General features: G+C 41.4%; 1 protein-coding gene across 9 annotated transcripts; it reads left to right on the top strand.

Moving 5' to 3' along the window:
* The first annotated feature begins 39,095 nt into the window (after window positions 1-39,095).
* On the top strand, window positions 39,096-130,712 carry LOC131458965 (adhesion G protein-coupled receptor L2-like). 9 transcript variants are annotated; one of them, XM_058628778.1, is made up of 23 exons: window positions 39,096-39,802; window positions 61,799-62,012; window positions 79,636-79,849; window positions 83,834-83,943; window positions 87,877-88,677; window positions 100,193-100,492; window positions 102,403-102,503; window positions 104,168-104,353; window positions 106,714-106,752; window positions 109,749-109,932; window positions 111,442-111,564; window positions 113,014-113,219; window positions 113,698-113,871; window positions 116,294-116,503; window positions 117,358-117,578; window positions 118,374-118,440; window positions 120,755-120,846; window positions 122,078-122,246; window positions 123,160-123,288; window positions 124,641-124,737; window positions 125,821-125,946; window positions 128,845-128,898; window positions 129,511-129,600. In XM_058628778.1, exons 2-22 carry the CDS (start codon window positions 61,937-61,939, stop codon window positions 128,880-128,882), a joined length of 3,663 nt encoding a protein of 1,220 aa, XP_058484761.1. In that variant the 5' UTR covers window positions 39,096-39,802; window positions 61,799-61,936; the 3' UTR covers window positions 128,883-128,898; window positions 129,511-129,600. The 9 variants fall into 9 exon arrangements, with proteins under 9 accessions (XP_058484761.1, XP_058484844.1, XP_058484378.1 ...); XM_058628861.1 differs by having other exon boundaries at window positions 128,845-128,883; window positions 129,511-129,550; XM_058628395.1 differs by lacking the exon at window positions 128,845-128,898 and having other exon boundaries at window positions 129,511-130,712.
* Window positions 130,713-141,511: the final 10,799 nt, after the last annotated feature.

Genomic DNA, 141,511 nt, shown 5'->3' with positions numbered 1-141,511 from the left:
GGTAATAAAAGGTGGGATTGATGAAGATGTTGGCAGAGAAGTGGATATTTGCTCTCTCTGCCATATTTACATTTGGTAAATCCCAGCCTGCAGGGTGAGTGATTTGGCATTTTGTGCTATGCGCAAACATCGATAAGACATAAATAAATACAATGAGGGAAAGGTGATTATGAATGTCTGTTTGGATTTTGTAGCTGGACAACTCTGACAATAGGGTTTTAACATCTTGAGCAAGCTTCCTCTTGCCAAGTGTCTATCAGCTTCCTAAGTCGTCTCAGATGTTTGGGTTTTATTGGGACTTAAAACAGTTATTAGTCTGAGCACAAACCCTGCTGGATTTATCTTTTGCTTAATACGGAGCCACACAACAATGATCTCTGCTGAGAGTAATATCTGCTTTTTCCATTTACTACTTTGAATCAAAAACTATTCCTTTTAGATTTATGACAAGCAGATGAAGTGGTAGTCAATATAAGACATGAGCTATCTCTTAAAAAAGATGAGCATCCTTGGAATTTAGTTATGATGAAATAAAAAGTTTACAGAGCCAGACATATTCAAAGTGAGCAGCTAAAATGTTCTTCACAGTGGATTAATGGAAAACCTCCATTAGTCAATGGACAATGAATGAAAATCATCGTCAGTGTGCACAAAAGGGAGAAAGTTTTTTTTGTCAGACCATACTGAAAGGGTTGGAGGAAAGGTGAGGCATTCATATCATCCACTGCATGTTTCCTAACTTACAGCATGTGGGTCATTTCTACACCAGTAGCATCACAACTGCTGCCTTTGTTTGAAATCCTTTCCCCCCCGCTATTTCAAAAAACTGCAAATCCTCTGCTAATATCCCAGCAGGTCATGTACTGGAGAGGCTGATGGATATCCAATACATGTTCATTCACAGTTACTAAATAATTTCATTTAAAGCTGCTACGATGAGTTGATCAAGAGGAACTAAATTGGCAGGACTAATCGTCACGGATCGTTTTTTCGAGTCTGGTCTGTCTTTTCTGGTTCCAGCTTCTCTCATATTACAGCTTTGCTCAGATTTACATCAAATAGAAAGTGAATATTATTACGCTTTGGACTCAAACGAAAAAATAAAAAAACATTTGAAAACGAAAACTTAGAATTATATACAGTCTATGCCTTAGATGCGGGGAAAAAAGATTAATAGTAGACATGATCATTCGATGACTCACGGAGATAATTAAAGAAATTAGTCATGGAAATCATTGTTAGTTCCAAATTAGTTGATAATTTATGTAGGGAATGTAAATTGAGAGCGCATTGATTTTATTTCTGTGGTACCTCTATGATTGACAGTAAATAAGACGTTTGAATGTAGTTTTCTAAAGTGGATTTTGTCTTTTACGCTTTTAAACTGCAGGTGAAAATACAGAAACAGTGGAATAATGAAATAGCATTGAGTACTATTCATGTTTGTAATTTTTCTACATGTTCTAAATGAAAAGGACGAATTAATAAAACTGAAAAACGAATGTCATGATTATTATTTATTTTTTTTAAATGATGGTTTAGATTCTATACATACAGTTATGTAATATGCGTATTCTATTCAAGGACCAGCTCTGATTGATAATGTAGATCACTTTATATAAATGGCAATTTTGTTTTTATATCTTTCTCTCCTGCTGCAGTATATACGTCTGATTACATGATTGTGTGGAAACACCTTGCTTTTTTGTTCTGTGAAGGCTGCTACACACACAAGTATACACGTGTGTGTGTTTGTGTGTGTGTGTGTGTGTGTGTACATTTCTATTCCTGCAATGGAAATACATACACACATGTCTGCCAGAACCAAACACAAGAAACCTTGGAAATCCATTTCATTCAATAAAAGGGAAAATCGTAGTTTATGGGAAGACAGTGCTTTTAGAGGAATAGAAAAAAAAAATCAATTTGTCCAGAAATGAATATGCAGAATCTATTTAAAACAGCAATGGACGTGTTTGCGTAACATGAGCAGGGGTGCGTCTGATGTTATCAGTGTTATCTTAAAGGTTGTGATGTGGGTGAACAGTGACAGGAAAAAAAAAAAAAAGTTGGCAAATCAAGCCAAATCCTTTTCTTAGCCCGTCTCAAATTGCACTTAAGTCAAACTCTGGCAAGAAAACGTTCACCATTCAGGTGCTGGTCAGAGGGTTGATTGTGCTTGACTATTTCTAATTGATTTCAGGGTGAAGGGTGGCCGCGAGACCTAAATTTAGGGAAGCTTTCACAAGTCAGATCTGAGATTTTATCCTTTTTTTTTTAAACATGGGCTTCAGAGAGACTGCTCCCTGTCACTCAGGACTGCTTGTGTTCAAAGTTAGATGACGAGCACAGATCACAGCAAATTCAAATAGACACGGAAGCAAAAATAATGACAGACTCCCCCCCCTTTAACACTGAGTTGTTCTTTTTAATTTTGAAATTCCAGAGCTATCTCATTAATCAGTGATGTTGCATACTTTTGTCATAACCTCCTTTCAGCCACAGAAGAAGTTTGACCTTTGCCTGATGAAAAAGACAAAAAAAAACAACAGAAGACAGTTAATTTTCTTTTCCCTTCTGTCTGTTTCCTTTGTGTCCTAGTTAACATTTATATTATTAATATAACCTTCTAAAAATAACCTTTGTTCCCTCACAGGTAAAACAGTCAAACATTTCAATCCCTCTCTGACAGACTCAGTTCACACTGTTTAATTAGTCGTGGAGTTAACGGCAGAAGTTTAAAGTGAAAACACTTTAGGAAATAAATAGTAGAATTCCTGTTTGAAAAGGAAAAACGTATTCATTTATAAATGTAGCTTGTAAGAAGACTGCCAAACTTTGTCACAGGGAATTTCATGTATACACTCAGTTTATTAATCGTATGCAATGCACTACCACTGACTTACATGCATGCTATGATATTAACTCTGAAAGAATAAATGGAATACTTGAGCGTTGTTGTTGTATGACAGTACAATATTTATTTCTCAATCACTTTATTGCAACACATGTAGAAAATATGGGAAACATGTACACAGTTTGAAACTAACAATTTCTCTCGGAAAAACCCAGCTTCTACAGGCTAAAGTGTCACGTAATCAGTGTGACCCACGACCCCGGCTCTCTTAGGAACCCTAATTAATGTTACTGTTTGTCCTGCTATTTCCTGTGGACGAATATCTGCTGGGGAAAAAAGTCTTTATTCAAGACGTGATTGAGCGTTACGTACACGTTGCGGGGAAATGTTAAACAGTGTTAAACTCATTGACAGCTTGCGAACCAACTTTGAGTCAAATCATTCCAATCCAAATGCCAATTAATTTGACTGACATAAAAACAACAAAGCTGGTTAGGCCCTGAGACTTTAGCACAGAACTGTATATATAAAGATCTACTTTCAAACGTTATATTAGTTAAAAATTAAATAAATGGGCATGCAAAGAAATATGTCATATTAATCATGTCAAGTAAAACGTTTTTTTTTTTTAAAAAGGCAGCGTTATTATGTACAAAGCCTTGACATGCCAACATCAGCACACAGCTCCTTATCTCCAAGAATATGCAGGAATCTTTGTTTTTCTCCCCTAAAAGTGAAAGGATGCGTCAATCATCGCTCCTTCATTAACATAATCACAAGTCAGAGAGTTAATAACAAGTTGGGGTTTGTAACACTGCTAACAAAAACCCAATAACTATGACTGAAATCCCTTTTGACACTCGTATGCGAGCACCCTGCAGGACTCTTCTCCATAATTCCTGCCCTGCTTATCTCCCTAAATGTCTTGCTGCCGTATAATTCAAGCCGTGTCACCGCTGCGTCGCATGTCACGCTGGTGATGACACAACACGTTTGTCAGTTTAAACCCATCATCCTGTGTTTGGACTAACATTCAGGCCCCCTTTTTTTTTTTTTTTTTTAGAAGGGGGTGCAAACACTGTTAGGATGCTCAGATGCAGTGTGCACTTAACATTGCTGAGTAAGTCAACACGATCAGTACAACACAACATCGCTGTCCAATTGACTGATATGAGTGTCAGGTATCTTGTTAAGGGGGTGGTCTGTTAACTGCTGTGAGAGCAGACCCCAATGTAAAAATCCATATCGCTGCATGTCACCACCTGTCCTATTCACACTAACATGATTTCTATAATAGGTGTCTTGTACCTCTTGGTGTTTACTGTATAAACAGTGCCAAAAACAGCCCCAGGTGCTCAGTTTATTTTATGCATTTATATTGATGGGTCAATCTCAAAGAGTAGCTTTTATGTAAAAAAAAAAAAAAAAAATAAACGTATATAGAGCTATGCAGCAGCTGCGTCTTCCTGCGGATCGCTCACTGTGAATGTTCGAGTGAATTGTGTTACACTGTGCAGTGTTAAAAGAATAAATGAGGAAAACTTGACCTGCCCGTCTGAGGAGATAAGGTGCAGAGGAGCCTCCTGCCTCTGTTAATTCCCAGTTCAGGAAAAATCCATACGAGTGGAAAATATCAGCAGGAAAATCGGAGCCAGTGAGAGAAAATAATACATATTGGTAAGTCGAATTCTGTAGCCAACTCAACAGAGCCAGAAAAGAAATCACAATGCCCAATCAGATAATTAAGTCCAGAAATTGACGAAACAAATTACCCGTCTGTCTGTGTCACAGCCGGTGATAACCTTGCAATTTGGAATTTGAAAACCCAATAATTTTTTAATATGGGTCTGCAAAACACTGTCAGATGGGGGCAGACTCACCATCACCTTCGTCAAAATATTAGACAATGACTTTATACTCCGTAGTGGCTGCTCTCTGTTAACACAGATTTGTGATCTGGGGAGACCCAAGACATCCTACGCACCCAAATCTGACTAAATGTAGTAAAGAGTTTTCTACATTTTTGGATAATGTGAAAAAGAAAGAAAGAAAAAAAGCTTTACTAGCTCACTGAACTTTTGGAAGACATTAGATCATTTTTCCATACAGTGTTTTCCAGCTTGTTCACCACATTCCTAATCCTGCCAAAGAACATACAGTACACATGCCATATACTTTAATGATATTGGGATGAGCCAGAGCAGTGTGTGTGTGTGTGTGTATGCACAAATGTAGATTATATGTTTAGTATTGTATTTGTGAATAACTATAAAACACATGTGGTCAGGCTGGTGTATATACAGATAATGAATGGACATTTAGAAGAAAATGACAGCAATGGAATCACATAATTGGTAAACTTATGAACTCGTAAGTGCAATATGTCATCATGTTGATAGCTGAATAATTACAATATTAATAGTTTTGTTGTATTATATTGAATCACTAACTGTCGCTTTTATTTATATATTTATTGTCATGTATAGAGTACCGCTGAGCACGAAAACCAATTGTTTGAATAATACTGTATTCATTGAAATTGATATAGAAAATGTCCTAATTTCAAGTGTGACTCAATCATAACTGTTACAGGAAACAAAACACGATCCTATGTTTTTCTCACTACACCTAATGCACATTCTATTGTAGCATGTAGCCTCCCTGTGTAATCTCAGAGCAACATAGTCACAGGCGTCATGAAAAATAAACATTAAATGACCCAAAACAACAACGTCGATAAGGAAACATCACTTCACTTGTTTCTAACCCTGGTCCTTGACAAGAAACAAGAGACACACGTTTGAAGATAATGGCAAAAAGACAGACGCATGGTGTCTCTGTATTCTAAACTAATGGGATCAAAGAGTAATTTTGACTTGTCTGATAAGCCTTTACTGCATTTTGCTCAAATCCTTTCCCTCCCACCTCCTTTAAAAAAAGAAAAGAAATCAAGCTTTGTATTTGTCCAATTTACCTTGTGTGGTTCTCACACCTCTTTTATCCTGGTGTGAAACCATATTTAAACGTAATTGAACAAGCCGCTCACATCATTTTTTTTTTTTCTTTTAAAACCTCGATTATTTAATTATTTTCAAACACAGGAAAATACAACCAAAGTGGAACGCTTGATGCTGCTTGGTTAGCAATGCCTGCAGCTGCTGACAACACTAGTGCTCTAAATGCTGTATAAAAATCTCATCTTGGAATGAAGCTCTTCAGTGACTTCACTCCGATGCAGATTAATACAATTATTTTCCATGCCGTTTCATTTATTCATTATTTCTTTTCCCTCAGCATTGAGTAACGGAGATGTTGTGTGCATCTCTGCACAAACCTCTGGGTATTTCCACGGGGAGAGATTAACCCTGTCCTCCTCTGTTTGATGTGGCCGGCTGATGTGAAGCGGCACAGCCGACTGTGTAAAGACACACAAGCTACTCTCCATGCTAATGCTCAGAGATGTGTGTGTGTGTGAGGCATATAAAGATGGTATATGAAGCATGCACTCTGCTAGTTCTCTGGAAGCCCTGCTCTTAACAGCTTCCAGCCAGGGATGATGTCACTTCATGCCCTGCAGAGGAGCAATCAGTCTCCTGCATGCCTGAAGGGGCCCTTAGGAGTCATCAGTCTTTGATAGTTGTCTGTATTGCAGCTGATTCAATCTGTAACACCACTTCGGGCCCTGTGTGAGCATATAACAAACATACTTAATCATTTCTGTCGTTAGAAGTGGAGAAATTCCTCCATGAGCCTCCCTAGTTATCTTCTAGTTGCAGAGTATTAATATCAGAGCAGACAAAGTGCTACACCCTGCAAGAGGTATCATTACATACATACACATGACAGAGGGAGACGGAGAGCGACAGGGCGCTCACACGGATTCACACGCACACACCCGCAGGCTAGTACAAGCGCATAGAGACTCTCTCTCTTTCACACACACACACACACACCCATGCTCAGTGTGCCACTTCCTCATCTCCTGCTGCTCTGTCCTTAAACCTCTTCACCCTCCATGCAGGGAGTAGACACTGGGCTCTTTTCTCTTTGTCATGGTAATAACACTAAGCCTAACTGTCCCCCACTTTGCCTGTCAACTTACATTTATTTTGTTTTCCTTTTTTCCTTTCTTTCCCCTGCGTGTACCGTCAGGTTTCTCAGAGTGCGTTTTTTGGTCCCTCCCCGCATCATTCACCACTCCTGGAACCAATTATATTATCCGGCCAGCCCTTCCAATTCCTACACAGGGAATGACAGAAGGGGAATCTACATCTATTCTCTCCGCCCGCAGCATCACACCTTTACTAACCTATTCTTAAGATCCCACTCAAGAGATTTCCATTCCTCACTCCCTCTGAATCTCTCCTCTCTGTCATTTCTTATTCTTTCCATGAAGCCTCCCCTGACAGCGTGAATAAGGGTCTTGTTGTTTTGCGACACCAACATGCTGCTGTGTGACACATTATCTGGTGTAGTCTGCCAGTGCGGAAGGCTTCTTGCCTCGGAGCCTAACCGCCGCATTGTCTGCATTTTCACCTCACCCCTGGCTATCTGCTGTGCACTGGCTTAAGGCTTATCCTTAGGTCTCTGCTGAGCTGCCGGGCCAATGAACACTAACAACTTTCCCTTTGTTTGCTGTGAGAGCGTCTCCTCACCAGCACTAGCACATTTACTACTCTTATCTCCCACTACTGAGATTATCCTATCTGTCTATTAGTGGCGGATCGATAAGAGGCATTCTACCAGATTGTTTGGAACAAGCCTCTCAGTTCAATACTCGTGGTGTTTCGAAACGACTCGCTGTGCATTTCTCTTGCAACAGTCTTTTGAACACTTGTTTCTGACACAGCACCTGCTGTTTTTGTGAAACTTTGATGCTCTTCTTTTCTTAAATACGCTGCTGAGAAACAATTTGAAAAGAATCAAATGTTTTGATTCAGTATGAGCAGTTGAAGTACCCAAAGGTATACATGGCACTTTTTTGAAACGAAACTCGCCTCAACAAACTCCAACACAAGTCTGTCAGTCTATCCCTTCGTCCTTGTATTCGAGACTGGCTGCAGGGATTTACTCCCATTTATCCTCAGGAGAATGAATGAGAGTGGTTAGACAATATGGTCTGGCTTGCAGTCAGTGTTTCAGTTGATCCCAATGGTGCTGTATGGGCTGGAGGTCAGGGCTCTGTGCTGTCTAATTCTTGCACAGCAAACTCACATTTATTATGAGCTCGGGGGCACTGGCATGTTAAAACAGGAGCATGTCATCCCCAGACTGTTGCCACAGAGATCAAACCACTGCCAAAAAAAATTCTCAGTTAGGCTAAAAACAAAAACAGACCAGACCAGATCTAAGTGATTCTAACCTGATGAAAACGTTCATGGAAAACTTCCATAGATGATCCGCCACCATCAGATCCAGTGTAATGTCCCGCCGATGGCAGATGGCTCAGGGCCGGTCATACATCCCGCATTCAATGTCCGTGAAGAGCCACTTCGCACATGCCCACAGTTCCGCTCAATCAAAATCGATCAGTCCATGCGAGCCCGACGCGCCGCGCATGCGCGCTTCATCTGTCATTCCACTCCAGTAGTAGCGATTTCTCAGGAAATCACCCTCTTTTGTACATCCTTGTGTTTTTTTTTAATTGCTGAGTTGAACATGTGTGGGTACAAGCAAACCTCCTCTCATCTCAAGCAAGTTTCCATGGTTACCGTCTTATTCATTGTCTCTTTTGACCAATAAACGGGCTCACGCCAACTGGACTGGAAAGTGTTATGCTAGAGAGAGCATGCACAGTTGGTGCGCTAACTCCGACTCGAGGTGGGATCGTGTCTGCGTGGACCACAGCTCTAGCTGACTTCTGTGAACAGGCAGGCATGGAATGTGTGACCCAGCCCTTACAACTGGCTACAGAGAGAAACCGTGAATATAAATGAAATGGTGAGAAATCTTTGTTGCTACTTGTATTAAACGATTTTGGGCTGTCCCAGATGAAAAATCCTAGTGATTTCTTTGGTTGTGGCTCCTATAATGGTCCTCCGACATTGCACCGTAAGAGAGATTCAAAGACGACTGTTTTGACGTCATAGTTTTGCGACCAAAGACGGCCTACAACACTTTTATGACAGTGTCAGAAATTGTGCAGTCGCTACTTCCTGCTGCTACGTTTCATCTATACTAATTTGTGCCATGGCTCACATTTCAGTCATTGTGCAATCTACATACGTCACACTTGACGTTGTGCCGAAGTTCTTTTTGATTCATGTGTGACTTCAAATGTCATATCCATCGGTCGGTGAGACGGCATGAAAGGATTCCATAGTGTCGTCGACTGCTGCGTCTTTGACGTGGACCCTCTCTCATTAGCACATTCACTGTCAGACCACAGACTCAACTATCACGTGACTACGAGATGAACGCAAACATGAGATGAACCGTACATCATGGGGCAACAACATAACCTGAGCACTGTAAGTTACACTGAATGAATAATCAATGTAAGTGCACTCCGGATGGTTAAGTTCAATTTAAAGATGTAAACAACAGCGGTTGAAAAAGTCGGACACAAAAAAACGCATATGAGGAAAAAAGGATGTTAAAAGACTAATAGAATACAAACTGATAATCACAGCATAAATGCACTCGAGGAGCTCGTTGATCAAATCCTCTAGGATGTAAAGCTGCTATACAGACCATTTGTTAAAAATTGACAATGAAACATTGTCTACCTCCACGTGAGGGTTGTAGGGAGCTGGAGCCAATCCCAGCTGACATAGAGCGAAACGCAGGGGTACACCCTCGACGTTTGACAAAGGTTTGAATTTCAATAGCCACACAGAATGTAATCGGTTTGGAAAGATTGTTCTTGAAAACCCATGTCACTAGAAAATTTTGTAACATTTAAAAACTCCCTTGAGTACCTAACTGCAATAAATTATAGCTTATGAAAATCAAACCTCGCAAAGCATGTGGACTTGACATCATCAGGAACGAGATGGTGAAACACAGCAGCCCCAAGCTCAGTTGTTCCATGTTGTTCTCCAGTAAGGTTGATTTCCTTTGATCTGCTGCCCGGGAGCTTATATCTCCAATAATGCATAAGAGGAGATTAATTAAGCCTTAATAATTACCAAGGCATTTGCGTGAGGAGGAATGCAGTGATGGGTTTTTTGCAGAATTATCAATGCACGACTGCTGGCCCTCCTTATGGAACACAAGTAAAAGGCAATTTTGCATTTCATGTTTTATCGATTTTAGAAAGGCTTTTGGTTCCATCTGGCAAGGGGGATTATATTTTAAATTCTGTGTAGAAGGTAAACTTCAAATCAATGCGTGTCAGTTTTAAATTTGAAGGAAAGAAATTGGCAACATCTCCCTTCAGCTGTTCACTCAACTCCTTTTAAAGGTCCTGCATTTTACACTCTTCCCGTGTGTTATTAGGAGTTTTGATAGCAATACGATCTATTTGTTTTGTTTTGTTTCGTTTAAGCACCATCAATTCAGTTTCACACGTCACCTCTCTCTCTCGCACACACTTCTTTTTTGCAGCTCCAGCAAGATCGGGTCGGTCAGCCAATCATCTGCTTATTTTCGGACTGATGCACAGCCAAGCCGGGCATAGGTAACAGATTGTAACCTACTATTATGAATGCAAATGGCAATAGTCAAGTTACTGCTTAAATGAGCCAAACAGATGGTCAAATTCAAACTAAAAAGCTCCCACTGGAGTGCTGGGCCTGGTTCCAGTACAAGCCCCGCTGATCATTGGGTGATGTCAGGGTGACTGTCCGCGGTGATGCAGGGTCCAGGTCCAATGCAAGAGTGTCAGAGCTCACTGCCTCTGTCTCCAGCTCATGCTCATCAACATTAATGTAGCTACAGCAGCACCTGCACCTCCTGGACTGGTACTGTCAGAATTGGAGCTTGACTGAATCATGAGCTACCTTATTTTTTGTCTTATTTGATTGCTTCTAATTCTAATCCCTTTTGCATTTGTCACTCTTCCACTTCCGTTTTGTTGGAACAAGTGAACTTCCCCGGTGTGGGATCAAATAAATTCTAATCTAATCTATTCTGACACCTACGTCCGAGAAACCCCCGTCCCATATTATATCTGTATCTGAGAATACGTGTCCCAGGTAACTTTGGTAACATTGAATGCAGTAAAACACAAAAGTACATTTTAGAGAACAGACATACCAATTGAGTCTTGGATTAAAATATTGATATTCCATCCAATTAGCCCTTTTTAGAACCACACAAGGCAAGGGAGGCATCCTTTAGAAGCCCTGCAGGATTCTGTAGCTTAGTATTACAAGTCCAAAGAAAAACACCAAGCAATGCATGCAGGGTAGAATTAGTGATTAAAAAAGATGTAGTGTGTAACTTTTCAATATATATATATATATATATATATATATATATATATATATATATATATATATATATATATATATATATATATGAACGAATGAGTTCACTCAGTACACACTCTTGATCTGTTTCTCAGAGTAGCTGGGCTTTGTTTTCATGCCTTTGGTGACGTGGAACTGACGGTGGAAAGGCAGAAGCACAACAACTACGCTACAAAAGTGAACGGTGAACTTTAATGAATTGTCCCCTGAAACATGAGTCAGTCAAATACTTAAAGAATTATCCCTGGTTATGTGAGATACTGAAATGTATGTTGAAAGAGAGCAGTAGGGATATGAACCTAAGTCTTCCTTTAATGATGCTTTTCGTCTTTTCTTCCTAGTACCTCCTCAACGTGGGCAGGGTCGTCACAGCACTGCTGCACGAAACTGCCATGACGTCGTTTTATACTAGTGACTAGAGAGCAAAGCAGTTCTTTCTTTTGGGTGTATTGAATCAGTAGAATCAGTTAATTAAAAATATTAATTCAGTACTTCCTGCATGACCGGAGCGCAGACTCCATCTGACACAGACACTGAACGGTTAAATACGGGTTGTGATTCAGCACACGATCGCCGGCTTTCGGCAGTGCTGTCGCCAAATACACCAGACGCCTGTGTTAAATATTGAGGTTTCAGAAATGTCCTTGCTAAATGTTGGAGATTAACACACGTTTTCAGGATTTTTTAGTCCTTTGAGACACATTTTAGTATCGGTTTAGCTTGCTTGGAACCTCGCCAGAGCAAGCACTAAAAAAGCACCAGGTAACAGTTGGAAAAGCAAAAACTGAGTAGAATCAAATCGAGCGGAGTTGTGTTACAAGTGTATAGTGGAAACCTCTGAAGGCATTAAATTAACATTAAAACTACACACCGAAAGAATCTAGGAGAGAGCAGTAATGCAATAAAATGAATGTGAACTGCCCTGAACGACCAGTACCAACCTACCAACGCTCACATCACCACCACTGTTGTCTTAACCAGAGAAAATCAGAGAAAAACAAACGATTGCATGACTAAAAGATACCTGTTTAGAACATGGGTTGAATCACACAAAAAAAAATGAACTGGCAGAGTATTTCTTTACTGTCAGAGATATAAATCAGCTTCAGATGCTGACCCATTGCAGAGTGAGTCACTGACCACAGTCAGTGGACGACAGAGTTACCAACAGAGGGACAGGTCTGTGGTCACTGCATGACAGGTGATATGGAAAAAGAGATGCACCTCCTCTAGAAATGTGACAAATGTAATATCTTCAAAGTGGAAAAGGCAATGGAATGAGAAAGTACATATATATATATATATATATATATATATATATAAAAAAAATTGATTTGCAAATCCCAAACTTCACAGCGCTGGAAGGCAGCAACATCCAACTCAACCTACAAAGTCACAAGCACGACTCCGGCTATCGCTGAGCTCCTCCAGCTAATTCTTGATTTCAGAAATCACAATCGGACACGCTCAGCTCATGGTGTCAAAATGCCAAAGATTTAATCTGCTCACAATCAATGTAATCCTGACTAATTCACTCACTCTCCTCGTTCCCCGACCGAAATCCTCCTGATCGGAGAGGACACTTTCCCATTTTTAACACCACTTTAAAAGCCATCTACTTCATACTGCACATGCAATACCTGTTCAAAGACGTGGAGGTAGACAGCACATGGTAAACTATTCTTTCATCTCCTCTCTGGCTGCTGTTGCAATCAGACAGGGCTTTGCCCACATAATCATTGGCTTTGATATGGATGCAATTCCACTGAGATTTGTGTATCATCAATTCTTTTTATGTTGTATTTCTCAGTGGCCTGACATTGGTTTATTTTGACTGCAATGTGATGTTCAACTTCAGACAAACTTCATATGAAAGTGATTCTTTTTTTTTTTTTCTCTCTCTCTCTCTCCTTTTTTCTTTTTTTTTTTGCTTCAAAGTTTCTGACTCGTACACAGGTAGGCAAGAGCCTGAGCACGAGTTTGAAATTCCAGTGTTGTTCCATATTCAGTGTTCATCAGTTTCAGCTGAAATGTGGTTCTATGTAATTACCCTAATTGCAGTTTTAAAAGCAGTGGAGCTGTCAACGGCTTCCATGCAGGTTAAGACACATATTGGCTATAAAGGAGCCCTGTATTGTTCTGTGACACCTTGCTATTATGAGTAACTCAAAAAATGACATAAATGGGAAGTAATAATGCTGACACATCTTCTTCGGTGTTTTAGATTTATGTTTCCTCGTCTCCCGTCAATTATTATCGCTGTGTTGGTGCTATTTGCTCTATACGGCCGCCGCGCCGTAATGGATAAATAAATATATGGTTATGTAAATATGCAGTGCCCTTCTTTCCATAGCTTTGCACAGACATTAACACCCAGTCTGCGGCACTTGTTTGTTCAGGCGATTTAAATCAGATGAAAAACTCTGCGAGTGTTTAACTTTTTGTATAGATATATTAGAATCCAGTACAACTGCTGTAGTTTTCAGAGATTTGATGATGCCGCTGTAGATCTATTTACCAAATGATATGATAAAGCACTGCAGGATTTCCATCACATCACGATAAATAGAGTTTTGCTCTTGAGTGGAACTTGAAGAAATCAGTTAATTGTTGTTTTAAACTCGTTCATGGGACACAAACGGAGAAACCTTAATGCTTAACAGTATATTGATTTTGATTTGTTATATTGCTTTTATAAACTGCGTAGAAAAATGGCCTTAGTCTTCTAGAAGCCAACCAGGAAATGAGAATATATCTAATAACCACTAGGGGGTGATGCCACTGGTTGCAAACTCCTTTTGAATGGAAATAATGAGCCTATACTTCCAACTTCTTTCTAAAGGTGTTAATGGTCTCAACTGGGTCTTCAACAGTATGTGATGTTCATTTAGTAAATTACAAGGAAAAAAGACAAAGTACAATACATGTATGAGTGGACACAAGTGTGATTGTGATAATTAATGCATTGATATTGTGATAAACTTACCGTATACTGTGATACCTAATTCGTTTATAATTAAGTTGAATTATTATCATTTTTATTTGCACACATACCAATGAGTGGTCGTGAATTTTAACTCTGCATTTTAGTGAACACACACACAAACCGGGCAGAGAAGCAGTGAGCAGCATTTATCTGTGCTCGGGGAACAACGGTGGTTGGACAACTTGTTCAAGGTCACCCCTGTCCTGGGATTTGAACTGGCGATCCTCCGGTTACAAGCTGAATTCCCTTCCACTCAGTCATGGGCTGCCATTTTCCACATTTGGGGAATTTGCAGGGGTCAACATGACCGCAGTGCAGCGGCTGACCTTATAACTATAACTGAATGTAATGCACATCAATCAAGAATATCATCAACATAAATTAACCAACATTTTCTTTTAGAAATCAGGACTTTCTAGTGAAGCTTTTAAGCTGAATTGTAGCCAGTAAAGTGACCACAGAGCTCTGGGTAGAGCTCTTGCTGTAATGACTATTTTATGAACCGCAAGTGATTGAGATGTCTAATTTTAGATAAAAAAAAAAATGATATGGAGAGGTGCAGTGGGCTGGTGGTTGTGTTGTAAAGCGATGACTCGTTCATGCAGCACGAGTGTGATGCTCTTTTTTTTTTTTTTTTGCACAGCAGCCGTTAGCGTATCGATCAGCAAGAGAAGAGGTTTGGTGATGCTACGTGTTGTCATGACAAGTGCAGAACCAGCTGTCCTAGCAGCAGGGGTCAAAACAGGATCACACACACACACACACACTGAGCGGATTCAGCAGGAGCTGCTCGCCACTCAGGTCACTGACAGTTCAGACTCCCACATTTCTGTTCCTACAGCGTCAAGAGTCTGCTGCCACTGAGAGAGGAGGTGCGGATAGACACTTCAGAGCTCCACAAGCACAATCTTATTTATATTCAGTTATAGATTTACCCTGACTCATCATGCAGCAGTAAAAAAGTATTAAAGAGCAATGCTGCATATTATACAGTATTACGGGAGGGGAAAAAAGGGACACATTTTTCATACATTTTGTTCACAAAAAGCAAATCTATCATTTACATTTAGTTGGCTGTGCAACAGAGAACCCAACCTTTTTCTATGGACTCGGCACACCGTTTACATTTTTATTAATATTTCAATTAGTCGAAACCTAAGAGAAATGAATTAGGTTTCGGGGAATTGTAGACGGTGAACACAAGATACCAGTTGCAGTGTGTGTGGAAATGTCACCGTTGCTTTACAAAATGAATTTTGCCACACATTAGCATAAATTGAAAAAAGTTCATTTGCTTGATTATAAATCAAGCAAATTGACAATTTAAATGTTCCTGTGGAGTTAATGGTCTCTGGTAGTTGCAGGTCTTCTTCGACAGAAGCGTGATATAGATTCTGTAAATTCTGTAGAGGGGAAAAAACAAACTGTAACTGGGTTACAGGTGATGTCAGTGAATTTCTGTGATTCTGGAGGTTTCTGAACGGGTGACGTTGTGACGTTGGTTGCCACTTCATAAATGCATAATGCGATATTGTTATTTATTGCCTAGCCCTATAACTAAGTGTAATGTACATATTATGCTGCACATTATACACTATTACAGGGGGGGAGAGATCAATCCTCATACATTCTGTCAGCAAAAAGCAAATCAATCATTTACATGTGGCAGTTGGTTGTGCAACAGAAACGCGTTTTATATGGACTTGGCCCGTTGCTTACATTTTTATTAATCCAATTTTTCTCAAAAAGGATCCACAAAATGGCAATCAGATGTCAGTGTTGTGTGTGTGTTGTGTGCAATATATTGCTTTAATAAGAAATGTGAGGTCACCAGCTTTCATCAAATCCACCTCAGAACAATCTGATTATTCGATTGAGTTTGCATACAACGCTTTGTCTGCTGCCTTGTGCTCAATGAGACGAAACAATGCAGCCACACACCAACAACAGTGGAGGGGGATTTCATCACGTAAGGATAACAGCTACTCCCGGTGCCTCAGTAGAAAAGAAGAAACTTCACAGCTGTGTGTGTTTAAAGGTCTATTAATTCCAGCCACGACTACTGCGAAGAGATGAAACAGCTGTCCATAAACTCATAATCTTGACACACGTATGCACTGTGAGAAACAAAGAAAGGACCGCCATGCTAAGACGGTCTGTGTCAGCGACTTCCACTTCCTCTGTCATCGCCTGTGCTACATTTCCTCATTTCTGACAGAAAGATCACATCTTTAGAGGAAAGGGCAGAGAACATATTTCACTTCCTCACGCTTCACTTAGGACTGTTTTCTTGGATTCCTCAAGGACTTTACAGGTAGCTTTTTTTTTTTTTTTTTCCATTGCTCAGTGTGTACTTCAACTGACATGAAAAATTAAAGGAATATTTCCCTGCATGAAAAACATGGATCTGGCAGTATATGTTGAACCTCTTATGTGGATCCTTTGTTTGTCCAAGAGCCGTAAATCGTAATGATAAACCACCGAGGTCAGGGTTTACCCAACTCATCGGTCAAGGTGGACTCAGCTTGTAACCTACAAGCTGTTTGTGATGAATTTCAAGATTAGCCTTGAAGATGCTTCTTCTTCCTGCCTATGGAGCCAGCACCTCTGGGGGGCAGTAGAGGCATCAACACGTCCTTTCATCTCGTCCTGCAGCAGGAAAAGGCAAGGTCAGAGGGGATTTGAGCTTGGCTCACCAACACATGTTTCTTTGCTTGCCCAGTCTCGCTTTAGGCACAGATTATCACCATATACCGGCTACTGTTACAGTTTATAGCCGGTGTGCCATGCCAGATCTTGATTGGCAAGTCAAGAGACTCCTTTTCTACCTTTACTTCCTTCTTTTTTTTTTTAAGCAACCAAAGCCCTATAGTCTCTACTTCAACATCAAGACATAGTTCTTAAAGGATTTATGATCAAAATACACATCAACAAAGCAGAGCTGGATGACATTTAAAAAGAGCTTTAGCTTGAAATACTTGGACGGTGTAAAAAAAAAAAACAACCTTCTGATTTTTGTACATCATAATTTTGTGTTTTTGGAGCCATTTTCTGTTTGTGATATGATGATTTCCAACTTGGCATTCAGCCGGACACTCCTTTAAGGACACTGTGTGTGATAAAAGATTCATAAAGTCTTTGGGTGTGCTCGCGCTTTCCTTTGACGGCACATCTTCTGCATGGCCAACATTTGTTTCAAATGAATAGTTGCATCGTAAACACAATGAGGGCTCTCTGGAAACTGGTGGCGTGTGGTTTGGTTGTGCTGATGATTCGGGAGAGAGACGAAGTGTCAGGCAGAGCGTGACTGAGAGAGAAATATTTCAATGAGTGGAAAACAAAGAGAAATGAATTATGTTTCTGGGAACAGTAGACAGTGAATAGAAGATGTGCGGTGTGGAAATGTCACCACTGCTTTACAAAATGTGTTTTGTCACACATTAACATAATTGTAACAAAGTACATTTACTCAAGCGTTGTAATTCAGTAAGATTATTAGGTATATGTGCTTTTTTGGGCCTCTTCATTTCAAGTTTAAACTTGTTGCTGAACATTTATTTAAACTCAAATACATTTTATTTTTATAGTCTCAAATCCCATAGCATACTTTATCTAGAAACTTTACATCGCTATAGTTACTAGTTACACTTTTTTATGGAGATTTTAAAAGCTCATAATGAGCCTATAAAACACCATGTTAAGATACCGTAATTAGTTTTATAACTTACACAGTAATTCATGAATAATAATAATAATAATAATAATCCCGTAGTACTGCAAGCTGTTGGCACAAATACACCTGAACTCTGTTGATACAGACAGTCAATGTCACTCACACATTTCCACCCTTGTAGGTACAAAACAAAACACAAAACATTTATTGCTTTATGCATTTCTCTGACTCTCCAGAGGCCTCAGGAGGTCTTTGCTCCGAGTCCCAGCATGGTGAGGTAGAAGTCATACTGCAGTGGCCTCCGTCTGGCATTTTACCCAGAGCACATCCTGTGGGAGCAGGAGCTTTGGAGCCGGCTGTGCGACCACATCAAACAATGGCTTTTTGTTGTAAACAAAGCCAGGGCAGCTTGCCGGGGGCCCCCTCGCTCTCCCTCTCTCCCCTCCTGCTCACGGCCCGGATCCAGTCTGTCTAATATAATTCTGGACAGTCAGACAAATGTGCGCCAATGCACCGCAAGACTCTCTTTTCTATTTGAATTTGCACACAAAGACGACAACCCTGGCAGAGCGACGCACACATTCAAATTACTCAAAAGGGAAAATGAAAAACAAAACTAAAGGATAGTTAAGAATAAATCACCTGAGCAGTCTGTAACTGCATGGCATAAAACATAATGTTTCAATGTGTATTTATCTGCGAGTGTGTGTGTGTGTGTGTGTGTGTGTGTGTATTCACAGCAAATATTACAGGTGCATCTCCCCAACTCAAACATATCATTTACATATGTGAAACCTGATATGATCTAAATCAAACAGAATGAACCCAAGAAATGTGCCCATTAATTCCATTTTAAATGTTGTAAAATACATGTTTTAAGAAAGAAAGAAAGAAAGAAAAAACAGATTCAGGTTTCTCAGTTTTCACCACTAACTTGGTACCAGGATTTTCCTTCAGGGCAGAATACATTTTAAGCATGGCTGTGTTTGGCACATCGGCCAGTATAACTAACAAGCTGCACTCACCATGAAATGACACTTTGCAGGTACCCAAACGCGCTGCACCACAATGTCACATTACATCGAAAACCTATTTCTGCATCAGGAATGTCTCCAAACCGCTACCGAGTGCTGCAACCTGCTGCAACCCCTGCTGTTTCATGTTAGTGCCATTTCCGCTCGTGTATCTGCCTGCATTCGATCAAAGGTGACAGTGCAGAATGTTTGCAGAACGGGTGTGGGGGGGGGCTTTTTGCCGGTGATGAGCGCCACATTATCGTCACAAGTGTCGACTGGTGTGTGATCACACTTGAGCCATGATAATGAAAGATTTAAAAACACCCAGCTAATTGAAATTCTGGTGCAAGGCAGCAGCTGGGATGCATGCTTAGCAATTATCACTACTAATAGTTTCGATCAGAAAGGGAAACAAGAAAAGGAAAGGGAGGCCCACGTGTGTCCCTGGAGTCAATGAGATCCTCTGAGGCTATTTGAGCTCTATTGTTCTATTAGGGCACTGATGTATATGTTACCCAAACTGATATTCTTTCAGGAACTCATGCAGAGTGGAATTTTGAGAGCTGGTTAATTGCAAGGTTTGCTGATAATTGTTTCATTAACTCTAGCTGGTTCTCATTGTTTCTGGCCGGGCGCGCGGGTCCAAGCCGACACAGAGCTTGGCAGTAGTTTTTAAATGAAGGGGAAATGGAACAACCTGCTTCACTGCTCCCGCTGATCCCTCGGGTTTCAGCTATTTTTTTTCCCCCTTTTTTTCCCCTCTCATATCGAGTGAGTCAAGGGCATTCCTTATTTTCAGGCTACTGAAAACCTGCAGAGGTCAATCACTGTTAAGTTTGGTGAGAGCACGCAGAAGGGGACCAGATTTATGCACTTTCGCCATATGATCTTTGACAAGAGTTTTAATTCTTAAATGTCACAGTCATGACAGTACAGTAGGAAAATTCAGTTAATTTTGTAATAAATAGGTAATATTATGGTAACGCCATCTCATAAGCGTTCCAGCTTGGTCATAACAAAAGTAATAGTATGGTAATAAGGAGACACTAGTACAGTAATTCCATGTTATTTCCATATTAATATCCAGGAAGGTTAAAATGTCACATGCACATTGTTATTACCAAGCGATTACTTTGTGATTGTGAACAAAACTATTAAAACACTGTTACCCTATCCTCACCCTGTGCCATAATGTAAAGGGTTAACCAGTACTGTAAAATAAATCATAGAAATGGCACAATCTAAGGTCGAGGAAACAAAAAAACCAAAGGAGGATTAGCATTCTGTTAACATTTATATCCTGAATCTGTTTTGTATGAAGCGGAAATTACAATGGACTGAATTCTAACCAAGGATGTGCATGCTAATCACACTGCTTTTGCGATTTGAAATCCACATGCAGACCGCTGAAGGGGAAAGAGGCTCCTATTGACTCAATTTGAATCCATTGGTGAGCACATGTTTCAATCTCAACACTGAGAGCTGGGGTTATAAAGTGTGGCAATGGGAAGTACACCAGAGGGCAGAGGCCAGTGGCTTTATTGCTATTTGGGGCACTGCTGTGTGTCTCTGAGGTTTGAAAAGTTTGAATTAGATTTGCTTCAGCACTTCTCCAGCTGGGAACCGTGTAAATTGACAGTCAGAAACCTTATCTGTGCAAGAAAAAGAAAAGTTAAAGCCACTACCATCAGCTCCACAGTCACAGGTATTTTAAATCCTCTATGCTGGATGACTAGTTCATAAATTGTCATGTACCAGTGACTGAATAGGCTCCGCTTCTTATCTAGTGCCCATCAACAGCAAGAATGTAACCATATGAGCGTATCCTGCTGATAAAATCTATTTCCAGTCCTGTTCTTTGGGACAGAACTTTTTTTCATTTGAGGGAATTAACCCAGCATGAAAATACTTTCCATTATCTTTTTTGTTCTCAAAGAAAAACAGGATGTCCACGCTTTTCAATTCATGTGAAGTTTCAAAAAAAAATAAAATAAAAGAAGAATCCGTCGCTTTCACTGTGCGCTTTTGAAGGATACAGTTCTGCTTTGAACCACAGTGCAACTCTGAGTTGTGTTGCTGCTGAATTCGTGGAAGTCTGCGGGCTGCTTGTGGCCTGCAGACCAAGGGCAGGGCTGTACAGTGTGAGACAACAATCCCTCATCGTGGCTGGTGGCCATTTTTTTTCCCTCCTTGAAGTGCAAAAACATGTGAGGGGCTGAAACGCCTCTCTCTGTAGCAGAGGAGAGGGGGGGGGGGGGGGGGGGGGAAAGTCTATCATTTATTATTCAAATGAAATGAGGTCCGGCAGATGGTGGAAGAGGGGCTGTGGGCTTGCGGCAGAGAACCTCCTGCTCTCTACCTCTGATTTGAGTCAGCCCGTGACGAAATAAAAAGTTCAAAGGGAATCAGCAATCATGACAGATCTCATTAGCATATTTCCAATGAGCAACATTAGAAGCAGAAATGGTTCTCATGCACATGCAAGGAACTAATCAATGGCTTCCAACGTGTGCATGATACGACTGTCCTCCCTTACTAAATAATGAGTACACAAGAGGACTTCTATATATATATATATACTGTACATATATGTATATATATGAAAATGATTAAGAATCTTATGATCCACAATTTTAATCGGAGTCAACTAAGACAGTTTTAAAATCTTTCCCCTCCTCCTTTTATTCACATTTAGTGAACAAAGAGTTCAGTTTTGAATAGTTCATGTTGTTGGCAGAGTGAATAGTGCCTTTGTCAGTTTTTCTGTAAATGCATAACCCTTTTTTGCTTTGCAACATCACTTGTATATGCCACCGTTGTTTTAGAGTGTCAGAGTAATCCAAGTTCTGATTATGTTCTGAATAGACCCTTGGGGGGGGGGGGAGAAACAACAGAGAGTTAAAAAAAATGTACCCACCACTTTACCACATTATATCTTAGTTTGTTTAATCTACACAGAAAAAGGTGTAAACTTCCCAGAGTCTTTTGCTTCACTGAAGTTTATTTTACCATTTTATTTTTGTACAGACAAAAGCAGAAAAGCTGTAAGCACAGGTGAGACCACCTGCAGGGAATTCCTGCATGACGCACTTGTCCCATTGGTCCGGCTGCAGCCGGAGCCACCGGGTAGTGTCAGTGAGCTTTTAGCCTTTTGGTTTAATCCTATCCTCATGATGTTAAAACTGATTGCATAGTGCAATAGCGCTAGAAATGGACACTATCCCCATTTGTACTGATCCTGTCTGAGAGCTGCTTTTTTTATGATCTTCTCTTGGCCACTAGGACAAGGTTTTCTCAGAAACTGATGACTTTATGTACAGCCCATGACCTGTATTGTTCCATTCCCAGAAACAATAAAGAGAATAGCGTTCACTCCCTATACCTATTATGTTTATCATGTCAAGGATGCTCGTGACGCAACAGCAGTAGGGACAAAAGTACCTGTGTCCTTGCCAGTATTAGCCACAATGACCAAACAGCAACCGCCGGGGACAGGAAAGTTGCCTCATGCCTTATTAAATGTTTCTCAACATTCCCTTCCTTTATGTTACGTTAAAGGCTGCATTACAGCTGTACGTTTGCTGTACAGACATGAGGGGATTATTGATCTTCTCATCTAGCTCTTGGCAAGAAAGTACACAAGCGTATGTTTACTATTCCTTTAATAGTGTCCTTAAGGCTTTATTAGGGTTTTTTGCCAAGTACACAGGCGCTGGCTAAACATGAAACTTCAAGGGCTTCAAAAGATCTTTCATACAACATGTACTAAACGTACTGAAACCCAAAGTGGCTCCTTTCACTCTGTTGATGTTGTAGCATTTTGGACTGCAGTCGTGACTCTGCATTTGCCTAAGCAGCGTAAAACACTGCCATGTGTGGGGTGAACAAACCATGGAAGGGCTTGTAAAAAAAAAAAAAAAAAACTCTTAGCTGCCCTTCAGGGGATAAGACTTTAGCACCTGTCAAGGGGTTAGTGGAGTGTCAGCCGGCAACCATGTGCACCCAACAACACGCAGCCAGCCTATCGTACACAGGACCTAGTGTTATTTACTATTTTATTCCAGAGGAAGCCATTACCCCTTCTTTCCATAGCAGTGTACCACTCTATCTCCGATTTGAAATATCGAGCTGGGAGATGCTGTCACCCCACAGGCATGAGTGTATTTTAAAAAACTGGAATCCGAGTGAGTTTTTCTGAATTTTCCTGTGGTGCTGTTCTTTTGGACCACAACAGGCCACAAATCTGGCAACAGCAGTTTTCTCTCAGTGAAAATACACAGGGACATCTACCCATTAAAGCACAAAAGGAATGTGGTTACAGCAGGAATGCAATAAAACTGAGGCCCTATAAAACAAAAGCCAAATTTGACTTTACACAAAGGATCTAAGAATTTCGCAGAACCAAACGAGGGATAAAAAGGAACAAATAGATCAGAATCTTTTTATTTATTGGATATAAAGAAAGGAGTGGTCACATCCTGTAATAGGGCTTTGGTTATCACATAACATAGGAATGTCCCAACTAGAGAGTAGAAGGGAAACCGTACAAGTTGTTAATCCCCCATTTGGAACAGATTGTGGAAACCGTAATATGTTGGCAGTTTTATTACTTGTTATTTGCATAGTAATTAATTGGGTACATTTATAACATAATGTCCTCTGATATAGTGTTGCATTTAAAACTGAGAGAATGACAATAAAAGTATTTAAACCGAAGCATTTGGACATTTGGTTTGGCATCACTTTGCTCCTTTGTTAAGCAGAGAAGAAAAGTGGCTCAAATATAGAGTGGATTAATAAAACAAAACTCCCATTGCTGGGAAAACACCCAAATCTGACTTCACTGGCTAGAATCAGTCATCAATGTGTGATTTACAGATTAATGACTGAGGTCTTTTCAAACAAAGATAAAAAAAACAATTTATGGTGATTTTAGGAGGGAGATCACTGTTTTGGAGCAACGATAAGTTCAAGCTTACGCAACACTTGTGCAAAATCCCTTTGTGAATCCCACTCCTCAAACGGAAGCACTTTGCAGCGCCACCTTGTAAATTCCTCATGCATTTTAGTGCTCTGAAAATTAACAGACCACCATGTGCCTGGCAGGAACATACATTCACTCACAACAGGTTCTTCTTTTTTTTTTTTTTTTTTACCCTCTCCCACCCAAACACTCGCCCACTTACTCCTCTCCACTCTGTGGACCAGAATAGAAGCAGCAAAGCGACATTGACGAGCACGCTGGGCCTGCAGGATGACGTGAGCCCACCCTGGGACGGGGTTGGTGGAGGACCACCCCAGCAGGCTGCTCAGGCCAGTTTCCTCAGCCAATTTATGACACCTACAAGGCAGATTGCACTGTAAACACTTCAGAGAGCAACTGAGGCATGGACCTCTTCCTGCTCTCATTTATGGCTTAGTTTTAGACTGTTTATTAAATCAAGTGTTCTTTATTGTCATCTTTACTGAGACAGAGTGCCGCTTCAGCGAGCATGCACGTCTTTTTTAGCATCATTATTCTGGCCTGTGCACTCACACAGTGGCGCGAGGACCTATTATAAGTCCCGGAAGTCTTCCGAAAGGATCGCATTTTTGAGGCACTAAACGTTGGCAAATCAGAACTAGTGGAAACATTTATAAAATAAGGGTAATAAGTGGTGCAAAATGGCTCCATAGCGCCCCCTGAAGTGAAACCATTTGCCATGAAACAGGAAGCTTATAACCTCACATGTGAGACATTATTAGGGCCTGAGCATGAAAGTGTTTTTCTTCAGATTATTATTATTAATTATTCCGTGTCTTTGCGGTCATTTTTGAGGGGGTTAACATGTATTAAAACTCTGGAAAGTTGGCATAGTTCTCGGACCCGTGCATTGCACCAGGACTCTATAGCGCCCCCCTAAATTGAAACATGGATGGAGGAAGCCAAATCTAAGTTGCTCCAAATTTCATGAAACTTGGTAGGAACGTGTTATAGTGCAAGATGAACAAAAAAAAAAAGGACCATGGCCTCAAATCAACAATTTGTACTAGTTATTATTATTGTTGTTACTAAAACATGGTAATAGTATGGTAATAAGGTAATATTATGATACATTGAGGTAATAGCTTGGTCTATTACACAGAATTCCTACACATTATTACAGAATAATTCTTTCACATGAAAATGATTTAGAATCAAAATAGATACCACATTTTTGAAATTTTGAAATGAATCTCCCTATACTTCCCATTTAATTATTAGTTTTAATTGGTGATTCTTAACCATACAATCAAGGCCCATTCTCTCCATCCATCCATTAATTTTCTACTGCTTTATCCTCCACATGAGGGTCGCGGGGGGCGCTGTGCCAATCTGAACTGACATAGGGCGATAGGCATAACCATTCACTCTTACTCTCACACCTAGAGTCAATTGTCCAATTTACCTAATTCCCATATTGCATGTTTTTGGACTGTGGGAAGGAGCCGGAGAACCTGGAGAAAACCCATGCACCCCACTCTCTCCATTCCTGTATTTGTAACAGAGCAGTACACAGTGAGAACTCTATAAAAAAATGCTTAGTATCAGATCAGTTCAGTGCAGGTCACTGGCTATATAATGCATTATTGTACACAGTTAACAGTGTTGTTGTAATTAGTGCGAATAACTCGACAATGCTCAGTATAGCATACAGTTACCATGTATTTACAAGCTCATTATGGTGACAGGTGCAGTTAATGAGTTAATTATGACTTATTATCATTATTACATAAAAGTCTACGGAGGCCCATTCAGTCCCATTTTATATATAATTCAACACCTGTACAGACTGAAAGTACCACTGAAATCTCCCAGTGTTAAGTGCCGCACAGAGATTACCTCATTACAAACTCATTAGATTATGATAGCCAGTTTATATATCATGATGCACACTGAGAGTTCATACAATTATAAAGCCATGAAAACCCATTATTGTTGTTGATGCTGTTGTTGACTCCTGAAATGAATAAAAATGAAATGAGCCTTCAAAGGTATGACGGTAATCAGAAGCACACCATCTCGTCTGACTGCACAAAAGGGGGTGGAATTAAGACCAGACCAGAATGTGGTCAAAAGCTTAATCCACAGCAGACTCTGCCCTCAGCTTGAATAAAGATTGCAGCATAGTTCTCCTGCATGTCTGCTTTCTCTGGTAACACGCCTCCTTCTGTGACCAAGGAAGAGAAAATTCATAAGCAAATGTACGGATGCCCCCTCTCCCTCTGTCTCTCTTTGCCATCAAATAAAAGAATGCCGAGCTCCCCCAGAGAGAATGGCACTAGGAGGCCACTAGGGAGCATTCAGTCCCCTCTCCCACTTACTCCTCGTTTTTTAACCAGTGGCGTCCATGACCCATGCAGTGTGCACGCAAGGCAAGCCGAAATAGATAATAAGGAAATGTCAGCCTGGAAACAGAAAATCACCTCTACCAAGACCGAGCTGTTCCACAGGACTGGCTTGCATTCCTCGGCAGCTCTGAGTGATTTATTACTACCCCCCAAAAAAAGTCTCCCAAAAAGACATTCAGCTCCACAGCTGGTTAATGCCAACTGGTTGTGACTTGTGATGAGTAATGACAACCCCTTTGAGTCAGTAGCTTTGTTCTGCCGTGTCTGGATGATGGATCATTCATTCAAATCTGTTTTCAAGATGTGCAGATTATCTGTTTCATAATTATTATTTTTTTAACAGACCAATATATTATATATATACATATATAAGAAGTCATTTACCTCTTGGCCATGTCAGTGTGTTATCGCATTTCTGTGGAGCACGGGTTGAAGCAGGAGATGTCCACTTTTCACTGTGCTCATCAACAGTAGATTCAAAGTCCATACAAATCTAATTAAGAATCAATTTGAGCCAGTGTCAGACAGTCTGGCGCCTGGAGAGGGGTAAATGCTTTTAATATGAACATTTTATCGTTGTCTCACAGTCCTGTATCGTCTAACAGTCTGGCATGTGAAAGGTATCTGTCATGAAGCCTTGTTCCTGTCTACTACCACAGTAGTGCGTCCACAGGGCTGCACACATGGCACGCATATAAGAAAGGTCAAAACAATCCCACTTGAAAGGACTATTGTACATCACAACATACTTGACACTGACATTTTCGACAGCCGCAATTATTGGCATATTGTATATTTGTAGCGTAGCGAAAGTCAGCGGCCACTTTATTAGGTACACCTGTTCAAGTAGAACAATCCAGTCAGCTAGGTACGTAGACATGATCGCGATAACCTGCTGAACTGAAGGGTGATTTAAGTGACTTTGAATGGGAAATAATTGTTGGTGAAAGACGGACTGATGTGAGAATTCAAGAAACTGCTGATCACCTGGAACTTTCGTGCATATTCATCTCTAGCGTTTACATAGAACGATACAACAAAATGAGAAAATATCCAGTGAGCAGCAGTTCGCTGGGCAAAAAAATCCCAACCCTGTTGATTCCCCGAGGTCAGAGGAGAATGACCAGACTGGCTTGAAATGATAGAAAGGAACTCACTCGCTGTATAACCAGGGTATGCAGAAGGTCAGCTCTGAACGCACAACATGTCAAGCAGATGGGTTCCAGGAGAGAACACCACACTGATGCCTCTTCTGGCACTTAATACGGTGTGCTGTGTAAAACCCCTTTTCCACTAGCTCGGCACACCTCGCCTCGCCCTGGCACGATAACGATAGTACCCGGTACCTGGTACTTTTTTTTAGTACCTGCTCTGGCGAGGTTCCAAGAGAGCTCTGCATGACGTCCGATACAAGAATCAAAGCGAACAATGCCAGACTGTAGACCAGTTATCCTAAAAATGTGGGTTAATCTACATCAATTACCAACGAAAATGTCTAAAATCTCATCATTTAACCATTTACCTAACCAAAGCATGTGTTTGGTGTGGGGTAAAGCTAAATTACCAGAAGAAAACCCATTGGGGAATTATTTGGAGGGCATGCAAACTGGATACAGCAGCGTTTAAAACCTGGAACCTTCTTGCTACGAGGCGACAGCGCAAACCACCGTATACCCCCACCAGACACAACATGTTTACATACATTTAAACAAAACCACAATCCTTCCTCGACCAGTGGGATTTTCTTACCTAAACCTAACCACACACACACGACTCCGGATGCCAGCCCCTCTCCCTCTCGTAGCATCGCATCTCACCACATCCAGCACCCGGGCGCTTCCAAGAAATGCACCGTGTCATTCAGCAACTAATTTTACCTCTCACAATAATCTCACAAAATGAACATTTTTCCCCCACAAAACACATTTGTTGTTGCTGTGTAGGTTTGAGATGTAATGTCGAGAAGATGTGGCAGACCAAACATCCATGTTCCCTGTGTTTCTTTTCAACAGTACACACATGCCATTAATAATGGAGCTATCAAATCAATATCATGCTATTACTTCTGCCTCTGCTCCCCACCAGGTAGCACACCGTACCTGCATTTTCCATCAATTTGCTGCATTTCATATATCAAGAACCGGCACTTAGAGCACACACTGTCTGAAAACGGTGCCACAACAGCCTCTTTTTGGGTGCTCTTTCCACGCTGTCATACCTGTGGTTGTGAAACGCTATGATTATCGTGTGAGGCAGCGCCGCGCAGAGAGCAGCGGTGCTGAGCTGATGGCTTCTAATGACTGAGTAGAAATGAGTCACGTCTTCTCAGTGCATTCACTTGAGCATGAAGGTAGTTTTTTTTTGTCTGCACAAAGGTTTTCAAAGTCACGAGTGACAGTGATGTTTCACGCTGCTCTTGATTAAACAATTCGCGTATTGATTGGCTGCAGTTTGGAGCCGCCGCGGTGGAAAATGTTTTCTGACAGTTGTGACTGTGTGCTAAAAACATTTTATTTCTCACTGTTGCTATCACTGCTGTGGTGTTTATGATTTTATGGGGCTTGACATTAAGGCTTGCCTGCTTGTCTTATGCACTTGGATTCTTTATAGGGCAAGTGGAAAAGAGAATGGAACACATGTTAAAAATCATAAACAATGTGTCACTCATCACCACTGAGGTATATATATATATATGTATATGTGTGTGTATATATATGTATGTGTGTGTACCGTATATATATCACATAATCCATAATCCTTATACTCATTTATTGAAACCTTTTACAAAAGTAGATCTATATGGCTACACATTTTTACATTGTTATTGATTGAGAACATCACTCACATACTCCCACATCACACGCCTCCACGCACGCTTAAGTCGGGCCATGGTTGCTATACATCACAAGCGGGGAAACTGATATGTGAAATATGAAAGTGTGGTGATAAGCAGCTTGTTGGTTAGGCATTTTCAGGTTGACCTACTATGCCACAGAACAAAACACGGTTAGCTGGAGGCCACTTGGTACCATGTTGAGCACCATTCTGTGTCTTCCTGCCGACAGTGTCCTCGTCCTTCCAAAAATACACCAAAACCAAACCAAAAGAAGTAGCCTTGTTTGTCCTCACCGTTGTCTTCCGCTTCTGTGCACCAGCTTATTCTATCATTTCTGGGTCAGCGTCCGCGGTTTTGGGAACTGTGGAGCGCGCGGGCAGAGCCTTGTCCGGTTTACACGCAACTCCCGACTGCATTGTCTGGGTGTGTTAGTCTGACTTTGGGAAATTTGATTTAGTCAAACTAAAATTTACATGTATTTCAGCAATCTCATGTTAACACACGGACTCCCACTGCTGGCCTCCTTCCTATTGTGTATCCTGTTGTCATCTCTGTCAAAAGGGGGTCAGCATGGAGACGCTGACCGACTTGTTCCGAAGTTCTTTACACAACAAGCTGTGCACAGTGTGTCTCTGAAAACTTTCCATCATAGTCAGCAAGGTTTTCAGTAATTTGCACTGCAGATGTTATGTGGAATTGGACCAGGCTGCACACATCATTGAGCCTTGGACACACTGGGTCATGGGACTACTTTTGGAGGGTAATTGCCACTACATATTGGGAGCAACATGCAAAACCTGCTGCTTTGGAGCTGCTCTGACCAAATCATTTAGATATTATACTTTGTCCCCTGTCAATGTCAATTAGATCCTTACACTACATATTTTTTGTGTGCAAATATTGACAACCTAGTCATCCTACCCACTATTCAGATGTGAGAAAACCTTTATGTTGACAATATATACCTATATTAATTCCTCTGAGTTAAAATGCTGTTTAAACCTGTCAAAGTTTCTCCATAATAATAACACGTTGTCAACATGTTTTTTTTTTTTAAAGGTGGCAAGTAAATACAGTCATTTACACACGACATAAAAGTGGTGTGATATATAAAGAGATCTGTTTAGAATCACGGCGCACTCACACAAGCATTTTCACTTATGCCGTTTGACTTGGTTTCTGTTCGTGTCAACGCTGCATGAAGTTATGCAGGGAATAAGCCTTCTGGCACGTACACGCACAGAAACAGCACAGGTGTTACCATTATTGCGTCTGTACATATCGACTGTGATTTAGTGCCCTGTAGTTACTGACATTTTCCAGACAGTGTCCTAATTCTGAGAAAGAAAGGGAATAAACTAAAGCTGTAATAGTATGAAAACTTGCTTTTAATCCTAGTCATATTTCTCTGTTTTAAATATGTTATTTGTTCTTCGCACTTATTTTGCTTTGTCCAGCCCGTTGCTTTTGTAAAGCACTTTGGCTCAACCCCCCGTTGTTTTAGTAAATATCACTTGAGTGTCAGTTGAATCTGTAAATTCAAGCCAATTTTGGGTGCAATATGTGAAAATACTTGTTGCTGTGTGAAGGTGTACACTCTTTAATCCTAATACATTGTCATTTTACATCGGAAAAAATTAATTTCCAATGCTTCATGTGTTTGCTTGAAAATTGCTTAATGGGAAACGTTTACTGTGTGGGTGAACACAACAGCGGCTCACTTGAAAACAGGGCAGACATCACACCTCAGTTCACTTCCTCTCACTTGTATTCCACCATGGATATTTTTGCTTAAATGGTTTAATTCACACAATTTTCCTTGTGAGCTGCTTCGTAAAATTAATTACTTCCAACACCTCTCAAGAGTATAATATCGTCATGTTTGGTAGATTTATTATTTATTGCGTTTGTGTTTGTGTCAGAGTTAAACTGCGCGGTATATGCTCCGGAGCTGGAGCTATACTAAAAATAGAGGCAGTCCCACAACTCCTGCTTGACTGACAGAATTCCTTTAGCTGGCACACAAACACGACCTATTTCTTTTTTTTTTTCCTAAGCCAAGTTCACAACCTTTTTATGTTGTTATTTGAAAGAAGAAAAAAAGCCTCTTTCATTCAGCAGTAGTATTTTCTGCCATGGCAGTTAATTAAAAATTGTTTTAGCAGTATGTAGGTTTATTCTACTGGGTGTTTTTTTAGGGGGAGTGGTGGGAAGTGGGCAACACAACAGTGTGGAAAAAAAAAAGTTATCAGCTACCATTGAGTGGAATCATTACATGCTGTAAATCTTTTTTTTTTCTTCTTTTTTTTTCATTGCCTTTTCACGCTGAAACAATGAGCATCTGTTTCCATTTTTCAGTGTTTAAGTCTCTATGTGGAGGAGGGTAGACTCGCTGCACAACAACAGTGCAACAACTCTTAAAACTACACTCTAAGATAAACATTCACCATTGGAAACCGAGCTAAAACAAATGTTCCGAGTACTTTAAAATGCTTAAGTATAAAGCGAGATGCCTTTCTCAGATAAGCTTGTTTTTCGGGCCGAGGCACACTGGTATTTTTGGAGCAAATCACACAGTTGGAAAGCAGTGACTTTGGTACATTACGTTTATTTGTTCGACGCTTTTACCCATATAAGAGCATTCTCTCAGACGTCCCAAGGACAGAGGAAAGGCAAGGCGTTGTGAGCCAAAAAAGATCCAGAGAAGAGACAAGTCTGGATCCATGTTGCTTGTCGGATTTTATGCTTGATGTAACTTCTGTCAGCAATGTCTGCACTCAACACAAATCTCATGGGGGGGAAAATGGAGGGCTACATTATTTCCCGAAGGGAGAATAATATTGTATGGTCCTTAAACTCAAAGCATCCTCTAAAGCAACTTTAAAGGCCTAAATTAATAAGTAAGCACTCTATTTATATTATGACTGACAGAATGTTCTGCAGTCACCAATGTAGCTTTTATCCGCTTGTAGGAATAAAAAAATCTTATTGTATTATAGGCCCCTTTACACCTGGCATTAGAATGCATTTTCTGTGATCGGATTGTGATCTGATAACGCTTCACCACATGCGTTTTACTCTCTGGTAAAGATCCTATTACTATCCCATCATTACGTCACTTCCCACAGCAGCAGACCACAGCGTCACGTCCTGTGTGTCGCCATATCAACAACAACGCTATAGTATGGACTCTGCCACCCCCCCCCCCAAAGTGGTTTGGCAGATCGGGTAACAATCTGTCCTCGAGTGTATTTACACCTGTACTTACAATAGGTCAGGCGCTATCTGATTGCGATCTGATCACAGAAAAAACGATTTTAATGCCAGATGTAAAGTGGACCCTAATTAATAGATGTACACACTGGTTGCACCAGATCTTGCTTGAGTTGTTAACCATGTTTTTAAAAAATGGACTCACCAAACTCATTTATTACTGTTAACATAGAGATTATATTACATTTAGACTGAGTAACTCACACAGCCCTCGCAATGCTGTCATAAGCATGGCTTTCACGTTATCGGTTGCATTTTTTTGCCCCAAACGCACATTATTGTTAACCTTTTCCACACTTACCAACCCTGCCTTTAAGTTAACACTATTACTTGTTCCTCTCAAACATTTTATGTTTGATAATTACATGTTTACTTGCACGAAACCTCCACGTCAGGTGAAGTTATGTAATTCTTAGACAGTTTACCAGGAGTTTACCAGGAGGAGATGACTGACCACAGCAGAAGATTGTCTGGATCAGATGCATCTGTAAAGGGTGGGCACGTGTGAGGCCGTCTGACTCGCTGTCAGTTATCCAGAACTTTTCCTGCTTTGTTCTCACATAGGCTCACTTACTGGAAAAATGTCCAAGGGCGTCTTTCCTTTGAAGGGTTTTAGTTTTACCGGTACAGGCTGATTTGGAACTATATGTTGTTAGTATGTAAACGGGACTGTAAAAAAAAACAAGTAATGTACTTATGAATAGCTGGCGTAAACCATCCTCCTGGTCCTCATTGAATTAAGCCATCATCTTATCATGACTGTGGTAGAGTGCACTTGTGGTTGAGCCCTATAATCGAGCCTGCTCCATCATGGGAACCAGCATTACATGACTATCAAGATCATCATACTCCCCACCCTTTTTCATGCTTCCCCCTGATTGCTAAAGTACAGAAAACTGCTCCAACCAATAAGCCGGGAAATGGCCGCAGCCAACAATTGTCTTCTTCCCGATGCCGAGAGAACAGAGACTGTGTCTGTCTGCATACAAGCGTTTTGATTAAATCCCATAGAAAGTCCTCAAGATTCTTTGATTTTCTCCTCTTTCAGTAAACAGTTTCTCCCTTTTAAGGTTTGCGATCGCCTTTGAATTAGCGGCTTTTGATCTTAATGAGTAAAACCACTTAATAATGACTCGAGACTTGCAGTATTTACCACAGCATTCCCCCATCTACCCTCATATGCACCGCATGAATGTTTGTCGAAACACCACACGTTATTACAAGAGGTCTTTGCCCATAATCTGAAAGGCACATTTGGTGGGGGGAACACACACTAAGCATGGGAGGACAAAAAAAATCAAAGACAACATGCAGAGGTGAAGGAACTTGAATTCTGAGCCTGAGACTTCCTCTGTGGGGTCGCGGTGGCTACGAAACCCACTAGAATTCTGCCATCAAAAAATGTAATTATCACCCCTTTAACCCAATGTGACATCTGAAATTTGGATTCACAAGAGTGTGGAGTGTGGACTTGTTTTATTTTAATGCTGTTGCTTGAATCTCTGCAGCTATAATGTTCAAGTAAAACAACCAACGGCATGAACACTATTTCAAAGCCAAAGGTGTATAATTGCAATGTTTTGGACTGTAATAAATCTAACACAAATCTGCATTCACACCACAATACAGGTTTTGTATGAGGAAGCCAGAATCATGATTAATTATGTCATATTACATATTGCAGAGAAAAGCGGTAACTAGCAATCACTGCAAGTGTAGGTGATGTAATGTGTATGTATGAATGGTGTTTATTCTCCGCAGTGCTAATTAAAACAAATTGAGGAGGCAAAAACCAAGATGGTTCAAATGTGGACTTTAAGCTCAGGCATAATAATGAGGCAAATGTAACAAAACAGGGAAACATGTTGTTTCATTAAGAATATAAATTCAATGTGACTAAAAACATTTTTTTTTTTTTAAAGACGTATAATTTACATGGTGATGTCTCTCCCCACAATAGAGACTGAACTTTCACAGTAAAAATATATTTTTCTGTGTGAGTCAGCAGCAAATCTGCATATCACTTTTAGCCCTTTCACGCTATTACCTGGGGTTTTGATTGCACACTGAAAACAGGCACAAAAGACGGGCTGCAAAAAAGCAGAGCCCAGCGTTTTCTGACAATGTCATCAGTCCTCTGAAAAAAAAAAAGAAAAAAAAAGAAAGACAAAAAGAAGGAAAAACAGAGACAGGGGCTGGCTGTGTGTATTTACATATATACTGCTTTGACCACAATGAATAAAACACCAGCGAGCCGGGCTCTCCTGGGTCAGTTCAGATGAAACAGAGAGTTTACACTTCTAGTTGTAGGCCATACATAAACATTGTTTTTCTAAATAAGAATATGTGCCAGTGGATCAGCATCATTACATCTGCTTTTCTTTCACTTTGATATTCTTTATAATGTAAAACTACACCTCAGAAAACATGCGAGCTCTGCACTAATCCTCTCACTTTCCACCTGGTGAATTTGACCCAAATTCACATTTCCCCCGTGCGGCCAGGGGACTGTTTTTTATTGAAGCCACGTAACAGAGACCACTGACCTGGCTATGTACTTTGGCTCATGAGGGGAAGAATGAGAAGTGATATTTAAGAGAGTAATATTTCCAAAGTTGGCAATCAAGTGTTTGTTCTTAGATCGACTTTTCTCAGGCAAATATGTCCTTTGCCTGAATTTGCACGACTGAAGTTCGGCTCTTTTATTGCAGTGCTGAAAAGTAAGGATCTAAAAATAGGGCTAGTGTTGGGGAAGAATGAAAGCCCCGACTCACAGCAAAATATCATGTTCAAAAGAAAGCTGCATGGGGCTGAACTTAAAAACCTGAGCAAAGTGTTACCATAAACCTGCTTCCAGCTGGGCAGATCATTCCCCTTCCCGTACATTGATTGTCGAGATATGACAACAGAAACCTCACATGATATTCAGAGGCTAAACGGCAGAGCTCAGACAGCATATGAGGAATCGCATGTTACTAGGGCTGTAACAATATGCAATACGAAACCGAAATCGCGACACTCGGATCCACGATCCTGTGTCGCGGTGTGATAAGGCAGAATCGCGACACACCCCTTCCAACTCCCAGAGTTATCTCTCCCGTTCAGATCCACTGAATCATTTGACGCTTGCCTGCAAAAGTTCAATTCCCTTAAATCAACTCCACAACAAGTTTGGTTTTCTTAAGAGAAAGAAGTTGTTTATTTGTTTAATGTTGACTTACTTGGTTTGTGGTTTGCAGCACAGGCAGTAAGCCTCAGTTACCTTAGTGTGAAACAGTAGCCATTTATTTTACTTTGTAAATGTAAGAGAACTTGAACTTTTCAACATGCTCGAATCATCTCCACAGTGGAGTTTAGTTCTGTTTGTTTTTCAACAGTATTTTGTTACAAAGAAAACAGAAGTGTTATAGCTTTGGCTATTTATATTGTTAATCATTTGCATAGTTAATCTTGTTCTTCGGTGTTCAGTTTATAAAGGTTTTTCAAACGTTATTTAATTAAAAAATAACGCCCCCCCCCCCAAAAAAAAATAAAAAAAATCGTGATACGAATCGAATCGTGGGTTTGGTGTATCGTTACAGCCCTACATGTTACCAGAGGAGCAGGGTACCTGTGTAGCGACACCTCTGCTCACAATGAGGACACAGCTGGTCGTAAAGCACAGGTAGACATTATACATCTCGCCATTACTGTGCTGTCTGGCATATCACGGGTCTAACGGCTTCTAATGATAGCCTTAGTGTGGCAACAAATAAATCTGAACATTATGAAAAACATTATTCTCTTCTTCGTTTCCTGTTTTTCCCCAGACAGAAACATGTAGCCTGCAGCTGCTGAGTCTGCAGCACTCAACAAATCACGACTTAAAAATCTGCCCTGCACAAACATGTTGTTATCCGGGTTGTCATTAACGTTATATCATATTTGCTTCAAATGACAATTTAATGCTAATGCCTTTTCACTTACAGTGAAATCCTGGGGGGCGTTCAGCTTGAAAGTGTAATTTTATGGACAAACAAAAATCTCCATTGAGCTCAGTAAAAGTTTGAAGTAATTTACAACTCTGGTCTTCATTTGTGACCATACATTCACTTTGCCCCCCCCCCTTTTTTCCCCCCAGTCACTGTGTTTACATAATATTATAAAAATACAAATAATTGTGTTAGTGCCACTAAAAGTGGACTTTTAAAATACATGTAAACATGCTAGTCTGACTGAAATTGTACTAAATTGAATTTGTCAAAGTTGGACCAGCACACCCAGACACACTGCATGTCCTTCAGTTGGACCAGAGCGAGACTCGAGCTGGCCTGGCTCCTGTGTCCACAGATAATAGCAAAGAAATAATAGAAGAAGCCGATACACAGAGGAATAAGACAACCATGACAAAAACATGGCGAAATTCTGCCCGGAACATTGTTTGGACTGAGGAGGAGCCAGATTTTTTTTATTTTTTTTTATTTTTGGTTCCATCGATTTAAAGAATATTGGATATTTTATGACGGTAGTAAGACTCTAAATGGCGCTTGACATGCTAATAACTAGCTGCATGCTAAACTGGAAACACGCCTTATACTGAGAACCTGAAAAGGGGGCTTTTCACCCTCTAGTGGAGCAGAGGCGGACACACTTCATTCGATTAATTGATTTCCCACTTGTGCTTGAATACTGGGACAAGGGCAGTAGTCTGTGCATGGAAATGTACTATTTTGTGACAAAGAAAGGAGGTGTCATGTGCCTTTTTTTAAAAAAAGAACAGAAGGCAGAAGGCAGGTCAGTGCAACAAAAAAGAGAAATTTATCGCATGGTGGATATTTTTTCTCACTTATAGCCGAGTGTCTGTGGGAACTGAGGTTATACATGACGCAGGTATTTGCATAACATAACATAACAGTCTTGTTTTGCTCCGTAAACACACATTGACCTAAGATATAGACCTGTGGTCTGAAAAATCTATATGATATGTTTATATTCCCGTGAGGACGTATAGTACATATTTACCTTCGCGCACACACTGTGCAGTTTATGTGCTGTTTGGTTCCTGATAACAAGTTTTTCCAAAGCAAACAGTATACCAATGTATATTGGTATATAGATGACAAGTCAGCATGAATACAGATGTCAACATATACAATTACTGTCACGTGTTCTGTGAATTTTAAAGCAAGGATTATCCCAGTATTTTTGACCCATTTGCTTAAAAGCCTATTAAAAGGGTTTAGAGTTGTCTAATCCATCACAAGCAGAATCGAGTCTCAGCTCTTTTATTTACTACTTTAGCTCAAATACGTTTAACGTGTTAACAATTTCCAATTGCAACAAATGGCAGATGAAGAAAAACACTTCATTATCAAACATGAAGTAAGAAGTCATGTTTGCACATACACAAATCTTGTGCTTTTGATTCACACAAGGGATTTAACACCGTAAATGAAATTAAACAATTCATACATCGGCCTACATGCGGTATATGTATGTATATACATATATATGTATATATGTATATATATATATATATATATACATATGTATGTTTGCATGATGGTGTTATTAGCAGGATAATCCTGGGGTTTCAGTGAAGTTTCACTGTTACGTTCCATGGTTTCATTTCAGCTTTTCCCCCGCCAACAAGATTAAGATTCAAAGGGAAGTGTTGAGTACTAGCAATATCTCGCCATGAACATATGGAGGGATAGTGAATGTTTACAAGCAACGTATCCGTGTCTGCTTCGAGGACGAGAATATAATATAGCCTAAGTGCATGTGTGTGATCATAGGACTAGTGGATTTATTTTTGTGGGAGGTTAAGGTTGAGGGTTAAGCCCTGCCATTTTTTCCCCCCTTTCTCTCAAGGAAATTATATTACACTGAATCTACATACTTTTACTCACTGAGTACATTATGTAGCTGCTCATACATGGCACATACGACTGTTTATCTCTTTATGCTCATTTACATTTTTGTTGCCTCCAGTTGCATTAGGTTGCTATATTGACACCTAATTAACTACTTTTTTTGACTAATTCCCTGATTAATTGATCTATAAATGATCAGAGAGTGTGTGCTTTAGGTCCAAACATGTACCAAATTTCAGTTATATATATATATATACATTTTGCATAAGATCAAAAGGATATTCTTGCAACTGATGAACTGGAATGAGAAAATAGTTTTTGTTCATTATATAAAACAAAATCTGTATTAAATTTATTAGATATCCAAGGTTTATTAAATTGATTAGATATCCAAGGTTTTTGCTTTTGAATAGCAGCGTTCCCCTCTATTGACCTTGTTACATACTGTTGTGTACTTGTTACTTAAGAAAAAGTTGAATTCCTTAAACAAAATATGATTTATTCACATAATGCATTTTGCATTTATTCATCTATCTATCTATCTATCTATCTATCTATCTATCTATCTATCTATCTATCTATCTATCTATCTATCTATCTATCTATCTATCTATCTATCTATCTATCTAGTTCCGCTTCAAACACTGGCACATATTTAAAGTTCAATATTTCACATCATGTTTGACGTCAGTGTCTAAGCTGTCATAATTAGCACTGGGATCCAGTCCATGTCCTGCTGGTGATCCGCCCCAGGTTTTGCGCACGGCTCCTCACAGCCAGCTGCTGCAGAGCGGAGCACCGCTGCTCCGCTTCTCCTCGCCTTGTTCGCCTCCAGTCCCGGCTGTAGCTGCGACTGTGTGCGTGTGTTTGTGTGTGTGTGTACTGTATGTATGTGTGTGCACGCCACGGCGTGTGGATGAGGAGCAGAGGGAACAAACAGGAGCGACTAAAAACACTCACACTACACCTTCTTCTGCCTGTGGCTGCATGTGTGTGAACCAGGCCGCTGCAGACTTTTTACACGGACTTGACAGAGCGCGGAGTTCCATTCTTCAGCGGCACCGGGGCGCATCACGTCTCCTTGAAGTGATCCCGATTTTATGCAGTCTGTCCGCGTCGCTCCCGTCGGAAGGAGCCCGAGTGCACGCACGAGAGGGGAAGAGGAGGAGGAGTGGGGCAGGTAACGATCAGTACTTTTGAACATGGAGCTATTGGTCCGGTCTCGGACGCTCTATAGGCTTGAAGAAGAACAGAGACCCGCCACAGGAAAGCTCTCCGTCTGTGCGCTTTGAGGAAAGTGGAACATGCAGCCGAGCCCCAGCCTTCTTTGTGCGACCCGCTGCTTAGTTTCTGGGGGCCTCTTCTGAAAAAAAGGAGAGGAGAGCAGAGCAAAGGAGAGAGGAGAGGAGAGGAGAGGAGAGGACAGGACAAGAGAGGACAGGAGAGGAGCGGGGGCTCCCGGTGTTGATCTAAAATTCACACTCTCAAGCCGGCATCCATATTCTGGCACGGCGCACCACTGTAAGTAGCCCTTAAAAGCTGATGCTTTGAGACTTTCAACAGAGAGATGCTGGGTTATGCCTCGCTGAATCAATACCATTTATTTACACTCCCAAGGCAGGCTAAGGCAATATATATATATATATATATATATATATATATATATATGTGTATATATATATGTAACTGGCCCATTGACTCACCCCAGCAATGAGCTCAGTAGTACAAAAGTGTTATTTTCAAATGAAGTTGCACACTTCTAGGCGTCATTCTAATGCATATTTGATTCAATGTATTTTTAATCTCTATTTAATTGAATTTAAAAAAAAAAAAGCCCACTCAGTGATGCGTAATCAACTGCGTGACCAAATTTGGTGCAGATTCCTTCATTTAACATGATGCAAAATTGGAGTATTTGTTATGGAAAGGGTAACATAACATGTGTCTTGTGGTGCACAGTGATTAGGCAGGTCCCGGGGCGTGAATCAAAACCTTGCAAAGAGCAAATGGGAGTTGATTTATAAGCTATTCAGCCATGATATTCAGCATGATCAGGTGGTGAAAAATTGGAGCTCACACAAAACATCTCCACCCTGTGCAGGACAACAGGAGATAAGTAGCTGGATGTCAGTTACTGTCTCCATTTACTTCTCCATTTTGCAGCTATAAAATAAGATCATTTCACAGGGCATGTATAATTCACAGACCTGAGCCGGCCATGTGTAATGATGGGACACACACACACACACACACACACACTGAGGTTTTTACAGGCTGAGGAACCATATCTCATTCTCACGTGAAGCCTCTCGAAATAAGGCCATATTAGACTTCAGCAAAAAGAAAAATACCCAGAGGAGCACAGATGTGGTTGACTACACTTTTATCTTAAATAATACTTCCACATAATCTACACCAGTAAAGCCAAATTAGGATAGTGGTGCAACATTATGTAAGACACAGTTGACAAGTTTGGAAAACTGAGGGCGTCCTTGACGTACAGTATACTTATATATATATATATATATATATAACAGCTGTCAGTCAGCGAAGTACAGAGGACAAATGCTAAATAATTTTTTTGCCGAATCGTTAGAGAATCGCCACTATTTTAACGACAGAAAACTGCAGCATTATATAAGGCATAATGCGGGTTTTTGGAAAATTGGTCTCGCTGCCACATTTTGACCAAGTGTTTGTTTCACTTCAGTCACTCACTAGACAAACTGAACTGTGGTTGCAGAATATTGACTTAGCAATCAGTGATTGCTGAGGAGAAAAAGGTCACTTCCTCCCCTGCCAACAAATGTATGATGGGATGTTTTAGTGTTGAAGAGGGATGCCGCTCTTGAAATTCCTGTGTTTCATCTCAGGCAGTTTTTCCCAATCTAAAAAATGTTGGGACAGAAGGAAAAGAAAAGAAAAGAAAAGAAAAGAAAAGACAAGAGGGGAAGGGGCAAATGCTGTGCTGCCTCCACCCTCTCCATCTCTCACCCACCCCAGACGTGCTGCTGGTTTGGTCCATTTGTCTGTGTAGTCTTGGGAGGAAGTGCCATCACATCTCACATTGCGCAAATGGTTTCAATGCATGCTAGTGTGAATTCTAGCGGGTTTTTGTAACTGCCAATTTCCATATCAAAGTGTCTGCATTTCAATAGGGAGAACTTGAGCTACCAGCCCCCTTCCTCTAAGCAGTTTTGTTGAGAGAGAGAGAGAGAGAGAGTGCTGCTGCTCGTGGTGGAGGCTAGTCACAGGATTGCTGGACATTGCAATTGAGTGTGTATGTGTGTGTGTGTGTGAGAGAGAGGGAGAAGTGTTTGTATTGGAAGCAGATTTAGTGTGGATTGGGAGAATTTGTTGGCCATAATCTAACACCAGAAGCCATGTATTTAGTGGAAAATTTGGACTCCTTTCAGACTTGGTCATGTCAAAAAAGAAAAAAGCAAGTCAGTTTAAACAGTTTCTCTCGGCGCGAGGCATAAAACAAACTGGAGTCTGTGTTTTATATTTAAGGAGAAGGGGAACTCGCTTGAGATTCCGTGCGAGGAAGAAGAAGAAAAGGCATGAATAAGTTGCCGAAAATCTGTTTCCGCAATTTGGCCGCAGTGGTCTGCATCTAAAATGCATTATTTTCAACTGCTTCCTTTCAAATTAAAATGGTTTAATTTCCCATTCAGCGAGTGTAGATGTGAGGACGCGGAGCATTCGGAGTGCTGTGGGAGACGTTGACTACCTAGTGGTGCCTTGATTGTTTGTCTGTCACAGAGATAATATTTATTCCCCATTTTGTGCAGCTGTTGTTTGTGGGAGAGATAATGCGACAGTACACTTTTTATTTTGATGGATTTCTCTCCGTACCCTCTTTGTCTTGTGATGTATGCCGTAATGGTCTCATGCAATCCTTAGATTAATTGATAGAAATAAAGACACATTTGCTACACATGCAAAGATAAACAAAAAAAAAGAGGGGGGGTGGGCTCCCTTGCTTTTGTGCATGCCCTTACTTTGGAAATAGGATCAGCATAGGTTAATAGCAAAAGAGAGTGCAGCGTGTGAGATGATGATTACACAGAGACAGTGAACATAAATGCTATTGGGAGCGCAGAAGGGGTCAGTGGCCCCTTCACGGACATCCTACTTCAGGGTAACACCGTGAGACAACTGCTCCCCCCCCCAACATGCGAGAGAAGAGAGCTTGCTCCTTCCTCTTCTTCCTTTTGTTTGGACAACACCACGTCACTAAACCGGGGGCAGGTTGTGGGAGGGCAGGTTTCAGTTGCGGAACCTAGAGAGCAGGCGAGGGGAGGGGAAAAAAAACAGGACTTCACCTGCCATCTTCACTCACCGCAGACGGGTTTGACAGCTGTCTTCTTCAATTCCTCTGACATGCTCGCTGTGAAAAGTTGGACAAACAAATGGACAGGGAGAAAGGGGAAGAGGGAAGGATGAATAATGGCACACGGGACAGTTCTGATTAGATTTGAGATCAGAAATACTCTGTACATCTGGCCGATGCATTGGGAAGTTTAGTGCATTTCTAGATGAATGATGTAATTCTTTTCCCCTCGTTGTACTGACCTAACATCATTCTGTGATTTTCCTGGTTCTTACATTCTGACGAAAGCCTAGATAGCCGGGCTGTCTGCATTGTGTGTGTGTGTGTGTGTGTGTGGAAGAGGCACAGGGCAGAAGAGACTAGGCAAGTGCAGTTAAAGTTTGTTGAGTTAGGAAAAAAGTGAGAGAGGAGTTGAAGCCATGCTGTGGTGTGCTGAACCGAGCTGGGTTGTTCAGATTATTAAAAACCTGCCGAAGAGGAGAGGTTCATGCATTTCGGCTCTGTCGGGACTGCTATCGGTGGAGAAATTGGCACCAGTGCTCTTTCTGGGAGGAATTCATCCTGGGTGTTGCTACCAAATGGTCTGGAGTCTGAAAAGTAGTATCTGATTCTCAGCAGCTGACATTTACTGATGATGCTGAGAAGACTCCTCAACCCTCCCCTCCTAAAAAAAAAAGAGCTGAATCGAAGCTGCACTCTTGTTGCTGTTATTTGGCCTGTTAACCAGAGGATGAAGATGTAGTAGGAAAAAATACACACCAGAGGAGAAGGATGAAAAAAAAAAAAAAAGGAAACAGGATTTTGTTTATTTAACAAAGTGCTTTGGGGTAAGTTTCTCATTTAACTGCGAAAGCCCGTCATAGCTATTCTGTGGCTTGCCTCAAAAATAAAGAGACAGATGACTGAAATGAATGATTATGCGTTTGGGTTGTTAACCCGATGGATGGATATATGGTCTCGCTCCTTTTCACTGAGTAAATACATCTGAGGAGGAGAAAAAAAAAAGGATCCCTCCCGTACTACCACCTTCTGTGTTTAAAATGACAGTTAACTTTCCCCCACTGGTTTAAAATGGATGTTTAATGATCAACAGAGGCTTGGAGCTTCGGTCTAGCAGTCACGCTGGCTCTATACGCTCTCGCTGCCGAGACTCTATGTGGAAAACCTTCCCCTGGTGTTGTTAAAGGACGCTTCGCTCCAAAAAGAAAGGGGGCTGTTTTCTTGAGTGATTGATCATTTGAGGTCTCTTTGGAGTTTGTGTTAACCCTTTGGTGCGTGCAGATCTCTCCCAGTCAGGGAGCCGTCGACGGCCTGTGATGGATGTGTCCAGGGTCTTTAGGCTCCATATATCAGAAGATTAGTACTGACCTGTGAGTTGTCTGGGCCGCCCTCGTTGCCTTTTCTCCAACACTGGCTGACATTAGCATATGAGGACAGTGCTCTGTCTCGGGGGGATACGGAGATAGGGTGCTTTATTTGGTTCTGCCATACTACAGGTCACAGGAAGTGTGCAGATTAAAGGCTGAGGGCCTTGTGTTGGTATTAGGTGTATCTGACAGGTCATCCGTCTTCAGCAAGGGAATGCCTCTCTTTTCCAATTGTGTCATATCATTATCCTGGAAATTGAGGATCAGGTCATGCTGCGCCACAGACAAAATCCTCCTTCATGGCATTCACGAATCATATAAAAATGTAAATCACTTTGCTGATGTGGTTTAATGTTGTTATTTTTCATTTTGCGCTGTAAAAAAGAAATTGGAACAGTTGTACAGTCCCAAATACATAATCAAGGGATCTCGCCACAGTTTGAATTATTCTATTAGTAGCTTTTGCATAAACAGCACAAGGGCAGTTATTTGTCCATTATTTTCTTGATCAACCGATTAGTTGTTCGGTCTATAACGTGTCAGAAAATGTTGATGGGTGTTTCCATGAGGATGTTCTCAAATGTCTTTTTGTCCACAAACCAACAAAAAAAACAAAACAATAATTTCACAGAAATATTCAAATTTAACTGATAACTTATAGTTAGTTAAAAAAAAAAAAACATGATCATAATCAATTATCTAAGTATTTGACAATTCATTTAGAAATTGAGAACCCAGCCACCGGTTTTCAAGTTCATTCACTTACTAAAATGAATTATAACTGCGCTCCACATTTACAGCTCTTCCCTTGCAGCGATATTTCTCGCCCACATTTAAATGTCACCTCCCACGGTATTGCTGGCGTTTGTTGTTGTTTTTGTAGTGTCTTTATATACAGGAAGAATACTTTTAAAGCCGATCTTCAGGGAGCTGTGCATCTGCAGTCTGTCAGTTCTTTGCCTCGTCTAATGGCTTTTTGATGCCTACTTGGAGTTACTTGGTGTCTTGTGATGAGGCCAATGTGTTTTCAAGGTGAGGAGGTATTGTCAAAGCCCTTGAACGCTCCCTGGGCTTTGATTGGCAGGCGTTGTCGCAGAAGATGAGAAGCAATGGGAGTCACACGGCAAAGAGAATCTATTACCTAGGATGGCAAGGCATGCTTTCACAATGTGTCAGTGCAGTCAGCCATCTTGCTCTCTCGCTGCGTCTGTGGAATTGTCCCTCCCCGATGCAAAGAGGGAACAGCTTTCAGCTCTAATTTTTGTGGCTGCCACAAGTAATGCTGCTGATGTCTTGTACTTGGGTTTCATGCTATGATAAATGATCGCGTTTGAAAGCCAAAAACATTCAAACGTTCATCAGTGGTGGTGTGTAATCCCGGTTATGATTGCTGGCAAAAATTAATAAAAGGCATCCAGGCAAAAAAGAAAGAGAAAGAAGCTTGAATTAGTCAAAACTATACATAAAATGTTGCTCCTTCTTGTGGCATTGTGCTGATTCCCCCCCCCCCCCCCCCCATTTCAAAAGCCTTATTCACACACACACACACACACACCACGAGCTTCACGAGAAGGAGGGAATCTTGTTGTTGATCAGCCAAGCAAATCAGATCTTGATATTTGAAGAGTGCAGTTGTGATTGCTAATCACTTCACAGCCGAGTTTTAATTAGGAGACCCATAAGCATTCTGTCATATCTCAGCAGAGCATAATCAAGCATCACATGTACTTAAGAGAACAAATGACTAGTTTTCTTTGTGGGGGCTACACAAACAAGCACACAGACAGGAAGACCATGGTTGTTGTTGTTGTTGATGAAAATATATACGTTTACCTGCATTCCACGTGATCTTTATCCTAAAATGATATCTTGACATTATCAAAGGATTACAGATTAAATACGTATTTGGAGCACGGCAGCAATGCACGGACACTATTGTGCTTATCGCTGCAGAAAGTCCGGGATCTATAATCTTAATTTCGGGGAGACAGCTCTATAGATTGGGGCCGAGCTTCTTTTCAATGGGTAGGTCTGTGTCCTGTGCTCCTAAGACCTTTGTTAGGACATTTTAATTACAGCAGAGCCTGGTGTAATTGATCTAGGCTTAGAGGGATTTCACTGTCAATGAGAATGAGCCTGGGCGTTAATACAGCCAAGCTAAGGCTTCCACCTCTGTGCTGCAGTCTGCAGTCTCTCTCTCTTTCTCCCACACACACACACACACACACACGCACACACACACACACACACACACACATACACGTACACGTACGAGTGAAGCTGTGTCTCCTCATTGACTATCACTTATTTCAGTGAAGAGCATGTCTTTTATGTGTAATCAGCCTTCCGTGGCGCTGCAGACGCGTTCTCCTCTGTCTTTAACATTCCTCTTGTCAGCGCTGTTACCACCTGGAGAGAAGCCGTTTCTTCATGGTTTCTGTATTGTCACCCACAATCTTGAAATTTTTATAAGGCTGTTAGATAATGCTTCCCGATGAGGGTGAATTATTGATGGTCTTGTTTGTATGAGCGGGACAGGGGCAGGCTTTTAACTCTCTGAGCTGGTGGGTCTCTTATCCGGTAACTAAGGGACACTGCACAAACACCCAAAAGAATGATGTACTGGAGGTGAAAAAAAAAGGAGAAAAAAAAGGCAGGGGGCTGAAAATAAAATAAAAGAAGCACGCATCCCTTACACTGCTGTTAGGCTAAGCCACAGCACAAGAGGGAACTTGGCAGAAGTGAAAAGCACGGCATCTACCAAAGCCCTTTCTCTGTTTTGAAGCACTGAGAAGTTTTAAGATGGCTGTGTGTGTTGTTTGTGTTTGTTGTTTTGTATGGGAGTACACACAGCAACCCCGGCCTGGCTTTTTTTGTTTTAATATTTTGTACAAACAAATGTTTCAAAAAGGTCGGGCACTTCTATAAAACGGGAGGTGAAGATGTGGAAGAAATAATCAATTTTTTTGGGAGTTTAAGTGAACATTTAAAATGCTGGAGCTGGAACGAAGAAGTTAATAATTAATTTGTCGATTGAATCAAAAGCTTGAATCAAAGCTTTTTTGATATTCATTTAATCCTGTAGGTCATTTTTCAGCTTCATCTTCTTTCTGGCTTCTGGATGGATATTCTGCTCGTCTCTGTTTAATGTTCTAAACTGAGTTGGACTGTTGGACGGACACATACAACAATTCTATTTCCTAAAGTTACATAGACTAAATGAGTAAACAGATTTAAGAAATTAAATAGATATTATCTGGCTGTTAAACCAGTTTTCACGGATACACAACACATGTGTTTTATGATAGTCTCGGCCCAAGTCAGCATAAACATTTTTTATGTACATTTCTCGTCAGGATTTTGGCGTTTTCGGCTCCTGAAATGTGATCTGCACCAGGTGGAGCCACCTTTCGACCGTCTGGACTCATAGAACCAGATTTTCATTTGTACACATGATGTCTTTGTTCATTGTGTGCTCAGAATCACAGGAGGAGTCGCCTGTAACCAGGCAGCTATTGGACGATACAGCTGTCAATCACACTGGTGTCCACTCATTATGTGCAGTTTATTTGCCATAATTCACAGCATTGACATCATGTGCTCTTGAAGAAGAGCTGAAACTATTGATTGAGACCATTAACTTCTCAGGAAAATGTTTACTGATGCCATAAATCAAGGGAGAAGTTTTCCCCATAGACTTCCATTCAATCCTATTTTATTTTATTTTCACTTCCTATCTGGCTTCAGGATGAACCAGGAATAGTATGATTATTTTTTTTTACGGAAAGCTTCTGAATCCATACGTTTTGGTGATAAAAACACGGCAGACGAGCGCTGCATCACTTGCACACCTTATAATGCATATGAAGTGACTATGTTGAGTATATTGGCTATGCACGTGCTTGTCTTTGACAACATTGATGGATTAATTGATTGGTTTATGGCGGGGCATGCACACACAATAGTGCCCAGACCATACAGGCTTTTAATGCACAAAGAAGGACAGAAAGTCATTCTCTCTCCTCTGCAGCTTCATTTCACACAGTATGTGAAAAGTAAGAACAGTCATTTCCAGTGAAAGTGTGTGTTCACAGCTGATAGTCAAGTCATAGTTGATAGAGGATAGAGATGCATAAAAGTACCGGCACCGTATTGGTATCAGTGTAACGCGACTTTTTACTTTCACACTAGGCTGAATAGGCTGCTCTCTCCTTGACTTCTATGCTTGCGCCTTTACTAACTATTACTTCTTTGTGTTTATTTATTTTTCCGCAATGAAGAGAATTTGACATGAATGTGCATGAATGGATTCCCCTCTAGTACTTGTATACAGGGACAAGGGCAGTACAGCCGTAGCGTGATTGTTTGAGTGTTTGAGTGCAGGCGTATCCAGAGCAGAATGTATGCGTTTTTAAACGAAAACAGAGTAGCGTGAATGTAGTTTCAATGGTCCTGTCCTTCGAAAAGGCCCCCCCTCCCTGTTACACCCACCGAAAAGGAATCCCATTATCGCCCCTGTTCTTCTTGCGGGAAGAAACCAGACAGTCAGCCACGAGCCAAAAATGTGTTTCTGAAATGGCGAAATGTTGGTTTGAGAAGCGTCTTTGACTCCGACTGACAAACCGTACAACATGCCGCAAAACAGAACGGACGTCTGTGTCTCTGTCTGTCGCACACATAGCCGCATTTCATTAAAATCTCCCCTTAACTGCTCAATGTACACCCTGACAGCTGTCCCGGTTCTTACAGCATGCACTTTCATCATTGTTCCAGTTCATTGTCTATGCACTTGAATGGCCCTCCAGTTTGCATGACAATGGGACGAGCACAACAAGCGCACGGAAATAGGGATGAGGCGTATAATTTGGAGCTCTGAACTGTCCTTTCTGCCACATTTTAGGTTCTATCTTTAACATTTATTTAGAGAGAAAAAAAAAAAGGACTATATTTTTGATGTCGAAAAACCCACTTTGTTTCATTGAAGGCTCAACATCTGGCCAGTGTTGCCATCCAAGATTTGAATTTCTTTGTAACTAATGTGGTGATTTAGAGACCAAGTTGTGGAATCGCGTTCTTTTTCCACCTTTATTGTAGCAGCACAACAAGGGTGAGTCAGTCTACTGTGAAGGATGAGCCATTTATAACCCATGGATAAACCGGCTATGGTGCATCTACGGATGGAAATGAAGTAGTTTACAGCTGAATCAGGTGTAATATCTCCAAAATAACAGCCCTGAGACTGTCAGTGACGTCAGTAACAACAGGAAGAGAGCCGGGAAGTAATTATGTACAAAGAAACCAGAAAAACAAGTCCAGCCAGCTCCTATTTCTCAGTGGAAATGCTACAGATTGAAGCCCATGTTTTAGTTCCTAAAGAAACAGACAGAGTGGGTGGGAGGACAAATTAATAGAAACCAATACTGAGGGAAGAAAAAAAACCCCACTTTGAATTGAAAACAAGCATGAAACTCATCCAAGCCTACAGCATGTGTGTGTGTGTGCATATTAAGTCCATGGCTCATTTTCAACTCAATACAGCCAAATTGTGGAGCATGGGCAATATGGTAAAAAGATATGAGCTTGATATTTTAAGCTGTGAAGAAATAACTGTATCTCCACAGAAGGAAGGACTGCTTCTAATCAAAGCAACAATTCAGAATAATCAGTCTCTAATTAATGTTGTTAGATTTCAGACCATGTACAGCATCAACACCATTTAGCATTTTAATGATGTCGGCAATAAATTGAATTACAATACGTTTTTTTTTTTGTCATAATAATCAGACACATTTTTGCCTTTAGGGTGCACACACACACACACACACACACACAGCTGATACTTCTTGATATCTGGGTAAATTACCAATTTTAATATCAGCTAATCCCTCTCGTTTTACCCTTAAACCATGAATAGTCACTACTTGAATCATTGCGTATTTAGCCAGATCATTTAAAATAAAGGGATTCAATTCAGCGTACCTTAAAATCCTGACAACATTGTTACATTTTCACAGTACTGTCAACACAATAAGTCATTCATTTTCAGCCCTATCAAACATTTTAGCATCTTTCTGCACATAGTTTTGGTTTATGGCTCCTCACGTGTATTGTTTTAGTTCATTTTATTCAGATTTTAGCATCATTTTTTAGTACTTTCGATGAAAAACCCTTAAAAAAGACTTAATTTGCAAATAACCGGTCAACACTGAGGAGCATTTAGACCCAAAGGAAGATAAAAGAAGAGTTAAATACATAACAACTGCCGAGAATACTGTTTTAAGACTGTTTTTTATTTCCAAACCCATTAACTCAAGATGGATATGAATCATTCGGTAATTGACAGCTGTAACTCGATAGAGACGCTTAGATTTTTTGAAAAAGAGTCAGATTTCCAAAAATAACAGTGGATAAGGAGTCAAGTGTGTACTGGTGCAGATTCATCACAGACACCTATGAGGAAAGCTGATCATATTTGAACTAATACTGAAAAAAAACTGCTCCTCGGCTAAATATATTCTTTTCCAAAGGAGGCACTGACAATGCAGATGCCCTTTGGAACACAAGGCTGAGTCACAGGCGCACAGCAGGTGACCTGATCTGAGGAGCAAAAAGTCTGTGAAAGTGAGAGAGAGAGAAAAAAAGTCTGACGTGAATCATTTCTCACACTTTCAAGTGTCCTGATGGTTTTACCTGCCGAGAACAGCAGAGGATGTCTGCTGTCGACTGTTAAACATCCTGGTGGGTCCATAATAGTATTGGCAGTCATCTCGTGGGACTCATTAGGTCTGATGATTACTCCACGCGTTTGTGTAATGGCTGAGGCTGTACGAGGCAGTTTTTTTTTATTTTTATTTTTTTACAGGAATACTCTGGTTGCACGGCGCGTTCCGGTGGTTTCGTGAATTAAATCAAATTCATAGCCAGGCATCCCCCTTGTCACCGTGATGTAAACATGATGCTACATCCTAGGAAATCCTGCGGGGCGGGAGCGCAAGAGTCGGCTTCCACCTCCTGAACTTACTCATACAACAAGACACTTGCAGGAAAATGATTGACCTCTTTAGATACTGCAATCTTTCATAATGTTGTCCACGACAACGACGCTGTAGATCAGTCGGTTCAAGGCTCGTCTTTGCTCGTCAAAATTAAATTTAGTGTGACATGTCTTCAAGGACATATGTTCAAAGCAGAAAAATAATAATTCAAAATGAAGTTTGCCCGATTTAATACATAACACCAGAACAGAATTAATGGATTTCATTTTAGGGCAAGTAATAATTACTGTCATGAGTAATGTGTTTACTCCTAATATTTCAATGAAACTGTTTAACAATTCCGTCCAATTAATGTTACAAAATAGTGGACATTTTTTTTACCAGCAGTTTTACCACATGTTGTTTTTAAATAGATTTCTTTTTGTCCACTTGAAGCTGCAAATGCCAATATATTTCATTTAGAACTTCCACAGATTCTTACATCAGAGGAAATGTATGTATTTCCCCCAAAAAAAGAATCAAAAAGTGGACTAACATTATAAAATATTTAAAAGCTCATAGTCAGTTCATAACCAAAAATAAATGCGGTTTAATACTCTGGCTATAATTCCTATTTTAATTACGGTTATATTGCTTGTTCATTTAGTTGCTTACTAATGTCAGAGGACAACGTCTTACACATTTTTTAATAATGATCTCAGGTGTAAATGGTTCTGTAACTTTGTGCAAAACCTACATTAACTCGTGATGATTTTGTGAACAAGCGCAAGCTCGAGCAGAAATTTGAGAGAACCTCTGAGAGAACACTGTAGCCCTGAATGAAGGCAAATGAATGCGCGTCATTTACCTCAGAAGCTGAATGAATAGAGACCACACAAACCGCCTACAGAGTGACAGGCTTCATATAGAAATGAAGCCCGTTTGCTGATCGCACATTGGGAACGTGTAGCACACTCATTTTCGAACAGGAAAAAAAACACGCTCACCCTATCTAGTGAGGTGAGAGCTGGAGGATGAACGTATGAGTCTTCATGATGAAGGGAGCAATTAAGTCGTCTCGGTGCAAAACAGCGGCTGCATTCATTCGCTTCCTGTCCAAATAAGACATACTACTTTGACCAGCCCCGTAAAAATCAATAGAAGAATACAGTGAGCGTGAGTCGCTCGGCGGGACGTCAGGAGACACACTGTATGATGTAAAATGTCTGTTTAACACACTTCATGTTCTTCCAATAAAAATAATGTCTCACTCCGTGACACGAGACACTTTGACTGGTGACATAGCAGCTGTTATTGCTGAAACACAAGGAGGTAATGGAGATGCTTTTATTACTGGCAGATGTGAATTCATTGCAGTTGATGTTTCACGGGTTTCATCCAAAGCAGGTTCGAGTGAACTTTATAGCTTGGTCTAATTTATGTTCATGATTAAATCATGGCCTGTAAAAATATCAGAAAAATGATGATAGACAAAAAAAAAACAAAAAAAACCCATCAAATTTCCTTGACATTTTGCAAAAGGCTTTGGACCACAACCCAGAACTATTAAGTACAGAAAAAAATGACTTCCTTAATTAAGCACGCGCTCATTAATTTCTGTTAATTGACTCACTGAATATGTGTGAAAATATTTTAAGATTTTAAGTGGTGTCAGTGTATTAATGGAAATGACTTGGCATTTTGGGTGTTATTATACTAAACTACTGTGAACTGTAAAAGCATGATAATATGGCCATTTCAAAACAAGTTTTATTACAGGTTGTTATGTTCTACACACATATGAACATAAAAAGTTACGAATCTAACTCCTGACACCAAATCTACACCCGTATAATTCACTTTTATTTATATATTTATAAAATGTGTCACTTTTTTTTTTTACCGCTTATGTCATAAGCCCCACTTGGATGGGATTACTTTCTACAGTGTGTGTGTTACTTTCAAAAAGTAATTGAAAAAATGGGGCCATGTCTGTAAATTTTAGCCCCAATCTAAATCTTGCCATGTCAGTAACTTGTGTGGATTTTAGTGTCAGCCAAATCTGGGACCTCCTGGGCCTTTGATAAACCCGTGGCTTGCCCTATATCTGAAATGACAACCCTGAGATAGTTTACAAATAATGTGTCATTTCCCTCGGGGAAAGATAAAAAAGAAAAAAAAGAAAAGAAAAAGGAAAGGACTCTCCGCCTCTCCCACGTCCCAGACTGAAATCACTGTGGTGCACATGCAACATCTTCTCCCCTTTTGTGTAAACAAGTTTGCCGTCAGTTTGCGGAAATTATGCTTGATTATGACAATACATTTCCGCTGCGATGGCAGCACATGAATGGATTTCTGTAACGCCGGAGACTGATTGCACAGATTTTCATCCCGGCCTGCGTGTTGTTCATTAACATCACAGATGTTGTTGCACATAAGCAGTTTCTTCCACGCACGCGTCGTGGTAGAGCAGCGCTCGCGAAAGAGCGAGGTTACGCATGTGTAAGGATGAAACACGGTGGTGATACAGTTTTTCCTCTAAAGGTGCAAACATCCACACATCGCCTGCAGGGACTCAAAGCGTTGTGAGTGTGTGTGTGTTCATGTGTGCATGCATGCATGTGTGTGTGCGTGTGTACAGTCCTGGCGCTAACCAATTCGGCGCCCTAGGCAAGATTTTAGGTGGTGCCCCCCCCCCCTCGCATCGCAGTAAATTCCACTGCCAATTTGCATACCCTCACACAAGAAACTGAATAGTTTTGTCTTTGAAATTGTATTTTATTTTAAGAAAAACAAGTTGCCCGATCAAAACAGTCCCCTATTAATTCTGTGCCACTGCACCTGCTCTGCTTTTATGCCACCTCTGCTAGCTACAATTATAAATATGTGAGCTTTTGAATATTTTTAACACTTTAATAGTGTTAAACTGACACAGTTTAACACTATACACACACTTGAGAAGTGTAACACAACCAACAACTTGGTCTACAACCATGATATGTACATAAATGGGTGGAACAAAAACAAATTGCATTTTAATTGACTGTTATAAACAGGGCAAACGATCGCTTACCAGATGTCAATACAAATGTAGACAAATGCGTAACACCTGCTCAATACGTCTAATCTCTGCACATTCCCCCAGAGGGATGCAGGGAGGCGGGAGTATGGCGAGTTAAGTTAACGCCACACTCTGCTACGTAACTAATGCAATGCAACAGACAAATCATGTCATCACATTATCTTTACGTCAGAAAACTCCGCCCCACAGAGCAGGTGCTCAATACGTCTAATCTCTGCACATTCCCCCAGAGGGATGCAGGGAGGCGGGAGTATGGCGAGTTAAGTTAACGCCACACTCTGCTACGTAACTAATGCAATGCAACAGACAAATCATGTCATCACATTATCTTTACGTCAGAAAACTCCGCCCCACAGAGCAGGTACAGTCTAATCAGCCGGAGGGGGAGGAAGGAGGAGGTGGCGGCGGGTGGAGACTTATTAAATTATTATTTAATAGGTTTTCAGTTAAATGGATGTTTTTTTTTCACATTAGGAAATAGTACTGAATAGTTTTAGTGTAACAGTTACACTTTTTTTTTCCTTCCATCATTTGTGGGCGCCCCCTGGATGGAACATATGCCTATACTGCTTATGCCACAGGTTGTTCTGTGTGTGTCTGTATGTGTGTGTGTTGTGCAGGTGTATCGTTACCAAACCAATTGTGATTTTCCCTTGCAAAGAATAGTGAATTAACATTAGAGAGAGCTGGAGGTGAACTGTGTGTGTGTGTGTGTGTTAACAGCATGCAGGGGAGTGCTAGAATTAAGCATGGCAGAGGCGAGAAGTGAGGCTTTCAGTAAATTTATGAAGAGACTTATTGAAAAGAGCTTCTCTCTCTGCTCCTCTCCGCTGACCTCCCTGCTTAACCAAGTGCTCTGGGGTCAGTGTATTCATTTCAATGCCAAGCAGAAAGTGTTAATCAGCTCAGGAGTGGCTGAATAATAGTCACTGCAACTGAAATTGTAGTCACTCGTAAGTGAATGTTTTTGCTGTTGTTTTTTTGCTCAAACATATGACATTATCTATTGTACAGTACAAACGTTTAATCATAATAAAGTCACCTGTAATGATTAATAAAAAAAAATGACATCTGTGAATTGTGATTGGCAGTAATGTAATCATCAAGAGAAGTGTGTTTGGTTTGACTATTTCAGGACATTTATCGCAATATCCAGATATTTCAGAGACATAATCAACTCAATTGTGAAAAAATACTGTAATCTGTCATTTTTGCTTCTGACAGACGGACTCGATTGAGATAATAACTGTGAAGTGTTTTTAGTTAGATCTTTTGTTGACACACGATTTCATCAGAAACATGATTTTTGTTCTAATCACTTTTCCGAGTGTGTGCTTCCCCGCGCACATCCTTTAAAGATTACATGCCTGTGTCGCGTCATTTTGCTTGACACTAACCTGCTTGTTCAGCAGGGGTCTTCTCTGTTCTTTGTTCTCCTCACTTAACCGAGCTTCTCCGCTTGGCCCGTCTCTGTTTCACTGTGTCCATCTGCCCGCTGGCACTCTCTTATCTCCTGCCTCTATCATTTGGCCAAGAGCCGCCGAACACACCAACTGTTGTGTGTTCTCAACAAAATAGCTTTGCACCTTTCAGAGTTTTTAGTTTTTTTTCTTCCCCTCTGGTCCTTTTGAGCCGCACTGAAGAGCATTTCAACTTAAAAGCATTTTTTTCTAAAGCCATTTTAGCGACACATAAAAGCGGTGACTGAAGTGGCTTGAATTAGATTTGTGCATGTTTAACAGAAGACAAATACCGAAACCTTCATGGACGCCCATGACCCACAGTGCTTTCACTACACATTACACGGAGGAGGAGCTGTATGTTTTAACTAGCGCTGTCAATAGATAAAAAAAATAAATTAATTAATCGCGATTGCTTTTCTTCTAATGACTGAATTAATCAGTAATAATCAGACTCCATTTGTTTTAATTGTATATTTCTTTTTAAACCACACATAGAACTCTGTGATTTCAAAGAGACTATCAAGTGCCAACCAGGTCGTCTTAAAATACAAGAACATGTGTTGACATCGCAGCTCAGCTCACAGCTCAGCTTCTTAAAATGAAACCTTCCGCCCCACAATCCCTCACCTCTCTCCTCCATCTTTCGGCTACCATCTCTAGTCTCTCCATATCTGACTGACCGCAGGCGAGTGACTGTTTGGCGCGGATAATTCCCGGCTTTCATGTCAGAGGTCAGCGCACACCAGAGGCAAACAAACTTGAATGATTTCATCGTGTTGATCTCGGCTGTATTAATCGCAGCGATTGACGCAAATGTTCAAATCAATTCAGAAACGTCAAGTTATTGACGTCTCCAATGCCGTTAATGTCCAGTGCAACCGAAGTGCAGTGTCGTATCCGATATCCGAGGTATGAATGAAGTTGTTTCCCAAAAAAAAAAATGACAGAGATACAGTGGGTGTGCTAATGATGAGTCTCCGCCTCTCTACCCCTCGCTGAAACCACATTAAGTATTTAAGGATTTTTTTTTCTTTCTGCACAAATTTGTAAAACCATCGATGCGATCGATATGCCCTGATGCACTGTTGCATGGCCGCTGCTCGTTTCCCCGTAAACGACCATCAATACATATAGATAAGACATAGAAGTCCCAGCCAATGTAACAGAACTCTACCAAAACTGACTTCTACTGCTTCTACTGGACAGATAAGATAAGGTACACCCCGGACAGGTCGCCAGAAAGGCCCTTGTTTGAATTTGGGATCCAAACTGTTGACCCTCCTGCTGTGACGCAACAATGCAATCCACTGCAACCCCATGTGGCCCCAAACATGATTGTAATTGAAAAAGAAGCTATATGGTCTGGTTGAGCACCACAGGCAGCACAGAGAGGGGGAAAAAAAAGAAGTAATACACCGCATCATGGTCTCTCTGAGAAAACATGCATAAATAGATGAAGATGTGTGTAGTGTGTGTGTGTGTGTGAAAGTACACTTCAGGAAAATAGCTATATAAATTATTTGTTGGTATTGAGTTAGGCAGTAATGCAAAGATGTATTTTTCTATAAAACCCCAGTACTACAGCAGAAAATCCTCAAAACATTACGGCAAACCGCCGCCGAAGTGATCGGCACGTAAAGTGATTTAGTCACGCAAAAGGAAATCAGTCAGCAGCTATTTCTCCGATAATCAACGGCTCGAGTCTTGCTGAAAGTACAAAAAATGCTTTATGACATTTCTAAGATATAACCTTTAGTTTAGAACATATCACTCGGATAGAATGATCATTAATTGTAGCCCTTTCGCAAACAACGCATTCTTCCTATGCAAATAGGAACAGCGCGGGTTTCGCTCGCAGATATTGTGTTGCTCCGTCCCAAATTTGTAAATTCGGCTGACCTGTGTGTTTAAGAAACAGCCCAAATCTCCAAAATATTTATTTTATTATCATACAACAAATCTATTTAGGAGCTTTAAACTGTGTACCCTCAGAAAATAAACTAATCACTTAATGGACAAACAGTTTTATTTAATGACTCGATAGATCTGTCAGTGTATATATACAGTTGTGAACCACAGTTTACACTGTCTTTATCCTAATAGTAGCACACCACATATCAGCTCTGGGTCGATGAAACGCTCTCTGCAGACTCTGCTTGTTGTCGTCCCATCTCTGTTTCTGGCAGTTGATCTCAACGTCTCTACATCACTGGTGGAGCCAAGGAAATGACATCATGTCCCTGAAGGGCGTGAAAGCGCAGCCCTGACAGGACTGTCATGACAAAAGAGTTCCTCGGGAACACCAGATCACACCGAGGACAGAAAGTGTCTGGAGGCCGTGTTCTCTTAGTTCCTGTAGTTCCTGTCTCCCGCTACTTACCCAGCAATCATTTTCTGATGTTTGAAATTCTCCTCCCTCACATGTGGGCCTTTTTTTTTTTTTGTCCTGAATGTAGGGCATGTGGGCGGGGCAGAAAGTTCTCTCAAATTGGTGGTTATCCAAAGAGTTGAGGAAGAAATCATTGTGTTGGCAGCAGCGGCTCAGCAGAGCCACATCTCTGTTTCACTTGTAGGTTTTCAGCGAACACTTGGACTTGGCGCGTCGGTTTTGTTTCTGTCTTACTTGATATGTATGTATGCGCTCTTTATCTCGCGCCTCTCGGTGTTGACAATTGAAAATAAATTAACATTCCTGGGCTTTATTTTTGTCTCCGCTAAGCTTGTGCAGAAAACTTGGAGGCGAACCCCGGAGGTCAGGCCGTACTCACAGGCTGTCAATCCTCCGCACTGACCCTGCCGCCCTTTTTCTTTCTCCCCCTTCCATTCTTCTCCTCCCCTGCTCTCCCTCTCCCATCCATTTAGTCCCACTCGGCTTACAAACTCCCCAAGTCCCCCCCTTCTCCCACTCTCTCACTCTTTCACTGGACTCCTCTCCAGCTTGAGTTAGGCAGACACAAGCTTTGTCAAAGGAGCCTCACATTCATTCAGCCGGCTGTTGCACTCAGCCTTCTATTTCAAGTTAAGACATGTGGGCTGTCTCCTTCTATCCATTTATTTTAATTATGTTTTAATTGCTTTCCGTCCTCTCTTAAATGCTTGCTTATTATTTCTATCAGGCCGATGTGAAAAATTTGCTGTGGACTGTGATTTTCTCCATTATCTTAACCGATGATAGATTTCTCTCCTTAGCTTTCCACTGTGTTTGCACTGGAGACAAAAGAAAAACAGATGTCGTGAACGTTTTTGCGCATCGTTTTTCTTTTCATCGCTGGATTTTTTTGGATTTTTTCTTTTTTGGCCTTGTTTCCAGAAACATATATGCTAAAGAGAAAGGGGAAAATATGAGGGCGTTATATGTGTGTGCGTGCACATATACCTTCTTTTTTTTTTTTTTAAGATGAAAATGAATCATTTTTAAAATAGTCAGTGGTCTCTGAGTGCATATTACATGTTTGAGCTCATTAGATTTAGTGTAGGTGGTGACAGTCATAACTGTGCCTTTTTTTCTTCTTTTATTTTTTTTTTTTTACACGTCTGCGTCAGTGGAACATGATGATCTCCATGTGAAAATCACTGGCCAAGATACAAGTAACCTCAATTTCCAGACTTCAAGGGTGAAGGGGGGGGGGGGGGGGGGGGGGGGGTTGGTGGTGGTTGTGGTGGGGGCTCAGTGTAGATAATTCCTGAGCACAAGCTCCGAGGGGTAAACGATGCCTCACTTACCTCTTCAAATCATTTTCTGCTTGAGAACATCTTAAACCCCCCCTCCTACAAACAGCACCCCCCCCCCATCATCCCCTGATGTGAAATTATGATTCGTCTGTTGGTCCTCGTGTAAAGCATCCTAACGTTAATCACCTAATCCTTTATTATCTCAAGTCCACTGTCCAACAAACAAAACAGTGTTTTAGGAAGATGAGCATGGCTGTGTCCAACCATCGGCTTAGGAGAGAATGGAGATGTGTTTCTCAGCGGGGCGATGGCCGATCAAGAGAAAGAACCCCAGGGTAGTGGGGGCAAGACTTCCTCTGTGAGGCCTGCTAGGCTCTCGCCCTCTGGTGTCTGTAAGGCCTGAGTGGCTCAGGGGGCCCAGCAGGCCAGAGGGGGCAGGGAATGTCCCCCCAAAACGTTTCAAATCCCCTCCTGTCAACCACCATTATGGTTACCCTGTGGCCCCAGGCCGCATATTGGGGGATGATAGATGGCGATGGAAGAAGTCACATGCACCTCTGGAGATTAAGTGCTCTGCCCAATATTGACCGTGTGGAAGTCTTGTCACAAGATTTAAGAGTGTGTGCAGCCAGCCTCCGTCGACGCGCTGCGAGACTTCCCACGGGGAGAGAATGAAAGCACCCTCAAGTTTTCTTCCGTCTTATCTGATCTGGTCCGGCGCCACTGGCAGATAAACAACTGGAAGACAAATAAAACCACAATTCCGATAAAACCACCCAAGTTTAACTGATAAATTATAAAAAAAAAAAAAAAAAAAAAAAAAAAGGCGGTATGTGTTTTTGCTTGGCACAGGCCGGGGCTGCGCACATATTTCATCCAGGTCGACCTCAAATGAAAATAAATACTCTCAGGCTGCGTCAGGCTAGGTGGAGATCCAGTAAGTTGTGATGTCCCAAACCAGGCTTTTGGTCCGACGGAGTAGAATGAATCCAATAGTGAGTTAAATTATTGCTCAGCAAGCTAATGTGAAAGCTTCACGTGTTTTGTGGGTTTTTCCTGTTGCCAAAAATATCCAAATGCATTAGCGAGGCAGGGAGAGCGATCGGGGCAGACTGCTCTGCTGCTCAAATTTAGGTTCATTATAAAATAATCAGGGTGGTTGACAGGAGCTGCATTCACAACTGGGCAGCATTCACTCTCCTCTGCATAATGACGGTTACCAAGTGACTGATCCTGTGTACAAGGTGGAGACAGAGAGTGTGTGTGGGTGTTCTTGTATGTGTTACCTCTTTAGGACCTTTTCTGGCATTAACCCTGACCTTGTCAGGACCAGTTGTCCTCACGGAGACCAAAACCAGTTGAGGAACTGCTTAACTTTTAGACCTAAGATGTGAATTATGGTCAGGTTAAGGTTAAGGTTTGGCATTAACTGGTTATGATTAGGGATAAGGCTTTGTTTATGCTGTCCACATGAGTGGAAGTAAATGCAGTGTCCTGAGAAGAATAGCTGCACAAACCTGTGTGTGTGTGTGTGTTTGTTTGTGTGTGTGTGTGTGTGGCATTTCACATATGACACAACACATCCCTCCTCGGTGTTTGACTTTAGTAAGCAGCTTATCTGTCTGGGGTGTTAGTTTGTCCCGGCCACTAACCTTTTGCAGTTTTTCCAGACAAAGAACTGTTTTGCCACCTCTTGATAAGCAAGGAGACAAAAGTAGTCCACAATGCAGCCGTGTCTCTAATGTGAACGCGTTGCCGGAGCGACGGGCTTTCTCCCGCGGGGATCTGGGAGTAAATGGGGAAGGTGGAACTGGGAAGAGTGCAAGAATGAGGCAGTGTAAACACACCGTGTTGAGCAGCAGACATGCTCATTTTGCACATGCCCTCATAAACCTTTTGAATTTTTTAATATTTGTGTGAAAAATGATTTGTTGAAACAGCAGTCAGTGGGTTGTTTTCTTTGTGGTGCTCACATTTGCACATGACTTATTTTATTGCACTGCATGAAAAAGTGAATCAGCCACAGCAATTGTGCAATGATTCTTCAGGAATTGGGGCCAGATCTCGTTTTTTTTTTTGGTTAATTCCATGTTTCTTTTTCCTTCATATTTTGTTTTCTTTCAATGTGAATGTGCAGGGGGTCTGCAATTTCAGGGTTACATCTTGACCCAAGTAAACTAGTGCTCAACGTTTTTTGGGGGGGAAAAGAAAAATTGCAATTTCAGTTTAATTTGCAGTATCATGTTATTATATCAAGTTAAGTTTCAGGCATTTATATTAATTAATGTTTTACCACAGTAGTGATCACTACTAGTTTTTATATTACCCAGATAATGCAGTTGGAATACGGTAAACTATGTGTAGTGTGTTTTTATGATTTTTATTAAACGAAAAACTAGTCAAGCTACATTTATAAAGTAATGAGATCTCAACACGCTGCGTATGCAGCAGTGGCAGTCCGTGTGTCCGAGTTGAGATATCAAGGTTCTTGTCATTTCTCCATTTCGGTCTTGGTTTCAGAAATGCTACACCGCCAAGCAGCAGCGAAGCTCAGGCTGTCATGATGCTGATGATGACCGTCCATTTTCTCAATTTTCACAATCTGTCGTCTTGTTTCTTTCAGATGCGAAGATGACTGGTGATGCTTTTCCAAGAACTGCCGATCGGTGACATTGCTCCAGCTTTCTGCTCTCCCCCCTGCAACTCATTGAACAACTATTATTAGCCATCAGGCTCCTGGATTGTTTACACACACTGCACAATGGCCTCTGCACTGAGGAGGTGTCCTGTGTTCCACTGCATCTTGCTCCTTCTTGTTTGCTTTCATTGTTCACAAGGTGAGTTACCATGGAGTCGTGTGCAAGAAAGTAGTTTTTTTTTTTTTTCTTTTTATGTAATGTTGGTCAGCCTTTCATGAAGCCACTTGTTATTCAATGTATGAATGAGTTGAATTTATCAGAGCCCATTGTTGTTGCCGCACTAAAGAAGTGGAGAGCTGTGATGTAGCGAGGCTGGAGAGTTCTTCTTTAGTGGCTTTACCCTTGGACTCTTTCATTAACACACACACACACACACACACACACACACACACTTGTTTCTTGTCAGGGGACTTTTCAGTATTCATTTAAGGTCTATAACTATACATTGCTGCATATACTGTATTATGTATCACACCAAACTCTCTAAACTCTCACTAAACTTGTCTTGGCTGAAACAGCTTCTATTGGGGCCCGTGTCTTAAATATTAATTGGAGCTGATGGTAATAGCTGGTTTTTCCAGATTTGGGCGAGACAGTTGAGCAGAACTGAGTCTCTGTTCATGTTCGTAGCCAAGACAGCTTGCCCAAACAAATCTTTACCTCTAGTGGTTGTGCTGCTAGACCCTGTTGAGACCTGGTACTGACATCCATCCTGAGTGATCCGACCACAGGCAGGTTGTGCTGCGTGCAGGTCTGAACACATCAAATCCGATCACCTCAACCAATGTCGTCTGGTGTAGTTTCATTTTTTTTTTTGGGACTGTAATCAGCCACTGTGTACACAAACGCACAACCCACCAACTTTTTAAAAACACAATTTTATCCTCCCAAATAGACATGACATCAATATGTATTTGAATAAAGGGCCAGGAAGCTGAATTCAATCGTATGTGGTCGCAGGAGATGCATTTTAACGACGTCCAACAGCCCTGCGGTACTCGAGGCTGTCTGCATTTGATCAGATCTACGTCACAATCCACTTCACACATTTTTCCCTCCTGTTCAAGGTTTCAACTTAGCTATTAGCTCCTTAACCACAAAACCTGCCTGCAGAACACGGCCTCTGTCAGAGTGCGGTTTAATAGAAGCTGCGTGCCTGTTGTTGAGCTCCCAAACTCGCCTGAAGAGCAATCATTTCATCTGAGCACATTTGCCCTTGCAACTCATCCTGCAAGTTCCCAGCTGTAGCGACAGTCAAGCTTGGCTTATTCGACAACAAAAAGCCTGATCTCACCTGGACATGCTCTTAGCCCCGAAAGAACATTCTTTTCTTTTATCCTAACAAAATAAAGAAAAAAGGTAGTTTCTATTTATGAATTGCCTTGTGGATCAAACCTATGGGCCGCGTGAATCATAGCTACTCTTTGCAAAGTGAGTTTTAGAACAGATTGTCTGCGTTCCCTTTGAAGCTCTGGAGCCATAGACGAGAGATACATTTTTCATTTGCACCTATGTCTGATCCTTCTGATCAGCCAGTACCCGAAACTATCAAAAGCCCGACACTTGATTCATTTCCAGAGTTCCGGAGGAAAAATAATGTGGAAGTATTTTTAATTGTCTGCAATGACAGCCCTTTGTATTTCCTTCCCCTCACTTTTGATTACCACATTTGGCTATAATTACAAGTATTGTCACACAACACTCCCGTCTGTTAAATGCCAATTAAAACCGCTGATATTGGTATGTCTGCTTAATGACGATCATTGCATTTTTTTCCCTCCTTTCAGTCCCATTGTACCAGGCAAACAAAGTAACCCACAATCACATGCCTGTGCACCAAGCATTGCTTACAGATAGATGCTGAATCACATTATTGGAGATGGGGATTTGGGGGACGGGTCTTTTTTTCTTGCAGTTTTTGTTCTGTGATAGATTTTGCTTCCACTTTTATTTTAGTTCGAGCTCTACTGTACAATTTGGCTACGGAGACAGACAGCCATGGAACCGACAGTCGCGGCATTCTTTCGAGCAGAAATTCCTTTTTTGTTTTAAGATTAGCAATTTCAGATAATAAGGAACAATCTTACATGAGACAGTTGAAGAATAGCCGTATGATCTGGCTCGGCTTAGAAACGGAGTTGAATAGTCTTGCAGAATTTCTTAAAGAGAAATGCTGCTCTGGCATGCAGAAAGCCAAGGTTTTGGGTTTCAGTTGATGTGAGCGCTCTCAGGCCTAAGAATGCATATTTGCCCTTCCATCAATAAAGGAATGTGTGTGTGTGTGTGTGTGAGTGTGTGTGTCTCTGTGTGTGTGTGTGAGTGTATGAAAACAATATCTGGTTCTATCCACATGCCACTCACCTTCAGCCTGTCCAGCCCTGAGGGCCTGCATCCCAGTGCTTATGATGTACGTTTCCATCAGAGTCCCGGCAAGGAAACCTCTCGACTTGATAATTACCGCCTGTCCCTCACCAGAAGAGGGTATAATCAGGTTATCATTTTTACCCAAAACATTCCTCACTCTTTGAAATGTTCATTGACATACCTGAAAAGAAAATGATTTATCTGCCGTCTGGTACTGAGTTTTCCCTTCAGAGCTAACGGTGAACTCAAGTTTGAAAAACAACTTGACTGGTTTGTGTAAAAGTGGAACGGTGACTTAGGTGATTTAGGTGATTTCCAGTTCATTTATCGCAGCCTTTTAGAGACCAAAACAAAGCCAATAAGAGAGCGACTGCTGCACTTACATCAGAAATGGGGCCAGAAACGTGAGATGAACCGATTCAGTCCACAACCCCTGGCTGTGTTTTGTTCAAAGTTGAAGATCATTGCTCTGAAGGTGTCTCTGGCGCCTCAATGTAGCCCTAAATAATCGATCACAAGAAAAACTAAAGTTAATAAATTGTATTTTTCACAATGCCAGGAACTGCTGTAGTCAGATTTCTTGCCGCACGAGCAGTTTTCCACAAGGCGGACACAATGAAGTTAGGCGGCAGTGGTGTGTGATGACTTTATCGTTTAGAGGAAGATATTGAACATTTCTTAAACTTAACCTTGAGCAAAGAAGAAAAGATTAAAATGCAGAACAGTAATAAAAGCCCTGGGTATTGTACATCGGGAGATGCAATTAAGTCGAGACGTACCAGGTTATTTTATTATCTTATAACTGTGAGGTTCATGGTAAAGTGTAAAGAGACGGCCAGAGCATCTGAGAGCAGTACCCAAGTGAGGCAGACCAGTGTGTGGTGGGAGGCATCATGCAGGCTAAAAGGTAATCATATAAAGTAGTGAATTCTGCTGTCACTGATCTGTTGTCATAGCCACCAGGAATGAAGGTGGACTATGTGAGTACTAGCCTTGCCATTGGAGCGCCGTGATCAGATATTTTTCTTCCATTCTTGACAAGATCCAGTCTCTCCTAAGCATACGTATTAACAAACAGCCAAAAACTGCATGTTCCATTTTTGTTCCAGACACCAGTCTCACTGTCTCACACCCACACGCTCCCTCGCTTGCTCTCTTTTTCCCACTCGCTATGCGCACGGTGTACACACTAAACTGCATTAAAGGGGCTGCACTACTTGTCTAATATTATTCTGTCTGAAATCTATTGCAGATCTCACAAAGAGATAATACATCACGCCGTAATTTGCTCGTTAACCTGCTACAGCGAGGGGGAAAAAAAGGACTGTAATGAACGGTGGGTGCTGTTAAAGGAAGCTTAACGGGTACACCTGTCTGTAACGAGCTGTAGTCAGCCAGCCGTCAGCCAAACTGTCAGAGACAATAGTCTGCTGCCGCCCCAAGTGGACAGTGAGTTAGAAAATGGATGCAAACAGAGCTACATGACACTGGACAGAGCGCTGTTCCGAGATTAGATGCCATGAGAGATATCGCTTCCACTTTGGTATCGTTTGCCCTGCTTTCCCTGATGGCACGGCACTCAGTACGTTTCCATGCACAGTTAAGATGAGCTCGGGTTGGAGACTACTATCCCTGTCCCAGCATATAAGCACTACTAGGGAAGGAATTTATATTTCTATGAATTTATAGTGATAGGTGTTGGTTGACCCATTTGGCCACTGATGAAAACAGAAGTAAAGTGTAATTCTACTGTCTAGTGTAGTTAAAATACTTACACTTGCAGAACATTCATTCATTCTCCTTGTCAGTTAAAGAATGCATGCATGTCTTTTTCCACATACGTCTTCTTCTGTGTGCCAGTTTGTTCTATTACAGTATTTCCCGGTCAAAGCCAAGAGGGTTGGAACTGTGGACCATGTCGGTTTGAGTCTGATCAAACACATACATGCAGTAGTAATTAGACTTCCAGTCACTTTTTCTGGCTGTGTTAGTCCAACTTTGAGAAACTGGACTTCAAAAGTCCGGTTTTAGGTGGACTACCAGAAAAATGTGTTGTTTTCTAACGCCATGAAAGTGCAGCGACTGTTGAGCCGCTGCTTTTAGACATGCACCGAGCGATGCTTGTGACAATTGACCTATTCAGAGAAGTCACTTTGGACTTTCTCAGAACGGTCTCCTCCTCGCTCCCTAGTCTAATATCCAGATATGGTCTGATTGAGCTCATGTGAGGATGCAGCGGGAGGAATATTCAGAGATGAATGGGCGAGTCTGTTGCTTCCCGTACGCCAGACACCACTCATTTGCCAGGACTCTCCAGAGTCAGACAAATATCTGGCTTCATTTTTTGGTGTGTGAATAGGAAACTGGGAAAATGTCCGCACCCAATTCTCTGAACGTGTCTGAAAACGGCTTCAGATAACATGCTGTAGTTGAGATTTAAAAGAGCAAAACATCTGTTCACTATAGCTTTGTGGACACATTTTTCATTGTTGAACAACGACAGTTGGCACGAGTGTCAAATACTTTATACTGGAGTCATTTTTGTAACCGCTTTATAATAAAAATTCGCCCTCCCGTGTATCATCAGTTCACACATTGTGGGGGAAAGAAGCAGCATAGGAGATGTCTGGTTTGCAATAGCACCTCTATATGTTGAACACTAAGTGTTGAGGTGTCCGTGAGATAAAATTAAAAGCGGTAATGTTGGCTTCGATTCATGGATCATTTCCTGTGAATCCAATTGCGTGTGGGGGAGGGCAGTGTAGGCACTGAATGACTTTTGCATCAGAATGGAACTTGATTTCATGAACATCTTTAGGAATGTAACATTAATGCATTAAATAGACATAAAGAGCCAGGTGGTACGGTGGTAGCTTGACTATGTCATTCTTGGACTACATTCCTTGTACGATATGCCCCCCCCCCCTTCGGGTTGCTAGTATTAGACAGTTTTTGGTTTTGCTTGCGGCAAGTTGTCAGCGCGTCAAACGCCTACCTATCGCCCACGAACTTTAAAATATTTAATTCCTCAAGCTGACTCAATCCAGAAAAAACTTACATTTTGCCTTTTTTTTTTTATTGTTGCTGTACTTCATCTTCTTCTTCTAGCCGGTCGGTGGGAACTGTGGTGCATGTGAGTGCCCAGGCCAGCTTGAGTCCCACTCTGGTCTGATGGAAGGTGTACACACAATATCGAATACCCCCATTGCATTGCATCTGGGTCTGTGTGCAACTTCACTCAGTTTCTACAGTGTATGTCACGTAAACACTGTACTTAGTGTCATGTTACTACATATGTTCCTTCTTGTTCCTCATTAATCTTAGACTTGTTGTCTTCCACATGCATGTGCCATTATATAACACATGCGTGTAATTATTCCAGAATAAAGTAGGTCATGCAGGTATCGGGCTTGCGAGTGATGTCTCAGGCCGCCCAGTCTGCACATTTTGAAAGGAGACGACTCGATTCAAAAGCAGAGTCCACAAAGGTGGGAGAAGTGTATATAGGCACATCACATGCACCACCTACTGTGACTGAATGAGAGCCGTTATCTAAGTCTTCAGAGCAAAGAAAGCCAAGATTTAGGGGGCATTATATCATGCAGTCAGTGTCAACACTTTCAGTTGGCTCTTGTGTGAAAATGCCAAACGGATAGCAGGCACCTTGGTATTCATATCTAAATATTGCACCAGAGGGGAATGTAAAAAGATTAAGTGGTTTTTGTTTGAAAGCTGTGTCATATCCACAGAGAAGGGGATCAGCGTGAAGAGGCCGTGTTTGTTTTGGTCCTACCAACTGTTCCAGCACGGACGGAGTGTGTGTGAATAGAAGACATTAAGATGGAGGTTGTTTTTTTTTTTGTTTGTTTTGTTTTTAACGATCAAGTCAGCCGACACAAGAACCATATGCGAGGAAGAAGCGGCAATCGGTTAATGAAAAGATTTCCCAGTCTGTCCCTCCTGCTGCTTAAACGTACGTCCCTCACTCGTTTGTGAAATATTCCACGCTTGAACCGACCAGCATGCTTGTCTTTCTCCCCAAAAGGTTGTAAAGGTTAACAATATGTCCCAGCACAACATTTGTCTCAGGCAATGCCATACATTGTGCTGATGGAAGACTCTCCCTTGTGCCACACTGGTATTTCCAGTCCAGGGTTTGACTGAATGGTGGTGGTGGGGGGGGAAGCTTTTGTGCTCTAACTCCTCACTGGCCCCGGGCCATACACATCCAGTCTGTCATCCATTGATATGCTTGGCTTGCCGTTTTATAATTCATATTGAATGCTGCGGGTCCATGGCAGGGAGATCATGAATTATCAGCTAAACCATGGGAGATTCACAGATGACTGGTCAAACTGTGTGGTGAGAACAAGCTCAAAGCGAGGAAAAAAAAAACATCTGATACATCAGTCTTGCATGGAAATTCGGTCCAACTGGAAGTATTTTTTTGATAAATACGGCAGTGGGCCCATCATTTGTATTGGACAGACTTTCCTACAGATTACAAATTATATGCACGTGGACAAACCTTTCCATTTCTATGGTTATTTAATTAATATTTGTATTTACTTATTATTATTTACATATTACTTTACTGTAGTGTGCAGCCTCTCCATTTCTCAACAGTGCACCAGCTACACTTCTGAATATTGATGTGTAAAAATATGCTTCTTTTTTTTTTATCAAAATAAATATAATAACTGTGGACCTGAAAAGTTTGGAGCCACAAGAGAAGATGGAATTGAAATGAGCCCGTCATATGAATCTCCAGGATCAGTATTCCACTCAGAGGAAATGAAATACAATATCACCCTTGATAGGGTCATCCTAGATTTATTGTGATACTGATTTCCTGAGTGCATTTTTGGTAAAAACAGAAAAGCAGCGAGAACCCGTTTGTATCCAATATGCAAACACAAACCTATTTCCCTTTAGAAGGAAAAACTTGTCTTTTAAATTGTGTTTGGGCGAGAGTGTAAAAGATGCCGTTTTATGTCCAGCTGATGAACAGTCACTTAATTTAATGGGCTAGGTGTTTCCTGACAGTTTTATTTCATTTGTGAAGCATGCTTTAACTCTCAATCGCTCGCCGCATCTCAGAACCATTCAATTCACACCCCTTATGGTAACAAGTTGTATAAACATCGGACCAGATGCCTACCTCACTCTTTCCTCGGTGAAATGCCGTCTGCACTTGTTTTTTCTGCAGGCAGCCTAATTCAAATAATAGATGAGTCCAGCTTACAGCCACAGAGTAGCTTGCCTCAGAATCTAAACTTTTGGACTTGCTTGGTGTAACTCACTGCTTCACAGGAGGGTTCAGCTGTCATAACAAAGTAATGCATTTAATCTTGAGAGGAAGCAGGAGGTTTTTTCGAATAAAAATTAAGTCTACACTTTAGAAAGATGTAAATTATTTTCCTTTCTGTGTGCGAGGTAGCGTGTGTGTGTGTGCCAACAATATAAATCTGGTTTGGGAGATAGACAAAATTATTTACAGAGTCAACAAGAACCTGTGCTTCAGTCGGTGTTCATCCAGCACCTTTAAACGGCTTTGGGGGGAAAACGCTTAACTAATTCCATTTGATCAAAGTGCTCAACAACAGTTAACAAACATGCAAAAACAAAAGGCACGCGTGTAATATTTAACACCGAAGAGATGTAATGCTGAGGCAATCAAAGGCAGCTGTTGCTCGGACTAAATACTTGCACCAGTAATATAAAGTAATATTTCTAACGCTATATATACAGTATATGTTTTTCTTCAGTGGGGACATTCTTTGAAACATGAACGTCTGAGTGATGGCAGTTACGCCGTGATGAATGGTAAACGTTCCCGACGTTCAAAATGAACTGGCACAAACAGTTTATATTATGTCATCCGCGAGTTTCCAACTTAGCACCTTTGCCACTTACTGTACCTTAACTTCTCAGACCCCTTTACTGAGTAACAACGTGGCAACTCAAGCAACACAAATCTCTGCTTCTACCTGTTAAAGAAGTATTGTCCTGATAGTGCAAGATCAGGTTTTCCCCCTCCTGCAGATACAATTCATTATGCATCTTATTCAATATATACATATACTGTGTGTGTGTGTGTGTGTTACAAGAAAATGTGGGTATGGCATTTTTTCCCCAGATGATGTTGTGGTTTGCAGGACTCTAGCACTGCAGCTTGGAAAAGGGGCGGAGGGAACATGTCGTCTAAAATGGCTGCATTTCAGTCACCATTTTAAACAATTTTGCATGGCGCACTACGGAAACAGAAACACTAAGTACAGCAAAGGAGAACAGGTTTATTGGGCATTGGCCTGGATAATACACTGTATATACGTTAGCACAGAGCGAAGGAGAGAAACAACAGATAAAGGCCTGAGACTGATGGACAGCTTGACATTATTTCCCTTCAAGAAGTTTGCAGTGGTCCCATGCCTATTGTCTTATCTCTGATTTATTAATCAGTACATGCACATCTGGTATTTTGTGACAAAGGCCATGTGTTTTCATGATGTGGAGATTCAAATATTCTACTTTTTTTTTTTTTCCCCTTGCATTCTGTCTTTGTGGTTCGGCATCAGAACTGTCATGACAGCTCAGGATGGATCCGTGTCTTTGTTGAAGCTCTTTATCGTTTGCACTGCTAAATCTACTTGGACATGGATGGCAATCGATACAATTTGGTGTTTGACAAAAGGGCTTGACTTCACTGTTTGTGTGCGCTTTAGTGTGCACACACTGTGAGTCTTTTTTTTTGTAAGGCAGGAGGGAGAAACTGACAAAAGAGAGACTGATGTGTAAATATACGATAAAACTACTTCCACTTTGGTTCATGTAACAGTGGTTTCTTGTTCTTTTCACTCACTCCTGCGAGGTTAGTGGTCATATATGATTCAAATCAGTGTAATGATGTGTGCTGGGTCTCTTTCGTTCGGTGCCTGCAGGCTAGCTCTCACTGCAGGCAATGAATGCAGGTCTGTTGAATTCACTGTATTAGTAATCTCCTCAGGCTGAGAGTCTGTGCCATAGACCATGACCACACATTTTTTTGTCCAGGAATTAAATGTCACCTCGGGGTGGGTCACCCGCAAACAAAAGGCCGCCAGCTGATTTGCAGGTATAAACACTCTACGATAAGGAAACTCTCTCCTGCTGTGTAGGAAATTAAATACACAGAAAGAAGAAAGTCGGTGAAATAGTACAGCACAAAGAGCGCAATTGTTGTTTTTTTTGTTTTTTTTAATCGTACACTGTTTGCGTTGCCAACTCTACTACACCGTATATTCTCACTGAGTGTGTGAGGCACAATGGTTTCAGCGAGGATGAGGGGCAGGAAACTGTCTGTCATCAGCATCTCTCCATCTGAGCATTTCTTATCAGTGCTCCTGTTTTCTGCTCGCATTGACTGGAATGCAAGTGGAAGGGAACGGGGCAAGGTCATCACTCTCGAGTCAATCAAAGTGGCCAGCGCTCTGGAGATAGTGGTGGGTAACTGCTAAGGAATGTGCATGGATGTATTTTTTTTTCCTTTCTCTGAGATACTCCAGTGTTGTATCAATGCCCGAAAAGGCTTCTCCTGTCGGACCATACTGTTGGATACATAGGCAACAGCCGAGGGAAACAGCCGCAACATCACAAGATCGCGCGGTCAGTGGAGACCGCCGTAGGCATGAGTTGCTATAGTGGACTCCCGAATGTAAACCGGCTGTGCTTGAAATGTTCTAAAACAGTCTAAAACAATGCGGCTGATGCAGTTTCATGAGGCAAATTTCAAACCTAAGTAGGAGACTTTTAGTAAGTCAAGTTCCTGAGCAATTTAATTTTGCCTTAGAGTCAAGGCCCGGTGCACTGTATGACTTGTGGAGCGTGCATTGCAGCAGAATGATCATAGTTTTCAGGAATTCAGGATGTGTCCTGGAGACATACTGATAGGAATCACTTGCTAATGTAAGCCAGCACAGAGTCTGCCTTAACTGCATTCAAAATTGTATTTTAATGTGCGATGAATTGTGCACTAGATGAAAAACGAATGTCAAAAACACACACACACACACGTGTATGTATGTATATATACTTTATTTTGCGCGTGTGTGTCTTTAGAAGTCATATCTCAAATGTTGTACTTCCTCATGTGCATAACTAAAATCACTCCAGCACGGTTTGTTTGGCGACACAGAGCACCATAATGGATTTGTGCCCTGTGAAGGTGATATGACTATTGTGTTTGAGGTCACTGCTGGCCTTGCATGAAGATAAACCCCTTATCAGAATTGCCTTTTCATTATTGTCTCAAGGCCTCGATCTCAGTCCCTAGTCATCCTTGTAGTTTGTGGCTCATTATTTATGTAATCCACGTTCCAGCTGCAGCTTTTCCTGACACGCTGTCTACGTGACATACCGAGTAAGCCTGGGTTCAGCTCTGCAAAGCCAGGGTTGGGTGGAAGAGACGCGGGGGTTGATGAGGAGGGTAAAATGGCGAAGAAAAACACAAACATGAATATCACAGAGACAAACCCTACACCCCCCCCCCCCCCCCCCCCTTTTTCCCTCCTCTTTTTTCCCTTCTTCATCCCCATCCTTACCTGACTTATTCAGTGAGGTTTTCTTGAGTGTAAAATCAAGGTGGGTTTTTCAGTGCTGGGGTAAAATATGGGCTTTACGGGGAGTTAAGTGTCACTCAGCTTGGATCAATCTGGTGAAACTACCCCCCTGCTGCACTTTGAGTTGCTGTAACTCACCACTTTCTGTGTATTTCATCAACTCCCCTGCAAAAAAAAAAAAGAAAAAAAGATGCAACAATATATTATACATTGAACAAGCAATGGACTAATTCTGTCAAACTGGCACTCTCCTGGGAGCATATATGTTCTTTTCATCTTCCAAGTCGAACATTTTTTTTTCTTTCAAATGTTTAGCCTCTGTGACAGTTACTTGTATCCTTATGAAAGGGTTGTTTTTCGAGGTAGACTACACAAGGTTTGGAATTATACCTCGCTTTTATCCGAGTGATACATCCATGGACCCAACAAAAGAAAACAATAATGTCTCTTCAACTTTATTATTCCTGTCATGACTTATATTAAGCACCCACTCGCTATGCATCTGGAGGATTATATGTATTAGTAATGTAATGATGCGCCACTTTTTTCCGTGCTGGCTTTCTTTGATGTGCACCCACAGGGTCAAGAATCATCCAACCCATCGACACAGGAACCCTTGATTCTTGAGGCCGGATTAAGACCCAGTCATTATAGCGTCCACTTTCTGTTTTCTCCCCGTAGTTCTTGCTCCCATGGGAGAAATTCTTCATCTGCAGTCTTCTGCAGCGTCTACACCAGTTGTTCTGCGGAGACAAAATAATCCACCGTGTTTAGTGTGCATCAGTTGTGCCAAAAATTAAATCTTCTTTTTTTTTTTTTTTTTTCATGTTATTCCAGACAGTGATTTCAGCAAGGTGTTAAATATACCCGAGGTTCGCACGTCTAAAGGAACGTTTTGGAAATGTCCTGAAGGCACCGATTGATTTGTCGAGGTGATTATTGCTGTGGCTTACGGTTGAATGTGCCAAGGTGAAACATTTACCAGCACAGCGTAAGGAAACCAGTGTGTAGAACGTGTGATTACACTTCAGTCAAATATAGTACTTAATCACAGAATCTACTGTTGGTGGCCACGTAGTTTACATCCATTTTGACTCTGGGACGTGTTTTTTTTTTTAAAAAGAAATGTGTTGGAAGTAAAGAAGGTTTGTGAGCTGCTGTTGGTGAGAAGACTGATGGCACATCCATCTATTACTTGTCAGTCTTTCCATTCGAGCGGCGCGTCCTAATTCCTCAAGCAACCGGTGGCCAGTTTCACACAGAGAAAATAAAACAAACAATCAAAAAACTGAGGTTCTCATTCTTGGCTGACAACCGTGGAGGTCTCAGTGTTGCTGACAGCTTCTAGGCTAACCACTCTGACTTCCACACTGAAGCCAATACTAATGCTAAAAACTCAAGGTGATTTTTTTTTTTTTTAAACAATCACCACTGACTATTTCAACAAAAGAATCCTGTAACAGGGTATTAAAAATCCCCATGAAGGCTGCATGGTTGATTCAACGCTAAAAGACTAAAATCTAAACAACAAGTCAGACTCCCCATCAGCTGTGGGAAAAAAAATACAATTAGAAGAAGCAAAATACCAAGTATCACTGTTATTCGAGCAAAGTACTAGATATAAACGACTCACCGTTCAGAGGAGGGGTTTTAAAGATCTAGTACGTCCCAGGTGGAAAAAAGCAAAGGATTCTTCCTCGAAATTCACGCGTCACATCTAAAAGAGAAAACATAACACACCTGATAGCGTCTCGCTTCCCTCTCAATGGATCCACCTGAGGAGTTAAGAGGGAGTGCAGCAGGGTCTCAGTCTGAGCATTACGACGAAATCCTTCACCGCAAACCCTGTGAAGACATGTTTCAACATGCCTCTCCCGTCATTTTCTTTTGGTGAAATAAACGAGAGGTGAATTAGAAGAAGGGGGTCTATGGCTACGAAAACAAAAGGTGGATTTGAAATCTGAAGTGGCAAGTCGTCCAATTCATGCATCACCAGAAAGAGAAAAGGGATATGACTCAGAGCGCTTTGTCTAACCACAAATGGACTCAGGCGCATATTGCCAGTTTCTATTTTAGAATCCTTATATCGGAATCAAGAGTCTCTGATAGCAGTTGTCTGGGAAAGGCGGGTGTAGCCCCGGGGTTTGTGGTCATGTCTGACACTGTCTTTAGAAACAATTCCCAGCAAGGTGGTCCACAGCGGGGACTAACGTGTCATGGGAGACGGGGCTATATGTCCAACTAGATTTCCAGTGTTTCGCCGCATTTGGACAGTTAAAATGAAATGTGAGCCGCTGTGGCTGCACAGCGAAGAACTGTCAGGGTGTTGCCTGCATTTGAAATGCAGGTGTTATTTTTGTGAATCCCAAATCTCCTTTCTCATCTCCCACCTTGTGTGTGTGTGTGTCTCTCACGTCTGACAGGCGGCCTCAGAGGACACGTGTTGCACATGTTTTATGGGACACTTTGTTTTATGAACTAGTCCGATTTAGTTTGGCAGTTTACAGAGGCACACCCATAAACAATGTGTACATTTCCATGCACGGTTCCAAACTACTGCCCTCGTCCCAGTATACAAGTACTCTACTGGGGGACTCATTTTACTGCATGAAGTACTATGTCTGACTCTGGTAAGCTTGGTGACAGTATCCCACCCTTTCCTCTTGTTAGTGCTAGGCATTTTCTGTTTGACCTATTATGTCAAAGACCAAAACAATTTTAGCCGGCGGCGATTGCCACATGCATTATCTGTGTGTTTGAGTCCAACTTTGAGACATTTGTCGAAAAAAAAGAAGCACTGAGTGTAGTACATATTTGCTTTTACTTAACTCATTAAAAGTTTAATCAAAATGTATCATCATATTTTATTTATTTAAAAAATAATTTTTGTCACTGAGCAGATAAGAAAAATACTGCAGCGAAGAAAACAATACGAAACTGTTCGCCACATCCCAAATTCAAATTAGTTTTTTTCAGTTTTTTTTTTTGCAGTTGGTGAATTCACGTTGAAAACCCTTCCTCCACCCGAGCAAAAAAACGTGCAATGCGACCACTCTGTCGGTCCGGATATCGGATTATGGAGGCATCTCCTGCTGTTGGAGGAAAAGCTTGACTCTAATATCTCCTCATTCTTCCGAAGATGTCGGCTACTGCTAATATAAGGAATAAAACAACATAAAAGGACAAACAATCTTGAAGTACTCCTGCTGTGACCACGGAGGGGGCACTCTTATTTGACTAAAGGCTACACCCCTCCTTTATGCTGCAGAGAAAGCGTCCCTGTCAAACCCAAGCACAGAACAATGGGGGCCAGCCTTGGGCAAACAGGGCCATTTGCATGCAGCTGTTTGCCGTTTCCAGAACCACAAAGACCAATCAAAGGAGCTTTAATGAAGGATGACAAGCGTCAACCAACTCCTTTGCTCTCTGTCTGTGCCAGTCCTCACCGCTCTGTCTACCCTCCAAAAATGGCCTAGATTTTTTTAAACACTGATCAAACATTCCTCCACTTTTTTTCTTTTTTATCCCACGTCTCAAGTCCTCTGCTGTCTGTAGGGTTAACGTTTGGTCACAGCTGTGATCTTAAAAAGTAACACCAGCAAAGATTTAACCTGAACATGTGTTTTTTTATTTGGCACAACCACTAAATGAGCCACATTTTCTTTTGTTTTTATCTCTGGGGGATTTAAAAGGCACAACGTGGTACTCTGTGGATGTTTTCCTATGTGCCCATCCGAGCCTCAGTGCCACTTCCAATTTCAAGGGTGTTGATAGAAAACAAAATATGTACGGGGGATTTGGAGCGGGGAGTTTGTGAGTAAATTAAAGGCTGACAATGAGAGAGGAGAAAAAAACTCCCACAATGCAACATATTGAGAAGTGGTCCCAGCCTTTTGCTTTGCTCTCTTGAGCTCAATAGATGGCTTAGCAGGCAGGTCAGGGGCAGGAATCTGAAAAGCTACTTTCCTCGCAGTCGCTCACTGACCAGAATGCGTGATAAGGCTTCGTGTCAACAAGGCCAGGAATAGGGATCACAGCCGATTATGACAGTCAAAGTAGTCTCCATGGTGATTTGACTAAATGCTCTCTACAAAGCATTATTCAATTCCCTCACTGGTTGTGTTGTTTCTGAGGTACAGATGCAGCCAACTTATTTTCTTTCTTTTCCTTTTTTTGAGCTCACACAGACAGACAGACAGACAGACAGGGATCGTGTTGTGGAGTTTTTCACCCTGCAGTTGTTTTCCCTTCAGCCGGTGCCCTTCTGTCGCAGCCTTCAACTGCTGCAAAGTTGAGCAGTCAAACAAAGCACAGAATGTGAGATGAAAAGCTTTTCATACCTCCTTAAGACGCCGACGTTTGTGCACGCAAACATCATCCGCGCTCTCTAAAATCTCACGAAACTTGTGTAAACCAAGAAAATCAACACCTACACCCAGAACCCCTTGTTGTCACACAGTAGTTTAGCTGTGCTCCTCTCCTAAAATCTTATGCAACATGTAAGTCAGCCAAATATACTGTACATCTCCTCCTACAAAGCAAAAAAAACTAATAGAAAACTTCTTTGAATACACTGTACATCTGCAATTTCCACACAGATTTGTCATTAGTTGCACAATTACAAGTTGACAAGACGGTCATTAATGAGACAGCGGCTATCCGCGGGTTTGGAAAAGAAGCAATTTGTTCTCTAGGCCGCCAGTACAGTCTAGAGATACTCCCCTTAATTGATGTAGCCTTAGCCTATGACCAGAGAGATCTATACAAGCGAGGGTGGAGAAGGAGGAGGCCAGCTAGGCACAAGCCTAATCAATCGCTAGGCATCTGTTGACAGCAGCGTGCCATCATGCAATAGTGGACTGATAGATGGGCTGAATCACAAGTGGCCAGCCCGAGAAAGTAGGTTATGGAGGCAGATGGCGTGTGTGTATGTGTCTGCAAGGGTGTTTTATCTGAAGGTCGGTCTCTCCGCTCAGAATTTTAAAACTCCATGAAATGCATTCTTTCTGTCGGCTCTCTGTAGCTGCCGTGATAAACCCGTCACTCCGTCCGTGAGGAACGGCAGGCGGAACAATCATTAGTCTTCGCAGTGAAGCCGGCAACTTTCTTTGTATTTTATCATGCACCACTCTGGACAGGCTTTCTGAAAGGTTTGCGCGATCGTGCGGGTTATTGGAGGAGATGGAGTGACCTCACGGGCCCCCACTTACGATTCGACTGCACTGACGTCTCCTAATGAGGTGATAAACAGTCCAGCTAAGCAGAATCTACTGGCCATTAAATAGATCATGCTATTATAATGAAATGTCTGGTGGCCAAGTGCCAGAGAATTTATACCATTAGGTTCATATTTTGTTATACTACTTAACTGCTACTATTACTAGTGTGTGCAGAGGTTTCTCCTAATATGAAATGACTTCAACATTTTATTTCAGTGCATTTTTCACAGATGTCTTACTGTGTGTGTGTGTGTGTGTGTGTTTTCTGTCCGCTGGTGTGACATGCAGAGTGACATAGAATATCATTATGCGCGAGCCAGACACAGCAGGCTGAAATGACTAACAGACATGTGGGTCGGAGGTTTCTCAAGGAAAGGAATGTCGAGCCGGACTCACTTCAGCTCAAACAATGGTAATTGCGTAAGGCCCCGACTGTCAAAAAGGGTGAGCATAATTAAAGTGAGGGGGCAAAGTGAACCTAGTGTGGTAAGTGTTAGTACATGACAATACGCGTGGTCCAGTGGGAGCATGGAAAAGGTAACATGCTGAAAGGAGGGCTAATTAGGAGAGAGCAGACCAGAAAATACAAATGGCAGCTGCCCCCCCCCCCCCCCCCCCCCCCACACACACACACATGAGGCCAACCATTGACACAAACAATGGTGCTCTGCTTTCACGTCTAAAATGGAACACGTTTGCACGTTGTACTTAATTATTTTCTCAGGTTTAATTTTATTCTTCACCGCAATTCCCTTGAACCTACACTAATGAATCACTTTTTCTCTCTTCCTTTTTTTTTTTTTAAATTAACCCCACCCTCCCCCCCTTTTGAATCTCCATATCCACCCGTGACAAGACATTTTATTACTTGAGGGTCAGGTCTGTACGAAATGGTTAATTTTCCCCCAAAGTAGAGCTATTTGGCTGCACTCCCATCTGCTGAGCTTCCATGTATAGATTTTCCCCCGTGTGGACTCCAGACTGTCCCCTCTTCGATCGCCGACACTGTAAAATAGATTATATTACACTCCATGCTGCCAGGATTCTTTTTTTTTTTTCTTTTTTCTTCTTTCTTTTCTATCTTACTTTACAGAGCAAGTAAGGCAAAATAATCTAAATGTGGCAAAGGGCATGTATTGCTGAAAAATACACTATTCTCAGCCCAGGTAGGTTTGGCTGTGCTGTAAATGTTCTCGCGATGGACGCCTTCCTGATGCTCTTCAGCTTTTGTATTTGTTCAAGAATTTATGAGGTTACCACTGGTCTCCAGTGACTTTCAATGTCATGTCTTAGCCAACATCCAAGACCACAGAGAGATGGGGAGTTGAGTTGTTTCGCCTTTCTCCATTCCTGCATTGCGTGTAATGGACCGTCTGTTTTAAACTGTGGTAAAACATTGGACTTCTGTTGGCTATTTATTGTGTGCCAGTGGATTCTTACTGCATGATGTGTGGCCTTATTGTACTGGAGCAGTGATCCTTTAACTCATTATAGTTTTTTATTTGTGTGCTTAAAGTTTCCTCTCTTTTCCCCTGTGTGTGTGTGTGTGTGTGTGTGTGTGTGTGTGTGTGTGTGCACCAGGGTTCAGCCGTGCAGCCTTGCCTTTCGGGCTGGTCAGGAGAGAGCTCTCATGCGAAGGATATGCAATTGATCTCCGCTGCCCGGGGAGTGATGTCATTATGATCGAGACGGCCAACTATGGCCGCACTGACGACAAGATCTGCGACGCCGACCCATTTCAGATGGAGAACGTCAACTGCTACCTGCCCGACGCCTACAAGATCATCTCACAAAGGTGAGATGCTGCCGGGGAGTGGAGGGATCTCATTTAAAAAAAAAAAATATCACCAGGAGCTGAGGATGAAAATTATATTTGCGCCGAACGTTTTTCTGCACACACAAAACAAAAGAATCATTTGAGTTATCACCCTGCTTGTGCACCCACCCACACGCAGGACAATTAATCAACAGCTCACACCTTTTTAAAAAAATAAATATATATTCATTCTTCTATCGACTCCACTATGTAGGTGGCATTTTGAAATCCAGCGTTCACACCAGCTGTGTGTTGTTGCCGCTGTTTGAATCATAATCACCGCAGCTCAGACACACAACGAGTCACACAAGAACACCCTCTTGATTCCCTAACTGGAATACTGGGCTTACTTCGTTCAAACACTTGTACTGCAATTGAAGTGGTGCCGCCTCAGGTACTGAGCCATGCCCATCACCGTGCCTTTTATGCCGGTTACCATCTCACAGGATGCTGTCTCGTTGTCAAAGGCGGCGCAGCAACACTTCAGCTCGACTGCTGCTTGCTCCTAGAGGAGTGTGTGTTTCTGAAGGGGCACTGGATGAACTATTCATGAATAGTAACTAGCACAGTTCATCTTCTTATGCACTGCTCTGTCCTAACTTGCTCCCTCCCTCTTTCGAGCTACCTTCTTATCGTCGTCACTCGCCGGCCTACCCCTCTGAGGTTTCGCCCCGCTTCGTTCACGTCTTTACTCCCCTGATGTGTATAAAGGTGCAGCACAACCAAAATTGCTCCGGAATAGGTCCCACTGTCTGACTTTTCTAAATTTGCAACTGAGTCCCACGGCACTCGCATAGTAACATCCGTGCCCTTCAGTTTGCCTGCAACCTGCTACAATTTTCACCACATCTGTTGACATGTCTGAATCCCACTTGCGCTTTATCTTATCGGTGTAGAAGATTCCCCCGGAGGCGCCGTGTGTGTGTGTGTGTGTGTGTGAAAAGCTTTGAGAACACTGCACCACAAGCTGCACCACAAGCCCTTAATCATCGGAATTATTCTAATGATTCAGATCAGAGGAAATGGATTCTCGACTGTAATTAACGTTGACATGATAACCAGGGACATTGAAGCTGTCACAAAGTTTTGGGAGACCCTGTTCACTCTTCCTTCAGGCTGCGGCAAACAAACAAAAACACCGCAGTTAGGGACAAAAACTGCCAACATTGTGATGATTAACAAAATGCATTAGCACGGCAGATTGATACGGTAAACAAACATATTAAAAGAGATTGGGGAGATAGACACAGTGGGGAGCCTACTGCACGGAGAGGCAGTTTTGTCGGTTTGGAAATTGCGACAAAAATTATTCATCAGCCGTCAGTCTCTCTGCAGCAAAAACAACTAGACAGGAATCAGATGTTTTGATTTTCACCAGCATTGGCATCAAAGTGTTTTGTCAAGTAAAATATTCGGATGTTGACAAGAATGTGGCTGAATGAAAAATGCATGGGGGGGGGGACTCATGGCAACTCACAGTCAGTCACCCTGCCTGTTTAATATTCAGGTGATCTTTCCATTGGACATGTACTGTAAATGGACTGCGCGTCTCACTCCCCTCCCTGCCAGCCTCGCTGTGTTGTGTAGGTACACAGACTAGGCCGCTACAATGTGAGGAAACAAGATTGCACTGCCGCCTTTTTATTTGCCTTATTTCAGACGTTTGACCCAGTCAAACATGCAGAATGAACCTTTTACCCGGTCAGAGATGCAGCCCTTTGATAGAAAAGTCAGCAGGAATCAGACGTCTTACCAACGTGAGGCTGTGCTCGGTGTTGTAGAGATTACAGGGAGCTATTTTAGCAGTAGTTTAAAACAGAGGAAGCGTGTCAAAATGCTTAGCAACAACACCTCCCTCCTTTCTCCATGGCAGGAGTACCTGCAGAAAATACAGAGCGACTTCTTACAACTTGAAATGTAGCAGTAGTGTCTGCACATTTACATCCTGTACTTAAAGCTGCCCAAATCAATACTAATACATGTTGATAATAGGTCTAATGATGATTACAGGTGAAATACAGGGAATGGATTTTAAACGCCGTGGACCTGCTGTGTGTTTCAGAGCAGCTTTCAGGTTGCGGCTTTTATTTTTGTTTAAGTGATTCGGTTCACTCTTGTTGTTCTCGTGAGTTCATTTCCTGCAGCTGTGGCTCTTTGAGCAACGTTAACGACAACAACAAAACACAAATCCAACCTTCTAATAAACAGCATAGCACACTCCCAGAATCAGCGACTGGCTTCTAAATATAGCCGAGCATTTAGAAACTGCAGTGCCACATATTTCCCTTAAAAGTTAGTGAAGACCCAAAACAAAAGACAGGACGGTGAATTTCATTCATCAGAAGAACGAGAAAATGTAGGTGTAATTTCAAACTATTCACTTCTCAGAATGGCCCTTTTAATGCCTATCTATGGGTTATTTGTATTGGATTATAATTACTGATGCATGAATAAGGTTCAAGGTGAAGGTCATTTTACTGTTTATGTCTTAAATCCATGACACTGTGTTGCATAAAATGAGCTAATCATATCTTGTCCACGCGTAACCCGCTAAATATAACTGCCAGTGCAGTGCAGTGGAGCGTCGTACACATGCTTTTCTTAAATGATGTATGTGAAGAGCATACAATGAAATATGTAGGCAAGCCACAGGTAGATGGGAATGATCCACCAGGACAATGCTTCAGTGAATATGCTCGTCTGTCAGGCTTATAAACTTTGAAAAAACATGAAATAAAATCATTAAAAAGCACATCTCTGTTCCTCAGTGTGTTTGAAGTCACTCTGTTGCTCTCATCCAGTGTCAGTCAGTTCACATTTTCATGCAGTGACCCTCCTCCCTCGCGGCAGCTCGAGTGAAGCCATAACAGTGAATCTCTTAAGTGCAGCTGGCACCATTTTGTCTGTGATGTCTAAAGCATCGCCGTTGATGCTAATGCTATTTGTTTAGTCCATAACGGGCTTAGCACCTTTTTTTTTTTATTCATTATTATTTTAATGTTAAATAAATCCATCCATCCATCCATTCATGGTACCTTCGCATTTGTGTGGTTAAAAGTGCACAGGCGAGGCCTCGTGTGGTCGTCGTGCTGCATTTTTCCCCAGAAAGCCTCTTAAATTACTAATGTTTCTTTGACTGTCATGTCCAGTGTTGAAATGTATGTCCATTTTGCATGACTGCTGCTGACCTTCTGAAATATTTATCTGAAGCTTGCAAATTGTTAAATGTCCTATTTTGGTGCCTTTTTTCATGTTTGCCTCTGCTGCTGCTGACTTTATCCTCAATCCCTTTGGCCTCAAGAGAGATGATTGAAGTAAAGCCAATTTCACCCTGTAGAGTATTTACACACACTCAGTCCTCTGCTGTTCTCCCCCCCCCCCCCCACCTTATCTCTCACTTTACATTAACTTTCTTTTTACCACCCAAAAACATCTGCACACACGCACACACACACACACACAGACTGACGGACATTGTTTCATAACTGGAAGGCAAATAACCTCATAACCTTTATGGAAATGACTTTCATTCATGCCGCGTTTGTTGCGTATATGCATAGGAGCTGCCCTGTTTCAGCAGAGGTCACTTATTCCAGTCCGCCGCATGTCAGCGCCACCTGTTGTGTGTCTTTTAATGAATGTCTTCCCTTTCAATAGCGGTATGAAGACGCTGTTAAAGGAAATGCCTTCGCTAATTCCTAACGTGCCTCCAGCTGCTGCTCTCACTTGGTTATTCATTATCATGTCCACGCACATTCCTTGTACTCGTCCTTAATGTTTTCCGTCCCCTCTCTGTTTTAAACGAGAACGTTTATGTGACAGCCCGGCCTGGGATTTCCATCAGTTTCAATGTTGCTCTGACAATGAACTTTTCCCATTGTGAGTTATTAGTGTTGTCTTTGTCGAGCACCCTTGCTCTGGGAAGTCATGATGAAATCTCTGGTCAATCTTTTTCTTTCCTAGGTGCAACAACCGTACGCAGTGTGTGGTTGTCACTGGCTCTGATGTCTTTCCTGATCCATGCCCTGGCACCTACAAGTACTTAGAGGTCCAGTATGAGTGTGTTCCCTATAGTAAGTATCGCCATTCTAATCACATACTGAATTGTACTGTCTCCTATACTGTTTCTAAAGTGTCTTTAAGAATAGACAGATGTCCTATAACCACTGTCTCTGCACATAGTATAGTATATGAAAGACAATGCAGAAATGTTAACGATAATATTATGTTGCAGTCTGTTTATAGGTCAGTTGATCTCAATTGGGAAAATCAAAAAACTTTTCGGTTACCTCTACAGAATCATGCAGACAGTTGTGGTTTTATTTAGATAAATATCGAGTTTGATATGGTATCTGCTTTTATTTTGGATCTGGCTCCTAAATACCTGGATTTATAAATATTTATTTATGCTAATTTTGTAATGCCTTGCATTGAATGCCATCTTGTGACAGGGAGTCACCTGTGTGTGTTTTTTTTTTTTTTTTTTTAGCTCATTAACATATTATAACATTTTATCTTCAGGTTTCTGAGCCACAAGTTCAAGAATAAATAAGACACACTTAAAGGTGATATATGTATAATATGTACAACAGTGACATTTAGCGTTTAAAATGGTTGCTGTAATCCCCAACTGAAAAGGATTGTGGTTGCCAGGTTTTCTGAAAATACAGAAATAAGCCGCCACTGCATTAGCGCCCGACGTTTGACTGCGTTCGTGCACAAATGCATACATAACCGTCCCACCCTCTGTTTTATTTTTATAAACATTGAACCTGTTCGGTTAAATTTAGTGTGTCTGCCTGCAAGCATGAGAGGAGCACTGGAGATTTATCACACGGTGAGAGGAGACGACGACAATAACGGACCATATGCATATATTAAATATTCACAGGCACAAGTGTATGAGAGTGAGATGGAGAGAGAAAGCAAACTCGAAGTTCCTTGTTCTGCTTCCCTGTCTGGGAGAAAAGTATCCACACTGGCATCATGACGTCTGTTGTCAACGTCCTCTCCACTTTCAGCCATTTATATTTTAATGCCTCTCCACTGCAGACCCTCCTTTTTTCCTTCTCTTCTAGCCGAGACATTTTTTTTAAGAGCGGCGCCATAACAGAATGAAATGTTGAGCTGAATACACAGTTTAGGTTATTGACAATTGTCTAAGACTAAGCAGAAATAGATCCACTGATATAATTTGAGCAGATGAATAGAGTCATTACGGGTTTCATTTGGAGATCCACTAAAATGCATCCCACTCTTAGCATTGTGAGGTTTGTGCCTCCATTGCAGTGATAGAAAGTGGATTTTTTTTTTTCATGTGGCTAACAGTGTTTAAAAAAAAAAAAGCAACAGGACAATCTCTCCAGAAACAATGTTCCTCTTACTGGAGATAATCTCTAGACCTCTCTGTGAGGAATGGCTCTACAAAACACATACTCCCTACAGAAAAATGTGTGTTGACAATGCTGTGAGCACCACTTACAAAAATTCCCTTAACGCCTTTGTTTGGTGGAAGCAACAAAGACGTCTCAAATGCAGATATTTTCAAGCTTGGGCAAATAAACCCAAAACTATCTGCATGATTAGGGCTCATGGGGATAATAAGTCCCTTTCAAATTGGGTGAACTCACCCTTTAAATTGTTTTCATGACATTAATTACAGATTTCTGTGTTTTGTTGAGATAATCACGGAGGCTACAGAGAGAGAGAGAGAGAAAAAAAAAAGTAGATTAAAGTTCCAACATTACTGCTCAGACAGTCAGTGGTAATATGTTACAGAGGGTATTAGAGTGTAAAACCTGACAGTGTGAGATGATTCTGCATCTTTTCCCACATTAAATAAACTCCTGCACACAGTCATGGAACGCCTCAAGTCTTGGAATGATTTAATTTAATGCACTGTAGAGATTTAGTTTTTAAGCTGGTACTGTTTAAAACTGTGTCTCTGGTATCAAGATTTAACTCCTAGGCTTCACTGCTGCCCAAGCACTTAGTATTTGAATTGATGAATCGTAAACATTTTCTGAAATATTCATCTCTTCTTTTCCCCTCTTTCAAACAGACCTCCCTTTCACCTCCGGTCGCACCCTCCCTTAACTAACCTCTTTGCTCTCGTTTCTTTTTTTTATTTATTTTTTAAGCTTTCAATATTTCATAGGTTGTGTCTCTCTGTCTCTCCCTTTCTCCACCCCGTGTTTGCAGCTTCAGCCGTCCACTTGAGAAAGTCCATATCAGTGTTCATCCGTCATTTAACGTGCTCTTGGCTTATTTAGCAGTTTGGCCCGTAATATTATCAGCGTGTCATGTTTTTCCGTGTGCGGGGGCGAGTTTGGAATCGAGTTTGGATTTGTGTTCGTCAAGTTTGAGCCGACTCCACCCTCTGTTGATAAGAGCCAAAAATAAATCTAAGAATTTAATCCGTTGAAGTATGACCGGGATTTTAATTTTTCTTCCTGTGACTTAGGTCATGCATTTTAGAGGGATTTTTTTCCTTCTCCTGCTTTCAGGTGGTCAGTGCATTGAGTGAAGGTATAAAAGGATCAGTGTGCTGAAACGGCTGGCACATTGCTTATCCCTAGTCATAACTTGTCTGTTTTTATATCCTAGGATGGGAGGCCATTTATTTCACAAACATCCTTTTTTCCCTCTAGCGCCTTTTCTTTGTGCAGCCCTGTGGTTCATCTCATGGTCATATCCTCTAACTAATTCTTCTCTTTGTACCTGGTAGTTGTCTCATGATAACCTTTCTCTCCCTTTTGCACTCTTTTTTGCTTTCTTTTCCAATGCCTGAAATAGAAGTGGAGCAAAAAGGTAAATGAGTGGTCTGGTCCCCTCCCTCCCCCTCCTTCAGCTCCTTGTTCTGTGGTGTTGAGTACAGCTCCCCTCACGTCTCCTCCCCTCTCCTGATTGCCTCTCCTGTCAAATGCTAAACCCATAGGAGGATTGTTTGCACCCACGGAGTCCAAATGAATTCCAAAACAGAATTTCAAATGACATCCATGGTCATCGAATGTAGTTTTTCTTTTCTCACTAAGTGAAAGAAAACACCAAGTGTTGATTTGTTCCAGAGATTCTTGCTAAGCGTTGTATTGACCCTTAAAGAATGACTAGTTGTTGATATATATACATATATATACATATTTGGCTCAGTCTGTAGTTTGCTCGGCCCAATTTCTCCTGCACACGTAGCACGTGATGTGAAATAGCATTGATGGTTGAGTGAGATTGGCACAGACGAGACAAAAAAAAAACAGCTTAAAAAGAAAGCGAGAAATAACTCTCTTCCTTTTTGTCCAGAACCAATTAATTTAAAACCATCAAAATTGGGAACTTTGCCATGGCCTCCCTCACCCATCAGTGATTACTCTTGGTTGTGTTTTTTTTTGCCACAGAAGTAGTGAAAATCCTTTACCAGTGTTTCAATCTATTCCCCAAACTCCACTTTCATTTTACCTCTGCTTTGCTGCCGCCACCACCATCGACAACCTATTGTTCACTCTTATCACAAGACGTGAAGTGTGTTCCCTTATCATTTCGGTTTATGACCTCAGTCATGTGAGTATGCATGTGCAGTGTCTCCATATACCCTGTTATTTATGTGGCATTTGACAACAGGAACAGGCTGATATTCAAAAAAAACAAAAAACACGCCAACTCGTGATCTTGTCCCATTTCCCGTGTCTTTCATTTGCAGGATTATGTTTTTTGTTCACAATATCTTTTATTTTATTTTTATCCCTGTAGCAGCAGACCCTTGAGATGCAAGTTCTCTTAACATCACATTTATCATTCTGGTGAACCACCATGATGCATACATTTATTCCCCCCCCCCCCCACACCCCCTTATCATTAGCAGTAGTACAAAAGCACTAGTTCAAATATTCCTCCAAATTCACAGTCCCTGATCTCGCGTTGTTCAGCAGCAAGAATGATGCGTGTCAAGTCTGCAGTCTGTTTAATACATTTTGCCTTATTGTGTTTCCTTTCACTCTCTTCTCTGTCACTAGTTTTCATTTGTCCTGGGACTCTGAAGGGTGTGGGAGCCGCCACCTTCCTGTTTGAAGCAGAGCAGCAAGCCGGGTCCTGGTGCAAAGACCCGCTGCAGGCTGGAGACAAAGTCTTCTTCATGCCCTGGACGCCATACCGCACCGACACCCTGATCGAGTATGCGTCCCTGGAGGACTTCAAAAATGGTCGCCAGACGACCACCTATAAACTGCCACACCGCGTAGACGGGACGGGTTTCGTGGCTTACGACGGGGCCATCTTTTTTAACAAGGAACGCACTCGCAACATTGTCAAGTTTGACTTGCGCACACGCATCAAAAGTGGCGAGGCCATCGTCAACAACGCCAACTATCACGACACCTCACCTTACCGCTGGGGCGGCAAGACAGACATTGACCTAGCGGTGGACGAGAGGGGCTTGTGGGTGATCTATGCCACGGAGCAGAACAATGGGCGCATTGTGATCAGCCAGCTCAACCCGTACACACTTCGCTTCGAGGCCACGTGGGACACGGCATATGACAAGCGCTCCGCCTCCAACGCCTTCATGGTGTGCGGCGTGCTACACGTGGTGCGCTCGACCTACGAAGAAAACGAGAGTGAGGCCAGCAGGAGCCAAATCGATTACATCTACAACACCAAGCTGAACCACGGCGAGTACACTGACATCCTCTTCCCGAACCAGTACCAGTACATCACTGCTGTGGATTACAACCCCAGGGACAACCAGCTCTACGTGTGGAATAACTTTTACACCCTGCGCTATGACCTGGACTTCGGGCCTCCAGATCCCGCTGAAGGTGAGAGCTGCTCCATTTTAGTTTCCTTCATTGTCTTCGCATAATTCTTCCATTGTTTGGCTGCAGCGTGGGATGTCACAGATGGCTGCCTTTTAATTTTGGTTGCAATTCAGGTGTGATAAAGAGAAGAGAGCCTGTGTTGGTCTTGGGGAAAGGGCTCATTTGCAGACAGAAATTACAGATTCACCTCGGAATGAGAAATAGGTCCCAGTGGCATCGCAACGCGACAAAAATCCACTCCTTTATTACCATGAGGCGAGCAGAGACACTCACTCCTGCGGAAGCTTGGACCCTATCAAATTCTTTAATCTCAGACCTTATTCAAAACCATTATGAACACTACCCTCCCGAACTCCCCCCAAATGCTGGGAATATGTTTGAGAAGTATTGCGCACAGTATGATGGAGGTTATCCTCTCCTGCTTACTGTGGGATTTCAAGTTGTGTTGCCATGGCTACCTCATCATCCTCTCTGAAGCGAATTTTTTTGAAAAAGATCAGTAGATAATCGCTGTCCTATTGTGTAGTGATAGTTGTAAAGCCACCTGGCTAGAGTGTGCATACAATGTCTACTTCATGGTTAAATAGGTTATTCTAATTTTTATACATAGAACACGATAGTAAATGCCCCCAGAAGGTTCTCTAAACTCGACTACATGCAGGTTGCAGACCACTAGTGAGAGGTGACAGGGATCACCACCCAATGTTAACACCCACCAGTAGATGTAAGGCACATGAAACGGGTCTGAACAAAATATTGACCTTGACCTGTTGACTAAGGCTATAGAATCTGTTTCTTTTAAATATGATCCTGTATCCCTTTATCCCTTTTAAATATGAATTGATTTTATTGATTATTCCTTTAATTGTTTTTAGTGCTGTCAGTTTAACGCAGGGGTCTCAAACTCAAATGACCTGTGGGCCACTGACTGTCTCGTCTGGTCAGTCGGGGGCCAGTCAAGTAAAAAAAAAAGGCCCAAGTTTTTTCGGAAAAGCAACAGTTGCGGTGGACGTTATGAGCAGTGTTGCCAGATCAGATTGACAGTTTCCAGCCCAATCACATCGTAGAACCCGCCCAATCCAATAAAAACCAGCCCAAACCACGAAGTTGCCAGACACTCGTGTAAACCCGTAAAATCATAACACATAGACATCCAGAGCTTCATATAGCATCAAATAGCCACACATAAATGATAGATTAACAGGTTTAATGCAACCAACAAGAGCGCAGTAAATCAACCATTGGCTACACAAATTGCAAGATGAACCTCTGGCATCCTAGCGCCAGGCCCAGATTAGTAATAATAACAGCTGCACGTAAAAAGGTGCACTTTTAACCGTGTAGGCCTAATATATTTAATTATTTACATCACAAATGACCCGTATGAGGACTACTTGCAAAACAAACAAACAAAAATGCACAGAGCGCATCTCCCAGCCTCTCTTTTTCCCCTCTCTCCCTCCCTCCCCTAGGTCACCCGCTTCATATTTAGCGCGGCTACAGTGCTGAACTGACGTCACGGACCGGTACGTTGCCATGCCGATTGAATAGCCCACAACTACCTCAATTATTTATTTATTTAAACTATTTATTTATTTATTTATTTGAGAGAGAGAGAGAGAGAGAGAGAGAGAGAGAGCTGTTTTTACAATATTAAAAAACCCGCCAAATGTGGACAAAAGCAGCCCAAATTTTATTCACCCGCCCAATGTATTTTTTCCCCGCCTGACGTAAACAAAAGAAGCCCAATTGGGCGGAAAACCGCCCAATCTGGCAACACTGGTTATGAGCTCAAAATTACATATCAATATGCTGGAATAATTCCTTTTGTACTCTATTGCCTCTTTTATCCATTATTCTGTACAGCACTTTAGTCCACTGTGTTTGTTTTAAAGTGCTTTACAAATTCTTTTACACATTCTTTTTGGCCTAGCAAACTTTGTAGTTTTTTTTCACATGCTGTTGCAACAACTATTAACGTTAGCAAAACTACAACACCACACCGGATCTAGCTAGACCGGAAACAAAACAACAGGCACGTTGCGAGCCGGCCAAAGAGTGGTTAGGTTAGGTAGTAATAGTAGTAGTAGGCTAGCGTTACGTTTTGAGTGGATGGCGAGCGCTGTACGCTTTCTCCGTCTCCAAGCGGGCTCTCCGTATCCAACGCCGCCTGGATTATTTCTCGACGCACTCCCCACATCCACGTAATGAGGTATGACCAAGCTGGCAGTCCCCCGAACCGTAGTAAGGAGACCTCCGAACACGGCTAGCTCCTTTAGCTCGGATTAGCTCATTACGGCAACAACACATTAAACCACGGGACCACCAGGGTGATACACAGCCTCTCTTATTATTGTGCTGCTCTCACAATAAGAGGAATAACTCAAAATATGCAGCGTGACAGAGATATTCTCTCAATAAAAGAAAACAAAAAACATTTGCACGAAGCATGCCCATCCACTTTTCTATGTTGATAAGAGCATTACAATGAGAGGAAAAATGGGGTAAAAAGAAATTGAGGGACATTTAGAATAGATAAAAATGTGCAATTAATCGCGAGTTAACTATGCCATTAATACGATTAATCGCGATTAAATATTTAATCGTTTGACAGCACTTCTTGGCAGCTTGTAATACTTTAATATTCAATACTAATTTAGTGCCTTTAGAAATCAGAAGATTCAAATTGTTACGGGTAACGTCGCGATCGGACGTCACTGGGTTCACGCCTGCTGAACCTGGCTGCTGGTTACCATTTGTTAGCAAACAGGAAACAGCTTCTTCTTCTGTGGATTGTGGATTATTCTGTTGGCAGCTGGCTAACCAGTTTACAGGAGCATTACTATCACCTATTGGATCATCCAGAGAGAAGGTAGCAAAAAATGATTTGCAATAACTATCATAATAAATAATGCAAGACAGACTTTTACCAGAAATCTTCTCCTGTTTAGATTTCACAAGATCTCGTGGCAAGGGATTTCAGCAGGTAGGAGATCAATTACAGTGAATAATCTTGAGAGGCAGTTCGGGGGCTTAAATTAATCTGTGAATTGCTTAGGGGCGACATACGTGTCATCAGACATGGACCTTACATGAAGCTGATAATGGGCATAATTACCTGACTGCAGCCACCTTATCCCACTGAGCCAGGCTAAGTCTCGTTTATGAAGTGGGGAAACTGGGACCATGACCCCGCGTCATTTCAGAAGATCAGGTTGCCCCGAAGCACTGGTCTGGATTAGGTTATGATTTTTAACTTGTGAATATTCGGGAGGGGGGAGGGGGGGTTGCCATGGGGAAATCTGATTCATGACCAGGGGTGTTTAAGGGGGGTTGGTGTTGATGTCTCAATGGAGGCTGTGTGCTCCTGAACTCTGCCCTCTTGTCAACACGTCTGTTTGTTTTCCTGCCGTTCCCTGGAATCTCCACTGCCGTGATAACTCGACACCCGGAGGAGGGAGCGCCGAGTTTGTCTGTTTTTCAGAACAACTAAACCCTCAATTAAGAGTACGTTAGAGCAGATATGAAAAAGACTCCAACTCTAATGAGTTTTCCATGCATGCAAACTGTCTGCTCAACTGTTCGCTTCCTGATGTATGTAAATGTAATTAACAGCTGAATTATCATAATTACCCTCCTTGTCTCAAAAGTGTCTCAGGGAGAAAGTGGCCATCACAGAGCCTTTTCAATGAAGGGTTTAATGTGCTCTCTCAGCTACTGTAATGCCTCAGTAAACATAAATGCCACATATAGGCACGATGTTGCCACTTGCTGCTTCGGGACCATTACATTTAATCACAGAACCCAACAGAACATAGTTCTGGATTTCACTTATTATACTAAGTACCTGTTTCCTGCCACTGTTTTGTTATTGGAAAATAAATCTGTGCGGCGGAAGTTGTCAGTGTGGTTCATTAGCCGTGTTTTAGTGGAACATTTTGAAATAGTGTGAGTTCAAGAAGGAGCGAAGAGGCATCTCAAGACGGCCAGCAGCAGCAGTGGCAGCAGCGGCAGCAGCAGCAGCACGCCGACCTTTTTTTGAATGGCACTTGAAAATAATTGGCTCTTCTTTATTAGGTTTTTTTCATACTTACACCTTTAACTTCTTTGCTGTGTAGCTATTAGGATTTATTGCTGGCCATGATATGGCGTTGAATTAAACAACCTATTCTGCAGGGTAATCTAATGGTGCTGAAATAATGTCTCCCTCTCTGAAACTGAGGGGCACTTGAGGCGTAAAGGAAATTAATTGTTCCCATTAAGATTCATCGACCGCAAAGTGAAGTTACCTCGAACTCCAAACCCAGTATATTTCGCTGCTTTGTAGAACTAGTGTAACACAGTGTGTGCTGGTGTCCTTCTCTGTCAGAAGTATCAACCTTGGCTGTAATGCTCATCCCAGAGAGGCGCTGTGGTGCCAGCAGGATTAGGGGTTTATATTAAGGGAGTTTTAGCAAAGTGATCAAAGCAGAACATAATTGACCTTAGCAACTTGACAGTATTTCCTTAACCTAATGTTCAATGTTTGCAACACTGTCGCATTCTGAATTCTGGCCATGGGTGAAGTGATTAGCTAAGAGCATTCTCCGTATTGATCTTTTTGCTTATTGTTCCAAACAGTTCACACGCATTTAAAGAAAACGTCCTCTGCTAATGCATTGTGAACACAAAACAGCAATGATCAATATTCCACCTCCTCCTGAGGTTTTTCTGAGAGAGGTGCATGCCGATAAAAGAACACACCTCGGCTTTCGCTGTAGAAGAACTTGGAGGGACAAAGGCAACGCTTTACTCTGATGTGCAAAGATAATGGATTTCAGTCCAACAAATTAGACACAGCACAATCAGAAGAGACAGTAATTGCCAAGAGCATTTCAAACTAACAAGGGGAGCAAGAAGAAAATTAATTTGTGTTCGAGGTACAATTGATCTTAGACCAGAGGCGTAAAATGAATGGTCCGAAAAGGTATTGTCACTTGCAGAAACATGGTAGCAATGGGAATAAATTGTCTCCATGTTGAATTGAAATGTAAAAAAAAATATTTCATATCTTCCTCCAAACCACAGTATCTATCCTCACAATACTGAGGGATGTTTTTTTTTTTTTTCAGCCATTTTGTGGCTGAACCCAGCTGTTCACCTCGCTGCACTTCAGTTTGCTTTAATATCCCCAAACAATGCCTCCAGGTTAGTGTTCAAGACAGAGGACATTTACAGATGTATCATTCACTAAAGCCTGTGCTCCAGCCTCTGAAGCTCAATGATTGCTAACAGAAATAGCGGCTGGAGTAAAGAATACAGAAGATTTAAAAAGAGCCCTAATTGTTCCTCTTGCTCAAATACGGCAGGAAATTCTTTCAGTGGACATCACAGGCGAATAGGACAGAACGTCCCCGTCTTGCTTGGAGTGTATTTCTGTCAGCCCATATATTTTTCTGTCCCCTTGCTTGTCTCTTTATTGTGAGCTGCTTTGCCGCCTTCCTCTGACTCAGACGGTCTAGTTGTGACTGCTCTACGTCTGCTGTTCCACAGGATTCAGTTTCATGTCTCATGAATTACCCCACGTTGAAACGGGATATGTCCGGCAGAGTTTTTTTCTGTCTACTGCTCTTTAAAGAGCAAGTGTCACTGAAGCGGTGAGCCCTGCGAACAATTCACTATAACCTGAGTTGTGCGTTTAGCCAGAATACTAATCCAATTCCGTTTTTAATTAGGAACTGTTGTAGAAACGAAAGGAATTGTCTTGTGGCCCTTTACCTTCCATGCCAAGCTGTGCGCTCCTATGATGTAGCCTTAAATAAAAGCAGTACAGCATGAGCGCACATAAACAGCCTAATGTAAAATTCATGTCCTGTGGGATTTATTTATCTGTCATTAATTACCAGCACTGGCTCTGTAAGTAAAGACAAACCAATTGTACATCTCTGTGTTTCTCCTCCTCTGAGAGAGCCTTGGTATTGAGTCAAGCTGAAATGCCCAGCATGGACCTGGCACACAGAACAGGTATCTTATATGGAGAGTCTTAAGTGTTGCCTATCTGGTTGATTAAAGCACAGCGATGTTCATATAATTAGAACCTCCTCAGTGTAACAGTTACACCTGACGTGAAGTGTTTAGCTCCATATGCAGCTTAATACATAAGCAGTGTCGACGCACGACTTCAAAGTGTCCCTTCATTACAACCGCAATTTCATATCAACACCAAAGTTCCAACATGTTTTCTTTTATTGTATCCATGCACTCACATGGGAGTGCAGTGTACGTTTTAATTTTCTATTAAATGAAATCTTTAATTAGTTATTTACCTAGCTAAAATAGGAAATGGGTTTTAAATTCAGATGATACAATCTTTTTGAAGAACTGTATAGATTTAAAAGGGACCAACCAGTGATCATTTTCTTCAAAAACAATTAAGTGAATATGACTTGAGTATGACAATCAAAATGTCATTTGAATGTGCAATAACACATTTAATTACACTATAAGCTATAATAATATATTATTACATTTCTTATTGTTTTCCAATCAAAGCCAAGTATGTTACTATCATACATAGATAAACAGCAATTTAATGTTCTGTTGATTGACAGGTCAACTGAGCACATTTGCAGCTCTAGAATTAAGTCATGTCATCAGGTTATATATATATTGTACATGTGTGCATTATTTTGATTCAAGAAAATAAGACTCTAAGGGCTCAGTGGGGTTTAGTTTGAGAGTGAGAGCTTTTCCAAAGAGCTCTCTATAAAATAAGTCTGCAGGAAGTTTTGTTGCCGTTGTTATTTACAGTGGATGAGGTGATATTTTGGAGGATGGCTGTTTCCCTCATGATTACAGTTTTTATTTTTTTTAGTGGCATTTCGCATTTTTCTCCTTCAAGCAGAACATTTTGTGATTTTTTTTTTCTTTTTCTTCAGAGATTTGCGTTATATGCTTCTCACTTTTTCACTAAAATTCAAGTAAACTAGATAAGGGCCACCAAAAAAGTGACTGAGCTGTTTCCCTTCAGACACGTGACCCCCCATAACCCACCATGAAACGGCAAACTGATGTTTTACACTTTTTTGTTTACTGTTTCTCGCTGTTTACAGTCTGTACGCTAAGGATAGCAGCTGCTAGTTGTAGCCTTGTATTTACAGCACCATATGGTATAATTACTGTGTTCTCTTCTTGTTCTTGCGTTTGCCCATCGTTTTCACAGAATTGGTTCTAAAATGGATCCCTTCCTTTTTTCCCTTTTTTTACTGAGCACTGCATCTCTTCTTACTATATATGTGTCTGTTTGTTATTGTAGTTGAAGGATTAGCCTTGTAAGTGATTCATCTTCAATATTTAAAACCAATTAAAACTGCTTATGTTTGACTGTGAGCTGTCATTGCAGTTCTCTAATAGTAGGTATTAAGCGGCTTATGATCCATTTCTCCTGGAGTTTGTACGGACAGGTAGATAGTTTTCACCACTGACTGCATTGCGTGTAATTTGAGATTAAAAAAAAGAAAGAAAAGAGGGCTGGGAAATATGGCTTATAAATAATACCTCGATATTTGTATGCTATGTCCCAATGTATGAGATATATATCCATACATCTTAATATGAAGCTGGACACTGTTGAGACTGTTTCTTGCAGCTCATGAAAAAGTGATAGTCTATACTGTAATATACTCAACAGGAACAATGTAATTGCATTCAAACTATGGTCAAATCCTGCTGTTACTCAAATAACTAGGCTTACATTTCAAGGGGAGTCATTTTATTTTCGGTTCCATGTAACACTTTTTTATGATGATTTAATATCAGAAATATAATATTTGACTAAATGCCTCAAGATCAGTACTGCAGCCGCCTTTAAAACCAGGGAAAGACATCACAGATGCCTTGTCATGTTATAGAGATATCCAAAATCAAAGACAATATCTTTCTCTCTCAATATCGTTCTCCCATGTCACGATATTGATATAATATCAATATATTGTCTCGCCTTAATGCCGTGGTATAAAAAGCAAGGGCAGACAGATCATCTAAGTTCGCGACTGTCTGATTATGGTTTAATATTTTTTGTCATCTTCCTCACAGATGCTTAGATGACTCTGGGGGGCTATAAATAGACATAATTCTGCTTCATCTTCATGTCTTGATTGATGATCTTGCATAATGGTTCTCATTGCTTTTAGCCCTGTTTTAATTTGCATACGCTGTTTAGACTCCGGTGACAGCCATTTGTCAAGTGTTCAATCTCAAACTCTTCCATTATTTACAAGAGGTATTATTCAGCATATGGCCGCAGTATGCCCGTGGTGTCAAATAGCCCATAAAGGGTGACTTCACTGCCTCTTGAGAGAAATGGTAGCTAATTGGTGCAGCCCTCTCACAGTGCTATCAGAGGATGCATCGCTCTCACTAGAGGGGAATTTTCTCTTTGCAATCAAAAGAAAATTGCAGTGCGTGGCGCAGAGATATCAAAATAAGCCCACAGATGCAATGACATCTGACAAGCACGACACTTGATGTAGTATTGAACAGATAGGCAGCGTATTTGATGTTTTTTTTGATGTTCGTCACAGTCACACTGGTGTGAAACCCGAGTCATGCTGTCTATAAACATGCACAAAGATTGTATCGCGTCTTTGATTAAAAAGAAATCACTCGATCGACATCGGCGTGCCCCCTGCTAATTAAAACGATATGATTCTGCCTGAAAGACGAACATGTGCGAAAACAATGAACAAGTGTCTCAGAGCATAAAAAAAACCACTCTTTTACCAACCAATATGTTGTTATGATGTTTTGTAAGCAAATTATTATACATTTTTTTTTATCATTTACTCAATTATTATTCTAATTTTATAAAATTTTTTATTGGTCCTTTTAGCATAACTGTTAGCAAAGATGGCGGGACACTGTTTACATTCTGGGAATAAGGTCCCGCCCCCCTACGAGTGGGTCTAAAAAGTGCGCAATTAGCTTTACAGTTTCAAGCCTTGGTCCAAGTGTCACTGGTGGGCATGTAACAAAAAAAAGAATGAAGATATTTCTCGACTCAGGGGAAACCGAGGTTAAAAGACTAACCCTATTCTAGTAATACAAAGCTAAATGCAAATCGGTCAAGTATTCCTTTAAGTCATCAATTTCTAAAATCAGTAAATAAAGTTTACGGAACTAAATGTTTCTTGACACTATGATAATTTGTGGTGAAGAGTGTCAGGTGTAGCTGCTTTTGTCGCCTGAGCTGGATTAATAAGGTCTCCCGGAGCAGGTTAATCAGGTGATGCAAGCATATTAGAGCTTAGCTCAGCCTGTGGAAAAGCAGAAGTTTGCTCAGAGAGGTTTAATAATCTGAAAACCAATTACCCTCACCTTTGTATTGCATTATATGCATATATTGAATCAACTGTGTCAGGTCATGAATCATCTCACTTCTCCCGAGTCAATAAGAAAATTTCCACCTGCGATACATAATATTTTTATGGCATCATTCTTGCACTGTTGTTATAGCCTGTTATTTGTCTGCTTTTAATCCGATTTCACTGGGTTGTACGACATTTTTTAAACAATATAGATTTGAATCACAAATCAAAACATTTTCTGTCACGAACGTGGGCTTATCGTTGTCCGTATTTGTGCACATATCCTAATAGTTTTGTAAATCACAAAAATATGTTGCTTAGTATACACATTTTTTTTTTACTGAACTGGATTTGAAGTGAAGAACAACACATCTAAATAAGATCATTATAGGTCATGAGGTCCTGGAATGACAGTTGAAAATGAATCAATAGGACTGCATATTGGAGACTAAGACAGCATTTTCAATTCCATTTTCTCCACTCGTGATCATCCCTGTAGTGTAAATTCACCACATAATCTTTGGTCCTATTCTTGAAATTTCTTGGCATTTTCCCCTTTATTCACCTTCCCAAAGCCTTGTTCCTGAGCACCTTTAACTCTTGGGGGGCTAACTGAGGCTTAATGATCACCTGCTCATGGTAGCTGCACATGTCTACTGTCACTTCCACAGCCATGCTGACATCCCGGACAAGCTGTGGATGTGTAGGTGAAAGACACACAATGACTCAATAAGTGCAAGGTAATTATCCAGGATCCCTGCCAGGGAGAAGGTCATCGAGTAAAACGTAACAATTAAGCCACAGTGTAAGATGTTTCTCTTTTTTTAAATCATCACAGGAGCATGGTGTCCCCTCAGCTAAGGACCTTCTGACCACATCTCTAGATTTCAGCTCAGCGACGCGGCTGACGCAATGATTCAGCTGAATGGCTGATTAGCGGCCAATGTGAAATGTGGCCTTTGTCGCCGTTCTCCCTCAGGAAATGGAGATATGTGTTTGATGATGGAGTGTCAGATAGTATGATATTGCATTTTCCCAGAGGGACCCGGGGAGCCTGAGGACAACACTGTGGTGCCTTTCACAGCGGCAGACCTCATTGTGTTCGGGGGCTTTTATCTCTAAATACAATCAGGTGGCTGTGGGTAAAAATGTATGATCATTCATGCAGGAGACAAGTAGCAGTGTGCAGCGTGTCCCTGTAGACGTGCACACGCATGCACACGCAAACATTCAGGTAATTTTCTGTTTTATTCGTGTTGGCAGCAAGGCCGCACCGTTAATCGCGACATAATCTAAATCCCATTACAAGCAAGTGTAATGTCCACATCAGAAGTCACTGCAATTAATTGATAAATATAAATTGTGCATTCTGCAGTGCTGCAGGAATTCAATGGCCCCAAGAAGTTTGCTCTTTAGGTGAGGAAAAAATACCTTTTCATATATTTCATTATGAAAATGACAGTTTGACCATAAAATTGACATTGCTGTGAACACTCGGCTGTTCTAGGGGGCCCTCCTCTTAGCCTTGGGGCTCCAGGCAACCGTGTGCTTTGCCCGCCCTGTTGCAACGCCTCTGCTCTCAGCAGACATCCATCTGCGCTCACGGTGAAATTTGGCAGGAGCTCACCAGAGCAATTGATTAAACACATATGCATTTGCACAGTCATACATAGATTTGCTTTGCAGGGTTCGTGTTTATTGAATAGACGGGGGGGGGTTATATTATTGCTGATGTATATGGTTTTAGTTTAGCGCTATGTGTTTTTCTTTTCGACACCAGCTTTATTAAAGTTGGAGAGATGAACTTGGCAGAAAAAAATTCAAATGCAAGCAGGCTTTGTCTTCTCTGTTGACATTTAATCAGCCCATGGTACTGACTCTGTTGGGAAGAAATCACTGCTCTGTCAAAGGAGACCTCACCATGACTGCTTTTCTAAAGAATGCTAAAAATAGAAAGAGACGGATAGTGTCGCATTGGCAGTTTTGCCTTGATTTCGTCTGGGTAAGGAACAGAAAGGAGGTTTTATTTCCCGGAATTACGAGCAGCAAGGAACAAATAAGCCACAGGACTCAAAGCAGTTGCAGCTTCCCCTCGGCCAGAAGTGACGCAAGTTCACAACAAGGACATTTATGACTTGAGGTCTAATAGCTTCCTTCTATTCTCGCTTCAGGGCCAACCATTGAAGATTTCTCCATTTCACCATCCATACCAAAGACCACCGCAATTTTGACCACCACGGCCGTGTCCACTGCAAAGGGGCACGCAAACACCACAGTGACAGGGGCGGATCCAAGAGATGGGAGAGATCCCTTTGAGGACACCCATGGGACAAGTACAGCTAAGCCGACTGTACCAGAGCTGCTCCCGACACCCAGGCGCTTCTGTGAGGTGACAAGGAGGAGAGCAATTGACTGGCCCCAGACCCACGCCGGAACCACTGTGGAGCGGCCCTGCCCCAAAGGGACGAGAGGTAGGCCACCATCTGGATTTTGTGTACAGTGTATACCAATGTCATGTCATTTCATGTCTTTACATCTGCACAGGATTCTATAAATAATGTCTTATTCTGCCCACAAGCCTTATAGAAGTACCATTAAGTAAAACTTCTGCAATTTGAATTCAATTAATCACACACTGTGATTAATCACACACTGGAATTTGTTTTTTTTTTGCTTTAACCAGTCCCTCCAGCAATGTGTGAACGTAAATTCAACCAATTACCGTGACTGTTGCGTAACCTTGCATTTTTGCCCAGTCTGTGCAACTTTTCCCTGACTTTGACCAATCACACTAGTTTACTGCAAGACAAATCCCCCGTGTGACAGAGGCCATTTCATCATTCTTCATTGATCAGTCTGCTGGGTCGGGACCAAAAACTTTGGACAGTACTGTTTACATTGGGGTGTATTACGTGCAGCTGCTCCTCGCTCTCCTCTCCACAGACACACACTGAGTTGCAGACACACTCATCAAAAACGGGGATTTTTATTGCAAGATTTCGCCTCCGCTTCGCAGCAAAAAAAAAAAAAAACCCAGCTCATGTCTTCACAGAAAACAATATTTTCTAACGAGCATTGAACTCGGTCAGTTTGATGTTTGTAACTAAAACTGCAATTTAATGCTGCTACTGCTTAATGGGGGGGTGGGGGGGGGAGAGAGAGCAAGCAAGCAAGCAAGCAAGCAAGCAGCTGTGGTTTGAGAGCGCTAAAGGATATACTGAATGCAGAGAGCGGGAACAAACTCGGAGCAGTGAAACGGACACTAAGTACATTTTTCTGATCGTTACACAGCGGTTATAAATAAAACCAAGCAGTTGAATTTGAATGTAAATACAGACAAGCCGTGAGAATAGTGAAGCTTCTCCTCTGACTGTGAGTGAGTGTCGCGCAGCCTGCAGCTCTCCGACAAAGAGACCTTGATCATTTTGTTGAAATATTCACATTTCTGTTTAAATCGTACAGATTACAGTCTGATTACGACTCATGTTTACATTACATCCACTGCCATGTATTCCGGATGTATGTCTTCAACTAAAATTTAGAACACACCACGTGTCTTTAATCTGATTATTGCTTACCAATAGCACCCTATTCAGAAATTAGAAAATGCACTCTCCGTGGCAGTTGCTCATTCAGATTATCGTCTTAAAAAAATATCACACATCAAACTGAAAGCACAAAATCTGTCAAGTAACATAGTGACTGAATTACCAGGAGAACCAGAAAAGTGTGGCCCACTAACAGAGCATTCAAGAAACCGACAGAAATGTCTTCATTAAATCTGGACAGTGTGTTCACAGTTCTGTCGTCCTGTTGAAATGCTTTCTGGAATAAGGGGAATTCAGCAGTAAGTCATTACGCCAGTTCAGCTAACAATGCTATTCACACAGGAATCGCTCACAAGTTACCTCAACACCCCATCACAGAGACTGAAGGGACTGTCACAGTCGAAATCGGGGCTGCTGCAGGATGAAAGCAAAGGAACAGACGGTGTTTTTCCTGTTGCAGTGAAAGGGAAAATACAAATCTAAACATATTACATGCTTAGTAATGCTCATTAGGCGCAGTCCTGGGTTGTATTTAAACAGAGGTAAATAAACTGTTCAGAATTTGTGAAAAGTTTATTGCAAATAACAAACCCGTGTGTATTGATTTATTTCTGTCAGCTATGTAGGAACCGGATAGTCTTCTAGCGTCCATGCTACATTTTTCATTTGAGCAGAATGTACACAACTTTCAGGCTTTTTAGTTTGTTTGTAAATTGTTGCTCCTGCCAAACGGTTTAGTTTCCGGTGACGAATAAAAGCTCAGCGGGAGAAGCACTTTCCGAGTATGACTCTGGGTTCTCTCCAACTGATGTGTTTATTCTGTGGTACTGCAGGCATCGCCTCCTTCCTCTGCACCGTGGCAGGGACCTGGTGTTCCAAAGGACCAGACCTCAGCAACTGCACCTCCCACTGGGTTACTCAAGTGGCACAAAAGGTAAACCGTGAATGTGTCAGTCATACCATACAGCAGCGAAAAAGCATGTCACACAGCTAAAATACAGCGCCGAGTCACAACCTTTCACCCGTTTGCTTGCTGTACATTTTTATTATTCCTGTGAAGAACTGGTCTGTGGTACAGATCCTGGAAATAGTTTTCTCCACTGTAGCAGCAGTAGTTGTGGTAGCAGAGAGAAAGCAGCTTAAAAACACCAGGTTAAAATGCCAAGAACTGAACTCTTTACTTTAGTCTTTAAGAGCCAGTTTTCTGCTTTGATGGTCAACAGTAATGCAGGTAAGGGTCTGTTGTTGACAGTTTTTCAGTCGCCTGCCCAGATCATAACACCATGCAAAACATTACAGCATATGGTATTCTGAGAAAGAAACGCCTTTTTTGTCTTTATGACTGGAAAAACCCTGACTAAAAGCATCAGGTTCACACAGGGTTCACAGGTTTTGTCCAACGACATTTGGAGAAATGATTAACAGGCGCCCAATTCCATGCATTACTGCTTATTACTACGAGTACAAAAAAAGGTTATTGTGCATTTGCTTTTTTAGTGTTTAGTTTTAAAGGCAATATGCTAAAAACACAAAGGACAAATAATAAAAAAAAATGATTCCGTTTAGTAAACACATTAGTGCTGTACCCAGTGTCAAATGACTGCTTTTTAAGTTAAGGATTATTCAGACTTTTCTCCCGCATGCTTGTACCCATTACACTGACACAAGGAAACTAGTGACTGGATGAGGTATTATTATTCTTACATATTTGCTCATTAATTAGTAAAACAAGAGACAAACTATGTATAATTAAGTGAGATGATGGGATTAGTGTTTTGTTGTTGTTTCCCCTTAATTTAGTTGCCCGTGGTTGTAGTTCTGCTGCCATTAGTCGTCTAGTTTGTTCAACTCTGGGAGAACGTTCAAATATCTCTGACTCTGAATTACACCTTGGAGGGCAAATTGGACAAACATTTTGCCTCCCACTCAGCCACTCGTAATTATTGTTTGTATGATAAGACAAGAAATCTCTATCAGCTTTCGCTTTGTGAGGTTTAATTGGTGACGGCGTTCCAAAATCGCCCTGCGATTGTCTTCTGTTGTGCTCCATTATCTGTACGTGTAACACTGAGAAGATGAAGGACTCCTTGTAAACTAACCGCAATAGCGTTGTACCATCAGGACTGGTGAACTGTATTTGATGTGTGTTTTTTTTTTTTTTTAAATTAGTATGTGGTTTGAAATTGGGTCACAGCTCAATCATGGCAGGTTGGGGGAGCGTGGGTGGGTACATCCAAAGAATTAGACCATTTTAACACGGAAGAAGTGCTGTATTACACTGATAATAGATGATAGCATCGACACTGACAGCTCATCATCATCGGCAAGCACTGGGATTTTTCCTTTCTTTTCTTAAGCCCGTGTATCTCGGTTGTCTATTATGTTCCCTGCTAAACATGCACACCCCGTGCTTGCATTCATTCTACTACGCATAATGACTTTCTCCGTCGGAACCAGCTGTGTTGCAGTGAATTAGGAGTGAGGTGTACTGTATGTGGGCTATCTCACCCTCACATCGCGGTAGCATCATTTCAGGCATGCCTCACTAACACCTCCCCGACGCCCCCCCCCCCATGATTCCTTTGTTGCTGTTTTTAGATCCGAAGTGGTGAAAATGCTGCTAATTTAGCCAATGAGCTGGCACGCCACACACAGGGCCCAGTGTTTGCCGGAGACGTCAGCTCCTCGGTGCGCCTGATGGAGCAGCTCGTGGACATCCTGGATGCTCAGCTGCAGGAGCTCAGGCCCAGTGAGAAGGACTCAGCTGGACGCAGCTTCAACAAGGTACCGTGAAATTCTTGTCTGGCTTATTGTAACCTCTCATTACACTTTGTCCCCTTCTTGGCCCAGCTCAGTGTCAGCATGACTCAGGACATTCATTAGTAGGACACCTACCGCTACACAGACAAACACAAGCCTGTGGCTGCACTCACCTACATGCACACACACACACACACACACATCTGTGGAAACACACACAGGTGAGGGGGCTAGAGAGGCTGGTCTGGCCCTGAGGGGAAGCTCATTCCTCTATAGCTCCCTGGTAATTACCCATGGCTTTCGAAACACAGGCTCACCTGGCAGTTCCATCTTAACGGAGCTAATGGCCATGAGCCCCCCACCAACACAGAGAACAACTTTTCATTGCTGACAAGTGTGGAACTGTTCTCTCCCGGAGCTTCTGCAACCGCTTGAAGAGGAAAGTGTAGGCCCAAGACGTGCCTACATCTCTCAGCTGCAGGCAATCCCATAGAGAGTTGAGTGACAGTTTGAAAGATTGCGTTGTTATTCAGACTCTCTCGTTTCTCTGTAAACAAGGTGATTTGCACCACAATTATGCCTGTCGTTTCTGCCCTTCTGTTCATCATGTTCCAGTCGTCAGATGCTGTCACGTATTTGAAGATATTGTTCCACTGCTTAATGAAAGGTTTTCGGTTCATCTCTGTGTAAAATCTATTAGCGATCTCCGGAAACTTATTCTGCTTGTGCAGTCTGTCACAGCTGTCAGACATCAAACCTCTGAAAGCACTGCAGCCATTGACATTTTTACAGTCAAGTTCAAGCGACACGATTTTCAACCCAATAGTCAGTCATCGACGGGTTTTGCAAGTCATGGCTAATCGACAGTTGCTTCGTATAAAGTATTCAAAGACACAGTCTGGCCACTGACGCCTTCCTGGCGTGCCGCAGATCCGATCTCATTTCCAGCACGCTTGAAATTTGATCAGAGTCTGCGACGACTCAAGCCACCCCAGCCAATCAGAGATCGGAACGGAGTGACAGATGCTAAGACCCAAACGGCAACGCTACACCAGATCAGAGGAAATCTAAAGAAGAAAACGGCAAAAAGAAACGTGACATCTCAAAATGTGACAGAGATCACAGACAGGGGGGCTTCAATAAAAGTTCAGTGGTCGACATGTAGGCACGACACTGAGCTAAATTTAGCCCGGTTTCGTGCCTCATTCCTTGTGTCACTTTTCATGTGTGTTTTTACGATTACATGTGTTTTCATAACTTAACATAAGAGTCTCCTGGTGAAAGATTGTCTCGTACGTGACCTCCATACTCAGAGACTCCACATTATAAGATTTCTATTAGGTTTCCAGCCTTTCTTGGAACCAGAGCTCAGTTATTGTACCTATTGTTTCTCCTTAAAGTCGTGAGTTTTAAAAATTGTTTACTTCAATAATGGACAACCGAAATCTCCTCTGCAGTAAAATACAGATGCACTCCACAGTGCAGGTGCAATGTTGTCAAATCAGGAAATCGTATTTCCAATCACCCATCCTCACTTTGCTGTTTGAGTGATGAAGGAAATTGGTTGACTACGCTGACCCGACAAATGATGTCCATTCAATGTGGAAATGAAGCACATTAATGGTTGTCTCTTATAAAAGAGACAAATATACAATACAAAAAAACTTAAGCCCTACAATGTACATTTAAGAATAAACACTAACAATGTAAAGTTTATAGGATTTTTATTAATGAAACTACAGAGGTTTTCATGATTTGGGAGGTCCATGAGAACAGTTTTGTCGAAGAACCATTTCGATTTCCTGCGTGTGTGTGTGTGTTTTTTCTGAGGATATAACGTGGACACAAATAACACTATCTATTATTTTTTTTCCTATTCAATGGAAGAGCCACAGAATTTGATTGTCTCTGGTTTGACTCAAGCAAGAGAAAAGGGCAACTTATTTAAAACCAAGAGACCAACAGAGGGATTTTAAAAGCAGCAGTGCCATATTATTCTCTCCATGCCATGAAATACAAATTACCTCATTCCACATTGTTTATCTTCTCAACATACTTTAAAGCATCACTAATGGGGAGCATCAGAATCTCGTCTCAGCATATTTTTTTTTCCTCCCCCCACAGGGCTGTGCATTTCTCATCTCTTCTACTCACTATTATGTGATTCATATTCATTTTTAGATTTCCAGCACTCTTACCCCCAAAAAGCTTTTAGCGCTGTCGCATCACTTTCAGGTTATAGTTCACAAACCTGATATTTCTCTTTCTTATATCAATTCTGTCTCTTTATGGTAAGTAGCTTGATTTAATGGTTTCTGTTTTCTGTCTATCTCTCTCTGCAATTCGTTCTCTTGCGCTTGTGATCCTCTTGTTGTATGGAAAAGCTTCAAAAAAGAGAGAAGACTTGCAGGGCATACATGAAGGTATAACTACCAGGCTTTCCATGTTGTATCCCCCTGATCCCCAATGTCTGATCAGCAGCATGCAGCACTGTCACTCGCAATGTCCTTGATTGTTTTGTCACAGTTTGTGCCTGGTGATCCCGCTTGTAAAAGATATGGCTGCTTCTTCATCTGACTCGGCTGACTGTTCTGTCATTTCTGTCCGTCTGAGGATGCAACTGTCAATATCACTCCGTCTTTGTCCTATTTTCCCCTCCTCTTGTGTGCTATCACTTGTAAATTTTTCTTTCACTTTTCTCTCTCTCTCCTTCTTTTCGTCCTCCCCCACTCGTTCTCTCTCTCTCTCTCTCTCTCTCTTCGTCTCTCTTGTCAGCTCTTTATACATTGTGTGAATAATTGCCTTCCCACGGTCGTAATTGCACCTCCCTGTCAGCCAGAAGTGTGATCAAAGTGGCAGAGTGCTCAATTTTCACTTGCTTACATTGTACAATTCTCGTCTCTGTTGTCCCCACTGCAAAAAAGAATAATCTCTTCTTCCATTGGAGGTGTGCTTTATCTGTGGAATTAATTTCTAAGTCCATTAAGATATGTGTGATCCATTCTGATTTTTGATTCTTGACATGTAGCTTCTCCTCTGCTGTGGTAGACTTACTTGGTTGTGTTGAGAGACAAGTACACGATGGAAAGACACCAGAAGTAGATTCTCCAAGTTCAGGTTATTTAGACTTGAGGGTTTTTTTTGGGAGAAAGGGAAATTATTTTTCCCCTTAACTGAGTTTGAAATGTCTTTTTAGCCATGTGTGTGTCATGGTAATGTAGAAAAATGTTTCATTCAGACTGAAATATCTCAGCAACTTAGTGATGGATTACCTTGAAATGTAGCACAGACACATGAGGTTTCCGCATGATTTTTTTTCTTCCCACTTTTCGTCGAACACAGCAGGTTGAACCCGCCCCGCACCCGTCTCCAAATTGGCACTGTTGAAGGATGCCAAATTAGCCATTAGCAGTTTCTGTTTGCAGCGCACCCCTGGATGTTGAGATAATTATCGCTAGATTACTTTTGCACGGAAGAAGACATAAAAAAACAACATAAATCTTCTAAAATAAAGTCGCTTTCTTTGCTCCCTTATCTCCAAGCAAGTAATGGCATAATATAATAAGAAATAATGATAGGATATGAATCAGAGTAAGTCACAAGCGTAAAAAAAAGAACGCCTGTGTCAAGATTTGACTGAGGAAAAATGTAAGCTGAATGAATTTCTACCAAATATTTCAGCATTCTATAAACTTAATGTTTTTAAATGCTTTTTTGTAAGTAATCAAAAGAAAGGGATTGGATGAACTTAAACTTGCACTTTGATCTGTAACTTAATACCTGCAAAAACAAATAAGTAAGTAAGATAAACATGCAGAATAAAAGTACATTTGTATCATTACATGTTTGCATTTAGCTCAAAGTACTAGAGGCCCTGTATTAACTTAGTTAAGCTTTTGAGCTTATTCTTGTTCTCGGTCTTGACGTCAGCGCTGTCCCCAAGCGTTCACCGCACGATCCCTTTCTCTGGCTACAGTGAGTCATGGGGACTCCCCTGCTAGCACCCCTGTGATTTGTGAAGTGACCTCCACCCAGGCAAGAATTAAAGAGGACTCGATGAAGACACAGATTTTTTCTGAGTTGCACAAATTAGAGACAGCCAGCTCCCCCCAACCCCCTATTTGGATTTCATGGATCCTTTGAGAATGGCTCACCGGGAGAGGAATAGCGTTTAATGTCTATGTGGCTGTAATGATTCTGACCCTGTAAACGCCACCTCTCCCTCTCGCTCCCTCTCCTTTTTCCTACACACACACACACACACAACTCCTATCGTAGTCACAGCTTGCAAGCTTCCAGTTGCATGCAAGGTCAGGGGCACAGCGATTGATTTCTGTGCTCGGGCCTGAGATACGAAGACACGCTGAGAGCTCTGTGTCATCATCACTGTGGTTAACGTAAGCTATGTGGTTAAATGTTGCGGTTAATCATATATTGGTGCAGACTTTTGTTGATCCCCCTTTCTTGTTATTCAAGGCAAACGGATAATCCCGTCAGTGGTCAATTAGTGTTTGGGATAATCATAGCTGTGACTAATTGGTACAGTGAGCAGGGGCTTGTTGTGGTTAATTACCATTATTGTGGCGTGCCTAGCTGTGGTTAATGACACCTATGGTTAAATTGTCACTCTGATTTGTCGCACCAAGGGAATTGGAGTACAACTGTCTGCCCTGAGTGGGATTTGTGAACATTAGTTGTGGCTCGCTTGTGCCAGCCTGTCATGAACTCACTCCTGCGGGGTCAAGGGGAAACTCTTGTTTTAGCAACATACGATATCTGTGTGGATTTGGTGGAATGTTTTACTTACTTACTTCTTATCTGAGAGCAGGAAATGAATGGATTGCCATTGAAAAAACAAGCAGAGCATCCTGACTTACTCCGGAGAGGATGAAGCATGGATTTCATGATAATGCCTCCTTTCCTCCAGGAGAATAGTATTAAGGCCATGATGGGCAGATCGTGTAATGGAAACAAATGTTTAGTTCATGGAAATGATTGGGGAAAAAAAGGTGCTTAAAACCAAAAATGTAGCTTTGTAGACAACTTCATCTAATGAATGGAAACAAACATTTGGTTTGTATTTGTATTTCACCGCAAGCGTTTTTACTTTATTATTAAATAAATACATTTGTCCAAAAGAGACCTCCTTTGATTGGATGCACCTTTTCCATAAACGGAACACTGGAAAGCACATACTGCATTTGTATCATCGTTATTTGTTACTTATGGCTTCTTCGAATCATCATGTCATCATTTGAAGTGACCTTGATATTTCAGTTCCAGTTGCTGTTGCTGTTTCTGTTGTCACTGTTGGCCCTGCATGCCCTTTTCATCATTTGCTGCCCAGTTCCCGCTCTTTGTTATTAACTGTGGTTATAATGGGAGGAAGCTGACATTTCACTTGTCTCCATGGATACAGGCCATTGTGGACACTGTTGACAACCTCCTGAGGCTGGAAGCTGTGAAATCCTGGAAAGACATGAATTCGACAGAGCAATCTCACGCAGCTACGATGCTACTGGATACCCTGGAGGAAGGGGCGTTTGTCCTTGCGGAAAACCTGATCGAGCCAGCGATCGTAAAAGTACCTGCAGAGAATATCAGTAAGTTCCTCTCACGTAACTATAAAACAGCATGTGCACATCTGTCAACCAGAATTAATGATGCTCATTGTTATGTTTCCTTATTGGCCGTGCACCACATATCATAGTTTAAACTGAGCGATAAAATCATTTTCAGGGTGTATTTTTTTTTTTATTATTATTTTTTAGGTTGGAATATAATATAAGAATGACCACATGTGGTTGACATCACAATAGAAGATTTGTCTCAAAAAAAAAAAGAATTCAAACAGTTGTGTCCTCACTGTGCGGTTTATTAACAGCACAGTCTCATTTATTAAATCAGCTCGGCACATAATTTCTACTTCGTTGCTATGGTTTTGATCTCCCACACACCTTTTCTTTTCTTTTATACATCATTGATTTCTAATCTTTTCCTTTGCGTAGTAAAGTCACTCCATTGAAATTGTGCTGCAAGATGAAGTGTCCAGATCTGTGGGACAAAACAAAGAAGCCAACCGAGTGGCACTGTTCTATTCATACCACGCTCTCTTCTCTCCTAGCCTTTCCCATCAAGTGTTAGTTAGCTAAGCTGATAAGTACTAGTTTCTCTGTCTCTTTGAAAAAGCGCTGATTAATATATTGTGTAACACGCTGTATATTGGCTACTTAATCACTGCATTCAGGCAGTTCAGGCATGCAGTGTTATGAGCCCTTGCTTATCCGCATAGTGGAGATAATATTCCTGTGGATAAACATAAATGCTGTCGTATGAAAACGGAAAGCTACTTACCTGCCCCCCCCCCCCTTGAAGAGTTTGAGAAAGTGTGAAAATGATTGTTGCTCCTAATTAGCAGTTTGTCAATGCTCAAATGGCATCTCCAGGCGAGCATCAAGGGCAATATGAGCGAGAGCAAAGGAAGAGCTTAAAAGAAGGCAAGAGGTGCAGCACGACGGGAGAACAATTCCACATCCTCGTCTGTCAGAAGTCATCTGTCTGAGGAAGTGAGGTTGTTTCTGATGGGAGGGAGTGCGCTGATACGTGTGTCCTCCTGACCCTTCAGTAATTTCACACATCAAAGGGAGCACCACCCAGCAGCTGGCATACTGGAGAGAGTGGCTGTAGGAATTTGGAGGATTTTCAGAGATTTGCTTGTTGAGCCAAGAGTTATCTGAACCCACGGGGGGAAAGAAAGTAAAAATAAAATGCTCAATGATATTTTTGATCCTATGAATATTTGACATTCATGCTGCAGTAAGCTTTGCGCTTGCTTTGGCTCATCCTGTATCATCACCCTTATCATTTTTCTTCTTTTGCTTGTGCCTCACAGGCATTGACAATGCAGACCAATGGCATTACTTTTTTTTTTTTTTAAGTGAATGACACTTAAAAGGTCCAATAATAGTGGACTCTTTTACTGGTACAATGAATATCAAATATTTAAAGAGCTGTTATACGCACCCTGTGCAGCTTTTGAAATGTTGCCTATGACTAATACATCTCTCTCTTTCTGTGTCTCTCCCTGTCCCCTCTCCTCTCACCTCTTTCAGTGCTAGAAGTGTACGTGTTAAGTACAGATGGCCAGGTGCAAGATTTCAGGTTCCCGCAGACGAGCAAAGGTGGAGCTTCACTTCAACTTTCCTCCAACACTGTCAAAGTCAACAGCAAAAATGGTGAGAACCAAACAATTGTCGTAAAAACACATTTAACGATGGTGGAAGTTTTGTTCCTTTCCCTGATATCAATACTGTGAATATCTTATATTATACGTCACATCTTAGCGGACAATGAGGATTCAACAGTTTACCGAGTAATTTGCTTTATGGAAGTTTATTTAATCAGATATTATTAAAATATTAGTGTGAGGCAGATGAGAAAATGTAGGCTTCTTGTGTCATACATTATGTTTGCTTTAAGCATAAAGCTGAAGGAAACCAAAAACGTGATTAGATTAGATTGGATTAGATTAGCATAAAGAGAGGAAGCAGGGGAAACGGCTTGCCTGGATCTCTAAATGCCAGTAGGCTCGCAGGCATCTCCAGCAATTAATAATTAACATAATGTATTTTGTGTGATATATTGCATATAAGTAATTTTTTTTTTTTTTTTACATCCAATCCTTTCTAGTTTCTTGATTACAAGAAAGCAAAAGCATAATTTCAGGGATTTAATTAGAAATTAAATGATCAACTTGCCATAAGTATTGAGACACTTTACTTGGGGCTTAATTTTGAAAGACCTTTGGCAGAGTCTCTGGTCGTCTTCGGCGTGATGCGATAAGCTTTGCTCACCAGGATTTGGGGATTTTCCGCCATTCTTCTCTGCAGATCCTCTTGATCTCTCAAGTTGGATGCGGACTGTCAGTGGACTGTCATTTCCAGTTCCCTTTAGAGGTGTTTGATTGGGTTCAAGTTGGGGATCAGGCTGGGCCATTCAAGGACATTGACATTGAGTTTTTTTCCTAAGCTCCTCCAGTGCAGTCTTGGCTGTATGCTGTGGGTCATTATCCTGTTAAAAGTTGGAACTTTGACACTTTCAGGTTTTCATTAAGGTTATCTTGGTACTTTGCCCTGCTCAGCTTACCCTCTGGCAGCCAGTCACTGCCTCTAAATAAACAACCACACAGCATGATTCTGCCACCAGCAGGCTTCATTATTGGTATCATGCTGGTGATGAGCAATGCCCAGTTTCCTTCAGGGTGATTATTGAGGCCAAAACAATACAAATCTGTGTGTCTTAAACCAGAGAGTGTGTTGGGTTTTTTTTTCCCGTTGAAGACCTCACACACACCTGATATTAACATCCATCCTCACTGATGCCAGACGTTTGTTTTAACATTAGTTTGTGCTCATATGGTAATTTATAATATGATCTAAATAGGGCTCAAATTCTCTGGAATGAACTTTGGGTTTTTGGTCATGTTTCTATTAAAAAACAATTGATCTAAAAATAAATAAAGTCCTGGTTATTACAAACGTTATTCACTGCACAATTTTAAAGGCCACTTTGCCAATTGGTAAACAGAAACACTTATTATCACTTTGGTCTGTGTACTTTATGTACACTGTATGTCTCTTTTATGAATCCTGCGTGTCTGACGGTTTCATTATTTCTGGTTGCAGGTGTGGCCAAGCTTGTGTTTGTGTTGTACAAGAATCTGGGTCAATTCCTCAGCACAGAGAATGCCACGCTGAGGGGAATGGGGGACCTGAACAAACGCAACCTTTCCCTCACTGTCAACTCCCACATCCTTTCAGCCTCTATCACCAAGGAGTCCAGCCGTGTGTTTGTGGCCGACCCAGTGATCTTCACACTGGAGCACCTGGATGTAAGCCCCCTCCTGAGACTCCCCTGTCCACTCTATAGAGCTGAGCTGTTAAAAATACTGCTGCGGCTACAAAGAGCCTTGATGTATTATTGTTTTGTGAAAGACTAAAGCACAGACGTCTTTATTATCCATGTGTGTCGTGAATAGTGATTAACGCAAATACCGACTTGTACAGTCGGAGAAGTCGTGTGGCTCACCTTGTGCTTTGAAAGTGCCACAGTAATCCGTCTCACGGTTTGTTTGTTTTTTGGGCTTTTTTAAATGTTCATCTCTTTCATCCCTTTAATTCCAACAAACCACTTAAAACGCTTGGTAAACCTTGTGAAACAAGCACACGTAAACAGACTTAACGCCTCACGTGTACTGACTGCCACTCGCAGTCTGAGATATGACGTTGTGTTTGTGTATGATCATGCATATTGCAGAACATGCTCATATATGTTTAATCATTTCTCCACTGCATGTTTGTGTTTTGTAGAAGGAGCACTACTACAACCCCAACTGTTCCTTCTGGAATTATTCTGAGCGGAGCATGATGGGATACTGGTCCACTCAGGGCTGTAAACTGCTGGAAACCAACAAGAGCCACACCACTTGCTCCTGCAATCACTTGACCAACTTTGCCATCCTCATGGCTCATAGGGGGAATGTGGTGAGTGGCCTTCGTCTTGTGTTTTTTTTTTTTTTTTTTGCCTCAGCTAGTAGCTCTTCTTCCATCTCGCTGACAAATTTGCATGTGCACGGCATGAACAAGAATGGCATTTCAGTGAAGATAATTAGATTAGCGCTGGGGGAGAAGGTAAGGTCGGGGGAAGAGGAGGGGAGAGCAGGGGAGAGCAGAAGAAGCAGGCTGTCACTTTCAAAGAGCGAGATTGTGGATCAGCATAGGAAGTACCATACCATTATCAGAAGTAATTATTTTTACCTGTGGTCCGTGTCTAATATCCCTCCATGCACGTGTCCCCGAGAATCATGGGAAAAGGTGCTGCTGAACCTCAGCCTTAACTTATGTTTCCACCACTCTTGAAGTGGTGGAGAATCCATTTGGTCGTGAAATGCAATTATAATCCAATTACATGATAAATAGCATGTGTAGCAAGGACCTAGCCCATAATAAATGTGGAGGATAAGTTTGTGGTTCGTTTAATAATATGTCCCAGCTCATGAACTCTGTCCCTGTCATCTGTCTTAACCTCAAACTTAACCACAGCTGGAAACCAGACCCGGAGGCAAGGCTTAGTCTCACACCAATCTACTACACATCACCTCAAATGCAACTCCTGGTCCCTATAAAATTACAAATATCACAGGAAGAACTGCCTCACTTTCAGGCCACCGTGTCGTTGAAAGATTTTTTTTTGGATACTCAAGTCTGCTTTTTTCACATTAGCCTGGTGCCCATCTTGAAACATGCTCAGTTTTTTTCTGATCTCATGCGACACACCGCAACTTGACCTCAAAAACAGAACCTGCATGTGGACGTCACATCACAAGGTTGTTCATTCTTCACGGTAGTTTTTCAACTGATGTCACTGTTGAGTCTGACTGCCAAATCACATAGCATGCAGTATAACCAAGTTAAATGACAGATGCAGAATTTCGTAAGTCTTAAATCAATATCAGGTGACCATATGAACAATAAAACACATTTTCATTGCCGTAAGACGATCCCTTCCAAATGTGTTCTCGTTAAAAGTGACGGGGGGGGGGGGGATCGGCTGTTTCAACCTTTTCTGTACAAAAACCACGCTATAGTTAAAGGTGATTAAAATATGCAAATCAGCGACCTTTAGCTTTTAAAACAATTACTGCAACCCCAATTAAAAACATTGCATGAGTGTGGCTGCCACATGGGAATTTTGTTAATAAGATGCTGCACTTATAAATCCACCATCAGAATCTGTTTTATTTTTTTAACCGTTGCATCTATTTGGTTCATTTTAGCATGTCAGCAAAAGGCAAGAGACTGTAAAAACATTATTTCCAATGCAGACCCTCGTTTTTCTTCTGCTCTGATCAAGACATTTGTGAGAAAGGTACTGAGGCTTTTTATGTCCGGTGTAGTTCAATATTTAGTTCTTAACATTTAGCTGCCCTCTGCTCACTCTGCTGGTGTGTGGTGTGTTGAACTGCGATGAGCTGTGTAATGGGATGGGCGGCGGTGGGTGGCAGAGTTTGCGGCCTACAAATGAAAATGTCTTCCAACTGAAACGTTACTATGGGTCGTTTTGGTCAACCCCTGAATGCGACCCATAGGTATGTTCTTAGTGCACAGATATTTTTCAACTCAACTAAGACACAAGTGTTAGTGAGATTAGGGTTAGGGCTAAAAAAGACGGTGCTAAAAAAAGTTCCGTGTGAAAGTCTAACGTGGGAGTCAAAGTCATGTTGACCACACAAGGTACCAGATTGATGTTATTTATACTCTCCCTCGGGGCGCCTATTTTAAAAACATACCTATTGGTCATGATTCCTGCATACGACCCATAGTGACATTTTTTTGGAGGACAGTCTTGAAAATGTATTTGGTGAATATACCTGTTGTTGTTGTTGTTGTTGCATACTGGCTATTGTTATCAATGAAGCCAGTATTTCAGTTTAACCTGAATGAATGAATGTTTCTTTACACATTTTATGTCTTAATGTCTATAACCCTCAAGCCTCAAGCTAATAGTGACTGCTAAAGTGAGTAAAAAACTGTGTAAATAACAATAAAAGTTCAAGTAATGTGCCCTTTGCACAGCAGCCATTTAGACGGGTCGCGGTATAGGAACATTATAGGTGTTAAAAATCTAATTAATGATGGCTGAGTTCCATTTGGCTTCATCAGCTTTAGGGTGCACAGTGGTTCACTGTTGCGCTGTCCTGACATGAACTGAACAAACTCATCGTTAATGTGGTCAGTACTTGTCAAAACGGCTGCCGTGCGTAGAGCCCAGTCCTTTCACAAGAAGCTGGGAGAATGTATGATTGTGCGTTCTGTCACATTCAAACCCTGCTATTTAATGATAATATTTGGAAAAGTGTGGAGTGGAAGGTCAGTCCTTTTTATATCTGTGTCTTTCTCTGTGCAGGGGGAAGGGAGTGTCCATGAGCTTCTCCTTACTGTCATCACACGGATGGGTATCGCTGTGTCTCTAGTCTGCCTCGCCATCAGCCTCTTCACCTTCTGCTTCTTCCGAGGTCTGCAAAGTGACCGCAACACCATTCACAAGAACCTCTGCCTCAACCTTTTCATTGGCGAGCTTATCTTCCTCGTGGGCATCAACATGACGGAACCAAAGGTACCGTGGAAATTATACCGCAGGGGGTTTTAACTTTTATGCTGCTGATGAATGGTCTTATCAGGTGTGATTAACCTTTTTAAATGCTTGGATTTCTCCTTCAATTTGCCTTTAAATTGCCCCGAAGCTGGCGAAGAAATCCACATTAGATTAAAATACCACATATCTATTCTGTTTCAGTTTTCTCCAACACTTGAGGATATATGATGCTAATTCGGAGTGAAATATTCAAACTCCAGATGTATATTTTATGACTGCACCATTTTATCAAATGCAAATATTCAATGAAAGATTTTTTTATAGACCTTTGGAAACTTTGGGATAAAACAGAGTATGGAGTTCTGTCAGAGCTGAATGGAACTTAGTTGCACAATGGGCGTTTTAACAACAATAATCAGATGTAATTAATTAACTCACTCACAAAATATAATAAAACAGTTCTTTTTTCCCAGCAGAGAGAGTGCAATGGCGTTTAGTTGTGTTTCTGTCTACCTGATGGATGTATAAGCATTATCGACTCTTGTTTTAGCTCAGTTTTGGTCTCCTCCAGCTCTCAGGGGGAATCTGTGGCTCTTGAGCTGCTAAAAGCTCTGCAGTTTTCACCAGCTGGTTGCTAACTGTGTTTTTCCTCAGCAGGAACAGAACAGCGGGTTTGTCAAAAACATTACGCTTACCTGCTGTGGCTAAAAGCCATTAAGCCAAAAATACTTAAATGCACCAAAGTCTCTGGTCTCTTTAAAACCTGAAGCAATAGTACTTGTAAATAGTAACCATGGCAACCAGGGAAAAACAAGTAAATTCCTTTAAAACCCACTTATGTATGTGTGTAACCTCTGTATGCCTCTTCCTGTCAGCTGGTGTGCTCAATCATCGCTGGTGTTCTCCACTTCTGCTTCCTGGCTGTGTTCACTTGGATGTGTCTGGAGGGTGTGCAGCTGTACCTCATGCTGGTCGAGGTGTTTGAGAGCGAGTTCTCTCGCAGGAAGTATTATTACATCTCCGGGTATCTCACCCCAGCTGTGGTAGTGGGCATCTCAGCAGCCATCGACTACAGGAGCTACGGCACACAGCGGGCGTAAGTGTAGCATCTCTGTAGAGGCTCTACTTTGGTGAAATACAAAAACACGAGTTCTCCCAACCTCTCCACCGAGACACGCCACCGACACAGCGTGTATTTTTGTTCTGATAGTAGAAATATCACAAAGAGTAATTCACCTCTGCCCCGTGGAAATTTGCACCCTGTCACTGCTAAAGCGAGAGTGAGCGAGCAAAGCCGCAACATTAATGAACACGCTGGCTAGCTGCAGTGGCCTGCTGGATTTTGATTCTTTGCCTACCGGGGTAATTGCAAGTTAAAACTTTATGCACTTCTCAGCTGGTCCTCGTTCAAGCAGCAAGCAGCTTTATGATTTGTAAAACTGCAATCCTCTAATTTATTGCATTTAGGTGAACTACCTTTTCTTTTTTTTCCCAAACACCACTTTATTTCTAAAGTCTCCACTTCATTTCTGTTTCCTGGCGATAAACACGGAGCGAAGAATGCAATTCATTCTTGAACTATACACACTGCAGTGTTTACCGTTCAGAGTCTTCGGTACACACAGTCAGACGGCGCACATTTGCAAGCATTTGCAGACTGTGAAGTCATGAATCCACGAGTCATCAACAACCAGGGCCTTTTAGACTGCAGCTTCTCATGGCACGTGGCCAACGCTCGCTCAAGGTCGGGTTTTCTTCTCTGTGGTCAGAGGAGTTTATTCTGTTGCTGTGACCTATCATCCGGTCGGCTCTGCCGGGCCCTGATCGATGAGACAACAACCTTGTTTTGGCAGTGAGATGATTTAATGAACTGAATATCACCTCCCTGCAGATGCTGGCTGAGGGTTGATAACCATTTCATCTGGAGCTTCATTGGACCTGTAACCTTGATAATTGTGGTAAGTTGTAATTTTGTGCTTTTGTGCGACTTTCACACACACCCGCACACGTAGATATATATATATATATATATATATATATATATATATATATATATATATATATATAAAGAAAAGCTTTGAAAGCTGTTTATAGATTTTTTTTTTCTTCTTCTTTCTGTGCTGGCAGCCTCATGGCTCTACTTTCTTGAATCAATTTGCATGAAAGGAAAGTGGACCCATTATAGCTGACACAAGGACATCAGTGTCCACTCAGCTATGAAATCCTCTGAAATCAGAATTGTTGAGCGGCAACAGCTTAAAGCTGTTTGGTCCTTGCTGTACATCTTGATAATACTCACCTCCTACAATCAAGAGGAGAAATCTTCTCAAGCATGAAGGTCGTTTGCTCAGTGGGAGTACAAGGGTGCTGGTGACGGTGAGGGGGGGGGGGGAGGGCGGGGGTGAACATGGAAGTAATGAGTGGGTGGGCCAGACAACCATTACCACAGTTCATAGCCCTGCTGAGGATCATGACACATCCCCAGCCAATCCCAGCACACGGACATCTCCATCTTCACCTTTTAATATTTCATGTGGTGCGCTGGGTGTTCACGATGCACACACACACACACACACACACGCACACGCACACGCAGCGTGCGCGAGAAAGCATTCACACAGCTCCGGACAAACATGCTGCACGACCATATAGGCGCACACAGTAACACACATGTAAATCTGTCCGTGGACTGTAAATATATGCAAAACCCGCGGTGGTGCTGCGTCAGCAGGGCTCTTTTTGTTTTGCGCCGTATTTGGCAGAGAAGTGGAAGACCTAAATATTGTAGAGGACGGCCCCTTCGAGACCGGGTATGAGGGGGAGTCCATATGCGGTTTGCCTCTGCCTTCCTGCTTTCTTGCCTCGTTGTCTGTCCCTCTGTCTGTCTGTCTCATCAGATCTGTGTCATCACTCGCAGCTGTGTTAAACGCATCTCCAGCCACTCGACTCATGCAGACGTAAATCGGCCCCAGTGGCTGAAAGACAAAACTCGGCATTACTCTAAGCTGTGATCTAAAAGCCTCCTTCTGTCTTCATAGCCACTCCTTTTTCTCCCATCGTTCCCCCCGCTGTTGTTGGTTTTCATCTGCTTTCCTCTCATGCTCTCTTTGTTTCCATTTAAAGACTCCTTTCTGTTGCCTTGTGGTGTTTCAGAAGGCATCTATGTGGGGTAATAATGGGGATGTAGGCCCGGTTAAGTGAAAACACTTCATTTAGATAATTATACTTTTGTTTCAATGGCAATTCCTCCTTGTATTGAAGTAATTTTCCTTCATTTGCAGTCGAGTGGTTATGCCTGCTGGCTTGGCACAGATATGCCATGTACGTTTTTGATAACATCAAAATCTGGATATACTTTATTTCTGTGATTATTTACAGAACTGCAAATGTTTAATGGTACTGGACCAGACTCAAGCACATCTCCTTCCTTTCCCTCAGTGGCGACGAACCCTGCAGTGCTTACATAGAGACAACCTTAGAGCATGGAAACCTTTGTGGATGTATGGCTTGAATCACTTAAATGTTTTTCCTGGCCTCTGTGAGATTATTTCTAAAATATGGCACTGAGCTATGTTCTTTCCTCTCTGTATTTTTCTGGAGCTTTCTTCCGCGGTACATAAGATCCGCTTGGACGTCACAAGATATACGTTCTCATACTCATTGAGGATTTGCACTTTGGGATCGAGCGTAATGTCAAACAAGGGAAAGGAAAAGAGAAACTTTCGACGAAGCTCATGCTGAAGGCCAGTGCTGTGTGAAGTCGACCACAGCAATAACCTCTCACTGTTATTTTTCTTTTTGGAAGTCGGTGTACTTTATGATGTGCACCAAAGCAATAAATTTTCATATTCCTCTCAGTCGAGGTATGCTGGTGTCGATGCTCGCTGCAAAGAGCCAAAACCGCTGTAGATTAAGCAATATTCTCAGTCACGGTGAAACCTTAGAACTGTTATAGCAACCAGTGGCCAGTTTCATGCTTATACAAATCAAAGGGAAATACAGTACTTTTCTCTCCATCTGACAGCCGTTGTTACTTTAATTAAGATTTTTGCCCTCCCAAAAAAAGCCAAGAAGAGGATGGAAAATATGACAAATTGCATTGCTATTCCTCCGATTATTCTCCGCATACACACTTTCAGTTTAAACGTGTAGATTTAGTGTAGAACGTGTGGATTTAGTACTTTTACAAAAGGATTTGTATGCTTCCGTCACAGAAATCAGATTCCTGCCTAAGTGCCGTGTGTTAACCCTGATATGCATCTGTTTTGACAGGTCAATGTCATCCTCCTGGTAGTGACCATGTACAAGATGGTGAAGCATTCCACCTCCATGAAACCCGACTCGTCCAGGCTGGGGGGTATCAGGTGAGGGTGTCACTCTCAGAGATCGGGCGGCGGGTCTGTTGCTTGCTGGGACTATGTGTGTGTGTGTGAGTGAGTGTGTGGGGGGAGGTGGTGGTGTTTGTGTGATGAGAAAACTAATATGCTCCATTTCTGCTTTTGCCTCCTTCCTGAAATTTCAAAAGCTGCTTTTGACCCACACTTTATTTGATTTTTCTCTTCTCTTGAACCCAATATTTTGCCTTCCAGGGGTTACTTTGCTCTGTAGCTGGTTCCTGTTATGATTTTCAGTGTTTGTACTATGCAGTGTTATATTGTCTTTTCTTTATTCCGTCATCACTAAACTTCTGAACCATGGTATCTTTTTGCTCCTGTGCTGGCATAGTTCACAGGGTTCACATGCCCGGTAGATTTCATGATAGTAAAGACAGGAAAAAAAAAGAAGAAAAGTGGGGGGGGGGGGGCACCTGAACAGAACCTGTCACCAATTTTCCTGCTTCCACTGCGCTGCGTTTGCTCAATAAAAAAAGCCCCTGACCGTTCATGTGCCTGGATTCCTGTTTCACAATATGCCTTAGCACAGGTCAACATACACTATTATATGTGGGTGTTTCATTTTTCGGGCAGCTAAAATGATTTTTGGTCCAAATAAAAAAAAAAAAGCCTGCACAAGTCCGCATTAGTGCTGATTTCACACATCATAAGTTGGCAAAAAAAAAATCAAAATTTAGTTTGTAAAAGTAAAAAATGTAGTTATGCTTGTCTCTCGTGTCTTGTTTAATACATTATTTAAAAAATAAATAATAATAATTCTCTTTTCTCTAATCAGGCATCCCTCTCAATACTACCTTTTATGTTTCCTTGGGCCCTCTCTCAGTGACATGCTGTTGTCCCGTTTCATCTCTTCTTCATCTCTGTATCTCTCTTGAGGTTGGCTCACTTCGTTGTGTGTATCAATAACAACCAGCCATTGTCATTGAAACTGACTGTTAAGTTATCTTATTTCCACTCAGCTTAGTTCCTGGAAGCTGCCAAGGAAAAAGCTGCTGTGTCTGCAGTTTATTTCGCCATCAACTCCAAAAATGAACAATGGAAAAAATATTTCAGACTCAATGTCGATAAGTTCATTGCAAAATGTTGTGTTTGTCCAATTGTTTTTGAACAAGGTGTGGCTGAAGAGGAATAAACTAACATCATATCGAGCTGATTATTTTTCATGTGTTAAAGTTCGCTCTCTATTTTTTCTGTTTCTCAGGTCGTGGGTTTTGGGAGCGTTTGCTCTACTTTGTCTCATGGGGCTCACGTGGTCCTTTGGCTTGATCTTCCTCAATGAATCGTCCATCGTGATGGCGTACCTCTTCACCATCTTCAACACTTTGCAGGGGATGTTCATCTTCATCTTCCACTGTCTCCTCCAGAAAAAGGCAAGATTTAGTCCCCCTCATTACAATACCGTAACAAGTATGGGAATTAAATATAAAATAAAGTCATATGGTTATACAATGTTATTTCTAATGCAATTTACACCTTGGTAATCTCAGTAATACCATGTCATTTCAACATAATATACAAGTAACAGCTTGCTATACAAGAATTACTGTAGTCTCACCTTTACATATTAAAAATATAAAAGATAATTAATTACCATATTATAACGTTGAAATTCCCACACTCATTTTACATTGGCTATTGATTACTTGGTTACTGTCATTAACACACTTTACTACAGAAACAAGATGATAATACCATAAAACATTCTTCCATATCAGTTCTAAAAAACAGAAATTTGACATCACCTTGAAATTTCACAATTTCATTAACGTTTAAAGATTAAATGTATTTATATTTATAAATCTGCATCAGCGTTAAAAAAATAAGCCAATCGAATGAAAATGTAGTTGGCAGCTGTTATATAATAATTAATATTGATTAACCCTTTAAAAATGTGCTTTCTTCTTTTTTATACTGTTCACATTTTTAATTAGGTAATCAAGAATGTAATTATCAGATTAATTGATAATGAAAAATATAAATAGATGCAACTTTGGCCCAGAATGAAGTCGTGTATAAATTACCATCTTACAATGTTGCATAAGGGTTCTCAAGTTATTTTCTACCCTCCACTTGAAAACACCCACGTCACAGTGTTTCCTCGCTATCATAAAATTTCAACATGCATTTGTTACACCTGTCCTAACACTCGTGGCATTTAAACTGCTGTCAGCTGGCATTTGCCGAAGATTTGGGATTTGTGTCTTGTGGGTTTGTCTGGGATGAGCGTGTCACCGTCTGCGTCTGCTTGTGCTCTGTCGGTCATGATCTTTTCTTCCTCGGCAGGTTCGCAAAGAGTACAGCAAATGTTTCCGTCAGTCCCAGTGCTGTGGCGCGCTGCCGTCTGAGGGATCCCACAGTTCAGCCAAGGTGGCCACATCTCGATCCACGGCTCGCTATTCGTCTGCTACGCAGGTACGTGTGCGGCGAGTCATAAGTATCAGACTTTAAAGGATGTATCAGGTTTCAAGATATTGAAAGTGGTTATATTCGGTTAATTTTTTTTTAAATGAAAAGACTAAAAAATATCAGTAGACGGATCCTGCTAACATGAGTTTAAAACCACACAGCCACACTTTCATTATGAAGAACGGGGGCACTGTAAGTTTAATTTGAGTCAGTCCCACACACAACATCATGGTCGTGTAAATGCTAAGCAGCTCTCAAACTATGTGTGTATAACTATGTGACTGTATATGGCACAATTTGTCCTTTTCATACAATCATAGATCAATGACGCTCAGATGATCATGGCCATGAATTCAGCCTTTTGAACAACGTATATATATTTATATATATATATAAGGTTGGGAGCTGTGCACAAAACAATCTATGAGACCATGTGTTTCGTCCTTTTCAGTGAATTCTCCCGCTGAACAGAAAAATAATATTGACTTTTTTCTTTTTTTTTTCATATAAAAGATTAAATATTTTATCATAAGGTCAAGCTTCTTGGTTCATTCAACTGAACGCAGTGCAAGCATTGGAACAGAACCTTTAACTCTGGAACTTGACTGTGTCTGCGACTGTTGTTGTAATCTACATCTGAATATACTGTATATATAAATAATACTTCACACCGCAAGGTTAAATCTTGGTTGTGGTGGAGTCGTCGTTCTGCAAAGGTTTATATTGAAGACACGTCAGGTTTTTTTTTTGAAGATCAATAAACGTTACATGACAGTTCACTTGGTAGGTAGATGGTATTAAAGTGTCCTCTCGGAGTGAATTGTAGCACAGTCACATTTATATTACACTATATGAGTGCTATCATGTTTCAGTTGAAAGGAACATATAAGAAAATACTGAGCGGGGCATAAAAGTCTTATCATCTCTGGTGACTTTGTGAGATCTATCTTAAGAGCGCTTCTGGGAATTTGATGGCAGCTTCTGCTCTCTTACTAAAAGGGGCGGGGGGCGAGGGGGGGAGCAAAGGGCCGATTTCTCATATTACAAGTTGAAGTGAAGAGATTCTTGGAGTTTATCCATTAAGATAGCCACTTTTTTGGTTTTGAATGTTTTTTTTTCTTTCGCTCAATAGCACGTGTGTGTATGTGTGCGGTGGGGGTGGGGGTTGGGCGGGAGTGTCTTTGTTTTACCATAGTACAACCATGTCATCAAGCAGCATGTTCGCTGAAATGTGTATGCAACATGTAGGTTTCAATCACAAACCCACTTAGCCAGTCAGTCCTCGGGGCCGAACGCCTTGAATAACAGCAGCACCATGTCGAGTCCTGATCAATGGCTGCTTTTCTCTCTCTACCCAGAGCCGTATCAGGCGGATGTGGAACGACACTGTGAGGAAGCAGTCAGAGTCCTCCTTCATCTCAGGAGATATAAACAGCACCTCCACACTCAACCAGGGTAAGCTACCCTTTCTTCCGCCACCAACACACCAGACGAGACGCATACGCTTTTCTCTTTGTGACGAGACTCGGAAATTCACAGTAAACACTTCAATGAGTGCAGCCTACATCGTTCTGTGGCAGCTCAGGAGAAGGGGAAGATGAGACCTGATTTAGTGTCGCATTTCTCATAACGTCGAGCCACCCAACAGAAACGGGGGGGTAAACGCTGCCTGTGTATCAGAGTTCACAGCCTTTACCTGCACTTTCCATCGAGTTCCCTTCTCTCTGCGATCTTCAGAAAGGAGAGCCACGGTAAAGAGGTGTGTTATATAGTCAGGCATAAAACTAATGAGGACTTAGGTTCACATAGTCACAATGGAAACCGGAGAAACCCATCTGCACTGTGGGGTGATTGTGATGATGACGGTAGAGAAGGGAGATGAGCAAAGTCAGGCAGAGGTCAGAGCAGGTTTTGGGAAAGATCCCAACCTCATGAAGCTCAGGCTCCAGACTGTGCCAGCACAGATTTGGCTTTAGTTATGAACTACTTCAGTTTCTTTTGTTTTTTTCTAAAGCACATATGCCAGAGGTTCTCAGCAATGCAACAAAATGACCGAGGATAGTTATTCTCATCTTTGAGGATTTACACAAGCATGCTAAGTTTGATAGAGATACTGTATTATTCATGGAAGGCCACTTAGACATGTTTTGTCTAGTGTCTCGACTGGATGAGTTTGTTTAGATGAATTTGTCTCACATAAACACTGCAGTTGATTGTGCTGCTATGCTTTGGTCAACAGTTGTCGCAATAATTTTGTTTGTCAGTTCCATCAGTCGACTGTTTGGATAATGTTTTCGACCACCGTTTCTATGGCTGCTTTGTCCATAATAGAAGGCAGACGCATCGCAGGTCTTAAATCTTTAGTAGTGTCAGATTCTGGACAGTAACTGTCAGTGTTTGTTTATGTCGACAGATACCCAGCGCACCACCACAGCACACACACAATGAAGTGCAGTACGTTGAGCTCTTTTTTCCTCCACTGTGGGTTTTTTTCACTCCTGATTTTTCTCCCTTTCTCTGTCTTCCTGTTATTTCCAGGGATGACTGGCAACTACCTTCTAACTAACCCTCTCCTCCGAACCCACGACACTAACCCTTATAACAACCTGCTGGCAGAAACGGTGGTGTGCAACACCCCCTCTCCACCGGCCTTTCACTCCCCAGGTGCACATCCAACCCTCAACTTTTACCCTTACAGAGATTTGTGTGTGTTTTTAAAGTGTTTTTGGCAAACACAGTTTTTCACTTTTACATATGAAGATGGATACCACTGCTTTTTGTTTTGGGTTATCTGCCAAAAAAAAATCCGTCCAGCACATCAGTTTTTTCCCTTCCAGGTGTATTTGAAAATCTATGTAACCTTCAGTTAGCATCAAAAAGATTAAGTTTAGTTTGTCCATTGTGGGCTGTTGAAAAAACCTGGTGGTCTAAAATGGCAGCCACGTGATATAAATATAAATCCTGGGGTAATGAAAACAACAACATACAATAAGGGTATTGTACACTAAAATTCTAATTATTTTAGCTTCAATTTCTGCCAAATTGAAATAATTCCACCTCCATTTTACAAACTAGACAAAGTGTGGTAAGTTTGGTCTTAAGATAAAGTGTGTACATTCATAAGTTTAAGAGATGCTGGTAGTTTTTGTTCATTGTTTGACAGAATCAGACTAGCCCACCCATTTCCAGTCTTAATAATGTAACATAATAGTCATATTAAATAGACAAGTGTAAAAATATAAAACATATTTCATATTTCAGATATCAAACTATTCCTGGAATTGTTTTCACATCATTTAAATCATTTTAGATATAAGATTGTGGCTGTGACAACGTGTGAATTAGTTTTTATTATTTGATTTATCGTACTGTTTGTTCTTCAGTCACATCTTTTTTTGGTAGTGGTCGTCAGTCCAAGTTTCTCCCGTATTTAAGCATGAGGAGATAAATTCAGAATGCTTTGAGTGTTATCTGGACAGACATATGGGAATGCCTTTCTGCTGAGTTTTACACGTTGGCACGCTCGTGCCAAAATGATATCAACATTATGGTGGATATTGTTTACATCACACATGTTGAAATCTTCAGAATTTCGCAGAGTTTACTTCAAATCTGGCCAAGCTTGATTTAAATCACGGCAGTGTTTATGGTGACCTAGTTCCTCTCTGGCAGAGCAAAAGAAACCCAATTTACGAAAGAAAGAGAGAGAGAGAGAGAGAGGGAAAAAAACAGAACCACATGACGCAATGCGGGCAGAGTCATAGCCCTCAGATATTCACAAGCTTATGATGATAAAAGGGAATATACAAAAACAGCAGAATGGCCAAAGTGTGCACGGAAAGGATTTGCAGGAACGTTCAGCTTGAACCTGGTTCAGTCATCGCGGTCTCAACTTGTGCCACGAGCTCGCCTGTGGCACAATGAGAGCACTTTACACTCCGAGATAATGAAGGAGGGTCGGGACCAAACAATGTCTGCACGGAAAAATCAAAGACATTTTCTTTTCCCTCTTTGTGAGCTAAGCAGCAGCCGAGCCAGACGGAGAAGTTGGAGTGTGTGCCGACAGCTTGTGCTTTATAGCCCTAAAAATGTTTACCGGCTTAATCATTGCAGAATAATTGCATGTTAACATTTTGAGCACAGGAGATACATAACTAGTGGAGATATTTAATTAGCCGCTAATTCTGAAATGTCAGCGTAAATTCCCCTGCAGAAAAAAAAAACCCCTGAACCTGCCGTGCTGATTACCTGTTTAAACACAGGAGCAACACACAGAATGCTGCCGACTCTTATTTAGCAGAAGATCAAGAAGCAGTGACGGGAAGAATTCAAGGATTTAACATATGGAAAAATGGGTTTGTTCAGCACAGGCACCAGTGTGACACACAAATGTCAAAACCTGGTGTGAAGATCACCAACCAAGTATGAAATATGTGCCGAGAGACTGTCAACTTTAACATAAGCTCTTTGAAAATGTCCTCTGCTATAGTCATTACATTTAGCTCCCTGCAAAGGATGTGGGTGTCTTCTATTATAAGTGTATTAATACTAAGTAATACTCTGCAGATGTTCACCCGATGCAGTAAAATCTGTAAGGAGAACATCTTGGATGAATCTCGGCTGGAACACTTCCCGGCGTGCAGCTGTCGCTGTGTCCAGTCGAATTCCGTTCACATCATTTCCCGCTCTCCCTGTAGACAATACCTGTCTGCAAAACAGAAGAGAGAGAAAAAAAATTGCCCGCCTGTGTATAAACAAATGCAAATTCGGAAAAAGAACGGTCTTCTCAGAGAAGTGTCTAATAATCCCACCCCCACTTTCTTTTGCCCTTTGCCTTTCCCTCTTTTTAGAAAAGCCTTTGATGTTGTTTTCAGAGTTTTTTTTTTTTTTTTTCTCTCAGTTGCTATCACCCATTTTCTGCCACATTGGTTTGAAGCGTTCAACTCCAGAGTCCCCCTATTCCGTGTGTAAAGACCGACTGACGACATCCTCTCAAAATGTCAGCCCTCTCACTTATACCCTCACAGAGAACACAGTAAATCACTAGCTCGGATAACTAGCCCCTTCACTTGCATCCTGCTACTTGAGCTTAGTCATAGAGCTGCGCAAAATGACTTCAGTGTGTGTGTGTTTGTGTGTTTATTTTCTTCACATAATACTGACAGATGTGCACTTCAAAAAAAAAAAAAGCCATTCAGTCTTTCAGAAAGGAAATAATGTCATGAGGAAACGTTCCTTCTTTTACTGAAGACTTTAAAAAACTGTGCTTGCTGCTAAACCCTTTCACCTGCTCAGTCCAGGATTCAGTCGTCCTTGATTTGTCCTTTCGCTCTCTCAAACTGTTAAACACATCATTTTGCTGTCATTCTCCATCCACCTTGAACAATTTGTGCAAAACATCCCAGGGGCTAAATTATAGTTAATTGCAAGGACACAATCGGCGACGGATCGACTGAATCCAGGCTGGATGTTATGAGCTTCCACTTTTGTCTTATTTCAGTGATTTTGTTGTTTCTGCTTCTATTGAAAGAACGCATCTGTTTGACTTTTTTTGCACATCAGCTGTTCTTAGGCCAGATAGCCTGAGCAGGCACACTTGATGTGAGTGGTGGCAAAGTGAGTCATTGCACCGTGCCTGTCTGTTGTGGTGTGTGGGGGCTTGTTGCTGTGCTTGTGGGGGGCCCCATTGCAGAGTGGCGGCTGCCCGTCTGTTTTCAACATTGCTCTCTTGTCTTGCCTTCCTTTTAAACAGGTGGAATGTTTTATTCATCGCCAATGTCACAACACTTCCTCGTCAGATTTGCAGTGATTTATTTATTCATTTATTTATTTTGCTCTCATCCCATCTGTTGCTTTTTTGTGTGCTTCTGTGTTGTCCCCCGGTCTCCGTGTCGCTACTGTATATTCTTGATGTGTTGTCTCATCGCTTGCCGTCATTCCTCCAATATTGTTCAGGATCATTTCTTAGATTGTCCGCATGGATATACTGAGTTATAATGAGGATGGACATGTTGGGGAGTTAATTGGGTTCTTGCTTTTGATTTTGGCTTCTGTAAAAAAAAAAAAAATTTAAATCAAGATTAAAGAGCATAAGGGGGGAAAGTGTCCTGAGCAGTATCGCATATGTTTATGTGGATGGTGTAGTGGTTTGTTGGATCAAAATGCCAGAAAAAAAAATAATAATGTATATATACGTATCTCACATGGTCCACCTGCCTTTCTTTGCAGGACAGCACTCTCTGAGCAACAGCAGGGACATCAGTGCTATGGACACCCTCCCCCTCAATGGCAATTTCAACAACAGCTACTCCCTGCGAGACGACGACTATGAGGCTGTGGGTGTTCGAGCTGCAGGTGACCTTGGGGGCCTCAGCCTGGACGATGCTGCGTTTGAGAAGATGATCATATCGGAGATTGTCCACAACAACCTCAGGCCCCGCGGGGCCCCCAAAAGTCGTGAAGCTCAGAGAGATAGAGCCTTGCCTCCCCAGACCAGGGTGACAGTGGACCGAGGCGGGGGCGGGAGTGGCAGCGAGGACGACGCCATCGTGGCGGATCACGCCGAGGCCTCGTCCCCCCAGAGAGGAAGTGGAAGAGGAGGCCAGACCACGATGGAGCTGCTCTTGCACCCCCACCACAAGGAGGTGCTGGAGGCCCCACTCCTGCCCCAGAGGACTCACTCCCTGCTTTACAGCAATCAGAAGGTCCCCAGGCGTGTGGAGGGGCAAGGCGGCCATGGCTCTGAGACTGTTACCGCAGTGGAGGACATGGGTTCCCATTCACCCAACAATAATAGAGACTCCCTTTACACCAGCATGCCAAACTTGAGAGACTCACCCTCGCCTTCAGCTTCCCCATACCCCCCTGAGGAGGAGGAGGAGGAGGAGGAAGAAGAACTCTCCCTCTCACCTCAAAGTGAGAGCGAGGAGGCTTATCATAAAAGCATGCCTGAGCTTGGTGATGCACCACAGCCGCTGTCCTACTACCACATAAACCGAGGCACCAGCGACGGGTGCATCATCTCACCCAACAATGAAGACTGCGCACAGGAGGGAGAGGCTCCCACTGACGGACAAATGCAGCTCATTACCAGCCTCTGAGCCAGTCATCTTTGTTTGCACAGGTTTTAACAGATGGGGACTTTTGGTTGAGCCGGCAAGTCTGGCTCCACACTCGGCATGCGCTTCCTGTCAGAACAGGAAGTGAAATGTTGGAAAAAGGAATGAATAAATGACTTTTGCACACAGATCTCATTAACACACGAAACACGTCCGTCCGATGCCAGACAAATGTGGACTGTGAAAGCTCTGCTGTTGGACTAAAAGAGGTGCAGAGAATAACACGCTCCGCTCTGTCGCAGATAAGTTTGTCTCATTTCTGTTGTTCTGAAAGAAGAGTTGAAGAATAAGGGATTCAAAAAAAAACAAAAAAAAAAAAAACACAAACTCCAAACAAAGAACTATGAAACTCCTGACAATATTCCGGGGGGACTTTGTAAACCAGGGTCTTTTTAGTCATAAAGTACAGAACTAGAACTAGTGTGGCTCCATTTCACAGTCAGGACTGTAAAGTTAAGAAAACCACTAACTCAGACTCAGGCCTTATATTTTCTCTATTGCACATTTAACTGTTGTCAAAGTAACAGCTAAAGAAAATATATTTTGCTGTACCACTAGTGTAAAAAGGAAAAAAAAAACAAAACAAAACAAAAAAAAACAGAAACAGCAACCATTCAGTAGTTATACCCTTTCAATGTTAATAAGATTCTTCAGACAAGATTAATCAAAATGGTGGAAATGTGCTTTTTTTTTCCTCTCACACTTGACTCGTTGTAGTATATTTGCATATGAAAACAAATCATTTTTGAAGAAATATCAGTCCATATGAAATCATGCTCAAGTCTATGCTTGTGAAGTGCTTTTGCTTTCATGATGAGGTTTTTTTGTTTGTTTTTTTCCAGTATAGTATATTTGTTAACACCGGGCCACGCACAGATTCGGAGTGAATTGGATTCTCGTGTAATTTATTTGACTTGAAAGAAATTGTCCGATTTTAAAGGCTTATGTTTGTGTCAATGCGACACAGCAGTGTTTGCAGACATGTTTAGTCCTTTGACATGAAGTAATTTATTAACTGAACTATTCAGAAAACAAAATGGTGGGGGGGGCGGGGGGGAGAGAAAAAAAAGAATGTGGTTGGAAAAGTGTGGAAATGTTGCAGCACTGATTAGGTTCATTTTATTTCTTTTGTAAGAGCCCATCATCAGCTGATATTTAAATCGACTCCTGTTTGATATCAAATAAATGTGAATTTTTTCTTGTATGGGGACGTCTGGTTTACTTTTCGCTTTGCGTTCCAATCTACGGTGGCCCTGAAGGTCGTTGCGCTACAACGTTATAGAAAATATTTCATTAAACACGACAGCATTTCACAGACTTGTGGAAACAAACCCTAGAAACACCCTTTTCAGTGAAATGTCCTGTTTTATCAAATGTTTTGTTTTGAGAAATCTAGTGTGTTGACCTTCAGGGCCAGTGTAAAAATCTCTCTGATCAATACTTGTAAATTAAAGGAATACTTCACTGATTTGCATTTAGCTTTGTATTACTAGAATAGGGGTAGTATTTTTTGAGAAGAATGAAGATATTTCTCAACTCAGGGGAAACTGAGGTTGGGAAGCACAATTTTTCAAAAATACTACCTTTATTCTAGTAATACAAAGCTAAATGCAAATCGGTGAAGTATTCCTTTAAATGACAAATAATGGATAAGGGATTCTTTTTGTGTTAGCCTATCCCTCGCTACCTGATCTTCTCAGCCTTATATATACTGTATATTTCCATTTGAATAAAAAAAGCACATTTCAGTAAGGTTTACTGAAATAGTACATTTGTCAGTTGCTATTTTAAGCTTATTATGCGTTTGTTGTGCTTGTGAGGATTTCCAGCAGTGGGATTTCTGAAATACTCCCTTTTTAAAACCAAGTAATCATGATCACACACAGTTATACTCAGCTGCACAACCGTTTTGGAAGGTTTTTGCATCACAATCAAATAGTTCCGTGAGTTACTGTCATCTCAGCTTTTGGGTGAGCTGTGCAGACAATAGCTCGGTAATAAAGTCACATATTCTGCACAGACGATTCATGTAACACATCTGTGTCTCATCCTCTGAACACTTTCTCTAATATATTTACGTAAGAAGATCTTCAATGACTGAAACAGATAGTTAAGTATTTACACCGAGTCCATTACATCTGTGGATTATTTAAAAGCATGTGTACATTTGTGTCTGACGTCAACCAAAAAAGAACTGATTCATTACTGCTTAGTCGTGACTGGATGAATCTGGGACCTGGGACAAAAAGGCTGGACTGAAGTGGTCCACGCTACACTGTGACAGATTTATAGATGACAGAGAGATTTATTTGTTAATCCTCTTTGAAGTTGTTGGGGTTTTTTTTAAGCAACAAACTGAATGATTTTCTGGTACCAACATGTGAATATTTGCTTTATTTCATAGTGAAGTCTTTGTTTTATGGACAGGTGGTCAGACAACATAAGGCAAGAAGAGTGATGATGGTACATTCTTCAATATTTTCTGGCATTTATGCACTTGGGTTCCCATGTATGGATGATCATACTCGTATGATAATTTGATATTACTGTGTCTGATGTTTTCCAAGTGTTGGGAGAAAGTTTAATCTGATAAAATATGACTTTTCAACAAATGACAACAAACAACAACAAACGCCTTAAAACTCATTTTTGGCATACAGCTTCTACCAGATTGGGCCCCAAAATGGAGGATGGAGAAATATTCACCGCTCATGTTGTATTTAAGTGTCAATTTCTGACAAATTTGCAATTGTTTAAATTATGGAGATCCAAAAGTAGGTTTGTTAACATGAACGTTTGAAAGCCTCTGTGCAGTCTTTGCACTTTTCACTTTTAATAATTCATCCTTGTTATAGAAGCACTGCAGAGGTTTTGTTCTTTTTATTGGATTAAAAAATGGAATGTCACCGGCCTTATCTTTTAACCTCTGCTGTACGCAAACTTTATGAGAGCAATTTATTGCAGGTTTAACATGGTGGGCCATAATCGTTCCTGATCAGTCTCTGTGTCCAAGTCATAAGGGCTGAGCTGTGGCACATCATCCGAAAAGGAGACAGAGTGAAGGAGACTCACATCATGGATTTAGCAGATTTTGTCTTCAGCGCACCTTTCATCCGTGGCTTTCTAGGAGTATTTGGCTCCAACTGACCACACAGACACTACGTGCAGTCACCGTATGATCCGGGTGGTGCACTTTATTAGTTTGAGCTGGGCGCCAGCTTGCTGTCAAGAGACAGTCGAGGAGGCCAAGGCAAAGCTCCGAGTCCAGCATGGCTCCCTGCCTTGTTGTTTGAACATCAGCCTCTCCGTTTACACAGCAGGATCCAAAAAGCCCTGAGAGACACCAAATCAGTGTGTAAATTATGTGGAAACTTGGCTTCCATTCAGTTGTAAATTAAATCGAACGCAAAGTCGATGACCCATTCACGGTCATCGGGAACGAGCTGGCATTGTCCGTGAACGCTTCCTTGTTACAAAACACTACAAAGTCAACACGGTGGCTGGAAACAAACTTTACATGAGCTAAAGCTTCAGGGGCAAGTGTGATGTCACTACATCTGCATTTTCATAACAGACAAAATTGTGATGAATGAGTAAGCTGAGCGTTCTTCCTCAAGCATAAGGATCGGTTTTGCATGATGCATATATATTGGTTCATTATCACAGAGTCACCTGTGCTCTGTATTAGCTCCGTCAGCCGATGATCTATAGAAGAACATTGAATTCTGAAATTGAACAGTGTATACCGAGGATGGTCAGATCCTTTTTACCTCAACAAACCTGGGAGGGTCCTGACACACGGATCAGCATAACCCATTGCTCTCCTTATCCATCCTGTAGTCAGTTACAGCCTTTTATCCCCTTCAAAAAAAAACCACAGTGACCTCGGCCATCTGTGATTATCTAATTACGCTACGACGCAGCGAATTAACCATGCAGTGTTTGAGTCGCCATTATCAACTCATCTTTTATCTGTTACCAGTCAAAGCTCCCAGCTTCCAGGGGGCAGTGGCGAATGAGACGCCCAATAAGGCTCAGTCCGAGAAGACATTACCGTGTTTTCAAATGAATCCGTTTGATGTTGCAGCCTCTGGTGAGTTGGACATTATTTCATGTCCATCATCAAAAAGACATCAAACAAGATGCTGCATTCAAAATCAGAGCACAGCGCCTCAGCCAAAAGCGGTGTGTGTGTGTGTGCGCGCTACAGTGAATGTAGCCTACATTGTATAAATGTGTGCACTTGCATATCCTCATCATAACTCACTATATTTCAAACTGAATGCACATTACGTCTACAGAATCAGCCTTTTGACCTGCTCTGCGAGGTCTTCCTAACAAAATATATAATATGATTATTAAAATGAGCCGGTGTACAGACAATGTTTGTATTCTCAGATAGTAATCTTTTCTTTAGCCAGTGCAGGAACTATACATAATTACATTAGCACAACCACAATGCAGAAGAAGTATTATATTTCCTCAGGGCCTCTGTGAATGTACAGCTTACATTCCTTTACATTTCACTCTGCAGCGGGAAGATAAAGAACATCTGAATTGCTCTGCTGCTGCCACCGTCCCGCCGAACAACACTGCTCTGCCTTGGCCAACTCGGCATTCAAAGCTCGGGGTAAAGACGGGGGGATTCCAGCCAGAAGAAACAGCGAGACAAAAAGAAATCAGGCTCTGTCACATTTTTGTAGCTGGAGAACAGAACAGATAGACTCCTCATGTGCCGTGTTACGGGGTGGATTTAAATGTGCGAGCGTTGTTTTAGCGAAAACCTGTGCATACAAATATAGCGACCACAAATTGTTGTCATGAGGCCCCCCCCGCTGTGTTGTTAAAATTAGCCATTTTTATTGTCAGTATTTTAATTGCGCTGTGATGCATTTGCTTTTTTTATTCATTTCAATTTTAGCCTCACAACAGTTCTAGTTTGTTTCAGTGCGTGCTACTATAACCACAACTCGCTCTTTTCGGAAAGAAATATGGGCTCCTACTTTGACATCCACGGGAAGCCTATTATGACAGATTAAGACTTTAGGCTTAAAATATGCTCAAGAGTCTTCTGAGTGTGGCTGACACAGGCATGATAACATTTGTTGTCTGTCTGTCTGTCTGTCTGTGTGTGTGTGTGTGTGTGTTCTTGTATTTGTTGCTTTGGGAGGACCAAACAAGACGTATAAACCATGTGAGGACATTTTGGGAAAGTGAAGACATTTTGTCTGGTCCTCACATCTTTAAAGGGATTTTGGGGGATTAAGAAGGTTTTAGGGGTAAGGTTAGACTTGAGTTTAGGTTGAAGGTCCTCACTTCGAATGCTGCACAAACGTGTATGTGTGTGAAAATGAAAGAACAGACACAGCCAGAGTTTGAGATATAGAGTAAGAGGAGAGAGAGAGAGAGAGATGGAGAGCAGCAGCTGCCTAATGTGTCAGAAACAATCCACGTCTGAGCCCTGAAGTGGTAAAACTGTCATAGCTCACAGGAAACACCAGCGGTGACCTCAGAATTGGTCCAAGGTACAATGTCACGCCCGTTATACAGCAAACACCCAACACTGGCCTGTGTTTTTGTTGGGTTGCCTCAGTTAAAAAAAGAGAGACACAAATACAACATATGAACGTCATTAGTCAAAAGCTCTAGAGAGGAATTTTCCCACATTGAAGCAATTGCTCTCACAACTCACTATTTGTTTTTTTTTTTGGTCGTTAGAGTCAAAAAGTAATGAGTGTCATTTTTAAAAAAAAACCGGACTGTGAGGAAGGAAAAGGAAAAGTGAATACAGGAATAAGCTGCAGTAAAGCATGTGTGACATCCCTTCAAAATGTGAGAAACACATTTTGAACATAAAATATGGCCGTGTCTACTGTGTGTCCCACTTCAAAGAGTCTTTTGATATGTCAATTCAGAGTGACAGTGTGGACAGAAACTCTCGGAAAAATAACAAAGGGATTTTTTTTTTTCCCCTCCCCTTCTCGTTGAATCATGTAAAGCATGCGACATAAATGTTTCAAGAGAGAGTGGCGTTCTTGTTTTATTCAGCGGGATTTCGGAGTGATAATTACAGATCATTCGCGCAGATGTTTTCCATATATATCTGAAACTGTATACCCATTATTTACATGAAAGCCCGACCATTACACAAACACATCTGCACTTATTTTGCATTTCCAATTTATTGCAAGAAAAATTGGATAGAAGAAGACAAAACAATCAAACGAAGAACTGCTGGCCCCGCTCTTTCTGTGTAAAAATAAAAAGATTCAGATTTCAAGCGCAAAGCCAAAAAGCTATTATAGAATATTTTGGTGCAAAAGTGATGCATCAGACTTTTGCAGATTGACAGTAGCGGTGTCCGTGGGTCGTTCTTTTGTTGTCGCGGTTTCCACTGTTGCGTGGCTGGGGGGGGGGAAAAATGATGGCATTAAACAGCAGGACGTCTTTGACAAACACTTTTATTCACAGCTAATTCACTTACGATCAGTCACCACCAAGGATGAACCAAACCTAATCTGAATAGAAAACTCTGAGGTACAGTAGCATGTGGAGATAATTATGAAGCTAACATAATCAATGTCATGCTTGAAGTTGCATTCAAAAGATGCCCCAAAGCAGGGTTTTCCTGGGCCATTGATTTGAAATTCAAAGTGATGAGTTCAGGGAGGGAAGGAAAGAAAGAAAGAAAGAAAGAAAGAAAGAAAGAAAGAAAGAAAGACAGTGATGCACTGAGCGGCTACACATGGCGACATGTTTTATTGTTGCTTTCTTGTAGACACTTAATGACCTTTGCTACAGACTACATCAACAACGGCTCATATTTCTCATTTCCAAATATTTGTTTAAGGGGTTACGACAGACACGCATGTTCAACAACCACCCACAGACACATGGAAGCACAAGAACAAGATGGAGGAACAAAATGTTTTGGAAATATCTTTCCATCTCAACTTTAAAGGTTTTTTTTTTTGTCATCTTTTATTAGAAATGATTTTCTTCAGACTCTGCACACCACACTACACATGTCTTGATGGTCTGGAAAGAATTTGTTTACTCAGAGGTGGAGATCAGAATTGAGAAAGTTGTTTTAAACCCGTACTGCCGGTGTTACCCTGGAGCAAGGCATCTTTTCCTGAGAAGGGCCCAACTGTGGACCAGATGAGGGGTTGGGGTTACATAAATGGTTGCTTCTCTGACGGGTCAATATCACGTCATAGCAACCAGGAGGCATTTATATTTTTTTATTCCCTCACCAGAACCTCTAAAATGTGCTATTTTTTTAAAAAAAAGGGGGAAGTGAAAAGTGATGTGAAATGATGCAAAAGTTTGGACCCTGTCGAATTTCTCTTTTTCTAAGTTAGGAATGTGAATCAGAACTCACGGTACAGAGCCGACACTCACTCGCAGACTTAAAGGGTTTTCTGACAAGCGCGAGAACTGTAATGATGCAAAATAAATAATAAATGCCGAGCAAATATCTGCCTCTGTGTTTTTTCCTTTTCTTCTTTTATTCATTTAAGCAATGTAAGAAGAGAAAAGTAGCTCAGAAGTTGACAGGAGAGAAACCTTGATATTTTATGGAAAGCGATGGCGCGGCTCTGCGTTCTCAGTTTTGCGAGAGATCAGAATGAAAAAGCTCGAGGCAGTCTGAGATGTTTTGTTCACCTCCACCTGCATGATGCATCTTTAACACCTCAGTCTAAGGAGAGCACAGCGCAACACCTGCCGCTGCCTTGGTCACATTCTGTGTCGGAAGTGCTTTTAAAAATGATACGATACATTTCAGGAGCTCACACCTTCAATTTCGGGGGCAAAATGGGTCTTTTCAGCGCATGTATAAAGGCAGTCAGGACCTTGGTTGTGTGCCCATTTTCTTTGTACTTGGAAAACTGAAGGAAATAAATAATAATGTAAAACAAATGTAAATAAACAAAGCGCATGAAGAAATGTGGGTGCATACATTCATATATGTCCTTAAAGCAGCAAGAAGAACCGGGTTCAAACATGCAGATTTGCGCATGAGGTAAATTGGACACTCTAAATTGACTGTATGTGTGAGTGTGAGAGTGAATAGTGGTTTGTCTCTATGTGACCCCGCCTTTCACCCTGTCTTGGATGAGATTGGCACCAGTGCCCCCCCACTCACACTCATGTGGCGGATAAAGCTGTGGAAGATGGATGAATGAATGAATGAATCACTGAATGACTGAATATATCCTTGCAAGAGAGAGTTATATTCTTTCGTATTCTATAGAAGCAATGAATGTCTTCCAACGTGGCTCTCTGCCAAGTGAAAAAATACGTGAAGCTATATTTGAAATTCTTCATGGAATGCATATTTATATAGCGCCATATAGGAACAAGGCAATTCAAAGTGCTTCACAGGCGCATGGGGATACATTAAAAAGATATTAAGAGGACACTTAAAGATAGTTAAAGACAATGAAATATAAACAAACGCAAGGTAATAAACAGATGAAGATTAGAAAGAGTTTATATGCATTTAATAATGTACGTTGTCACAGTCAACAGTGTTTTAAGACCTGGTTTTAATGCAGAGTTTTGAGCAAACCTTGGTTGCTTGTTCCACAAGCGGGGAGCATGAAATCAAAAGTCGGGAAACTTGTCTTGCTTTGTTTAGATTCTGGGAACATGGAATAAACCTGTTCCAGACAACCTGAGCTGTCTGGAAGCTTTATAGTCCCGGAGTAGACTAGATATGTATTTAGGCCTGAGCCCATTTAGTTTTTTATAGACAAGTAATAGGATTTTGAAACCTTTCCTTTGACACACAGGAAGCAGTGTGGTGATTTAAAGAACAGCATAAATGTGCTCCACTTTCTTGGTGTGGACTCTGGCACCAGTTTTCTGCATGAGCTGCAGCTGTCTGGTTGAGTTTTGCTAAGACCTGTGAAAACACCGTTGCAACAAGCGGCTAAATATAAACACATGAACATTATTTCTGTAGCTTGTTCAGAACAATTTTAAAGGTGTTAGTTCACTGATTGAGTCCATAACTACACCAACTATTTTTGCTTGTTATGTAGATAGTGGTAATGACTTTAAATGAGCAATTTAATGTGTATTTATGGCCAAAACCATTTTCACATTATTGCCTGTGTTCAGGTGGAAAATCTGGCTCACTGCTGCTTTTGATTCATTTAGTGAATGTAAAGATGTTTGTTCTCTTGATCTCTGTAAAGTCATTATTGTTAAAGATAAATGTTGAATACAAGAGGCCCAAGAATAGATCCCTGTGGGACACACATGATTTTGTTTGCTCAGCTTAGTCCCAATCTTCACTTTGTGTAATCAGGTAGAATACTTACTCACCACCATCATCATGTGAACAGTGCGTCTGTGAGTGTGCATGCCTCTTTAGCATTTAGTGCAAATGACCGAGTACAGAGAAAAAAACATAATTAGGATAATATTAATTGTTCAAAGGCAACATATATGTCCTGTTTGCAATAAATGAAGGAATCTAACATGCATCTAAAAGCACACTATCATAGTATCACTGATACTATTTAATTATATAATATGTAACATTTCTGCATTGAAAATATCTATCAACTACAAGATTAATATTATATAGAGTACCTGCACTAACCAAAACATTGCACAGTTTTCAAGGTAATGGGACAGTTTCACTTTGGTCGCCTTTTAATGACATCATACACTTGATCTGTCTCTGCCACTGTGAAATAACCACGGAAGCATCACAGAACTTGGAATTTAATGAGCACCAAAACTGGCAAAAACATGGACAGTGTGCACACCCTTTTCCTACATATACTCCAACAGCACTACCCTGTGTATTACACAGCACTGGCTGCATGACTTCCAGTTACCGCTGTGTCTGCTGTAAAGCACATAGCAAAAGCGTAACCACATTTATATATACATATATAAATATATACATATATTACCCATGTGTGACAGCTATATCTTCTGGGGCAAACCATTATGAAAGTCAGCTGAGGAGGTAAATATTTGGTGTTTTTTGTCTACATTTCTGCTGCTGAAGCTCCATCAGAACAAAAAACTCTTGTGATTCCGCAGTTCTTCAAGATGTCATCAAACTAGGTCTTATGCTATTGCTTTAACTGATGGACCCCAAGTGGCAGAAATTACATACTCAATGTGTAACATGCTCTTAATGAAGTGATGGTTCGAAACTATTTTCTTGCCCTGTAAAATGACCTTGAAAATGGGCTATATCTGTTCTTTCTATTAGCACACCCAAACTGCAAAAAAGGAAGAAAAAGAGGAAAAAAGTGCAAAATGACTGTTCTTGACCCTCCCTTGATTTTCAAATGGGATTTCTTGTTTTCCCCTGTGACTTTTGAGGGGGGGGGGGGTAGCTGTCGTTTAATGCACCGTTAAAAGGCTGCAGCTGGAAAAGTGAGCAGGAACATTTTTAACAACCTCACAAAGCCCCTAAAGCCCGAAGCCAGAGCTGCCTTTGACCACCTCACGCACAAGAGGAAACTGTCCCTCAAACCACAGACTCCAAATGCTGCACGTCAATCTTCCATGTCGGCAAATGCAACGGTCATTTTACTTTGATTCCTCTGACCGTGCTTATTTGAATTGATTTCAAAAGCATCTCCTGACCATGGCTGAATTGTGTTAAACAGGATTCATACATGGAGGTGGATGTGTGAGATATGGTGGAGACCTTGAAGGCATGTGGGAAAAAAAGTGGGGAGGGCAGGGTTTGTGTTTTCGCTTATTTCCAGAGGATGGAATGAGGGATCGGCTCTGAATGCATTTCCTGGAGGAACTGCAAATCTTAGAAGAGAAATCCTGTAAAAATCTCATATCATCATGAAGAGGATATACAACCAGGCTGCTTCCTGAAGTTGTTGAGGTCGATAACGTAGGTGTCTGGAAAAAAAGTTTTCATGGAAAAAAACAAGTTCATTACCCATCCTTGGATATGATACCACATATAATCTGTCTCTACAGGACCGATTACCTTAGAACTAGAAAATTCTATGGCGAAATTTCATGCGTGCCTGCTGTACTAAACTATTACTTTTTTGTGACTTTTTGGACGACATACTAAACTAAGACATTTTTGTCAAATTTTGGATGACATA

The sequence above is a fragment of the Solea solea genome, chromosome 1, assembly GCF_958295425.1.
Source record: "Solea solea chromosome 1, fSolSol10.1, whole genome shotgun sequence".
Lineage (NCBI taxonomy): Eukaryota > Metazoa > Chordata > Actinopteri > Pleuronectiformes > Soleidae > Solea > Solea solea.
The sequence above is the reverse complement of the archived record's forward strand: the minus strand, read 5'-3'. Positions and strand labels throughout refer to the sequence as shown.

Coding starts and splice junctions, on each gene's coding strand:
- LOC131458965 (XM_058628395.1), top strand. CDS start 61,937: ATGGCCTCTGCACTGAGGAGGTGTCCTGTGTTCCACTGCATCTTGCTC. Junction 79,850..83,833: donor TACAAGATCATCTCACAAAG/GTGAGATGCTGC, acceptor TTTCTTTCCTAG/GTGCAACAACCGTACGCAGT. Junction 100,493..102,402: donor CTGCCCCAAAGGGACGAGAG/GTAGGCCACCAT, acceptor GTGGTACTGCAG/GCATCGCCTCCTTCCTCTGC.